This window comes from Camelus ferus, chromosome 7 (genome assembly GCF_009834535.1).
Source record: "Camelus ferus isolate YT-003-E chromosome 7, BCGSAC_Cfer_1.0, whole genome shotgun sequence".
NCBI classification, from domain to species: domain Eukaryota; kingdom Metazoa; phylum Chordata; class Mammalia; order Artiodactyla; family Camelidae; genus Camelus; species Camelus ferus.
In genome coordinates, this window is record NC_045702.1 from 17,950,292 (window position 1) to 18,094,470 (window position 144,179).

General features: G+C 41.9%; 3 protein-coding genes across 5 annotated transcripts in view; 2 read left to right on the forward strand and 1 right to left on the reverse strand.

Annotated features, from left to right (window-relative positions):
- Positions 1 to 11,094: 11,094 nt before the first annotated feature.
- On the reverse strand, positions 11,095 to 12,366 carry TAS2R38 (taste 2 receptor member 38). Its single transcript, XM_006185394.2, has one exon. The coding sequence runs from the start codon at positions 12,332 to 12,334 to the stop codon at positions 11,327 to 11,329; it is 1,008 nt and encodes a 335-aa protein (XP_006185456.1). The 5' UTR covers positions 12,335 to 12,366; the 3' UTR covers positions 11,095 to 11,326.
- A 7,779-nt stretch (positions 12,367 to 20,145) lies between these two features.
- MGAM (maltase-glucoamylase) lies at positions 20,146 to 96,707 on the forward strand. Of its 3 annotated transcripts, none has more exons than XM_032483515.1 (48): positions 20,146 to 20,344; positions 36,098 to 36,224; positions 37,886 to 38,028; positions 47,754 to 47,874; positions 48,107 to 48,216; positions 48,766 to 48,917; positions 49,555 to 49,726; positions 51,528 to 51,627; positions 52,628 to 52,740; positions 53,035 to 53,160; positions 54,105 to 54,236; positions 54,386 to 54,502; positions 55,188 to 55,301; positions 56,590 to 56,674; positions 56,790 to 56,907; positions 58,037 to 58,208; positions 59,492 to 59,608; positions 60,388 to 60,542; positions 61,782 to 61,866; positions 62,609 to 62,665; positions 63,196 to 63,320; positions 66,068 to 66,156; positions 66,824 to 66,873; positions 67,306 to 67,476; positions 70,431 to 70,583; positions 70,935 to 71,135; positions 72,175 to 72,329; positions 73,410 to 73,578; positions 73,842 to 73,938; positions 74,789 to 74,901; positions 75,831 to 75,956; positions 77,259 to 77,387; positions 77,646 to 77,756; positions 78,069 to 78,131; positions 82,238 to 82,372; positions 82,835 to 82,922; positions 83,756 to 83,894; positions 84,854 to 84,987; positions 85,104 to 85,138; positions 85,234 to 85,350; positions 86,470 to 86,618; positions 87,229 to 87,313; positions 88,243 to 88,299; positions 90,788 to 90,912; positions 92,018 to 92,106; positions 93,304 to 93,353; positions 93,925 to 94,095; positions 95,810 to 96,707. In XM_032483515.1, exons 1-48 carry the CDS (start codon positions 20,297 to 20,299, stop codon positions 95,891 to 95,893), a joined length of 5,574 nt encoding a protein of 1,857 aa, XP_032339406.1. In that variant the 5' UTR covers positions 20,146 to 20,296; the 3' UTR covers positions 95,894 to 96,707. The 3 variants fall into 3 exon arrangements, with proteins under 3 accessions (XP_032339406.1, XP_006185457.2, XP_032339407.1); XM_006185395.3 differs by lacking the exon at positions 20,146 to 20,344 and adding an exon at positions 25,458 to 25,577; XM_032483516.1 differs by lacking the exon at positions 20,146 to 20,344 and adding an exon at positions 25,521 to 25,577 and having other exon boundaries at positions 36,098 to 36,163.
- Positions 96,708 to 101,228: 4,521 nt separating this feature from the next.
- The window catches only part of LOC102514818 (probable maltase-glucoamylase 2), an 84,672-nt gene continuing 41,721 nt past the window's right edge, over positions 101,229 to 144,179 (forward strand). The window contains 25 exon segments of the mRNA XM_032483525.1: positions 101,229 to 101,322; positions 101,611 to 101,666; positions 101,908 to 102,021; positions 106,115 to 106,217; positions 110,158 to 110,237; positions 114,920 to 115,043; positions 115,161 to 115,270; positions 115,559 to 115,713; positions 116,557 to 116,728; positions 119,176 to 119,275; positions 120,041 to 120,153; positions 121,410 to 121,535; positions 123,544 to 123,675; positions 123,770 to 123,868; positions 126,082 to 126,195; positions 127,038 to 127,122; positions 129,251 to 129,368; positions 134,878 to 135,049; positions 135,580 to 135,696; positions 138,215 to 138,372; positions 138,495 to 138,579; positions 139,824 to 139,880; positions 140,316 to 140,440; positions 141,294 to 141,382; positions 142,191 to 142,240. Of these exon segments, the coding sequence (XP_032339416.1) occupies positions 101,622 to 101,666; positions 101,908 to 102,021; positions 106,115 to 106,217; positions 110,158 to 110,237; positions 114,920 to 115,043; positions 115,161 to 115,270; positions 115,559 to 115,713; positions 116,557 to 116,728; positions 119,176 to 119,275; positions 120,041 to 120,153; positions 121,410 to 121,535; positions 123,544 to 123,675; positions 123,770 to 123,868; positions 126,082 to 126,195; positions 127,038 to 127,122; positions 129,251 to 129,368; positions 134,878 to 135,049; positions 135,580 to 135,696; positions 138,215 to 138,372; positions 138,495 to 138,579; positions 139,824 to 139,880; positions 140,316 to 140,440; positions 141,294 to 141,382; positions 142,191 to 142,240 (2,643 nt within the window). The 5' untranslated portion in view covers positions 101,229 to 101,322; positions 101,611 to 101,621.

Here is a 144,179-nt window from a genome sequence, read left to right on the forward strand (position 1 = left end):
GGTAAGAAAATACTGCAGATTTAAGCCATCAAAGTTTTTAGCTTTGATAAAAAAATTAATCATTCTACAAATATAACTTACCAAAATTGACTCAAGAAATAGAAAACCGGAGGTATCCTTGCTAACAGATGGCCTTAAGATTTTGAAAAGTTGTAAAGCATAGGCTGCAAGAAAAAATTTTTTTTCTTAATGTAGCAATTTCTTCATTAAGATTAAATTTGAAATAACTTTTGAGGAATACTATTCCTTGGCTTTAGAAAACCTTTTGAATTGTCCAGATACACAATTTTAAAAGTAAGACCTGCATATTTTGTGGCAGTAGCTGGTGCAAATAGTGAATTAACTGCAATGGAGGTATATTAAGACACAAATTTCATCATTTTTGTTCGGTGATAGATACTGTGTGTAATTCTGCCAAAGTTAAATCTCAGAGACCTCCTTTTCAATGAAGAAATATATTTTTCCTCTATATGTTTTTATAGGATTGTGGCTTATAAACTAGTGGTTTACAAGCTCAAATACCTGTAAGTACTTGACAGTTAATATAATGAGTGAAGTTAACCAGATATAAGAAAAACACCTGCTAGAACTATATGGCACTTTATTTTTCCTGAACTGAACATGTAACACAAATGTATGATATTGGAGACAATATTTTAAATTCATTGAAAAAATACAAGTTAAAAATTAGAAATGTTTAATGTTACATGTCTTTGATTTGGAACTAAAAACTTAATACTTTTTCTTCTGTGGATTGCAATTTCAAGTTAATATTGTGCATTGAGATGTAAAGTGTAGAATTTATCCCTGAATTCTTTTAACGAGGAGCCATATTTAATTGCATTTTGCCTCATAATGGAAAATAGTTCTTTTGAAGTGTAGGTCTTTTAAATATGAATAGAATATCTGTCCAATAATTTTGAAATTGGAGAACATACGTTGGAAATTAATCTTTTATTTTATAACCTTAGAAATTTATTTCATGTCATCTGTTTCATTTATGAAAACTAAATTTGGCATAGAAAGTGAACGAGGTTATTTAGTGCTAAATACATATTCCAAAATCAGACTTTTTATAGGACACAGTGACTCTTAATTATACAGTTGTGTATCTCCATATGAAGGCCCCAGGGAAGGCATATTCAAAGTGCCTAGATGTCATGTACTGTCGAGTCTTCGATGCAGTCTTTTAAAACTATATCATATAGTATTTCAGGTGTACAAAAAAGAATAAAGAATAATATAATAAACACCCATCTCCTAATCCAAGAAATGAAACATTGCAGGATAACTGAAACTCCTTCGTACTGCTCACCAATCACACCCTCCTCTTCTACCAGCAGTAACCACTCTCCTGAACTTGTTACTTGTCATTCTTGCACATTTCTTTGTACTTTATCACACACTTATGTAACTCTACATAATAAGTGGTGAGGTCCTGTAAGTATTTAGGGCCTACATAAATGCTGTCATGCTGTATGAATTGTCCTAAAACCTGCTTTTATCACTCAGCACCATGTTTGGGAAGTCATCCATGTTCAGTTCCACGGCTGTGTAGCATACCACTGCATGAATATATCACAGTTTATTTACCCATTCGTCTATTAATAGACATTTTGGTTTCAAATTTAGTCAGTGTTGACACCATCAGGCATTGTGACCCCAGAACACATATGCATGACCACTGAACGCACTGTTCACTGACTGACTACACTATGAGTTTTCGCTCTGTAAGCTCGTATCCTAGAAACAAAGGGTAATGGGGAAAAACATCTGTACCCGAGTACCTGATATTCAAAGTCACTGCTCAGAGATCCAAATGGACAATAAAAGATACAAATTAATGAAGTAGAAAAACCCAGGTTTATTCCAAGCTAAACTCTGTGTATAAACAATTGCTCAAATCCATAGAGTGTTTAGATAAGCCTATAGGTACTCAGTAACTTCTCCTCCAGGGAGCCCAGCCAGTTATTTCAATAATCAGTCTGAAGCTGAAATGTTTGGGGCTGATACTGGAAGTCCTTAAATTTTATAGATGGGTGATTAGGCTTCTTGTGCTTCTTCTGGGACACGTGCATGTGCCTGCGTGCCTCCTGTTATGAAGGTTTCCATTGCCCTTCTGCCCAAACTGGAAGATGCCAGAGAACTCCAATTGTGCCTACACTTGGGAGGTGCCAGTCCAACAAGACAGTGAAGTAGGTAGACTATGTTATCCCTAGTTCTTTTCCAGTCTCCCCTACCCCTCCTTTTGGCATGGATACCCCTCAGATACCCACAGAAAGTTTGCTGAATGTTTAGAAGGAGAGATTATCTGGGATGAGAGAGATTTGGGTCGTTGTCCCCAAATAATTACACACAAGCTGTTTATATTTAGGGCCTTCTTTGTATAGAGAGCTTAGGGTTGACTTTAAAAGCATGATACCATCTCAGGCAGTATTTAAGTGAATACTACCAATAATAAATAAACTTTTATTTAAAGTTAATCATAAACAGGTTAAATTAAATATTCCTTGCAAACAAACTAGATCAAGTAGAATCAAATCTATTATGAAAGAGGCCCTAACAATAACCCACTCCTTGGATTTTCCTGTGATTATTCATCTTTTTTGGATTACTAAAGTTAATCCTTCTTTATTTGGATTTCCCATTGAGTCTGAGCTGTGCCATTCTGAGAATAATGCTTTTTTTTCTTCTCCTGGTCCACAACTAACTTGAAATGGTTGTATCTTCATTGTGTCTGCTTATGGACTTTCTGGTTCCATTTATGGGTTTTGTATTACTCATTGTATCATAGGTCTTTTGGTTCCAAGTGTAAGAACTTTAATTCAAACAAATTTAGGCAAAAGTGATATGTATTGGTTCATAACATATGATAAAGTATTGTTTAAAGAAACCAAAGCAGGGCAAGCATACAGCTGGACCCATGGAACATCAGGAACCAAATAAAACTAGGTCTTGCCTTGTCTCTGCTCATTTCTGCTTGTGCTATGAAATATGGCAGGAAGCATAGCCATGAAAAGCTGCTGTGTTTCATGTCTTAAATGATTTTGTTGGGGGGGGGGGCTCAAGTTAGAAAATCCCAAAGGTAGACATTGGTGGGTCTAGAAAAGACCTATCAAGTATGGTCAGGGGCAGGATCATAGTAACCATCCTGACTGGAGCATGAGGAGGAGCAGAGACCCCTAAGTAGTGGAGGTGGTTGTTTTCAGAAGAGAGAAGCTGCCTGGAAGATGCGTGTGTGCACACTCACACACACACACACACACACATTTGGCCTATTCCAACCATCCTCGTTACCTCTTGCCTGCTTGCTCCTGCCAGAACTTCATGGCCTCCAACCTTCCCAACACTTTCCCTCTACCTTTACAACCCAACTCAAAATCTACATTTTCCAGACTAGCTTTCTTTTGATGACCACAAATCTATTTCTAGTTGTTTCCTCTAATCTGAATTTTAGTTCTTTGTTTCCAAGACTCTGCCGGTGTTTTCCAACTAGAGGATGTGATATCAACCCAACTGCATTAAGTTCCAAACCACATTTACCATCTTTCACAAACTCAGTCCAACTTCCTTTCTCAACTTCTTTATTTTTGTTAGTCATTATGTCACATTACAACACACTCACACACTGAGAGCCTCCTTGATTCTTCCTTCTCTGTCAAACACCGTATAAAGACACGAGTTAATGATGATGGTTTTTTCCAAGAGGTCTGTCGTATCTGTTTCACCTTCTCCATTCCTATTACCCCCATCCTACTCTCAATCTTTCACTGCAGTTGGAGAGCAAGTGACTCAAAACCTTTGCCTCCTCCCCTTCAAATCAATATTATAAACCACTGTCAGACAAAACTTTATAAAACCACTGCTATGATCATGCCACTTCCCTATTTAAGGTTGTGTTATAACCATTAACATGAAAAAACCTCAGCTCTTGAGCTTGGCTCTACAGTCTGACCTTGACCTACCTGTACAGAACATACTACAGGGAAACACACTGAGAAATTTTTACGAAGAAAACTTTAAAGAGGCTCAGCTGAAAGCAAAGACATGTTTTGAACGGCACTTCAGTCCACCTCAGAGCATTCTCACGTGGACTGATTTGGTCTCAGACAGAAGGGTGATCCTGGCAGAGGGCCACCTATACAAAATTCAAGGAGTCTAAGAGACTGAATTACGTTAATGCAAAGGACTTAATCAGTGGAGGCATAGTCACAGATGGGCTCCTTGAAGAATTTAGTACTAATTGCTTTATTGAAACAAGGGTCAAGATGAGACTAGCAGTGTATGAGTTTGTGTTCAGGAGCATGGTCTAGCCTCAGTCTCAGATGATGGGTAAATTGCGAGAATAAATAATCTCTGATGTCACCAAAGGTCAAGAATTCAGTTATAAATCCAAGCTATGGTCTCATGAAGAATGGGATCGTTGCGAAAATTAAGAATTTAGCTGTAACTCGGTTAAAATTAGGCTTCCCCTCTAGGTAAAGGTTAAAGGTCATAGGCAGATTCCCTCCATGGAAATACGCAGGAGGAAAAATCAAAAGATATAAAGAAAATAATACTTTTTAAAAATGTTAAAAATAAGGAAAATAAGACTCCAGGGATCTCACACTAGCCTCCTGCCCCATTTGTGGTTGGACACCAACCGGTGTCACAAAGGCTTTTGGGGTATAACTTGTAAAATGTAGTGATGGAATGAGGGAGGTAGATGAAAGGGAGGCGGTTGCACCTCTTGGGGGCCTTGTAAACATATCCTGTGATTTTCTGGCAGGGTGAAAGCATGCGGAAGATGCCTGCGGGTTGCTTTCCCTAGGGGAAGTGCTTAGTGCTGGTCCAGAATCATAGGGGTGTGTGAGACTGCTTTTGGGAGAGGATTCCAACCCTCCACCTCTTTTCCTTCTGTTACATTCCCCTTAATCCTGTAAAATAAATTCTTGTTCTATTATCCTGCAGTATTTCTTAAACCACTATTTAACACACATCATTTTGCTTTATATTACATCTAATAATAAATGCATCTATCCTTGCAGTAGTTAAAAAGTTTCTTAAGGGCAGTATTCAGAGGACTCATATGAAGAAATAATGGCCTATAATTTCTCAAATGAAAAATGTCAACTTAGAGAACCAAGAAAATCAGCAAACTCCAGATAGGATAGATGCAAATAAACTCACAACTGGGTACATCAGGTTCAAATTTCTGAAAAGGAAATTAAACATCTTAAAAACAGCTATTGGAAACAAGCATATCACATGTCTGTTAATCCACTGGTCTGCGCCCTCAGTCATTCTCACAGTACCTGAATCAAGAAAAGTAAGCCACTGAAAGATCAAGTGGAACACAAGCATCAGAAGAGACCCTCAGGCAAATTATGGCTTTACTCTCACCAGCAACAGAGCAGTCTACCACATACGAAGTAAGAATATTGAAAAGCTTCTGCACAGCAAAGGAAACAAACAAAACGAAAAGGCACCCTACCAACTGGGAGAAAATATTTGCAAACTCTTTATCTGGTAAGGGGGCTACTATCCCAAATATGCAAGGAACTCATGCAACTAAATATCAAAAAACCAAACAATTGAATTAAAAAATGGGCAGAGAACTTGAATAGACAGTTTTCCAAAGAAGACACTCAGGTGGCCAACAAGTGCATGAGATGGTACTCAAAATTACTAAACATTAGGGAAATGCAAATCAAAACCACAATGAGATATTACCTGACACCTGTTAGAATGACTATCATCAAAATGACAAGAGATAAACACAAAGGAAGATAGGGAGAAAAAAATGCCTTTGCACACTGTTGGTGGGAACGCACATTGGGGAGCCACTATGGAAAACAGTATGGAGGTTCCTCAAAAAATTAAAAATAGAACTACCAGATGATCCAGCAATCCTACTTCTTGGTATATATTTTGAATAAAACTTAATCAGTATCTCAAGAAGTTACTCCTGTGTTCTCCTATGTTCATTGCAGCATTATTCACAATAGCCAACATGTGGAAACAACCTAAGTGTCCCTTGATAGATGAATGCATAAGGAAGATGTATGTAGGTGTATATATTAATTATATATATAATATACTATATAATAAATAGAATATTATTCAGCTATGAGAAAGAAGGAAATCATGCCATTTGCCATTTGCAACAACATAGATGAGTGTGGGGAACATAATGCTAAGTGAAATAAGCCAGACAGAGAAAAAACAAATACTTTATTGTCTCACTTACGTTTGAAATCTAAAATCATCAAACTCATAGAATGTAGAATGGTGGTTGCCAGGGGCTGGGGTATGAGAGAAATGGGGAGATGTTGGTCAAAGGGTACAGACTCTCAGTTATAAGATGAGTAAGTTCCTGGATCTGATGTACAGCATGGTGGCTGTAGTCAGCAATACTGTATTGTATAGTTAGAAGTTGTTAAGAGAGTAGAGATTTAGTGCTCTCACTGTAACTATAACAACAACAACAAAGTGGTAATTATGTGAGGTAAAGAATGTGTTAACTAACCTTATTGGGGTAAACATTTTGCAATATATATGTGTATCAAATCATCACATTGGACACCATAAACTTATACACATTCTATGTTCATTATATCTCAATAAAGCTGGGGGAAATGCAATATATTGAAATATGCGAGATATGGCAAAAATGTGTTTAGCAGGAAACTTAAAGCTTAAAGTTTTAAATGTTTATATTAGAACAGAGAAAAAAGTTAAAATTAGTGATCTAATTCTCTGCCTTAAGAAGCTAAATCAGGAAGAGAAATTAAACTTGAGAAAGTAGAAGGAAGGAAATAATAAATAATAAAAAAAGAAGTAGAAGAAAATAAAAGAAGTAGAGGAAATAAAATGAAACCAAATGCTGATTTCTTTATCAACAAATTGATAAATCTCTAGCTAGAATGATGATTTAAAAAGAGATAACAAAAGTTATCTAAACCGGGAATGAAAGAGGAAATAGCAAAGCAGATACTACAGACATTAAAATGACAATAAAGGGATATTATGATCAAATTTATGGCAATACTTTTACAAACTTAAATGAAATAGACAAATTCCTTTAAAAGCATGACTTATCAAAATAGACACAAAAGAAATAGACAATCTTAATAACACTATATCTATTAAATAAATTATAATTACAATGATTAAAAAACCCTTCTTGAATAGGAAACTTTAGGCACAGATGACTTCTATGATAAATGGTATTAAATATTTAGGGAAGGAGTCATACCAATTTTACAGAAAATACAGAGGAAACATTTCCCGATGTATGTTATGAGGCCAGAATAACCCTGATATAAAACTTAACAAAGATTAAAAAAAAAAAGAAAAATAGAAGTTAGTATTGCTCATGAACATAGATGCAAAGATTCTTAACAATACGTTATTCAAGTCAACTAGAGCAACGTACGAAATAATGCATTATGACTAAGTGGAACTTATTCTAGGAATTTAAGACTGATTTAACATTCAAAAATTATTCAGTATAAATCACTATGTTAGCAAAATAGAGAAGAGAAACCATACACTCATCTCAATAAGCACAGAAAAAGCTTTTAATAAAATTCTGCCTCCACTGATAAAAATTCTCAGCACAGGAGGAATAAAAATGGCCTTTCTTAATCTGGTAAAGGATGCTCCTTTAAGAGATCTACAACTAATATTGTACTCGGTGATGAAACGATGTTTTCCTTCTAAGATCAAGAATGAGGTAGGATGTTGACTCACTTTATTTCTAATCAAGATTATACTGAAGATCCCAGCCAGTGAAGTAAGTTAAATAAAATAAGTAAAGGGCATCAACATTGAGAAGGAAGATGTAAATTGTCTTTATTTGCTAATGATGTGATTGTTTAAGTATAAAATTTCAAAGAATCTGCAGCCAACTATTATAATTAATTTAGGAAAGTGATAAGATACATGGTGAATGTACAAAATGTTATAAACTAGCAGCAAATAATTGAACAATAAGATTTTAAATATTTTACGTACAGTAACATTCTAAAATATTAAATACTTAGGGATGATTTTATTAAAAGACATGCAAGACCTCTACACTAAAAATTATAAAATATTGCTGAAATTAAAGACAAATAAATGAAGAGATATATCACATTCATAGATTGTCAGGCTGAATATTTTTAGGGTATATAAGATACATGCATATGTATACTTTAAGAACAGATACACACATAAATGCCACAAATCAATAAACTTCTACAAAGAAATAATAAAAAGTCAATTCGATATTAAAAGGTGGCACACAAATAAAAAAGTTACTTTATAGTAGAAGATATACAGATGGCCATGAGGCACATGAGAGTATGTTTCATATCACAGTTGTCAGGAAAATGCAAATTAAAACCACAATGAGAAACTGATCACTGCTACTAGATTGGCCAAACAGACTGACAAATACCAAATGTTGGTGAAAATTGGCACAACTCTCCTACACTGTTGATGGGAGCATAAAATGTCTAGAGTCACTCCGAAAAACTCTGTAAGAGTTTCTTGTAAAGTTAAATGTACATCGACTTCATGCAACAAGAATTCTACTGTGTCAGTATGACACAGCAATTTTAGGTATTTGTCTAAAAGAAATGAAAGCTATGACCACAAAAAAATGGGTTCAAGAATGTTTATTCACAGTAGTTCCAAACTGTAAACAACACAAATATTCATCAAAAGTGGATAAACAAGTTAGGACTCACACACTATTAAGGATGAATCTCAAAAGCATTATGTTGAGTAAAAGTAGTAGAAACAAGAGTCCATACCATGTGATTCCATACAAAAGGAGGCAAACTCATCTATGGAAAGAAATAATCTAGAAATGAAATGAGTACAGTGGTTGCCCATGGTGGGTGGAGATTTACTGGAAGAGGAATACTGGAACCTTCTGTGCTGATGGACACATTATATATCATATTTGGGATGTTAGTTTTATATATGTGTGTGTGTGTGTGTGTGTGTGTGTGTGTGTGTGTGTGTGTGTGTGTGTGTATGTGTATATATAATATATATATCAAACCTTACCAAGTTATACATTTAACATCTGTGCATTTTGCTGTATGTAAATTTTGCCAAAAAGTGAAAAAAAAATTCTGGAAACAAATACTGAACTCTAGTTAATTTTGCTTTTTGTAGTGTTATATATAGGATAGCAATTCTCAAACCACTTTCTCTGTATTCTAGGCATAAGCAAATATATTAAGCATAAATGGAGCATGTTGCTCATGGTTAGAAAAGGGAGTTACAAATATATAAAAAGAGAAGACTAAAGTGAATCCTATATATTTGGATTGGAATTAAGGGGGCAGAGAGGCTAGAGAAATGGGGCAAAATGTAAAAACTGAGTAAATCTGGATAAAGGGTACTTGGAAATTCTTGCAACTTTTCTATAAATTTGAAATTATGTCAAAGAAAATGGTAAAAACACAGCTGTGGAGAGCAGTCAGATGTAATGGAGACCTATCTAGAGAGCGTTAATGCAAAAAGAAAAAGAAAAAGAAGAGATGTCCTTTACTGCTTTCTTTTATGGACCTATTTCTCCAAGTACTTTAGGGGAAGATGGAATGAAAAGGTCTGACAATACAGTTCAGTCACAGGGTCACATCATCCAACTCAAGGAAAAGGGCGTCTGGAACAGCGGTCCTCAGCATTGACTGCGCCCTGGAATACCCTGGGGAGCTTTAAAAAGTATTCTGCATGGGCTCTACCTGTAGAGATTCTATTTAACCAGCTTAGTATGTGGCCTGGGCACAGAGATTTTAAAAGCCCCTGGTGATTCTAATGTGCAGCCAAGAGTGGGGACCACTGCCTTTCTTTTCCTTTTTAAAAAACACCTTTATTGTGGTATGGTTCCTGTACAGTAAACTACACATATTTCAGAGGTACAATCTGATGAATTGTGATAGATGTGTACACCCATGAAACCACTACCACAATCAAGATACCTAACATTTCCATTGCTCCCCAAGAGGTGCCGTTTTTGAATTCCCAATTTATCCCTCCCCACCCCTTTTCCCACTGGTAATCATAAGTTTGCTCTCTATGTCTGTGAATCTGTTTTGTTTATAAGTTCATTTGTCATTTGTGTCCCCTCTTTTTTTTTTTTTTTTTTTTTAGATTCCACATATAAGCGATACCATCTGGCATTTTTCTTTCTCTTTCTGGCTTGCTTCACTTACAGTCACCATCTCCAGGGGACCATTGCCTTGGAGGGAAACCTAGGACACCTCTGGTGTCCACCAAGGAGGGTAAACCAGGTAAGTTGCAGATTTTGTAGCCTTTGTAGATGGCAAAAAGAGTAGTTTGGAAAAACTGAGAGGAGGAATTGGATTTATCGAGAACAGCTCCAAGGAGGAGGAGGCAGTGTTCTGGCAGCACCCACAGCTGGCAGGACCAGGGGCCGCTGCGGTGCTGGGATGCCTCTGAAGCGCAGTCAGATCTCTGCCTAGGACATCTTTTTCTGAGCCTTTTATGATCCGATTTGAGGAAAGCCTTCCCGGCCAGGTTCCTGCGCAGGCAGACAGAGAATGCTGGTCTCTACAAACATATCTTTTAGCGAAGCTATTTTGGCAGGTTCTCCAACTAGACTGACCAATGCCCAGTGCGAGGCAGAGTGCTGTGGTCAAGAGCGGACGCAGGAGAGCCAGAGGCACACGTCGGCTCTGGCATCCACGGCCCCCTGAGCAAAGGGCCGCCTCTCTTTTTCTCCCTCTGCAGAGCAAGTTGAAGGTACAAGTCCAAATCCATGTGTTTTCAGACAAAGTCCGCCATCCTCCAGTTCCTCTAGGAGTTTAATGTTGTACCCCTTGGGGCTGAAGCAATGACATCATCATTGTTCTTCCAAGTTTGTCTTTCGGATCTTATGTTTCCATGAGAACTGTGACGTTTGAGGAGGGTTATATAACTGCCATCATAGGGAATGTGTTCAAATATTATGCTGGCCCCTGTTGGAAGAAATAGCAGTCGTGCGAAGAGTCAACCGTGCTATTGTGGGATCTAGAGATTCTTTCATAGGAGGTGGTTTCTCAGGGTTTGGCTCACACCATCACTAATAAGCTATGGTGTACCAAGCTCCCACCCTGGGAGCTTCACCCCTCTACTTTGCTCATTTGTCAAGACGGACCTAGGCAGGATGCCTTGCTGCTTGCTGAGGCCCATACAGAACTTTAATTACCTTATTCTATGATGAGTGAGGCCACTGATGTAAAGTGGAGAGACTCTCAGTTTTACAGAAGAGATTGGAAGAGGTTTCTAAACCTTTATGAACAATCAGAGGCGTGTTCAAGAAGCCCCCGTGCCATATCCGCTCTCAGCACAGAGTCTGCATCCCGCGAGCGGCCCCGTGGCCTGCCCTGACCTTTCGGCTGCTCTGAGCCCACAGCGCAATGCTCTCCAGGGCTCTCCTCAGCTTGGCGTTGCTTGAGATCAGGATGACTGCATGTCCCGAGGGGCAGGCTGCCAGGATGCCTACGCAGACCATCACCCCGACCTTGCTGTGCCACAGCATCAGCAACGGCACGGAGAGGTGGGCGGCACAGAGTGACAGCAGGTACAGGCAGAGGAAGGAGATGAGAGATCGGAGAGCTTTGATATGGGCCTCCAGGCTGAGGTCCCGAGAGTCTTCGGTTTGTTCCCTCATCGTCCTCATGTGCCTTCCCAGGGAGACAATCAGCACCCCAGAAGAAACCAGAAAAATTAGGAAAGAAGGGATGGACCCCACACTGCAGAAGATGAAGGAATGGAAGAAACTAAGTTTTGCAATTTGCGGATCGAACTCTGTACTGTTATTTACGAAAGACATAACTGTGACTGAGAAGTGAGATCTCCTGAAAAAGTCCCCCAGACAGAGAGTGGCGCAGACGCAGGTGAAGGTAATGGCGCCCAGGAGCATCTGGGGCATCTTCCTGGGGACCCAGCTCGCCAAGCAGAGCGGGAAGGCGGGAGAGAAACGGGCGATCTTGGCGCAGTAGAGGAGGCTAAGGCAGGTGGTGAGCCAGAGGCCAGCCTGGTTCACGATCATCCAGAGCAGGATGATGGTTTGGTAGCTGACGCTCAGCGGGTCTTTCATCCGCTGGAAACAGGCCAGCTGAACGGCGTCCAGAAACAGCAGCCCATGCAGGAGCAGCCGGGTGAGGCTGAGGCTCAGAAGGATGAGATCACAGCTGCTCAGTGGCTGCCTCCTCACCACGTCCCAAAAATTCACCAAGAAGATGAAGGCATTGACCAGGATCCCTACTGCAAACTCCAGGACTGAAAGGAACAGAAAAGCATTCTTGACTTCGTAGGACACAGTCACGATGGAAGCCGGGGTCAACATGGTGTCTCTTCTTACTTGGCTGATTCAAGACTCACACGCCACGCAGCAGAGAAGGGTAAGGGTAAGTTCTGAGCCAAGGCCTCTCCTTCACGAGGCAGACAGCTCTTGCTCTGGATCTATCCCAAAGTGAGTGCATACAAAGTTCTGACAGCAAACTTAGAGGGATGTTGTTGCTTGAGAATATCTCTTAGATGCACACAAGGCTCATGGAAAGAGCAGAAGAATGATGGTTCTATCTCTTGGGTGATGCAGAAGCTTTTAATAAACCCATCTATTTCTGTCCCACAGCCTCCCCAGAGGGCCATGGCATGGCATCGGGGATGCAAACAAGACAGGGTCTCAATTTCCCAAGCCCAGTTTTGCATGCCCATCTGGACCTACACGGATGGAGGGGAGAGTAGCATTTGCTTATGGGTTTTAAGGAAACTGGCAGCAGGCAAAGTGTATCTTTGCAGTGAACTAAGGTTTGAAATGGTGCCTCTTTCCGTTTGCCTGCCTTCACTCACGCCTGAGGCAGGCCTCTTACCATAGACTATTTTTTTTTATATGGACAAGTGCATGCTTCCTCCGCTGGTACTGGCGTATGAGTGGTACAACTGCCATCAGCAAAGATTCCTTCCCACTGTCATTATCACGCTGGTATCATGCTTGGCAAGAGGAGTGTTAGCATGAGTAAGGCCAGCATCTTGCTATGGAGGGAGGGGAAGGGGGATATCTGGCCTGGGTGATTGCAGAAGCCTTTCAGCTGCTCTCTCTGCTTCCCACCTCCACTCCTGTACCCGACTTTGTACAATGCAACAACAGTGATCCTGTGAACATATAACTAAGATCATGGCATTGCTCTGTTCAGACCTTTCTGGGGCCTCCCACCTCCCTCACCATATCAGCTATGTTTTCACAGTGGCCCAGAGGTCCTGCATACATAGTCAGCGCCTCTGTCCTTTCTCAGGTATTTTCTGTGGTACTTACCTCCTCCCTCACTTCACTCCAATTGACCACATGGCCTCCTTCCTGCTCTGCAAACTCGCCAGGCCCCCTCCCACCTCAGGATCATTGTGCCGGCAGTCCCCACTGTCTGAACGCTTCCCCCACGTGCTCCAGGGTCTCACTTTCTTCTCAAAACTGCCCTTCTCAGCAGTCACCTTGTCAGAGAGACCATCCCTGACCATCCTCTGAATGGCATCCCTTGCCCACATCTTGTGTGCTCCCTCTCATACCTAACCTGTTGTACCCTCCTGCCCATATTCAATTATTTATTGCTTGTATCCACCCCCCACTAAAAATGTAAGCTTCATGAAGGCACATCCAGGTACTCAGTACATATTCTTGAATGAATTAACTTTTCACAAGTGGACCATTTAGTAGTTTGTAACATGCCCATGGATTATATATAGGGCTTTTTTTTTTTTTTTTTAACATTTTAGGATTCAATTCTAATGTTCTTGGCTCTAATTTCTGAAGCCTAGCTTCCTCCCCTGTGAAACGTTCCCAAATCTGGGGTGAGCTCCGGCTTTCCGGAGATGAGCATCTCTGATTCTCCTTGATCTCTCATGGAGTAAGGACTGATTTCACATCCACTTGTGCGAGCTCTGTGAAGACTCAGGCTAGTTCCTCAGTGGAGATGGGAGAACTGATCATTCAGAGACTGGGTGTTGTTTCAGAACATTCCCTCCGATCTGGTGCTTCTTTTTCACTCTTTCAAACACGTTAACTTTTCCAGGTCTTTTATTATTGCCCTCCATTCACTCACTCTATTTTTGGAATGAATGGAGATGAAAGGGAAGGAGACGGTGTACAGCTGGGCCGCTGCCTGTGGTGTGACGACATTTCCTCGAAGGGGTGGCGCTTGCCCACCTCTGTCCGTGTGCTTTTGCTCAGCCTCTGACTTCGCTGGCTTTTTCTCTAACTCTGTGGCCTCACTCTGTGGGTTCGTCACCAGTTGTGGGTTCTGGCCAGCAGAAGTCCCACCGAGATGGAATGAATTACTCAAGACTCTGGGGAAAAGTCAAGAGAGCGAGAGGGAGTCGGTAGCCAACTGCACGAGCCTCTCAAATCTCACATATTTGTTGAGTACAGTCGAAGCAGGAATTTAGGGAAGGACAGGGTGGGATCACAATGAGTACAAAGGCTTTGTTTATTGTTGGTGTTTGGCTCAAGGTCAGAAGACCCTATTTGGTGAATCATAATCGTGTTGAGCCTTTCAGCTTATCAGGGTGGAACGTATGAGAATCAGCTGCTTGACAAGATTTTCTTGGACTCAGGCGGCTGTGCCTGTCTTAGGTTGCCCCCTCAGGGGATCTCACCCATCATTGGCTAACCAGCCTTCTCACCTCTGAGTCTGCAGCTTTTTACCATTCCAGCCCAAGGCTCTTTTGGGGATAGAAGACTAATGGCAGGCACGCCCAGCATTTATAGCCGGGGGCCTGGGTCATTGCTAAAACCTCAAGGCAGTTACTAAGCACATCTTCTTTAAGGCGATAAGTGGCTGGGATCTGTTACAATTTGTTAACCCAATCATGGGGTCCCACATCACTCTGGGCCATCTGCGCCCTCTGTGTGTGCTCACAGGTCTGGGGGACACCCTAGAGGATGGGCTTTGTGGGGAGTCTGGGCTCTGGAACCAGGCTCTTTTGGGGTAAGGCTGGCTCTGTGGCTCCTATTGGTGTGACCTTAGCAAAGGGTTGAACCTTCTTTATCCATCTTATATGAAAGGGAGATGATCAAAGTAACACCTCCTTCACAGAACGGGAGGGTTACCGGAACTGACACATGTAGCATGATTGGAGTTGTGCTTCCAATCAATAAATGTCAGCTGGAGAACATACCATAAGATCCAGCAACACCTCTTCTGGGTGTATATCCAAAGCAAATGAAAAAAGATATCAAAGATCTATCCGTGCTCCCATGCTCATGGCAGCATTATCCACAGCAGCCAAGATACGGCAACAAACCACGTGTCCGTCAACGGATGAATGGATACAGTGGACTTCATTCAGCCATGAGAAAGGAGGAAATCCTGCCGTTTGTGACAACATGGATGGACCATGAGGCCATTATGCTAAGTGAAATAAGCCCGACAGAGACAGACAAATGCTGTGTGGTATCACTTATACTGTACGTGGTGTATGGGGGGGGAAAGTCAAACTCATAGAAATGGAGAGTAAAAAAGAGATAGCCAATGGTTGGGGTGGGGTGGGAGAAATGAGAGGAGGTTGGTACGAACTGAAAGCTCTAAGATGAATAGGGTCTGAGGATCTGATGTATAATACAGTGACTAGAGTTGGTAACACTACATTAGATAAATAAAATTCGCTTAGAGAGTAAAACTTAAAATGTTCTCACCAAATACACACACACACACACATATATATAAATATATGTATATATAAGAGAAATGAATGTGTTAAATAGATGAGAGGCATCCTTTTATAATGTATACATATATGAAATCATCAGAATGTACACTTTAAACATCTTATAGTTTTATTTATCAATTATATCTCAGGAAAGCTGGAAAAAGGGAGCTGTCCAGAGAGGCCTTCCTGGAGGTGGTGTTGAGGGTGAGACTTCAAGAATGAGTAAGAAGCGATGTACTGTACAACAGATGGAGTCATCTCAGGAAGTAATAGTCACCCTAAAATTTAAAGACAAAATGAGTAACCATCTAATCTAACAGAAGTTAGCAAATATCAGTGTGCATTAGATACATTTAGCTGCAACCCATCTTAAAAGTATGGGAACATGATTATCAGAAGACTTATATTTGGATAATCTGCAGTTTGTTTAAAATGATAAGCCTTGGTATAAGTAGTATTTTGGGATCATAATGTACAAAATGATTAGAGATATGAGACTGTATAATCATGATAGGTAAATGGGTACATAGATAAATAGATAGAAAACATGATGAAATATTTTCCTATACCTCAGTCCTCTCACTACCTCGTTAAGAAAATGCCATAAGGATCACATTAGTGACAAGACACTGATGTAAAAAGGTTACAAAATCCTCATAGGCAGAGATACAGAGGAGACATCTCAACCCCCTACAGAGGCTGACGAAGTGAACTGTCTTTACTGTCAGAAAACCATGATGCCCCCATACACAGACACACAGACACACACACGGACACACAAGCATACACACACGGACACAAAGACACACAAATTTGGGAGTCTTGGGAGAGAAGAGTTGGTTTTTGTTTGTTTTTTTTGCAGAGGATTCAGGAAGCCTAAGAGTTAGGAGGGAACGGCATGGCTATCCCCCCTCAGCCTCCGGAGGAGCGGGCGGTGCTGCACTGAGAACTGAAATCTGTAGGTTATGTTCGCACAGAGGGGCAGGTTCTGAAGGCAGGAGGCTGGCTGAAGGGCCTTGCGCCAGCTCGCAGGAGAAAACCATCACACCACTGAGAGGTTAGAGGGTCAGGACAGGGAGACTGGTACTGTTACCCCAAAAGATAAAAACCCTGATTCTTGTCATACCCGAAGGATAAGTTGACAGTGGGGAGATGGTGCACCGTGTAGCGAAATATTTTAAAAGATCTACTTTAAAAAAGGTAAAGTACACCCCCAAGAAGGGAAGGCGGGCTGATCTAAGTGAGGGAACGCGGCGGCTTTTAATCTCCCCTTCTCTTAGACCCTCGCTTAGAGGTGGTCTCCTGATTGATTGACGGCTCGTGTCCCTGGGGTGCTGAGTCATGTTCGGCCCCTTTGCGCATGTCATTACCCATGATGCACACAGAGAAACCCATGGGTGGCGGGCGGGGTGCTAAACCGCAATGGTAATTAGAATACAATGAACACTGGCCGTGTCTGCTTAAGTCCTTAATGCTACTGCGCAGTCGTAGGCTGTCGGGTTCTAACCGCTTCTCACTGGCGCTCATTTAGAGGAAGTAGAAGTCCCTTTATGCTGGAGGCGGGCACAACGCCATCTTCCAGACCATCCTTCTCCTGCACCTGTCTGCCCAGAGCCCCCACTTATCTGTCTGTCTGACAGTACCTCGGTCCCCTGGGAGTTAGGGGCTGAAGCAGATGCACTGTCCTGGGACACAGTGAGATGATCCTGGAGGTCAGTAGGGGTGCTGGGCTGGTTTGCGGGCTGCTCTTCCAGGCTGGAAAAGGAGGTGGGATGTGCCCTGTGGGTGGACATTGAAAGAAGCTGCAGTGACCTCAGGAAGAGGTGGCTGTCCTTTGAGATGAGGTTAGCATAGAATCAAGTACTACCAAAGAAAACCCTGAGTACCGCATCCCATGAAACTGCTTCATGAGCCAAGGTCACCGGCGTTGGGCTCAAGCAGACAGACAGGAGGTACATCCTCTGCCCTCACAGGCCGCGGCCACTGCCACCAGCACTAGCATCAAGGCCAGCAGAGAGGTGATTATAGATGGACAACCAGGCGATGTTTACTTACATCGACTCCTACCTCCCTGTCCCTTCCTGCCTGCGGTGGGAGAGGAAACCAAGTACTGACAACGGGCGGCACTGGCCGTTGGGTAAGAAAGCTCTGAAATTAAGATCATAAACAAGAGGGTGGCAGAAACTTTAATAACTTGATTCGGTTACAGAAAGCACTGAATTGGTTTAATTTTGAAACTGGTAAGGGGTCAAATTTGCTGTGGGTAGATTGGGTTCATGGTCAAGAAAGTATGTACTTTTTATTTTTTGAAACTGAAGTATAATCAGCTTATAATATTAGTTTCAAGTGTACAACATAATGATTTGATATTTTTATAGTTTATACTCTATATAAAATTATGAAACATTGGCTGTATTCCCTGTGCTGTACTTTACATCCTTGTATCTTATTTTATACCTAGTAGTTTGTAGCTCTTAATCCAATACCCCTATCTTGCCCCTCCCCCAGCCCCTTTCCCTTCTGGTAACCACTAGTTTGTTCTCTGTATCTGTGAGTCTGTTTCTGTTTTGTTATGTTCATTCATTTGTCTTATTTTTGAGATTCTACATATAAGTGAGAACATACAGTATTTGTCTTTCTCTGACTTATTTCACCAAGCATAATACCCTCCAGGTCCATCCATGTTGTTGTAAATGGAAAAATTTCACTTTATGGCTGAGTAGTATTTCATTACATATGTATGAATATATCTAAACATTTTTTTTGTCCATTCATATATTGATGGGCACTTAGGTTGCTTCCATATCTTGGCTACTGTGAGAAAGTGTGTATATTTTGGGGGGGAGGGTATAGCTCAGTGGCAGAGTACACGCCTAGCATGCACGAGGTCCTGGGTTCAATCCCCAAGACCTCTGTTTAAAAAAATAAACAAATAAATAAATCTAAAGTTACCTACCCCCCCTTAAGAAAAAAAAAGTATGTACATTTTTGAGAACAAAGTGAGCTTCCTGTTTGAACATCACTGAGCTGAGATTCCTCAGTCCCTGCCCTAGGTGCAACCTTCCCCTCCCTCACCTACCTAGAGAGGCAAAGCAGAAGGGTGCAGGTGGAGAGAGGGCAGGGAAGTCCCATGAGGCCTTGAGAAGGTAAGACAAGCCAGCCTGGCCTGGGAGAAATGGCAGTTTTTATGTGAAAGAGCATATTCCTTGGGGAAAGAGACAATTTAGAGGGGAAAACACAGTAACCGACTTGAGACAACAGAGTTACTTGAAAGGAACCCTTTAATGTCAATGGCACAGGCAGCTGACAGGAAACGGGCAACTGGGATGGTGTTGTTTGAAGTAAGCCCCTTGGTAAGGGAGAGCTCTCGAGATAGGACTTGGCCCCCAGGAAGGTGCTGGGGCAGGAAGGGGCCCTGCATTCTGGTGGGTGAGAGGCTGCGCTGTGGCAGGAGGTGAGGCTGGAGGGGCTGGGCTTCTGGCCAAGACAGTTGTTTCACCTCTGTGTGAATTATAGTACAAACTGATCTGCGATTGGCTTTTTCTCATCCTCCACCTGCCCCATTCTGACCTGGGGACTGGCTTCAGTTCTTATCCTGCGGGTAGGTAGATATAGAGGGCTGTGGAGAACAGGTCATTGGCTCTCAGGAAGCATGGAGCCTGAGGATGAGTCTTGTGTATCCAATCTCCTCAGATTATCCTAACCTGGAGGGTCCTGTAATTACTGCCATTTTCCCAAAAGTTCAAACCGGCTTGGGATGCTAGCATTATTCAACAGCTGCCACCAGGTGGCGGCAGATTACTGATCACTGTGAGGTTTGGACTCCCTGAACTGCCCACTGTGCAGGCTCACATCAGCCTTTTATTTAATCTTACAAAGATGTGGCCCTGTCTGCTACAGAATTGAAATTTTAGACTCCGATTATTACGTTATGGTAGAATGAATCTCCTTTAATCTGACAGTTGCCCTGTGAAGAGTGTAGTGATACTTCCATTTTACTGATGACAGTGTGGAGTTCCAGGAGGGTTAGTTAAATATCTCAGCTAAGGTAACGAAATTACCCAGGAGTTAGGATGCTGATGCTTTTAGATGGCATGTAGCCAAGAGCCCCAGTAATTCCCAAATCCAGCTCTGCCAATCACTCCTATTACATGGGAGGAACAGCAGGGAAATGGGGTGTAGGGTGTGTGTTACTTTATTAAGAGCTAGACCAGCATCTCAAGGCTCCCAAGGCAGGGCTCTGGGACAGGTTGGTTTGCAGCACGTGGTAGACCTCGGCAGAGTCCACACATCCAGCCTGCTGTTCTGTTCATGGTGGTTATTGCTAATAGCCTATCACTTCTCTCCTTTTTATTGCTGGTAGGACTCCTGTGTTATTGGGTATGCCAATATTAACTAAAAATAAACTGCATTTCCTATCTTTCTTTTAAATAAGAGTGGCTGGTGATACACAAGAAGACGACATTGGGTGGGATTTCTTAGAAAGCCCTGGCCGCCATTTCTTCCTTCTGTGCTTGAACTTGGGTGTTACTGTTGGAGCTCCAGCCACAAGGGAAAAGCCAGGAGCATCTCACAGTCCTCACCATGAAGGTTCTGAGTTCTTGAAATGACACCAGCAACTACTCTGCTCCAGGCTTCTCGTTATGTGAGAAAGGTAACCTCTTCCTGTCTTTAAGTCACGATGCTTGGGTGCTGTGACTGGAAGCTGAATGCAGTGACTGGTAACTTGCCTGCAGGAAGGGCCTGAATCTGTTTGCCCATCTGAGCACGTGCAGCTGGGAAGTGGAATGAGAGAAGGGCAGCCTGCTCTCTGTCTAGGTTTGATCGTCTCGAAGAGGCAGAAAACAGGAAGTGCAAGAGAGGAAACGGAAGGAAGAATGTCTCTGCTTCCTGCATGTAAAGTGTATTTTGTCCAATCAGAATTGTCAAAAGGAGGAGGGCAGAGAGGTGATGCAATAAGGAGATGAGGTCGAAGATGGTCTCACAGCTCTTATTTCTGCTTCTGTGTCTTTAAATTTTGCTCTTGCTGCTAGCTGATCCGGCTACCAGTTCTCTGTGTGCTCATTCAGAACCCAAGTTGCCTAGTGATCACACAGCCGGCTGTGGCCGGAGACGCCAGTTATTTAGGGATCTGCTGTCTTTGAGTGAGGTGCCCAATGCCCACCCAGTCAGCTTTGGTGCCGGCATGGGATAATCTTGTGATTCAGGACATACGCAGATCACTCTTCCTGGCAGGGACCTGCGGGGAGGGATTTCATTAGAAGGTGCTCTGGGCCTCTCTTAGCTTCATTTTGTCCGCTAATACAATCCATGGAAGAGGAGGTTGTAAGAGCTGATAGATCTGTAAGACATTGGATGATAACCAGTCCTGTTCTGTTTCTCCCTAATGTGAAAAAGAAAACATTGAGCCACGGTGACACTTGAGGGTTCACTGTCTAGTGGAGGGAGACAGGGGAGAGGGTGCGGACACGGTGATTCCCAGAGAGTGGAACAGGGTGGGGAGCGTGAGGGGGAGAGAGGCTGAGCTGAGAAGAGGGTGGCAGCGATGGGCAGAGCTGTGCCTGGCTGTGAGACACTGTCGGCACCCGGAGGACATTTCCTGTGGAATTCTCACGTTTTCCCCTGGAGTGGGGCCCTGGGGTGTGGACTTACCAGGGGCTCATCACAGAGGAAAATTTCTGTAAAATTTACTGTTTTATGTTTAAAAAAAAATCATGTCTGCTGTTACTTTATAGTGCCACTTTTTTTATAATTCAAAATATGCCTGTTCTCCAAGGATCTTTGACTAAAATCGAATTTTCAAAAAGATGTGTTATGTACCTCTCAGTATTTCACCACATTCCCCTGATTACATGTATCCTGATCTAAAAAGTATGATTCTGTGGGGAGGCCAAATAATTCAGAGACTTGGTGGGGACTTGGAGGTCCTACAATCCCAAGTGGGTGTAGAAACCAGCAAAATACTGAAGACAGAGGGTATCATGTTGCCTGTAGGTGGGACTGGAGTGGTTAGAGATTTTTGGTGAAGATATTTATCCTGGACAGAGAGAGACAATGAGAAGCTGTCATAGCAGGGCTGGCAGAGATTATGGAAACTCACAGAACCTGGCTGCAAGAGAGGATGATGATGGTGGTGGTGATGGTGATGGTAATGGAGGTGGTGATGGTGATGGTGGTGAAGGTGGTGGTGATGGTGGTGGTGATGGTGATGGTGGTGATGGTGGTGGTGCTGATGATGGTGGTGATGGTGGTGGTGGTGGTGATGGTGAAGGTGGTGGTGGTGGGTTAATAGTAGAAGTGGTGGTGGTAGTAATAGCAGAAGTATTCTGGTGAAGAAACAGGAGAATTACATGAAATTCTGTTGTGCATTTGTCTACATAGAAATAGGAAGCTAACTAGCCTCTTTACTTTTTCTTCTTTGGCTTTGAATAATCTCTTACTTCTGCTACTTTCTATGTGTCTATTCTGTTCTCTGGGGCAAACAGGTATTTTCAGTAAAACTTTAATTTCTCCTCTCAGTAATGTGACATGATTATACAGGCTTAGTGCCCAATGCAATACGATTCAGACTCTGTGTCTCAAATCCTAATTTCTGGGGGAGAGAATCCAGTTGGGCCAGGTTGGGTCAGCTGTCCAGTGCTGGTCCAGGCAGCTGTGACCACTGAGTTGGGGCTATGTCGGGCTCCCTTCCAGGAGTGGCAGGTGTTCCCTGGACATGGGGAAGGGGAGTCATGGAGGAAAGGATGGGAATTTCTAGGACAAGATTTGGATCTAAGGAGAAGTAGCCATCTGTGAAGGGAGGATGGTAGAATTCAATAACTGACAGGATCTGAGGTATCCCACTTCGGGGTATGTAGTGGAGAGCAAATTTGAATTTGTGAAGTGAATGAACAAATATTTAATCTGAGATTTCTGGATTTACTGACTTCAGACTCAGTGAACATTGGATTACTGGATTGAGACTAAATCAGCACATGTCCGCCTCTGCCACTCTTGGAGTGACCTTTAGCAAGTCATTTTTGTTAGTTTCTGTTTCCTCACTATACATGGGGATTAAAAATACCTGCCTTATCTCTTTGTTGTGATCAAGGAGATAATACAGATTAAAGTGCTCTGAGAACTGCAAGGCGTTATACAAATATCAAGTTTTATTATTACCACGTGAACACTAGGTGATGTGTTATTCCTAACAACCCTCTCCTTGGACTCACACCTGCGTCTGCATGTGTTCCCATCTGGGGAGGGGGGAGTGTGTGTGGTGAAAGGCAGGAAGGGATGAAAGGCTGCATAGAACTGCTGAATAATAGATGTTTCACAAGAGAAGGAAATGCTGTAAGTTCAGTCCAAGTGGCTTTTATTCTCACCTTCCTCTGAGTGTTCTGGGCAGAGAGAAACTACTCCTACTCGAAGCAGCTCCGCCCTTCCCAGACAGCCTCTGATGTGAAGAGCTTCTTTTTGGAACAAAAGAAGGCAAACTAGCTCGGTTGCAATAAAGACAAAGAGGTACAATATATACAATTTTGAAGGCTGTGGGGACTGTGAGAGGTGATTTATGACCAGGACGGGTGTAGATGTCATGTGTGTGTCAGGGAGGAGAGGACAGGGGGAGAGAGGAGAGAGGGAGGAAGAGAGAAGGTTAAAGTTAATGCAAAAGCGAGTGTGGACCTACTGCATTCAGAATCTTGACTGAGGCGAGAAGGAGATGTTGGCAGAGTTGAAGGCGCCCTGGGATGGGAGTCCAGGGTCTGGGCTCCAGTCATGGCTGTGACAGATGCATCCTGATCATAATCGCACCTGACACTTACTGAATATTTATTACATGACGCCAAGTCCTCGTGTTACAGGGCTGACTCTTTATAATTTGATTGCATGGGTACCATTTGGATCCTCATCTGAGTGAAGGGAACTGAAGCTTACTTGACTGTACTTCCCCAGCCGGTAAGCAGACCGGGGCTGCGGATTCAGATCAGCCCCACTTCAGATCTGGACCTTTGAGTCACTATACTCATGTGAACCTCACAGGACTCCCGGGTCCCAGCTCCCTTATCTGTAACATGAAGGGTGTATGTGGTCGTCTTAAAAGTGCCTTCTGGGTAATCCTGGCAGTCTGCAGGGGCGCTGATGCAGAGGGGACATTTGGGTGGCAGTTCCGCCCTTGCTGCTGGGTTGAGCCCTTGTGAATATCGATGAGGTCACGTGGGCAAAAGGCCTTGGTGCCCAGCAGGCCTCCGCACACGTCAGTCTTCCTTTCCCTCCTCTTGTGGCTCTAAATTCTTTGCCTTCGCGATGCCAAAGAAGCGTGGCAGACACGTGGTTCCCCGCGTCTGGCCTGCAGGTTTATCGCTCCCGACATTTCTGGTGGTCAATGAAAAGAGACAAGTAAGGACAGGGGAGTGAGCTTTTCAAAAAGACAAATTCATTCCATTTTAATGGTCTGTGTCCACAATGAAATAATGATAATAGATGATGACTTTTGTTCTGTTTTTCCAGGTGATAGTTTATAAATTTAAGTCCCTTGGCCTAAATTTATCCTGAATTTTCCTTGGTCCATCAAAGCAAATGACCAGGAATAACAGTAGTTGAGCAGAACGTTAAAAACTCTCTGTGGTAAAAAAAAAAAAAAAAAAAAGTGGTTTCTAAAAAATTTCCGTTATGTCACAGAGACTTTTGTAAATTTAAAATAAAAATAAATTACTAGAAAAATAGAATTTAAAACCATACGTAAAAACACCAGCTCCATTTTCAATCATTAGGGTCAACAGAAATAAATTACTCTGACCAGTGGCGATCGAAGCTTCTAAACACTTCTCTGGTATTTATTTCCTCAGGACAGGCAACAGTGGGTCCGTGGGTCCCCGGGTCCCCAGGATCACTTGGAGTGACACACAGGCGAGGACACTGCCCTACTTGGAGGGAGGGTCTGCCTTGCGATAGGGCAGGATTCTTAACCTGGGGTACGTGCGTGTAATTCAGAGAGCAGGTGCACTTGAAAAGGGAAAATATTTATTTTTTTCTTTGCTGAAACCTAAATGAAATGTAGCATGTCTTTTACATATAAAGTTAGACCACAAATCACAGTAGCGTTTGCAGTACCTGAGACTTTGTTTCCAAGAGAGGTCACGTTTACTTTGGTATCACATGCTGAAGATAATCTCAAAATACTGTTTACATTGTTTTGAAACTGCAGTAGCTTGTTAGACCTGCTGTTAGAGCTGTTAGTTAATATGTCATTAAAGAGGGGTTACGGCACTGCAATTAAAACCATTTCTGGTCATTCTAATTCGGTGGAATTGGTTTCTTTTGTATCCTTATATATTTTATCTCATGTGTTTAAAAGCGAAATTCTAAGACAGGCCCATAGGGGGCACCAGACTGCCAGAGGGTCTCTGTACTGCAAAAAAGCTGAAAGATGCCTCTTCGAGGGGCAAGAAAAGAAGAAAGCTATCTTGAAAACATTTTCAGAACTATTTCTATCAAACACAGATCCGCAGATGAGATTAGGGGACACTGGGAGAGAAGGGGCTCTTCTGGGGTACCGGGGCCGTTCATTTTTTGCTCTTCGTCGCCTGCGCTTTGAGTCAGCCCCTGTTCTTTCACCAGGCACCCCGAGCGTCCTCACTGCTGCGTGAGCTCTTGGTGTCCGAGGGGTCCGGGCGGTCGCTTCTTGCTCCGAGGTCTTAGGGATGTTCTCCTCTGAGGAAGCCTTTGATTACTAATTAACTAGCAAATCTGATCCTGAGAAAAACTGGGCGGTCATTTGCATTTGAAATCCATTAACATCCACACAGTAACTGGTTACCAGGGCCTTGGCTGCTTTCTGTGCACTGTGCTCTTCTGTTCTGACTGTCAGCTCACCCTTCGGAGAGGGAGCAGCGGGAGGTAATGAGGTATGTTTTTAAACTGGCTACAGAGTCTCGTGTGTGATCTCCTGCGGTCAAATGCCTCTATTAATTTGTTAAAAAAAGACAAAAATCGGCATCAACATCAAACCACTATCTTATACAAACACACACACTGAATACAAATCGACTCCATCCTGTGTGTTCCTCTGGCCCTGGGCTGGGTCTCCCAGCCCTATTGTAGCTAAACCTGTGTGTTTGTGTGTGTCTGTGTGAGGTATATTGAATGATTTAATGTTTGGGGTAAAGTAATTGGTAGTAATTATTTCTGATTTTCTAGATGAGGTGGGTAAGTGACGGGAAGGAGTTAGAATTTGGGAATTAGATGAGGGCATTTTGGGGACGTTCCTTCTAAAAGGATGTGGCGTGGTGATGGAGAAGTGGTGTTTAGAGAATCCATCCGAGCCTGGAAATTGAGAAATCTGTTACTACCCCTGTGAGTTTGGTGCATTTTGAATCAAATAAAGAATTATCATGGAGAAGAGTCTAAACGTGTGTTTGTGCGAGTGAGTGAAGTATTAGGGTGTGTACACGTCTTGGTGTGCAGTGGGGAATGGGAAGCTGTTGGATTGTGGCTGGTCCCAGAGATGGGCCAGCAATAACAAAGTAAGAAAGGTCAGGTCCTCATTGGTTGTTAAGAGTCTAGCTAGACGCACGTGGGCATTTCTTTTCTGCCGAGCCACTGAGGTGGGAAGGAAGAGTTACTGTGGGAGAAACAGGGGGAGACCAAGGTCAATCCCATGGGACTCACTAGAAAGGGCTACCCGCGGGTTCCCGATAGAGGGTCTGCATGGTGACTTTCATGCGCTGGAAGGACCTCCCAATCTCCAAGCTGCACGTTGCTCTGACTCATGGTGTGGAGCGGGGTGTGGGGTGTGGGGTGCGGTGGGCAGGAAAGAGGGAGAGGGAGGGGTCTTTGGTTTGCTGTGCTGGGTGGGGCCAGCTGACCTGGAGGGCCTTCTTTCCTGTACCCCCAACTTAAGACGGCTCTTCGGTGTCTCATCAGGCTTCCACAGGAGCCAATAATTTTTATATCGGGCATCCCTCACAAATGATTTCGGTGGGCTAATAAAGTTGCTTTACAAACTGCTGCATGTGCCTGGAACAATAAGGACTAGATGGACACAAGAGGAGAAATATTCCATTTAAACTTTTCCAAATCTGTGGAATGTGATGGAGAAGACAAGCCTTTGCACCCCCGGGTGCTGGGGTCATAGTAGATCATCGCCGTCTTCTACAGATGTTCCCTCTGTGGTTCAGGTGGGAACATGAGGCCCAGAGAGGTTAAGCAGTTTTCCCAAGATCACATAGCTGAGTAGGATCGAGCTGGCTTTTAGATCTTTGCACTTTGGATGTGACCAGACTTGGGGGAGGAAAGGCTGTTAGCTACTTTTTTCCCTTCCCATTCTCTGAATATCTAGGTGACAAGGTACCAAGCCAGTAAATTTTGCCCAGAAGTTTTGAGGAATGGCCATGACTTGCTGAGTCCTCCTTATAAGTTATTTTCAGTCTCTGTAAAACTAACCCTCTCTTTTCCACCAGAGCTCTTGCCTTGTGTTATCAAAAGATTTTTAAAAGAAAGGCTTAGATCGCCATATGCAAATCAGAAACTGGCTATAATTCAGAAAAAATGAAAGTTGACTATCTAGTTTTTCCAAATACATCTAGATAGCCATTTCAGTAATTTGGGCTCCACCTGTCTACTTTGCCTAATAATTATAACAGTGCCAGGAATATGAGCTTTGGCTATTATTTTGATAACCATTTTCATTCAAGAGGAAAAAGTTACTGTGGGAGTCTGCATGATGAATGTACAGAAATAATTTGCAGTTTTTCAGTGGGATTTTCCCTGCTCAGCCTAATTGTAATCGCCAACCCCCACCCTCACGATCCTCATCTTCCCTCCTGCCCAAACCTTATTTTTCTCCACAGCACTTATCAAAGTCTATCTTACTGTATGTACATTTATTTCTCTTTTTCTTCTACCCACAGGAATGTAAGTCCCATGAGGGCAAGAATTTTTACCTTTTTATTTGTTGTTGCATAACCAGCTCCTAGAGGAGTGCCTGGTACATTGTAGGAGTTTAATCAATAATTGATGAGTGAGTAATAAACCGCAGTCAGCTCTCCTGATCCTCCGAAGACAGAGGAGTGATAAGCGTGCAAAATAAGGTGCAATGCCAGCTCCTTCTCTTGGCTGTCACAGGGAAGTTAGAACCGTCCTGTGGGCTGTAAACTTAAAGTGAACTGACTACTATAGAAGCTTACAAAACTGCTTTAAAATCCCCCAGGTGCTGTGGAGACTGAAATGTTGCAGGGTTGTTAGGTTTTCTTTCCATAAGCCTCCTAACCCCCTGGTTGTCTTCTACAGGCATCTCCCATATGTCCTGTCTGCTGTTAATTTAGAAACCTTTATCATCATGAGTGTATACATTTTCCGCATTTGCATCACATGTGGAAATTGGCTTTGGATTCAGACTGCCTGGTCCTGGGGTCTGGCCTTTATTCCCTAGATGCCAATAATACGTGCCCATTGGTGACAACCAAAAAGGCCTCCAGACATTTCCAAATGTCCCCTGAAGAGCAAAATAACTCCCTCCTGTCTCACCACTGAGAACCAGTGCCTTGGGTAGATTCCCCAAAATGCTCGTGGCCTTTCCAACACTATCTGACAAGAGAGACTGTGGCAGAGCAGAAGTTGCAGTGAGAAGGTGACAAAAGTCTTTCTCAATTGTAGTTAAAGTATTTTACTTGCAAATTTCACAAAACCCCATAAAGGCACTGTTGGGTACTCCCCAGGACCTGGGAGAGGCCTGTAAAAGTGAAGGGTTAGCAAGCCTCTGGGGGAAAAAAAGTGTCAACACAATGACAATGGTATGACATTTGTAGCTAGTGCCATAGTCCAGGGTGGTTCTTGCCTTGAAAGAGACAGTTTTTCATGCAAATTCATTATTTGGCCTCTCTGAGGCTCAGTTAGGCTCTGAGGCTCATTTGTATAAAGGTCCCAGCTTATGGGGTGGCTGTGAGGATGAAATGAAATAAGGCATGTGAGTGCTTCACCCAGTGCCACGCACGTCCTAAGTACTTGGCAATGACCCAGATGCTGTTTGATAAAAGCACAGCCTCACAGAAGGCCTGAGTGGAGTACACCGTGGGCATTGTGGCTTAGAATGCAGTGGTTCAAAGTTCTGGCTGTGGGGTCCACAGGGCAGGTGTTCAAATTGTAGCCCGTCTCCTTATCAGCTTTGTGACATCAGGTAGGTTATCTGACCTTGCTGAATCTTAACTTCTTCAAAAGTGCAGATGGAAGTGGCAACTCGCTTCGGGTTCTGAGAATCGCAGGCAACAGATTACGTAAACCTCTTGGCACGTTACTCAGTTATTACCAGTATTATGAAAATCGCACAGTTTATGTTTCTCATATGAAACAAAATATCCGAAGATTGATGACAGGTTGCCAAGTAAATTTTTTTAAACTTTTTTTTTCTTTTAAAAGCAGTTAAAGCTATTGAAATTACTTCCTTATTCTGTTTGCCTTTTGCCATTTTCTGAATCTTGATTTTTTTCTAAATTGCATTTCTAATTGAAATGGTAGGTTTCACCATTGAGATCTATAATTTGGGAAGTAAGTTCAATCAGATGTTGCTGATGAGAGGTTGTTTTTCTTTCCCCTTAAGGTTTAAGGAAATGTTTCTCTTCTATAGCTAGAAAATAGTTATTATTGTTCCATAGAGCAGGTAACCATGTTTGAATATATGATGCAAATGGATTTTTAATGAGACAGATTTTTTTAAAATGCATATGATATTCCTTCAAAAGTCTTATTTACATGCATATTAATTACCTATTGCTGCATAACAAATTACCCCTAAATTTAACAGCTTGAAACAGTAAATATTCATTATCTCACAGTTTTTTATGGGTTAGGAAAACTTAACTAGGTGGTTCTGGTTCAACGTGTCTCATGAGGTTGCAGCCAAGAGGTTGCCTGGGGCTGCCATCATGTGAAGGCTTGCCTGGGGCTGGAGGATCTGCTTCTGAGATGCCTGACCTACATGGCTGCTGGCAGAAGTTCCTTGCTGGCTGTTGGATCTTTCTGTGGGCTGGCTTGAGTGTCATTATGACATGGCAGCTGGTTTCTGCAGGAAGTGATCCAAGAGAAAGAGGAAGGAAGAAACTGTAATACCTTTTATATCCTAGTCTTGCAAGTTACACACCATCCTCTTTGCCATATTCTGTTTGCTGGAAGTGAGTCCCCAAGTCTAGCCCACTCTTAGGAGGTGAAGGATGGAGGGCTTGGTTTCATCTCTTGGAGGGAAGACTATCGAAGAGTTGGTGGAACTTTGAAAAAAAAAAAAAAACCCACCATATCACGATTTTGAATAATACTGAATTTAATTTTCACATTTTACTCAGTCCTTTGTGGGTATCTGCACCCCTCGCAGTCTGTTCCATGTCACGCTACAGTGAAAAACCTGTATCTGTACATACGTTGCTTCCCACATGTGCAGATGTATCGATGGGCTAAGTTTCTATAAATGGACTTTCAGTTGATGGGTGTTAATAACTTTAACAGCTTTTGCCAAATCTTCATGGAGCATATGGTGTTTACAGTTTGACTAGCAAGTTGCGGGTGACTTTTTCTTTGCGGCATCCAACAAAATATGTTTACAAACATTTGGAAAATTTTCAAATATTAGTATTAAAGAGCAAGCTCCTGCTTCACAACTATGAGCAGCCTCCAAAGAGGAGTCACGGTCACTTCCATAGGCATTCTGATAACCCTCTCCTTGCTGGTGAACATGAGATCGCTCTTTGCCCCACTAGTTAATTTAATTATATCAGGCTTGGAAGCTTGTTCATCTTTATGACATTTTACTTGCAAGAGTAGTATTATGGAATATCTTATAAAAGCCTTTGGGAATGTGAGGTATTGGGGACAGGACAGGTAAGAAAGATTAGAGTTGAGTATTTAAGAAAAACCAAGGCAACCCTTGTAGAGAAAGGTACAGCCATATTTCCTTTAGCGTGGGAAGAGGGCATTCTGATGACAAGCAGCAGTTTCTCTTCAGTGTCTGAAAAGCCATTCCTCTTGTCATTTCATCCTTGGGCAAAGGACTGAGGAAGGCTCCTGCCCAGGGAGAATGTGCAGGTTGCCTGAGGACATCTTGATTGGATGCAGAGTGAGGTGTCAAGAAAATATCAAACAATTAAGTTGAGCTGAGTATTTAAGTGTATCAAACTGGGGCCCGAGGGAAGAGAAGAGGGGGTGTGCCTTTTGAGTAAAGACAGTGTGATTCACCAGCGGGCCTGGGAGAGGCGCCACAGGCCCGCCGGGGAACACATTGGACCTTGGAAGGGCAAGATTGCTCCTTCCGCTTCCTCCGAGCTTGCTGCACCTGGGAATCAGCTAACACGTGAGTCACCTGACACACGGGGCCGAAAGCACTTAGCAGGTAGGAGTTGGTGTCAGAACCAGTTCATGAGGACAGCAGCCGAGAGTGTGCGTCTTCCATGTGGCAAAGCACCCGGTGGGGTGCGGCGCGCGCTTGCCGAGAGGGAACGTGCTGTTGCTCAGGACCAACTATTTTCTCTATGGTGGATAATAATACAGGGATATGCGGTGCTTTATTATTCAAAGTGTTTTTATGTGTTTCTCACAATAAGGAGATGAGGGGAGACAATAATAACGATAGGTATTATCAGTTCCATTTTTACGAATAAGAGACCCGAGACGCCAGAGTGTTTCGTATGCTCTTTTGGCGACCATAGCAGGCAGTGGCAGGGCTGAGAATCGAACTCAGATCTTCTCTTGCTGTGTCTACCATGCTCTGATCTGAGAGAGAACTTGGGGACGTGGTGGAGAAGGAAAATGCCAATGACGTGTTTAGCACAGGGATCTTTTGCGGGAGAGAGGAGTAAAGAAGCAATTTGGGTGAGTCGCAGAAAAATTCAGCCTGGGGGGATGGGGGTGTGTGGTGGAGCTGGGGACAGCTGTGCCCAGAAGCACCACCAGGCCCTGAGCTAGGAGGAGGAGGAGGGTGCAGAGGGCAGGAGAGGGATGTGGACCTGTGTTCAGCTGTGGTTGGACTTACCAAGTGGATGTGGAGTGCTGTTCTCCAGAAAGTACGTTTAGTATATGTTCTATTTATAAAGAGGTGGTTTTCAGCTATTTCTTTCTATGTTGCAGCTCACATGAAGGCTGTTACTCACTCATATGAGCAATAGTTGCAGCAGTCATGTGGAGAGGATGATGGCTGTATATTCTAAAAATCCTCCCTGGAGATAGCGAGGTACCACTACTTCATACTTCAAAGATGATTGATTTAAAGAAATCTTGGATCCTTTTGTAAAATAAATACCCTCTAACTTATTTTTTAAGTCTACATTTTCTTGTTTCTCTTTCATTTGGACCCCTGTGGTTAGTGATGAGGTTCCCGGGATGAAGGCACACTGTTTCCCATTCCATCCTCCTCTTAACTTTTGGGGAAGAGAGATGAGGACCCCACAGCGTATGTGTGGCACAGAGGATCTTGAGCTGGTGTTTCCACTCAGCCTTGCTCCCAAATTGGCAAATACTCATTCAGAGCACCTACCAGGTGGCAGTTCTAATAAACCGGTGTTCTTCCCAACACTGTTCACATCAGGCACACGAAGAAAATGAAGGTGGCGTCACTTGGCTAATTGAAAGGGATCTGGATTTCCAGAGGAGGCAGCTCCCAGCAGAAGAATGGCCCTGGACTCTCTGCCCTGGCCCCACCCAGGTGCCCGGAGAGCGAAGGGAATCGGTATCTCAGGCTCACAGGCCGAGAGGGATAACTCAGGGAGGGGTAAGACACTCTTACTCCCTGCCCTCCAGGAGCCTAAGAGTTAGTAGGGAAGACAGATTCTCCTTAGAGTTACAAATGTAGAGACAAAATAGGGTTTTCAGGAGCAAGAGATGGAGGAGGGTTATGAATTTTCCATCCTGGAGGAGATGCTATTTGACCCGAATGAACACAATTCTGATAAATAGAGGAGGCTGGGGTTGGGGAAGGTATGGGCCAAGAAGCTGAATTTCAGCTCCAGCATTTCTCTGTGACTACTGGCCAGCCTTACACCTTTCTGACCTCTGTTTTCTCACTTACAAAGGAGAAATGAGTGACATCTGCCTTTCAGAGTTAGAAAGATGACTAATCAAGTCTCGAAAATACACGGCATGTAGAAGACCGAAAATTTAGCTGTAATGGTTATTAAGAGTCACATTGGAGATGACACCATTTAGTCTCGTAAACAATGGAACCGTTTTAAACCTGTGAGGCCTCCAACCTGGGGGCCTCATTCCCGTAGATCATTCTGCTCCTTTCTCTCTCGTTTCTCTCCTTCCTTTAATTTACACTTTTCATTATGTCTGATTCTAGTTACTGCTACTGTCCTGGGGACTTAAGGAGATACCGGAAGCTAGTTAGATCAATGAAACTCACTGTAGGTATCATTCTAACCCCACCACCCAACTCGACGATGGATTTGCTTACTTCTTTGTTGTAAGATTTTTTATAGCTCAGTGAGAAGTTTTTCCCTGCCTCCGGTTTATGTATTGATTATGACTTGCTGTAGGTTTCACTCCCCATTGAGTGTACGTTTCTGTGTTAAAAGTATGGCTCCACATGGCTTCTCATGCTTTTGGAGAAGTGCTGTATTCGTGTCCACATTCTTGCACAAAATGTGAAAGTCAGAGTGTGCCCTTACCTAAGAGGCAGTGAGGTCATGAGCAGGATCTCTGATTGTCCCAATGACTTGTCCTGGGCTTTGGGTGAATGTTATTTAAGCAAACAGCAAACTCCGTCCTTTCATCTGTGTGATGGCAAAATTAGCCTGGCCGTCCTTAGGGCTCAGCATTGTTGAGACGATGGAATGCAGTCAGCGGAGGAGGCATGAAATGTCAAGCTTTCCCTTTCAGAGACAGTCAGTGTTATCCTGAAAAGTGCTGCTGGAGTTTGGCACAAGTGGCCAGTGGATGTGTTTTAGTTAATGTCTGAGAGAGAATGTAGAATGTCAGTTTGCATTCTAAAGTCGACAGTGCTGGGGTCAGAGGAAGGAGGTGCTAGACGCAGTAGTATCCGCGGCGGCCAGAGGAGGGACGTGAAGTGAGTGATGGGGGCTTGTTTACTCACTAGCAGTGGAGGGTAGTGCCACAGCTCCGCCCGGGATCGAACTGATCTGAACAAAGGACAAAGTCCTAAGGCGGAAGCGCTGAGGAAGACTTCTAGAAAGGACTGCATGTGAGGCATAATCCTCATTTGAATCTATGCATGGAGGTTAACTAAGTGTCAGGAAAAAAACCTTAAATGTGGTCCGTGCCTTCCTGGTCAGAGACTAAGGGAGCCTAGACAGAGGTCCAGGTGACACTGACAGTCGGAGTGGTCCCTGCTTTAATAGCTGTCAGTTCTTCCTCTCTTCGGTCCTGCTCCTGTGTAGATTGTAATACCCTTAGGTACATGGGATTTTATTCCTTCATTCGAACACATGGTATGTTGCTATGCCCCTTATTTAGACAAATGATACCGATCTTCATCCCCTCTGAGCAGCTGGGTTGCTCTTTGGGATCTCTGGGTTTCCCTGTAACTTTTCATATTATGGAAAGATGGAATAAATGAGGGTGACTTGGCCTGACTTTCTTACTAGTGAGAAGATACTTCAGAGCCTAAGTTATGGTGGACCTTTGAATATAAAAGATACAGTTTTAAGGTTTTGAACTCTATGAATTTTCACTAAAGAGCCAAATTTTGACTTCATAGACTTTAAATGGAGCTTCCCAACCAGACGAGCTTCGTGTGTTTGATCGCAGCGTCGTAGACTTGAAGAACACACGGGACTCCTAGTGCGGTGCGGAGGGACTGCCGCTTGTTTGTCAGGGAGCCAACTTGTGAACCTCTAATACGTAGGTTCACTGTTTCTGAAACATGATTGCATATCAGAACCATCTGTGGAGCTTTTAAAAAAAAAAATCAGGTATCCAGGCCTTAACCCCCAAGATTCTGATTCAGTAGGTTTGGGGCAGAGGCAGGTGTGGAGTGTCTGATTTAAACTTCTTGAAAATTTTCTAATCCCTAGCTAGGATTCATAACAAGCCTAAAAGAACTAGATGTGTAATTTCTGTATTTTTTTGAAATTGAAAATCCTCAAGGACCCCTTGGGGACTCCAAAGGCAGCCCTGGTCAAGATGATCAATAAAGTTCCCTCAGTTCTAGAATTCTAGGCTTAATGTCACGAATTCTATCCAGACTCTGCTTTCTAAATACTATTTCCGCTGAAAAGAACCAGAACTCCATAGAGATGTTTGATTCAAGACTAGGCGCAGATTTACAAAAAGACCCTAGGTTATCATGTTAAACCAGAAAGCAGGGAAACGACCAAAGTCTACCAAGAAAGCAACTTGAAGAAACTCTCACTGGGGGAAGATGGGACGATATGAATATTACGAATACAAATAACAATATCAGTAGATTAACACAGACAAAACGTATTTAAATTTGTGAGTTCATAAAGATCCTGGACCAGAAAAATCTCACTCATCCCTCTTGGAGGACGCTAGGGGAGCACCTCCTTATTTTGAAAACCAGTAAATAAAAAGTCAAACATTTTTCCTACCTTTCCTATACAAACTATTCCTTTATGAAGCAAATAATAGATGAAGGGAAGTTTCTTTCTATAGGAATATTTCATTTAATATGTAAACAAAGAGTGATAGAACTACAGTGTCACTACGTAACAACTCCTAATGAAATAATGGATCTAAGAAATGCTCACCCATGGCTGTGAACATTAAAACAAAAAAAGGAGGAGCTGGTAGATTTTATGTCTCTCCTGCTAGAAGACGCTGGACCATCTATGCACCCTTCTTGCTAAAAAACCCAAACCTGTATTTGTCAGGACTCTGGATCTAATAATTTACAGCAAATACAAGGATGAAGAAACATACTAGCATTCATAGAGATGCAGTCCAACAAAATCCAGATTGTGAGGGAATCTTCAGAACAAGCCCTCTTGGTTAAAAAAGACTTAATAGACACAAACCAATTAGTAATATGTAAATCTTACTTGTAACCTTATGAGAGTAGAACAAACAAACTATAAAATACTTATCAGACAATGAGGGAAATTTCAACATTGACAAGATATTTGATGATTAAAGAATTATTTAAAAATACTTTTGAGTGTGATAATAACATTTTTCTTGACTTTTGTGAAATTTTTGATAAAAAAAATGCTTAACCATTTTCAGATGAAAAGATCAAATCTGAGAATTGCTTTGGAATAATCCAAGGTTAGGGAGAGAAGTGACTAAGAACAGATCAAATGAGATTGGCCATATGTCGATAATTTTTTAATGTAGTTGATGGGTACATGGACATTTGTTTTGTTATTCATTCTACTTCTGTATACATTTGAGTATTTCTGTTAAATAGTTCTGCTAATTATATGGTAAATAAAACTCAAATCTAAAATTGTTTTCCCTTTTTTTGTAGATGGCAAGAAAGAAGTTGAAACGTTTCACTACTTTGGAGCTTATGCTCAGCACCCTTCTGCTTGTGGTATTTCTCATCACTATTCCTCTGTTTGTGCTTTCAGCCAGAGATTCTTTGAAATCAGAAGGTAACAAGGAGCTCGGGTGCTCCCCTTCTGTATGTTGCTCTTATCAGAGTAAAAACCTCATAAATGGCAGGGAAGTGATGCTTTCATGTTCACTGGTGGGTGTGTGTGTGTGTGTGTGTAGGGGGGATGTTGTATGTGTGTTGGGGTGCACTTACCTAACACTGTGACAGCACAGTAAATACTCATTGTAGGCCTGAGTCTGACACTTTCGTTTCCCAACTAGCACAGTGCACAATTCCACAATAGGCACTTGAAATATATCTGTTGAATTTCATTGAGTAATTATAATTTTTTAACAATGATAATTAACAATACCCTTATAGGAAACATAGTAAAGTATTTTAGGACAAAGTTTGGTTCTTTAAAAAAAAAAAACAGCTACCTGAGTTTTTTTCTTTTAATTAGAAGTTTATTGAATGGTTTTATTCTAAAGAGGGGCTGGATTGTGCTGTGTTATCCACGACTTCTTACCTGGGTCTCATCTCAGAGCACCTTCCTAAGTGCAGCAGGAAATGAGGGGCCGTTTGTCGCCAGAGGAAAACCTTTGCCCCTCCCACCTCATTCACAGCCACGCCATTTCTACTTTCATGGGAAGGTAGATTAAATAATCTCAAAGGCTGTTCAACTCTTAAAATTTTATGATCCTGAAGATGGAACTAAAACCCTTATTCAGAAACTGGCACAAATACGGAGTTCTTTTAATTTCCCAGTTTTGAATTGGAAACCCTAGTGAAAAGAAAACTAACTAAAAGCTCCCTTGTTCTGTCTTAATATTGCTATTGGCTGGTTGTAGTGTATCTTAAAGAAATCTCACTTCCTTATTTTAGAATGCAATCAACGTGCCTTATTTATTTTACTGATTTTTAAATCTGAATCAAGACCCTGGCAAATATTGTAGCTGCAAGTCTCTAGATTGGTGGTGTCCCTTTACATTTTTGTCATAGGAGACTTTACCTTTACATAGGAATGCCACCAGTCAGAAGTGTTCCCTGTCAAGGGATGGCCTGTTGACTGAGCAAGCTGAATTGAGGTTACTCTGATTAGGGTGGTAACATTCACAACAACAACATAGAATGTACAGGTTCTCATCCTATTTGCAAATATATTGGAAATAAAGGACCAGAGTGTACAGACTTCTCTGTAAAGGGCCAGATACTTAATACTTTAGATTTTATGGGCCACACATTCTCTGTCCTAACCACTTAATTCTGCCTATGATGGACAAAAGCAGCTATAGACAATTACATAAAACAACAACAACAAAAACTGGATGTGGCTGTGTGCCAGAAATATTTTCTTTACAAGTCAGGCTGTGACCTAATTTGGCCCTCAGGCAGTACTTTGCCGACCCCTGGACTTGAACAGGTAGATTGGTTCCCACCTTGGTGAGTTTCCAGTGCGCTTCTTGTAGGTACTGTTTCACAGGTGGGCCTTGGTGGTCGAAGGAGACGATGCAGGTGTACATAGAGGTGAACACAGTCATCAGGAACAAAATGAGGCTTTACAAGGTGAATGTGTACATTTCATGGTCATAGAGTGAAGCCCAGTCAGTCATGGAATCAATGTACTTGGAGGTGTTGCAAACTATGGGGATATCAGATGCCTGTGATGGTAAATCTGTCTGATGGTCATTTTGTGTTTGCTTTTGGGATAATCCGCAGATCCTGGGACTGCAGTTACTCCAGATCCTGGGACAACAGTTACCCCAGATTCGGGGATGAGTTCCACCCCTGAGTCTGCTGAGTGCCCAGTGGTAAACGAATTGGAACGGATAAACTGCATCCCCGACCAGTCCCCAACAAAGGTTTGAGTTATGGACCTTGTTTTCATTTAAGAGTTAATGCTGTTGGATAGGGTTTTAGTTTTTTTTTCTTCTTTTCCTATTTGTAGCCCCCAGAGAGTTCTCTGTTGTTTGCATTGCAATTAGGAAAAGTAATCCTGTATTCATGCTATATGACAGTGCAGCTTTGAGAGAGGAAAAGCTGGGAAATTCTGTTGAATTTTGAACAGATACAGCAAATAAAAGTACGGGCTGCCAGCTAAATTTGAATTTCAGAGAAAGAATGTATGTCCCCATGTAAGGGACATACTTACACTAAAAATGTATTTGTCTTTTATCTACTTGGTTACTAGTTCTGTCTGACTCTTACTGACTCTGTTTCTTTCTCTCTCTCTCTCTCTCTGTCTCTCTTTCTCCTTTCACAACTCCAAAAGGTTATCTAGGATCTATGATAAAAGGTCATTCATATTCATAAAACAGTATTTAAAATAAGGACAAAGTTTGAAGAGCCAAGTTTTGAAGGAAGAGGTAATAAATACCAGATTAAAGATAGCACACTCATCAGAGTTTACTTCAGGACAGAGCTTCCTGATCATCAGCTGAAGTCCAACTGAATGTTATGATTATAAAGTGCATTGCACGCACCGTGTCAGTCACATTTTATGTTGAGAATGAATAAAAACCAAATGTAGCTCTCCGAGTGAAGTCCACTGACGTGCAGTGGCAGATCTGAATCGGACACAGAAAAGGTGCCTGCTGTGTGTGCCTCTTGGTCGTGTGGCTGTCTCACGTGTGTCACTGCAGCCATCCTGCTGATAGTGGGCTGGGATGATCCGTGACGTTCTTTTTTATTTAATTTATTTTTTGTTGAAGTATAGTCAGTTACAAGGTATCAGTTTCTACTGTACAGCATAATGTCTCAGCCATGCATATATAGACATATATTCATTTTCATATTCTTTTTCATTAAAGGTTACCACAAGATATTGAATATAGTTCCCTATGCTAGAAAGAGGAAATTTGCTTTTTCATCTGTGATGTTCTTGAGAGCTACTATTTTGGTTTCTCTAAAGGTCCTAATACCAAAAGACATTTTTTCTCTTCTTTTTTTTTTTCTTTCATATTTTTGGAGGCTAGAAGCCCAAAATCAAGGGGTTGGCAGGGTTGTTTCCTGGGAGGCTCTGAGGAAGAACCTGTTCCATGCCTGTCTCCCGGCTTACGGTGATGGCCAGATCTTGGCATTCCTTGCCTTGTATCTGCATCGCTCCATTCTCTGCTTCCAACTTCACATGGCATCCTCCCCGTATGTATGTGTCTGCATGTGTGTGTGTGTGTGTGTGTGTGTGTGTGTGTGTGTGTCTGAGTGTCTGTGTGTTTGTGTGTGTCTGTGACCAAATTTCCCATTTTTATAAGGACTCGGATCATATTGGATTAAGGGCCCACCCAACTCAGTATGATCTTACCTTAGCTAATCACATCTGCAACCATCCTATTTCCAAATAAGACCATGTTCTGAGGTCCTGAGAATTAGGACTGCAACGTACCTTTTCTGGGGACACAATTCAGCCCATACGTGGGCAGAGTCACAGAATGGGAACTATGGAAAGTGGAAATTGTTACAACTTGAGCCTCCGGTACTGATGAAAATGGCACGGATGCTGAGTTTGAGAGAACTAAGACAGCAAAGGAACAACAGATGATTGAGCAACCGTCGTGATGGCCTGGGGCTGTAGGGAAGCTGGAAGTTAAGGCAGAAAAAAGAACCAGAGCCAGGTAAGTAGTGAGGAGTAGAAGAAATGCCTGGGAGCTGCAGTTAGGAGCAGGGTGATAGGACAAAACTAGTTAGGAAGGCCAGAGGCTCTGTTGAAGGCAAGAGAGAGCATCAGTAAAGTAAAGAAGTAGGGATCAGGAAGTCCCCAGGACGGGACAGAGCAGTGCCCTGCACAGAAGGGCAGAAGCCTGGACAGCAAGCCTGCTGACGTAGGAAGGAGTCCCAGGTAGACCGATTCGGCCCCCTCCATCTGGCATCTTGCCCTGACCGAAACGAACATAGGTTTCTCTTGGAGTGATGAAGAGACATGTCTGCTTGCAGTAGGAAGAGATGGGTCTGAACAGAAAAGGTAGATTCCAATTTTGGAAGACCTTGGGTTTCAGTTGGGGAGATTGGCTTTTTATGTGACACACAGCAGTGACAAGCAACCACTTAGGGCTGAATGAGATCATGTCTCTAAGGAGAGAGAGAATAAAAGACTTAGAAAGCAAGGAAAAAGAAGATAGAAGAGAGAAAGAAAAAAGAGGCACTTCAGTATGGGGCCAAATGTCACAACGTTCGGTATTTTAGATGATAGGTTCAATGCAGAGGGGACAAGCTAAGGAAATGAATACCTGGGCATCAAATAGGAAGTCATAAATTATAAAAGAAATACCACGTGGATCACATAGTAGAAGAGATTATTGTCAAGGAGAAGGTGACAGTGTGGAATTAATGACAAGTAGGATTTTGACAGAGTTGGGAGGATTGACAAGTGATTTCAAGATACAGAGATTAATGCAAACGAAGAGAAAAAAGAGGAAATTGCGGGCACATACACGGCATATTGAATGGTCCCCTATGGCCAAAATACAGGATGGGTGCTGGAGAGAATACACTGTTGAAGATTGTAAGGCAGACTGGAGCTTGATGACAGAGGACCATTAGTGAGCTGTTTGTCATGGGAATGGGGACTTGTGGTCTAGATGTGTTGTACCTAAGCAAGACGATGGACACACTACATCTGCAGAAGGTTGAGTCACCACTTACTTGTCCCTGTCATTCTGTGCTAGGGAACCCGCTGCTCAGAATGCTACCTGGAAGACTGATGTATCCTCTGTCTGTTCACTGTCCTACAACACCCCCCTTGTGACTGGCTCTGTGAGCTTCAGGAGTCATTACTACCTCAGTAAAGTTTCTCCGGTGTTTTATTATAAGAAGACCCTTTAATAAATGCTGTGGTATCAAGACTGTAGTTCAGTAAACAACCTTTGCCTTTTTCTACATGTTATAACCCAACTTAATTGATCTGTGACCTTGGCAGCTCCTCACTGGCCTGCTTTTCTTTAGCTCTGCCAGGGAGAAATACTCTGGGAGTACTTTCAATGGTCTGTGTTTTCATAGACGCTATAGCTTGGTATTTTGTTGTGTGTTTTAAGTATCCTGGGGGCTATATGCTGATCCAAACTGTTGTTGAGAGCCTGAATCTGCAGATAATTGTCCAAGGGAAGCCTATGGCCATGTGGGGGAGGGGAGTGGGAAGAAGTTGTGAACTTGGCACCAGGTGAGGCAGAATGTTCTGCTGTCGAGGCTGCTGCTGCATCACTTTATCATTCCTCTCTCCTTCTCTCCTCCAGGGTTACTTACAAGGAACTAACAGTATACATCTCCCTTCAGATAATTCTTTGTTGTGAATCCCAGCGTTTCTTAACCCAGTCACGGGAGGGAATCCTGTGTCCAGAACAGGATAAAGTACTCTGTCAGCCCACCCTGAGTGCTCTTAGGAGGCTTTTTTTTGGGAGAGAATGAGCTCCAGGAATCCTTTTCATGGGTCTCAGAGAAAAAGACAGCTCAGTTATCTGAACCCCTAGTGCCGGTCCTTAGTTCTGGGCTTACCGCTGGTGGCAGGGCGTCTTCCCTCGGACGTGCACAGTCACATCCCTGAGCTCATCACCCTCTCACCCATCCTGCTTCCCCATCTCTACTACAGATTTCTGTTAGCAGTTCTATTATACGTCTAGTCTCTGAGGCAGAAGCAGCAGAACTTTCACTTGGGTCTTCCTTTCAGTCCTTTTGGCTATGTATTTTAAAGCGTTTTCTTTAACAACATTTTCTGGAAAAAGCACTTCATTTCCGTTCTCACTGCCATCGCACTAACCCATCATTACTTCATGCTTGGGTTACTCGTAGCCTGCTAGTACCTTCTGAATTCCGTTCTCGCCGCCTATTCCATTACACGTGTGACTGAAGCTGCTCTCTTGAATGTCCTACTTTCATTATATTTCTACCTAACTTGGGTGTCTGCAGCATCTAGTACTGTGTATTGAGTGATGTTCAAACACTTCCATCATCTAAGACCCTATTTAACCTTCTTTGTGCCTCTAGAGCTACAGTTAGACCATCAGCCCCTGCAGATTGTAGAAACAGCTTCCTGCGCTTAACCTATTCGTTCTGAAAGAGCTTATCACTTCCCACGTCCTTGATGAAACTTTTACCCATAGTTCCAGAATCCAGAGCTGGAAGATGCCATTGATGGCAGGGGGCAGAAATATTTAGTGTAAATTCCAGATATCCAGCTCAGGAAAGAGATGGTAGATAGTCATTTAAACTATTTGATTTTCAGGATTAGAATGTACTGCATAAAATGGGAGGGCAGGTTTACATGCTTAAAATAAATCTGCATGCCCTAAGGAATGATTTAAGCTGAGAACAGTTTACAATTATGTGTTTCCTATTAATAATAATAATACCAATGGTAATCTTTATGATGGTATTTGAGAAGTTACCTTATTTCTTATTCAGAAACTTTGTCATTTTTGATAATAAGCACAATTGGTACTTACCTATTTATTATTTATTTATTGGCTGATGACATCTTTTTTCCAAATTCCATTTTCACACCAGTGTGTTTAATGGATCGAGTTGTATGATGTATCAGCAAGTGTATTGCGTTTTGTCAAGGTCGTTACAAGTCTCCATCCTCAAAGTTACTCTGTGTTCACACAGCATTAGTTAAGAGCCCTTTTATTGTCCTGGGAAGAGCGGCGAGCTGAGAAGTCCTGAATACAGACTTAAGTTTGTGTTTTATGCCTTGAATTGGTAGTGTAGCCATTGGGCAGCCGCATCTTAGGGGAGCCAGGGTATTAGCGTCTAGTCCTGGCTTTGTTTCTGAAAAACTCTGTGACTTGATCACTAAGTCACGTTTTCTTGCAGACTGTCAAATCCTTATCAGTGAAATAGGACAGTGTGCTCATAGAAATTTATTCATTAACAAATAACTACTGAACAAGTGCCAAGAACTCTGCTAAACTCTGTGGTTAACAAGGTTTGAAGGTGGTGGCCTTTCTTTCTTTCTTTCTTTTTTTTTTTTAATAGTTATCTTTTTCTTTCTTTTTTTTTTTTTTTTTCTGGGAGGGAGGTAATTAAGTTTATGTTTATTTTTAGGAGAGGTCCTGGGGATTGACCCAGGTCCTTGTGCATGTTAAGCCCGCACTCTACCACTGAGCTATACTCTCCCCCAAGATAAGTAGCCTTTTGACACAACGTTGTAAACTGACTATACTTCAATTAAAAAAATTTTTTTTTAATAATAGCCTCTGAGGTCCTGGCAGATGTTCTCTGAATATTCACTGTAGCATAATTTTGAGGACTAGGAAATCTGGATCCTAAGAACTGCAGAGATGGTATTTTCCTTTGAAAGTCTTTGCTATCAGGCTTCCCTTCGGGATGGAAGAAAGTGGCCAAGTTAAGTTTCCAAGCCTGATTCAAAGGGCGTGTATTATACAATAGTCCATAATTTCATTCATTCACTCACTTGTTCAAATTTGCTGAACATAAAAATAGCTAAGTAGTGTTTTAATGAGGAGAAGGTGATTTGGAAGTTTTTTTTTTTTAAATCATCAGGTGTTTTTCAACTTCTAAAATTGTGGCCACTATTTGAAAAAGGGCTGCCTTTTCTCATTCCACTTACTGCCCTTGTATCAACACTTTCTGATTCTATGTTTTTGTTCAGAGCATCAAGTTCTCCTGGCATTTTAGAAAATGACACCTTTATCTGTAACAACAGGGGGCAGAAGAGATATAGAAATGGATAGTGAAAAAATGTATTTATATTTGGATTCAGGATCTAGTTCATTTGAATGAGTGCATGCAATACTTTTAGGCTTCCCTGCAGGTCAGTGATAGAGCTGTCCTGAGAAGAGTCGGGCAGCTGTGAACCCAGCTGCTTCACCTGCTCCACACTCCCTCCAGTTGGACTAAAACACCAGCCTGATTAAAGAGCTCAAGTCCTTTGCTTTCTTAGAGCATAGACCCCCCCCCCCCAATTTATTCACTCTTACACAATGAATTCCCCAAACTTAGTGGCTTAAAACAACCATCATTTTGTAATATCTCCTGATTTTATGGGTCAGAGATGTGGGCAGGGTTCAGCTGGGTGGTTCTTCTGTTCCACGTGGTGTTGACTAGGATGACTTGGTGGTATAGAGTTGGTGGCTGACCCGGTCTGGAGGGTCTGAGATGGCTTCACTCACAGGCCTGGCACCTTGGTGAAGAAGGCTACAGGCTGACCTCACCAGTGCCCCCTCCCTTTCCATGTGGTCTCAGAGTCCCTCTCGGTGGTCTCTTTGGCAGGGCAGTTGGACTTCTTCCACAGTAGCTCAGGGCTGCAAGAGACAGAGATGAAGCTGTCAGTCCTCTAAAGACAAGGCCGCGAACCTATGTGGCATCACTTCGTTGCACTCTGTTGCTCAGATCAGTCAGATGCCAGCCCAGATTCAACGGCAAGAGTGACAGACCACACCTCCTGAGGGAGGATGTGTCAGAGAACTTGCAGCCCTTTGAAGCAGCCACTTAGAAATGCTGATTTTGCTCAGAGTGGGTGTTAGTAAACAAAAACTGGAGAGCCACTGGACAGTACAGAACGGAACAAGATGCAGGCGCACAGGGTTAGAGGAGCCAGCACCGGGGATAGGATGGTTGGCAGGGCTGAATGAACAAGGCCCAGTGCAGACCTGCTCCCTCCAGGGGCAGGAGATGGCTAATGCTGCCTGGCTCAGGCTGGCTCTCAGGGCACCCGGGGCCCTTCCTTTTCCCTGTTCACCTTTGCCCTTACAACTTTGCCTTCCATCTTTTATAGATGCTGCAGTTGCTGAGGTCCTGATATATATTTTTTAATCTTAGATCTGCTGCTTCCTAATGACACAATAATGCACACATTCCGAGGCATGTGTAACCTTAGCAGAAAATTATTTTCAGCTCACTTTGGTTTGTACATGTTTCTTGTTTGTGTTATTCTGGATTCTAATTCTTACTTATTATTGTACTTGTTGCAAGTATCTTCCTCTGTTATGAGGCTTCACCTATTTTACACTGTCTTGGTGAACAGAAGCTGTATATTTCAGTGAAATCAAGCTTTTTCCCCCTTATATTACATTTCTGTATTTCTACATTACACCATATCTCAAAAACTTTCTATATTACACTTCTATTTTACATCATATCTCAAAAACAATTCCAGGGAGATTAAGGTTTAAATGTTAAAAAAAGGAAAAAATTACAACTTTAAGAAGAAAATAAAAGATCTAATATAATAATAATTAACTTATTTGGTCTAAATTTATTTCTATACATTTTCTTGGATTTCTACTTCTATGTCTCCTTAATAAGGGATATTTACTTAAAGTGTATTTGTCAGATGTTACTATAGCTACATTGGCCTTGGGTTAACATTCTTCTCACATACCTGTTTTCCCTACTTTTAGTGATTTTGTGAGCTTAAATTTTGGGTATGCCGCCTAGAAGCAGCTTCAGCTCAGTTTATTTCTGTAATTGCAATCTGATTATTCTTGAGTCTTTTAAATTAAGTGTTTGAGCCATATGATAATTAACATGAAAAAATTTTTTCTAAGGTCTCATTTTGTGTTTTCCATGTGTTCTGTTTTTTATGTACTGCTCCACCACCCCCTCCCATATACATGTTTTCTTTCCTTATTTCTTGCATTGGTATTTTTTCCCCTCAATACTGTATTGGAAATTATACACTCTATATTATATTTGTCATTTCTTCATAAATTGTAATTTTCACGCCCAACTTATGGGGCATTTCGTGTGTAGGATCTGATTCTTTTTGTGTGCCTTCGATCCTATTCATGTCATTTTTCATCATTTCTCTCTACAACTCTTCTCTGGGGTCTCACATACTCTTTACTCTCTTGTCTTTATGCCCCGTGTTCTGCTCCCCCTCCCCGCCTTATAACTGCTGAGCTCCACTGCAGAGCCTGGGGTTTCCAAGTGGCCAAAAGACTCTTCCCTCTTCCTGTTGCTGTGGCCACTCTTTGATCTTTGCCCTTTCCAGTTCAATGAAGAAGTTATTAAGCTCTGCAGAGCATACAAAAACCATGCTGTTTAACACTCTTCACCACTTTTCTCTTTTCCTGTTATACTGAAGTTTCATCTGAGTGAGTTTTGAAAGGAAAAAACAAAAACTGCTGATGGAGTTGAGTTCACAGTGAAGCTTGATTCCATAGCGATATAAACCAGATGGGCACCATATTTCCATCCTTAATATTGGTTATTAGCATAAAAATTAGCATTTGATTAAATCTTATTGTTTCCTATATCTAAGCAATTTTTTTTGTCTTGTGTTTGCAAAGCATTGCCTTGTCTTCCTGAAAATCTGCTCAGCAGATACTCAACCCAGACTATAAATGGAAAGCAAGTGAACTAAGTTTTGGTCTTTGTCTTTTCAATAACTAACAAAGTGACCTTTGGCAGATCACTTCACCCCTGTAAACCCTTACCTCTGTGGCCCGAGCTTCTTCATTTGTAAAATAATGTAGCAGGAAGTGTTAGTTATCTAGCTGTGTAACAAATTATCCCAAAACTTAATGACTTAATACAACCAACATTATTTTCTCACGGTCTCTACAGTCAGAAATCTGGCCTTGCTGGATTCGGGTGCTCTTGGCTTACAGTCTTTCGGAAGGCTGCAATCAAGGTGTCTGCTGGGATTGTGGGATCATCCTTAGCAAGTTCATTTATTGTAATTATTAGCAGAATTCAGCTGCTCAAGGATTATCAGACTGAGGGCCTCAGATCCTTGCTGGCTATTGGCCAGAGACCAGCCTCACTTCCTCACCATGTGGATCATTCTGCAATCCAATATCTCACTTCTCCCAGAGCGAGGGCTCCAACAAAGCACGTGAAAGAGGGCAAGCAAGACAGGAGACGCTCTCTCTGTGATCTAATCTTGGGAGCCACAACCCATTAATTTTGCTCTCGTGTTCTATTAGTTACACTCAGGAGTGGTTTCTTTGTACTTATTTTGTATATAACCTGATTGCTTCTCCCAAATTAGTTGCTTTGAGAAAGAGATTGTGTTCATTTTAGTCTCCACTTGACTCAGTCATTAATTGTAGTATAAGGCAGGTACCTTTCTCAAGTAAGAATTAGAATCTATTTGTGTTTCAAGAAACTATTACTTTCTGCCTTGGGAGGAGTTGAGAAAATATATATATATACATATATATATATAAAATATATGAATTACAAGCACACATAGGGAATATACATGTTTAAAAGTCAAAACAGAGTTTGTTTGATTTCAAAGCTTACAAAAAAGTTGATTGCAAAGTCTTTTTTTTTTTTAAGCCAAAACCAATATTAATGAAGCTCTGTTTGTACTTTTGGGTTACTGGTGATATTACTATATTGTATCTTAGAATATCTAAATAAATTATCAGTTTTATTGTGACAACAGGTATAGAATACATTGGGGTCCCTATATTGTTATGTGATAAGGGTAACAAGGAAGGACTTAGGCCAGAAAAATTAGTTTTGAGTGCAAGCTCTGCATTGACTGGGGTTCAGCACAATTTCTCTAAATCTCAGTTCCCTTATTTGTAAAATGAGGTTAATGATACCGCAAGCTCAAATTGTATTTTTCAATGATAGTATTTGACAGATAAAAGGAGTTACTCTGACTAATCTCTGATTTTAGGCCACATGTGACCAGCGTGGCTGCTGCTGGAAACCTCAGGGAACCATAAGTGTGCCCTGGTGCTACTACTCTCAGAGTCACGGCTATCGAGTGGAGGGCGACCTTGTGAAGACAAGTGCAGGTGAGCAGACGTGGCCCTGAGGGAGGAGGTTGGCTCTGTAGACTGCAGACGAGAGCTGGAGCAGCAGGCAGGACATTGCTCCTCAGCAAGTTCTCGAATCTACTTTGGCATCAAGGAGAAAAATCACTCTCTTCTTGGGACCAGCCCCTTGGACATAAAGCTTAATTTTATGTGGCTATTGTTTGCAAACTTACACAGCCAATTATGAAAACCCTTTGCCTCTGCAAACTAGGATTCACAGCCCAGTTGGACAGGTTGCCTTCTCCGTCTCTGTTTGGGAGTGATGTCAGCAACGTGCTTCTCACAGCGGAATACCAGACGTCTAACCGCTTCCACTTTAAGGTTGTAGTTGGTTTATTTTTTAAAGTCTTTTTTGGGAGGTTCCTGTTCCCTACCTGATGACTGCAGTTCCTGGAGAGTAGAAGAATTTGCTAACGGAGGTGTTTTTCTCTCCTGCCACTGTTCTTACTTACCACCCGAATGTTGAAGGCATCTATAGCCTTCTTTCAGTGTGATCACTCCTTAAATATACATTATAGAGTCCTCTGGTGAGCTGTGGCTTTCATTTATTTTTCCTTGGTACTGTGTGAAATGCAGTAGGGAGGGGGAAAAAAAAGAATTATCACAGCTTTGAAAATTCTAGAGATAATCCACCTCTGCAGACTTCCAGTGTATATTTCTACCCAAAGATTAACTTACACCCAAGTGGGAAACGTCTGCATGTGGTGACATCAGGTGTACATCTACCTCAGACATAATGTCATCTGGTGCCCAAGTTGCGGGACCATGAGCACAGATGTTGGGAAGCACTGGTGTTGGTAGGGATGTTCCTATTTTAGAAAAAATAGAGAAGTTTTCATTTTCACTTTCTCTCCTAATCTCTCTGGACAGTTAACTGACCAAAACAAGGACCGATACGAAGTGCCCCATGAACATGTGCAGCCCTTCCAAGGAAGTGCTGCTTCTCCCTTGACCTATGACGTGGAGGTCTCCAAGCAGCCATTTAGCATCAAAGTGCTCAGAAGGAGCAACAGTCGGGTCCTGTACGTTTTGAAAACGTGCCTGGGGATCAGAGCATGAAGGCGATGGGAGAGGGAGGTCTGCAAGCCTGAAGAAGGGGTCATTTCAAAAATATTCGTGAAGATTATGTGCCCACTGTTGGGGACAAGAAAATCCACCTCCAGATACATCCTCTTTTTTTGCTGTCCTTCCTTCTTTCTTCTTTCCTCCTCACCTCCTCCTCCTCCTCCTTCTCTGCCTCCTCCTTCCTCTTTTTCATTACTAAGCACTTTTTATAGGCCAGGCCCTGGGCTGTGTCCTTTTTCTCTTTCTTCCTTCTGTTTGATCATTTTCCCTCCTTATTTTCCCTTTCTTTCCTCCACCCATCTAACACGTATCCACCAGAAATTATGGAACATCTACGATAAAGTAAGAATGGTATCCTGGTCATGTGATGTAGTATCAAGGGTGCAAAGCTAGGAAATGTGCCAAATGGTATCTGCCCTCAAGAAGTCCTGATGTCTTGATGTCCATGGAAGAATGTCATAGGAGGGCAAATGGCGCCAATTAAACAGAGGGTACTGAGTCACTGAGATATAAGAAATACTCCTAAGCAGTAGTAGTCGTAGTTCCTCTCCCCTGCACTTGCCCACCTGTTCCTGTGTTTCCACCCGTGTCTAGGTTTGACTCAAGCATCGGGCCCCTCCTGTTTGCGGATCAGTTCCTGCAGCTGTCCACCCGACTGCCCAGTGCTAACGTGTACGGCCTGGGAGAGCACGTGCACCAGCAGTACCGCCATGATATGAACTGGAGGACCTGGCCCATATTTGCCAGGGACACAGCCCCCACTGGGGTAAGCTTTCAGGAAGGCCCCTCCCCGCTGGCTGTCAGAGCCTCATTCTTGAAGGTCACTCCTAGCAGGACAGTATATCGAGGAAGAGTAGGACGCTAGGGTGAGGCTGTCTGGGTCTGAATTCAGGCGCTGCTACTCACCAGCCATGTGGTTCCGGGCAGGTTACCTCTCTGTGTCTTTAGTTCCTCGTCTGTAAAATGGGGGAATATCCTTACCTCATAGGGTTGTGATGGCAGTGACATGAGCTGATACACAGTAGAGTCTCTCGAAGAGTGTCTGCCACATAGAAAGTGCTCAATAAATGCCAACTACTTTTCATGATTTTTTTTTCTTTTGAGTAACTAACAAGTTGTGGAGAAAACATTGCTAATATTGACTGCACAATAGTTGATTATGATCTCTGTGTTTTAGGTTGACCTTTATAAATCACCAATTTACCAGGTTTGTCAGCAAAACAGGAGAACATGTCAACTAAAATTCTGATTTAATCATTCTTTGTGTGAAGAACGTTAGGGGCAGTGAAAGAATAGAAGGGATAGTGCTCTGTTATTGTTGTTATTGTTTTATTTTATTTTACTTTTTCTTTTTGTTTTTTGTTTTGATTTGTTAAAACTGTTAAAACTGCTAAAACCCAAAGCAGAGGTATTTTCAAGACTCAGCAATACTACATGCGAGTCTCATTCGGCAACTTTCCTGATAAGCAGAACTAGTGACCAGATGAAAGGAGATTATAGGAATAATTTATCAAGTGAGTTTTTAATATACGTTATTTCTATTTACCAAAAGAACTCTGAAAAAAGAAGTCTAATACATGCCATTTAATACTGAGGAAACTGAGGTTTAGGAAAGCCAAATAAATAGTCCAATGTAAAAATAAAATAAGTTTGTAAGGAACAGAAACAGGATCTAATCCCTGGCTCACACTCCTTCTTAGATACCATATGCTGGTTCAGAAAAACAGGAAAGGAGTGGAGTGAGAGCAGCTCACATGGAATAGCTGGTGATGACTGTGTAATGAGGAGCCATAGATCCTCACGCCCAGAGTGGGCGGCATGGGCACCGCTGTGTGAGAACTGTGGGCTCTCAGCATCCTTTTCTAACTACTAAACTAGAATCCACATCTCTATGAGGTTCCTATGTAATTTGTATATGCACCAAATTTTGAGAAATGCTGTCCCTGAGCAGTGGTTCTCAAACATGACTACACGTCGGAATCACCTGGGGAAATTTAACAAACTGTCAGTGCCCACTTCTCTCCCCAGGGATTGTGTTTTAATCGGGGTGGGATGCAGCACAGGTTGAGAACTACTGTTCTGAAGTCCAGAAGACCAGCTGAAGTTCTAATACATGCTGCTGTAAAGACTAGATGACCAGGTATCTCAAGTGCAGCGCCATCGAGGTGCAAATTAGGAAGGTGCCTCATTTATACTAAGGTTTGGTGGAGCTTTGCAGATGGTTAGGTCAGGCTTCTTTGAGACAAGTTCAAGACAAGCCTCTGAGAGAAGAGCTTTTTTGGACTACAGTTTCAAACCTCCTGTTCACCCGCGTCCTAACATATCCCAAGCTCTCACATTTCTGTTAGACCCATGATCATATCTGGCTCATTCTGTCAGAAAATACTAATTCATTTGATTAACATCAATGAAATATAGCCCTTATGTTAACAGTTTGTGTCTTCTTTGACCATGAGTTCCTTGTCAATTACTCACATGATTAACACCGATTTCCTAAGCTATTTCTGGCCATGTGGGGTTTGGACTATTAGATTGTAGATTTTTGGTTCTTAATTGTCTTTCTGCAGGATGGAACTAACTTGTATGGTGCACAGACATTCTTCCTGTGCCTTGAAGATGCTAGTGGATTGTCCTTTGGAGTGTTTCTGATGAACAGCAATGCCATGGGTAAAAAACTAAAGGAATATTCATGAAAAATGTGTACGAGAACAATTTTCAGTCCCTTTCTTACAGCGTAATGATAAAAGGAACAGAGCCCTTTAGGAATGAACCATAGCTTAGGGCCTTGTATGTTCTCTGTTGCTTGGGTTACATTCCTGCAGTAATGATGGGATGTTGGGTGGGCACAGCGTGTTCTGTAGTAGTGAATGTCACCAAAGAAAAATTTTTCTCTACCCTCTTAGGTTTGGTATTTGGGAGCCTGTGAACAAAAGGCAGATTAGCAAGAGAAAAGACGGAGTTTATTTACATGTGCAACAGGCACACACACAGGAGTGCTCAGTGAAGAGTAACTCAAAGGGTGGTTAGAATTTGGGGCTTATTTTGCATCCTAATGGGGAGGCAGAGAAAGGCACTTAGGATGAAACAAATGACTTCTTAGAAGAGGTGGGAGGAATAAGGGCATTTCATGAGAAAACAGATGACTTTTTGGAAAGATCCGTGAGCCCTTAGGAGGATAATTGGGAGACCAGATATTCTTGTGACTGTGTCTGGTTGGGCGTGGTGTCAATTTATTGTCTCCAAGAAGATTAGTTTTGCTTCAGGGGTGGGAGTTTATGGCAGTTGAGTTCTGATGGGAGACTCTGCTTTTAGGCTCATAAGGGATTTCAGATTTCAAATGTCTTCAGCTTACAATAATTTTTATGCCATGATGGCTTATTCTGGACCCTTTCATGAAACTGATTGCTTTTTCACGAAATCCTGACACAGCAGTTAAGACACTCCAGTCACAAGTTACTGAAATTTGTCAGAGAACAAATGCTTGACTCTCTTGTGCTGGGAGGGTGGACTTTGGCCATCAGAGTCTGTCCCTTGGTATACAAAATCTGAGGCATTAGAATCATTTCATTAAAGTTCAGATGATTGGGGGTCCTCCGGTCTAAAACTTGGTCATTATTACTCTAGAATAAATTCTAATGTTTATTTTCTTCATTTTTAATCTTTCAAGAGGTCGCCCTCCAGCCTACCCCAGCTCTCACTTACCGTACCATTGGGGGCATTCTCGACTTCTATGTGTTCTTGGGAAGCACTCCAGAGCAAGTTGTCCAGGAGTACCTAGAGGTAAACTTACAGTATCAAGGAAGCCCTAAACAGCACAAAGAAAAGTAAATTTAACATACAAGTGTGACTCGTAAAAATATGCTATTCTAAGCAGCTGTTATAAGCGTGCTATTAACAAATTGACCCTACCCTCAATGATTCACAGAAAGATGCTAAGAAAAGAGACTAGCATTCTATTGTTAATGAAATAGTGTGGGAAAGTGGGATATGCTTTGTGCCCCTAAACTAAAGCTTAGAAAAAGCTTTATTTTTAATAGATCACTTGCTAACTTTCACTCTGCGTAATTCTTTCAGCTCATTGGACGGCCAGCCCTCCCCTCATACTGGGCACTTGGGTTTCATCTCAGTCGTTATGATTATGGGACCCTAGATAACATGAAAGAAGTCGTGAACAGAAACCGTGCAGCGCAGCTCCCTTACGTAAGTAAGGCTTCAAAAAATCCTCCAAAAAAATAAAAGAATTTCTTGGTTTTACTGAGAATACTGCCTATTCCCAGTATAAGCAGCTGTGCTTAAGCAGGCAATAAGAGCGACTACTCACACTGTCTCATCTTGAGTTTTTAAAAATATATATCAAAATACTTGTATATATTCAGAATGCTAGACTTTTTTGTTGGGCCAACCATTCCTTCAAGAAACTGGTCCTTTTTAGTCGGAAACTGTACTCAGAGACCACAGTTATGGGGTTCCGAGGCAATCTGGTTTTGTCTCTATTTTTCTTATTACATGTTTTATTAGTAAAAATTTCTTATGCTTACTGTGTTGATTATATTTTATATAATGCATTTTTATTTGAGTTCTCAAAACATTTCTTTCCCTAGTTTAGGTGAACAAAAGGATACAGTACAAACATGTAATAAAATATTTTTGTATTTTAAGTGGCTAAATTTAAAAGTGTCTATTATACAATGGGCAGTGAGGTTTTACAAGAGCTGCAGACAGAAAAGCCCAATGGTGTCTGGAATAGTCCTTTCTCTCCCCTACCCCGTGCCCTTGCAGGCAGACACTTAGGTCCTAGAGCAAGAGTCAGTTTGATTTTGGACTCCCTTATTTTCATACAAGTAAAATTAGGAAAGAATAAATGCCAAAGAAGGCGTGAAGGAGAAAAGCAGCAAAACAAAATGTGGGGAAGTAAACTGAGGGAGAAGACGTGGAGAGAATCCTTTCTCCCCTTTGCCTTGTGGATGGGGTAGGATTTGGGTCATGGATATGTTTTGATGACCTTAGCGATTTTTCCTAATTGCTGTGGTTTGTTTGGTAGATTGGATTGTAATGCCGGAAGGCCAGGCAGCAAGGTAGGGTGATGCGGTCCATCTGGTTCCAGGGGTGGGGTCATAACCTGTAGACGCTGTGTGTTCTTCCAGGATGTTCAGCATGCTGATATTGACTACATGGATGCGAGGAAGGACTTCACTTATGACCCAGTAAATTTTAAGGGCTTCCCTGAGTTTGCGAAGGAGTTACACAGTAATGGACAGAAACTGGTCATCATTGTGGTATGTGCCACCCCTCTTCCCCCCAGATCAGGTACTTGTTCTTCCTTGTCATTACACCCGCCTCCCTCCCTCATCCCTTAATTCCTAATCTCCTTCCAGTGCCTCTTGCTGAAAGCTAGGTCCTTCACTGTATTTTTTCCCCTTCTTAGGATCCAGCCATCTCCAACAACTCTTCCCTAAGCAGTCCCTATGGCCCATATGACAGGGGTTCCGATGTGAAGATCTGGGTGAATGCATCAGATGGAGTCACTCCACTCATTGGGGAGGTAACTCCATGGGGAAGCTGGGGGCTGGTGGATGGGCTGTGGCAGTGTGTGTGTGTGTGTGTGTGTGTGTGTGTGTGTGTGTAATTACATTTTCAGGTGCCTTATATGTGCTGGGTATCAGCTTGCCCTTGTTCTTTCACCCCCAGATGCCTACCAGCCATCCTAGCCTTTACTTTGCCTTCACAGCAGAGGGTCTTTAAACAATAGCCTGCATGCCGACCGCCCACCTCCTCTCCCCCCCATTCGCTCTCCCACGGCCTGCAGTCTCCGTCTTCCCCCATCACTCCACGATGCTGCTCTGACACCCGGCACCAGTTACCTCCTAACTGGCAAGTCCAGTGGGACGGTTTCTTTCCTCTTCTTACTCAGTTTCTCCGCAGTATTTGACAAGTCTGACTACTTCTTTCTCAAACTTATTTCTCTCTGTTTTCCATGGAGATGTTACCTGCTGGTTCACTGCTAATACCTCTGCTGACCTGAGTGCGCAGTGTCCTCAAGTGACCGTTTGACTCCTCCTGACGTTCGTTCTGAGTGTTTGCACCACTTCACGTTCCTAAGCAAAGAGGATCTGCGCCTGGGCACCGCTGCTGCCGTGGTCGTGTTGGGAATTTCTTCGCAAAGTGCTCTGTTTCTCTCAGTATTTATTTAACTTCCTCCGATTGATGGTTTTCCTTTCCTCCTGCAGGTCTGGCCTGGAAAAACTGTGTTTCCTGATTTCACTAATCCCCAGTGTACTGCTTGGTGGACAAATGAATTTGAGCTTTTCCACAATCAAGTGGAGTTTAATGGAATCTGGATTGTGAGTTCTTAACATTCCGATTACTGGGTGACTGGGTAGATCTCTATCATTGAGTCATGGAGCATGTGGGGGAAGGGGGGTTGAGGAAAGCAAATACAGCAATAATTCTAAGTATTCCCTCTCTTACTATTCAAATAATCCTACCAAAACATGTAGCTTAGAATTAAAATCAGATTGTATCTGCAGATCTCGATACTAACTACCATTATGTAAAATAAACAACAAGTTTATACTGTATAGCACAGGGAACTATATTCAATATCTTATAGTAACCTATAATGAAAAAGAATATGAAAACAAATATATGTATGTATGTGTATGACTGAAACATTATGCTGTAAACCAGAAAGGGATGCAACATTGTAAACTGACTATACTTCAATTAAACACACACACACACACACACACACACACGCCAGTTGTTAGAAGTGGAAGTGAACTTGTAAATCTGGTTTTTTCCTGAGTCTAGCTCTCCTTTTACAAATGAATGAGCTGAAGTGAAAATAGATCATGTACTCCTTATGTTGTCACAAAGTACATGAATTGTTCAGTTGCCAGTTCAGAGCTCTTCCACCTGCACGTGTTGGACAAACTGATCAGAGCCCAAGTACTCAGGTGCATGACAGAGTTGTGGCCACAGTGAGGACAAATGTCTCACATGGTGTCAAATGAAAACAAACGCAAAGCATCAGGTGTTCAGCACAATTTAGGGAGCTCTAGGGTTGAACTTCTTTTCTATTTATAGAAGGAAGGTAGAACATTCAAACAGTATGAAGAGCTAAAAAGATGAGGAGCCCTGAAATGATATCAGCCAGACATCTGCCGTCAGCGTTTTGGTTTGCATCTTCCCAGAGCCCTTGCAGGCCCGTTGGGGCACGCTTGCCCTCACCCTCTCTGCGTATGCTTGCGCACGTGTGTGCATTTGCGCGTGGGTGCACTCATAGCTATGTTTGGATATTTAGAGAATGTATAAGTTGATATATAGGGGATCATATAAATTGGAAATTTTTCTCACCTGATGTCTTTGGAAATTTTTCATTTTCAATAATGATAGACATATATCATTTTGAAGGGATTTTAAGACCCTTCTCCAAAAAACCTTCGATGGGTAGATAAGACAGGGCAGGAACACCTGTTTCTCACCATTACATAAGAACCTCCTGAAAAAAAGAAATACCTGTAGTTATTTTTCTGAGTCCTCAAAAAAAAAAAAAAAAAAAGACACCATCAGTACAACATACGAAGACACGTTACTTTTCCTTAATAGTTTCTGCCCTTCGTCTTGCAGGATATGAATGAAGTTGCCAACTTCGTTGATGGTTCGGTTTCAGGATGCTCCACAAGCAATCTAAATTATCCCCCTTTCACTCCCAGTAAGTGCTGGTGGCTAATCTGATTGAAATGGGAATGCATAGCTGGTATTTTGAACTCCTAAGGATGGATATGAACATCCTAGGCTCTCGTTGACTGATCCCTCCTTTGTCCCAGGAGTCCTGGATGGGTACCTGTTCCGCAAGAGCCTCTGCATGGATGCAGTGCAGCACTGGGGCAAGCATTACGATGTCCACAGTCTGTATGGCTACTCCATGGCCATTGCCACCGCAGAGTAAGGCCATTGTTGCTACAGACCTAATACGTGATCAGACTGTTAGTCTTGCTAGATGCCAGATGCCAATGTATTATTTTTAAGAACTTGGCAAGATAAGTATGGTTGTTATTACGGAGTGAAGGAAGAAAATCCTGGGCACATAGGGAAGAAAGGCTCCAATCAATACTTGTGGAATGTATATAATGAAAGAATGAATGAATAAATGAAAGAATGGAAGGTTAGAAGAAAAAAAGAGAAGTAACTTGACCAAGGTCAAACAGCTAATAAATTGTAAAAGCAAAGTTTGGACTCATTTCTGCATGAGTCCGAGGCCCGTGTATTTTCTTCCGCCATATTGTGTAGACCAGAGTATGGAGGGTTGAGTAACTTGTAGACCTCATGTGCTTTGGGGTTTTAGGTACTGGCTCAATACCCTTCTCCTGTGCTGTGTCTACCTTTATGTGAATGAAAATTCTATAGCGAGGAAAAAGTATTGAGAATTTACTCTACTTGCTGCAACTGTGGCAGCAAGAAGCCAGACCAAAACCACACTCGATCATTAGCAAAGTCATGGGTGTAATTTTAGCCTTCTTGAAAGTTGTTGAAAAAAATCATAGAACAAAAGTTTTTAGGTCTATATATAGACATAATTTAAAAAAAAAGATGATTATATTTACTTTAAAATATGCACATACATATATAATTTTAAAATGTCTTTTCTTATTACAATATATGACCAGTGTTTCTACTTTAAAACAATACAAGTTCCAAAAGGCTGTTCACAAATTCATTTTTGTGAAACCACATGATGTGTAAGACTAATGTATATACATCTATGTAAAGCTAAATTTCACCTTCATTCCGTAAAGATTGTATACTTCTAGTTGCTAGCTTCAAGACTGCTTTTGAAACTTTTGGAAATCATAGAGTTAATGATGTACATAAAATGACTAAAGCAAAACAAGGCAAAACAAAATATAAACACACTCAGTAGTGCAGTCTGCCCCCAATAGCAGCTGAAAGGGAGAACACTAGAAGAGAAAAGCGGGGTGTTAACTTTTGAGCTCCTCAACGTTGTCACTGCATCCCCTGGGCTGAGACACGCTAAGGTTGCACATTGACTCCCTAAGTCTCCTTCCTTTTCTAGAGCTGTCAAGACTGTGTTCCCTAACAAGAGAAGCTTCATTTTAACCCGTTCTACCTTTGCGGGGTCTGGCAAGTTTGCAGCCCACTGGTTAGGAGACAACGCGGCCACCTGGAGCGACCTCCAGTGGTCCATCCCTGCCATGCTCGAGTTCAACCTTTTTGGTATCCCAATGGTGAGTCCACATCCTGAGCTCTCTTATGAACCTCAGTCCCCAGAAAGCCTCATTCTAGAAAGTTTCCAAACGATGAGGCTCCCCTCTCCAGCCCTCCATGGCCCAGGGATTTAGCGTCTAGAGATAATGTGCTTCGTACACATCAGTCCAGCCCTGATACCTCGACGGTCTTTCCTGTACCACCTCATGAGGATAGAAAGTACAACCTTGAAGTGGTATCGCTGGAATATTTCCTGCTCAAATATAACATGCAGACAGAAAAAGTGCACGTATCCTCGAGTATACAGTTGATGAATACTGAGCACATCTGTGTATCCAGAACCCAGATGAGGAAACATAATATTGCCAGCACCATAGGGATGGCTTTGGCATCTTCTAGTTCAGTTCAGTGTATCTATTTATTGAGCTCCTACTGTGTGCAGGCTGTTGAGTTAGGTATGCATGGTGAGGGTGGAGAGAATCATAAATATAGTAACAGAAACACCTCCTCCCCCCCCTCAAAGTTTCTGTATGTACATAATTATGGCAAGCTAGGATAAAAGTGCCAGCAGGAACATAGAAAGTAAATGTTTAAAGAGGTCCTGAGTGAGGGACTCAGCAACTCTGACAAGCTTACGGGGAGCAAAGGGAGTCACAGACAGAGAAGAGTAACTTCATGGAAAAGATGGCACTTAGTTTAACCTTGAAAGTGGGTGTATTTTGTCAGACTGATGGGGGGAGGTCACTTTACGATTGAGAAATAAACCTGAGCAAGACCAGCAAGGGAGAAAATTCAGTGTGTCTGTAAGGATCAGCATGTAGGATTGGAATGAGAAATGATGCTGGGAAGGTGGGTTGGAGCCAGGTTTTGAGGCACTGATAAGGAGGAGCAGCAGAAGACCCTGATTTTTGAGAGATGAATGACCCAGCCAGATTTAGGCTTTGGAAAATTAATTCTGCTAGTGCTGTGATCAAAATGATAATAGCAGCAGTATTTCTAGTTACTATCATCAAACAGCTATTGTATGTCAAGTGTCTTACTTACATTATCTCATTTCCTAAAACCCCAGGTAGCTAATTAGTGCCCACTTTAACAAAATGAGGAAACTGAGGCACAGAAAGGCATCTACTCGAAGTCACCTGGAAGTAGAGTGGACACAGAGTACAGATCGATTTGATCATGCATGTTAGCCTTCTCAGGAAGAGCTTAGTGGAGTTCAGTTGGCAGGTCTCTGGTAGAAAGCAAAGCGGGGCGTGGCGGGGTGATGGAATGAGGCACACACGCAGTCTGCGTGTCCTTCCAGGTGGGTTCTGACATATGTGGCTTTACACTGGATGCTCCTGAAGAGCTCTGCAGGAGGTGGATGCAGCTGGGAGCATTTTATCCATTTTCCAGGAATCACAATTGCCAAGGCTACAAGGTGAGTCTCCAGGAGATATGATCAAGATAAATTTGGTAAACAATGGGAATGGATTGATCTGCATCCTCGCCGAGAAATCTGTTGAGCCAGCTTCCTACCCGATGCTTCACTTGGGCTCACTGGCATCACTGATTGTAATTAACTGGGTCCTGTGATGTCCCATGAAATGTGCACCTCTTGGGGAGGAATGGACATGTTAGCTATCTTGATTGTGGTGGTGGTTTCATTGGTATATACATCTATCAAAATTCATCAAATTGTACGTCTGATATACGTGTAGTTTACTGTACAGGGATTACACCACAATAAAGGTACTAGAAAAGATTTAGAATAATTTAAAAAGAAAAGAAAAGAAAAAAAAGAAAATGCCCTGATGCTGCAGCCTCTGCTATTCCTGCGGCAGTCAAGGACGCGGCGAGTCTGTGAAGGGTGTTTGTTTGTTTGTTCATTTGTTTGTTTTATCAAATCTCCATACACTTTACCTACATTGCTCATTTTGTGATAAGAATCGAATGAGGAAATACTTTAAAATTATTTAAATGGTGGTCTCTCGAGAGAGAAACCCTAGAGGAAATGAAAGAGGATGAGTCTCGAGGGGAAGAATGGCCACTTGCTTGGCGAAATATCTGCCTTGCCCACCTGTGCTGCGCAGAGGCAGAGTTTGCAACCCGGGGCCCAGGTCTTATGGGAAGGAGCCTGGCTGTGGTGAAGGAGATCTGAATTCCCCAGATGCTTCTGCTGTTACCAGATCACAATTACAACCGCTTGTCTCCTCCCAGGCCCAGGACCCTGCCTCCTTTGGAGCTGATTCTCTGCTGCTGAATTCCTCCAGGCACTACCTTACTGTCCGCTACACCCTGCTGCCCCACCTCTACACCCTCTTCTACCAGGCCCACAGCCGGGGGGACACGGTGGCCAGGCCCCTTCTGCACGAGTAAGTTCACCTAACCCAAAGGAGTTTTGTTAATGCAACTGGGTGACGTTGACTGTATCATCAAACAGAAGAGTGAAAATTAAAACAATTCAAACTGTTACTCAGATACATTTTTTTGAATTTGAATACCCAGTTGCTAACTTGTAAGGCTGTTGCTGCCTAGTACTGTTTCGGGTGTATTTAAGTGTTACAGCCTGTTCCCTTTTGGGGGAGAGAACTAGACTAGGTCATGGGATCTGGGGTCTTTTCTTTGTTCCACCACCAACTAACTCTGTACCTTACACAGATCATTCAAACTCTTTCATCCTCAGTTTCTTTGGTCTTAATTTAAAGAATCTGATAACTTGAACCTGATGGTCTTTTCCGTGATGCACTATATTCAGGCTCTGGGAATGAGCCTGCCATGTACATGCTGATAAGAATATCATAGAGCACTTCCAGAATTCAGAATTTTTGTTGTCAGCCAACGAGCATCTCTAATTTGACTCTAAGAAAGAGCACTTAGGAGGCTTCCTGTGTCATTTCATTTCCTTAGGTGTCTGGCATTTCAGGCCCTCAGGCATGATATTATTCTAACATATAAAATAATATGTATTCTAATTATTATTATTACTATTTTGGGTAAGTTTTTTCTATCACCTGGAATTCCATATTAAAAAGGTAGATATGCTAAAAGAGAAAAGAGTAAACTTTTAAATTGTCTGCTGTTTTTTTTTGTTTGTTTGTTTCTCTTGTGATCGGATCCAGTTCCTTCCTGACAGTCTGCTGAAGTTTTAAAACGTATCACTGGGGAGGGTATAGCTCAGTGGTAGAGCCAATGCTTAGCATGCATGAGGTCCTGGGTTCAATCCCCAATACCTCCTCTAAACATAAATAAATAAACCCATTTACCTCCCTCTCCCCAAAAAAACTAAAAAAAATTTTTTTAATTTAAAATGTATTATTTATTCTGCTTATTTTTTAAAGGGGGATGTGGCAATTGGAATTATAGTCTAGAACCTGCCTAGCATAGACGCTGAAATAGGGACTTCTGTCCCAGTTGGGGGAAGACTAGGAGGGCACATGGGCTGGGGAGAGTGGATCTGCCTGCAGGAGTAGGGAGGTGGGGGGTGAAGAGGTATCACAGAATAACTGAAGGGGGGTCTCCAAGCAGGGAGCTTGCATGTTTTGGACAGGCTGGTGGGAGGGCTGCCAGGAAGCAGTGGTCCAAGTGGCAGCGAACATCTCTCTGGTCTCTAGGTTCTATGCGGACAGCAACACGTGGGATGTGCACCAGCAGTTTCTCTGGGGGCCCAGCCTGCTCATCACTCCAGTTCTCAATGAGGCGAGTGTCCCATGGAGACACACTGGTGGTCTTGGCTTTTGTCCCTGCTACCCTCCCATTTCTCTCCTTTATATTCCAAACCCATTTCCCACATCTGTGGCTGGGTCAGCCTAGAAGAGATTGTGCTGGGGTTTTGGGAGGTTGGGTGACTGATGTGACACATTTTTTTTTCTCGAGAGTCTTTTTTTCTTGACCAAGTTTCCAGTCAGTGTAGAAGCATCTGTGGGTGACTCCGGGTTTAAGGATGCTCCTATGTGTCATCAGATTCTCATAGCAGATCATTACTTACTCCGTGATGCGGAGGCAGGCAGAGCAGTCACCCGGCACTCACCCTGAGCTCAGGCTGATCAGGCTGTGGTTACTGCCTCTGCCGTTTCATCCCAGTGCGATCTGGGGCAAGTCATTGTGCCGGTTCCTCAGCTGTAAGCTGAGGTAATAAGAATATGTATCGCTGGGGACCGTTGGGAAGATTAAACGAGGTAAACAATATAAAGCTGGAACTCTAACCACATCATGTATTTCATCATCTTTATTATTATTCCTAATATGGTTCCATCTGGGATCTTTCTTTGAGTTGCCAAATTATTGCCTCTGTTGGAAGAAAATTATCATTTGATAACAGAGAAAAGAGAGACCATTTGTGCACTTTCAGTATGTGGTTAAGAAGTTCCCTAGGAAGTGCTAGGAAATCTATTTTCCCCCTTCAGAGGCTGGATCATGAAGAGCAATGTTTTCATTTCAGGGAGCAGAGAAAGTGACAGCGTATGTGCCTGACGCCGTCTGGTATGACTACGAGACTGTAAGTAGCTTTGACTTTTCTTAAACTCCCGCAGCTGCATAGACAAGACACCTCCCTGTAGAGAGAAACATCTCTCCGTGCACCGAGGAGTGTTTCTGTAATGTCGTAGCAGAGTCTTTAAAACGAGCTTAAGTCACTTGACACGAGTCATGATGAAATCTGAAAAAAGATACTTTCATATATTTTATTCATTAATAAGACAAAGACTGAAGTAGAGTGTCTCTTGGGCAAATATTGGGACTGATGGACAGTTTGAGCTTGGACATGAGTCAAATGACGTGTTTAGAACTATCCATTCATATAATGTATGTCAACTAGCCTCAGCATGATGTCACTGCCCCCCCCCAAACTCCCAACTGATCATAAAACTTATTATTCTTAAATTCCTTTCCTTCCCTTGTTTGATTGCCTGACTAGACAGGCATTCAGCCAGGGGGGGAAAAGGAGAGCTGCAGTTGGCTCAGCAGGTGGGTAGGAGGTGGAGGTGCTGTGGTGTCATGCCAGCATGTTTGATTTGTCTGCTGCATCAGGGGGCCCGCGTGAGATGGAGGAAGCAGAGAGTGGAGATGGAACTTCCTGGAGACAAAATCGGGCTTCACCTTCGAGGTGGCTATATCTTCCCCACACAACAGCCGGCCACAACCACGGAGGCCAGGTACAGCATGGCTGGGAGTTTCCTTTACGGAGGAAGCTGACACACCTGCTCGTTTCTGCTCCCATCTGTTGCCCTTGTAGGAGCTGCTGAAGCATTACATGGAATGTGGGGAGGAAGGGTACCGGGGTGTGTGTGTGGCCATTGAACTCTCTCTCCTGGATTTCCCTAGGCCTCTTGTGGGGAAGCCATGATTTGGAGCTCCATCCAAATGGATTCTGAAAGACCTTAATCCTTGTCCTTCCTTAAACCCCTTGACTTTCTCCTCAAAACATACTGAGTGCCAGGGTGGTGAACTTTCCTGGTTTTCCCAGGACCACTTCACTTTTAGCTCTGAAAGGCTCATGTCTTGGGAAACCTCGATTCCAGGCAAATGGGGTCTGTTGCTCACCCCGCCTGCCTTGATCAGACCATCGTTCCACCACGCTGCACTCTTGACTCTTCGTTCCCATTTCTGGGGAGTGCGGTCCACTGCCCACTCCCCCGTAACCTCCATTTCCCCTTCCTTTCTTCCCACTAAGCCCTTTTTTTCTTGTGATGCAGAATGGGACTCAAAAATGCCCTCTTATGCACTTCAAATCTCCTTCATGTCACTGACCTCTCCTTTAAGATTTTATGATTCTCATAGGCTCCGTCTGCACTGAAGAGGCACCCATTCCTATCTGTCTCTAAACGTCTTTGCTTATTTGCTTTTAATAGACAGGGAGCTTTGAGGAGGTTAGAAATCTGTCTTTTCTTTTTGAACCCCCCTTACTACCTTAATTTTTCGAATCTAGACTTTTATGATACTGATGGAAAATGCTTATACAGCCAACACCAGCTGGTTTCTTTTTCTCCCACTGTTCAGCTTCATGCTGTTCTGCATATGGGTACGAGAATTAGCTTTCCAAAATGAAGATCTCAACCCGCTGCTTGCCAGGTTAAAGTCCAAACTCTGTCATTAGTTCAAGGCCAATCACAGTCTGGTTTCAAGTTAACACCCTGTCTCCAGACACACCTTAATACACACCTATAGACCAGTGATGCCAAAAATCGTGTTCTTCTCCGAGCATTGTCGTCTATCTCACTGCAGCTGGGCTTCAGCGCTTGTCCCCCTTTACCGCATTCTTTGCCTGACACAGTCTTCTTGAGCTTCCAGGTTAAACTCAGATTTCATCCACCAGATGAAATCTTCCCCAACGATTCCAGCAGAGGGAGTGCTGCTACGTCCAACTTTCTGCTCATTTTTTTTATCCTTTTTTTGCTATTCAGCTGATTTTTTTCTTTCCTCCTTAATATTGTTAAGTATTTCAATCAGAGTTATTTTATACTTTGTATCTGAAAGTTCCGTGATCTAAAATCCTCAGAAGGATCTAAATCTGTTGTCAGTTGTCTTTGCCAACTGTCTTTCATGTTGGCTTGATACCTTGTGTGTTTAGTCATTCCTTTTTTTCTTTTTCAAATGTGATCTTGAGGATCCCAGGATGGCCCTCGTTGCTTGCAAAGAGGCTTAGCCTTCTCTTTGGCTGCAAGCCAGGAATGCTGTCAACTTGGGGGTCACATTAGCACCCTTCAATGATCATGTGTTTAATTTATCTGGGCCCAAGGAGTGTTTTAGTGGGTGAGTCGTTCAACGTATGTAGTGTCCTCCAACATAGCTAGGCCTCCACGCTGCAGGATGTTTTACTGTGGACTCCTAAAAGTATTTCAATTTTGTGCCACTCTTTACTCTTTCCGTTTTGACTATTTGGTGAATGTGTTCAATCTTTCTTATAATATTTAAGGTCATCAGTGGAGTTGCAGTGTACTTGTTTTTGTATCTCTTAGACCTCCTAGCGATGAGAGCTACTCGGTACATGCCTGTTAAATGAAAGCAGGTGATTTTGTTGATAAGGGAACCTGGCTTGCATAGGGCAGGGTGGAAGGCTGACCTGTGACAGAATCCTATGGGGTGGACACAACAGGACGAGGAGGTTATGTCGAGGAGTGGTGAAATCAGGAGAGATGCCACATGAAGTCCCTCTTCCTTTCTCCCTCTTTCTCTACATCCATCTATTTCAGCATCTTTTGAGTAGTGTTTGTATTTCATAGTCTATAAAGCAGATAATTAGAATGTTAAATTTTTCTTTTGAAATTAACTAATAATAAATAGTCAAAGTCAGAAAATTGCCATTATATATCTCTATATCCTACAGTGTACATTATATATGTATATATGGAAATATATGTGTGTATGTATATATGTGTATACATGTGTGTCTATATATATATATATATATATATATATATATATATATATATAAAATGCGATAGACTGAATTGTATCTTATTGCTTTCTCAACCTGGTTCTTAGGCAGGGAAAAGAATATATCCCTCCCACTGTAGTTAATGCTTCTCCTGCACGTATCATCTCTAAATGATTAGACTGAGCCAGTTACAATCCAGGGTTTCTTCTTCTAATAGCCTGTATTCAAAATAGTAGTTGCATCAGCAGCTTTGATTGTAGCAATTGCAACGATTCTGGTGCTTAAATTCTTGCCTCCTACATAGATGTTTATGGCTGACGTTTGGTTACTTCTGTCTCCTGTGACATTACTAATTCTAGAAAATGATGCCCATGTTGATTTTGCCTTTGTGCCCAAAGAAAGCGGAGCCATCTGCTGCTGGTAACCTTTCCCATGTGAAATCTGGTAGAATCTTTCACAGCTCATTTAGCAAAATTCTTTTGAGTCCCAAGTCTTCGCCTCTTACATAAATCTTATTTCCCACAGTCGAAGGAACCCTCTTGGTCTTATCATTGCCCTAGATGAGAACAAAGAAGCAAAAGGCGAACTTTTCTGGGATGATGGGGAAACGAAAGGTGAGCACTGTTATGACAATGTCGCTGTTTCCCAAACCTGCATCTTTGGTTACTCCTGCTGGTCATGCAGCTGTGCGGGAAGTCTCACCAGGCACTGGAGCATTAATCACTCGAGAGAAGAACTTTGGTCTTGGTTGTGCTGTTCAAGAGTAGTGGTAGATGGACCACAGACAGAAGGAAAACACAACTCTACCTCTTAGAATTCTCCCACTGGCCAGCTCTATGTGTAGGCTCTCATTTGATTGTCAACGGGCACCTGTAAGAGATGTTTTCAAGATTGTTTCTGCCATTCAATGCACATGCCTCCCCTCCAAATACTTAAGAACAAAATGAATGATATGTAAAACATACCCATGCCAGTGGGGTGGTGAGAATCCGCTTTTCAAGTAGGCCTGTATCTAGCCATGCTTCTTAACACATTTTTTTTTTTTCTGTCTCCAATATACTAACAACTCTTGTGGCTCAAGCTTAGGAAACAGATTCACTTGGGGACTATGCCTTGGAAGCCCTTGGAAGGGAACTTTTCAAGGTTAAGGTCAGAAGGAAAAGGGAAAACAGTGGCTTGGCCTTGTCATTGTCAACATGTAGTTTCAAGCAGCACCAGTAGGAAAGCCGTCCTTCTGGAGTGGGTAGGCTGGAGTCTGACCTGTTTGTCTCTCGCTTTCAGATACTGTGGCCAATAAAGCTTATCTCTTATGTGAGTTTTCCGTCACCCAAGTGAGTAGTATATTTTTATGCATCTTAAGTGTGGGCTTTTGTATGACCATCAGTTCTTTGTGTTTGTGTCTGTGTGTAATTATATTTGTAGCTTCATTTATGACAACAGGCTGACACATTTCAGTTTATGACTTTAATGCCCAATAATTGAATCATCCATGTTGGTAAAAAGTGGCAATGATATGGATAAATCAAAGCAGTCTGTCTTTTTAAATGAAGTTTTAAAAAATGTTCTCTGTGTGTGTGTGTTTCTGTCTCTCTTCTTCCCCACCCCTCAGGGGAAAAATAAGTTTGTACTTCTTGAGCACACGTTAGCAGAGACAGCCAAGAGGCATTCAGAGCAGTTTTGGGTATCTGGTCTCTGATGGGATGTTTGCGTGACCTGAGAATCTGTGTATTCTACACCGACCTTTGTGCTTCGTTGTTTTGCAGAACCGCTTGGATGTGAAAATTCTGCAGTCAACCTACACAGACCCCAATAATTTAGTATTTAAAGAGATTAAAATCCTTGGGACCCAGGAACCTACCAACATTACAGTGAAACACAATGGTGTCCACCCAAGTCATGTTTCTCCTAATGTCACTTATGATTCTGACCTACAGGTAAAACTCCATTTTGGAAATAGTTTATCAAGAATTTTTTACAGCTTAAGGTGGTCCTTCTTGCCAAGGTTGCATGGGTTTCTGAAGGACCAGAGTACACTCTGAAGACTGGAGTGGGGAAATCGGAGGGTTAGGGCAGAAAAAAAATGAGGAGTGGGTCAGAGCTAGAAAGAATAAGTGAGCTGCTGAGAGACCGGGATGAAGTAAAATGGACTTTTTATCTTTATTCCCTTATCTGCTCCTCAGTCTGCTGTCCCCTCTGACCAGGACAGAAGAGGAGTGAAGTCAGAATTAGAGGAAAACTGGGTCTGAGAGCTGCTGACTGATGCTAGAAGGGTTGAGGTGGGAGGTGGGATTCCTATTAGTTAGAATTTTGAGATGCACTTTTTTTTAAACTGTATTGAGCTATACAGATTCTCACTCCAACACATACATTTTTAGGAAGTATTTTAAGTCAAAGAACTTGGTAAACTTAGCTAATGGCTACTTACTTGGTTCAATGATAATGATAAAATGATTTTTCATCACTTTGAATGAAACTTGATGTTCCTGATCAGTTGTAATCAGTTCCTCTGAAATTTCAGCGTCAGGCAGAATCCTTTCTCCAAACACTCCTTATTACACAGACGTTGAATGATCTGAGTTTGGAAGCTGCTGGGTTAGCATGGTTGGTGAGGGACCTTCCATATTTGGAGAAAATAAGTAAATTTAGTCTTCTACTATAGTGATAAATCGGTGGCATTTGACATTTTGTCCTGACAACATACACTGAGGATGCATACATTACAAAGTGAGAAATAAAGTATTATATAGCTGGTTATGTGCACAGCAAAGTGCAAGCTAGGATGCATATAAAAAATAAACTAACTAAATGTTTGATAAGTAAATTAATTAATATACAATCAAAGGAACTCCTTTATTGTTTGAATTTAGGTGATGGGAAAACACAGTTTATACACATGAAACTATTTGGGAGGGGATAGGCAACCCAGCCTTACAAATAGAAAATGTTAACTCATATTCTGTCCAGTTTAATGTTGACAAGCTTAATGGAGTAATTGAGTGAAGCCTTGGGAGACGTCAGGGCATTGTACCTTGAAAGATGGTGCATCTGGTAGAGATTTGTTCAGTTGCAAGTGACAGGAAACTCAGCAGAATGGTGGTTTCAACAAATTGTGGTTTTTTTTTTCTTTATGCAATAGGAGGTTAGGAAGTGGTCAGTTGCTGGCGTTGCTTCAGTGACTCAAGATCATCAGGGCTGAAGTCTTTTCTTCTCTTGTGATTACAAGTGGTGGCTTAATCCTCATCGCTATGGCTTTGTTAGAAAAAGAGTAAAAATAAAAAAAGAAGAAACTGGAAGAAAAAGGGGAAGGGAGGGGCAGACCCTTAAATCAAGAAAGAAACACTTGGTATGACTGAGACATTGTGCTGTGCACCAGAAATTGGCAAAACATTGTAAACTGACTATACTTCAATTAAAAAAAAAAAAAAAGAACGAAACACGAAACACTTGGCTGGCAACTCCCAGCAGACTTACTTACCTATTAATGGCCACAGCTATGTTACATGGGTTAAAAATAGTTCTTAATTGGGAACTTAAGTGTTTTAAACTGAAATAGTGAGTAAGAAGGGAATTTTATATGGGCAGGCAGCTAGCAGTCTAGTCCAAAAACGGGCACCATTTTCCTAGAAAGGGTATTTTCTAGAGAAAGCACTCAAGGTTGAGGTGTCAGAATAAGTCAGTCTCAATTCTGAGAACAGCCTTGTCAGTCTGTATTGTGTAACTAGAACAGGGAGGATCCACTTTTGGAAGGAGACTAGTTTGGACAGATTAACTGTGGTCAGATTTTGGAGGGTTTTAGGTACCAGAATAAGAAGGATCTGATCTAATTCTCAAAGGGTCTCATACTGATCCTTGAATCAACATATGCCATTGTAAGAATATTGTTCTGAGGTGGGGTTTGTAGTCCAGAGAAGTATAATATGACGTAGACTGGGGAGATACTGGAAGAAGGGTGAGCATCCTTAGAATGAGATTTTATAACTCTAGACAAATGAGAACTTTCTCTATAGAAATTAATAATTAAAGAAGAGATGAACACAGAAAAATATGAAATATTTGTTGGGTTTAAAATTTATTTTTATTTTTATTTATTTTTATTGAAGTACAGTCAGTTTACAATGTGTCGATTTCTGGGGTACACCACATTGCTTCAGTCATACATGAATACATATATATATTCATTTTCATATTCTGAAATATTTGAATTAGTGAATGGGACTCAAGAAAGTTTCAAGTTTTGAGACTTTGGGTTTAAAGAAATGAAGAGGCTGGGACATTAGAAATGGAAGGAAATGGAATGAACTTGCCAGCTGACCAGTTTTGCAGTTGATGAAACTGAAACCCAAGGAATTGAAGTAATTTGTCTGAGTTTCCACAGTGGAATGGCAGTGAGAACCCTGGCCCCATGATTCTCATTTCTGTGTTCTTGCCCCGAGTCCAGACAGTGAGGGAACACTGGTTTCGGGAATGGGGGGCAAGAAGACGATCTCGGTTTGGGATGAGACCATGTGCTTGTGTGTGCTGTGCTGTATGGGGAGTGCAGAGGTGAGCCACCCTGACAAAATAAGGAGGAGGAAGTGAAGTTAGGGGAGAAAAGAAAGAAAAAGAAAAGCTAGGGAAGGAAAAGAAATCACCTTCTGTGATTACTGAAGGTTTTACTTGACTTGATTCTTTTCAAAATGTTATGTACAAGGTAGAATGATGACAGTTGCCCTGTGGTCACTGGTTGGATTCTGCCCCCTTCTCTCTTCATGTGAACTCCAGTGCTGTGTGACTCGGATTGTTGAGTGTCTGGTCTGATTTCTATTTTCTTTCTTAAATGAAGTTTCAGATCTTGCAAGGCCTTTGTTCCAAGGATAAATTTCCTTGATAAGCTGCCTCATTCTTCCAGGTGGCCCTCATCACAGGAATTGACCTTGTCCTGGGAGAAGCATACACGGTGGAGTGGGATGTGAAGATAAGGGATGCAGAAAAAATAGACTGTTACCCTGATGAGAATGGTGCTTCTGCGGAAAACTGTGCTGCCCGCGGCTGTGTCTGGGAGGTAACCATGCTGACGGTGTTAATGTACAGTAAAACCCTCTACACTTAATCTACAATTTCCCGAGCATAGCATCAGTACCTGTATCACTGCTTAAAATCCACAGAAAGAAAGGACTTCCAAAGCAGCCTGAGTTTTTATCTGGATGTGAAGAATAGGTAGGGACAGGAGTGGGATTTTGTTTTAAACAAGTATTTTGCATGGGGACCAGAAATTTAAACTAATGTCACTGCCAAAGACTGTGTAAGAAAGTGAGTGATTTTATCTTCATCTCCCTGCAAAGTGCCTTTCCTAGCCCCTTTGTATTTGATAATCCTAGGACCCATGCTGAGCTGGATTTGTTTTACTTTTCAGGAATCCAGTTCTCCTGGAGTCCCTTTCTGCTATTTCATCAATGATCTGTACTCTGTTGGTGATATTCAGTATGACTCCCATGGGGCCACAGCTGTCATCTCCTTGAAGTCTTCCCCTTATGCCTACACATTGCCCTCGACACCTGTGAGCTCCCTCCGTCTGGATGTGACCTACCATAAGGATAACATGCTGCAGTTTAAGGTACGTGTTTACAGTATGTATACTAAGTACTGACTCAGCTCTTCTCAGTTCCGTTACTTTTTGCTAGTCAGGGTTACAGAACCCAGAGTTAAGTATGCTCTTCTGGGTGAACCATGCTGCAGTACACTAGGTCATTATCCTCAGAGTAATCGGAAACCACTGATGGGACAGTGAGAGCCGTTCTGAATCACCTAATGCGTTTGAAATAAATGAACTTGCCCAAGTTTCCAGCTTTAACTCTTTCCTCCTCACCTCCTGATTATACAGTAGCTCTCTCCAGAATATTGGCCTCTTTTAGTTCTCTATGCCTTTGCATTTATATCTCTGCCAGAAATGACTTGGTTTTCTCTCTGTGCTTGTTTAATGGCTTCAAAGCTTCAAGACTCATCCTTTTCCCCCATGAAAGCATCTCAGTCTTCCAGAAACATTGTTAGGCACTTCCTTCCCTGTATCTCACAACCCTTCTCTGTAGCCCTGCACTAGTACAATTCACCCAGTGTTGTGGGCACCTCTCTTCACCTCCATTAATTTGTGACTTTCTTAAAGGCAATGCTGTGTCTCAGTTTAGTAATCCTAGTGTCTAGTACAGTATGAGACAAGAAGATAGTAGGCACTCAGTGAATCAATTCAGACCCCGTTTTTAGCATGAACGTCTATGATTATTTTAATCAAATAGAGTTCATGATTTTGGGGGGCATTGTTTTTCAACTCAGAAAAGTTTTCAGGTATTCACATACACTCATCCACCTACATACAAAGTAATAAAGAATATAGTCATAAACTTCTGGTCTGATTTTCCAAGGTAGAAATAATATCGATGGAATGTGTTACTATAATAGAGGCTTATAAATGAGAGATGACAGACTTAGATCAAAATGATAAATTTGATGTTAATCTTTGATTTGTTACTTAAATTCCCAGGATCGTGAGCTTAAAGAAGACAAAGAAATACAGCATTCAGACCCTTTTGTCAAAGAGTCTAAGGGTATAGGTTTCAAGAGTACTCAACTTGCCTGAAATCTGTTTCCTCTGGCCCTAGATTTATGATCCCGACAACAACCGGTATGAAGTCCCAATCCCTCTCAACATCCCCGAGGTTCCATCCAGCACCCCTGAGAGTCGACTCTATGAGGTCCTCATTAAGAAGAACCCATTTGGGATTGAAGTTCGTCGGAAGAGTACGGGCACTGTAATGTAAATGGCTCCTGGTCTGCTTTGGAATTGATGATTACCTGTATGTTCGTTGCCAGGTCTATTGTCCTTGGAGGCAGTCCTGCTCAAAGCAACACACTGTCCCCTTCGGGTTTCACGAATAAGTTATTTCCTTCAGATCTGTTTTCAGGAGAAACCTTTAGTGCCCTGGGAGTAATTACTGAAGCAGCTGCAGGTACCTAGGGATTCATTCAACAAATGTTTACAGGATGCCTTCTCTATATCAGTTGGTTATAGAAGATAAGATCTCTCTTCATGATAAAAAATAATAAGTAAATAACAAAAATAATTTAAGTGAAAATATGAGGTGGTTTAGATAGTGCCAACCGCCACGTAGGAAAACGAACAAGGAAATTGAGAATCAAGGGGAATCTGTGGTCAGAGCAAGTCTCTCCAAGGAGGTGACATTTGAATTAGGAGCATGAGCCACTCATGTGGAGATCTGGGGGAAGAGGAAGAACACTTTGGACAGATTGAGTAGTCTGGGCACAGGCCAGGCAACAGGCACAAGCTTGCCATACTAAGGAGAAGAAAGTCCTGTGTGGTTGGAGCAGTGTCACAAGTAAGGCTGTGAGTGGTGGGAGGTGAGGCTGGGGTTTAGGTGGCTTCAGATCAGGAATGGCCTTGAAGATCTCATCAAATGTTTTGATGAGGAATCACTGAAGAATTGTTAACAAGGGTGTGGCATTTTGTGAGATGCTTCAAAAATATATCACTCTGGATGGTTTGTGGAAAATGGACCACAGTGGGGACAAGAGTGGAAACTAGGGCTGCTGTGAGGTGGTGGGGACCGAGATGGTGACAGTGACTGGGTCTGGCAACTGGAGGGACACCTGAAAGGAGGCAGTGATAGAGGAAAACAGAAGAGGGAAGCTGGCTCCTGGGCTTTTAGCCAGGACGTCGATGATTATTTAGTTTGTATAGACTTGATATTTTGTTTGGGAGGTTCTCAGGGTTCTGGGTCAGGAAAGAAAGCAAGAGTTCAATCTTCCTGAGAAATCAGCTGTTTGAAGCCAGGAGAACAGCCCATTTCTTCTGCAAACTCGCCCTTTTGTGTTGCAGCTGGGACTCTCAGCTCCTTGGCTTCACGTTCAACGACATGTTCATCCGCATCTCCACGCGCCTCCCCTCCCAGTACCTCTATGGCTTTGGGGAAACCGAGCACACGGCCTTTCGAAGAGACTTGAACTGGAACACGTGGGGCATGTTTTCCAGAGACCAGCCCCCAGGGGTAAGGGCAGAGCCTTTGGGAACGTGTGCCTGTGTCTCTGTCGGCCCACACTGTGGACACTACATGTGTCATCCTTCCAGACTCAACTTGGATGGTCACATTCTGCTTTTAGACAAATGGGCCAATTCTCAGGCTTCTTTGTTTTTCGTGTGTTTAATTTATTTCATGGAGAAGTCTAGACATACCATTTCAATCAATTTTTGTTGAGTTTCTTTCTCAGCCACAGTATCTTTAAACCTCTCCTCTCCCTGTGACTCTCCCAGTACAAGAAGAATTCCTACGGTGTCCACCCCTACTACATGGCACTGGAGGAGGACGGCAGTGCCCACGGAGTGCTCCTGCTAAACAGCAATGCCATGGGTGAGATGATGGCAGCCTAGCCCCTTATTTTGGTGAATCAGTCATTCTGGAGGAACTTTAGAATGTGTTTGACCAAGTTGCCCCCAAAGACAAAATTATTATCTTGTGGACAGTGTTTTGTTTTGCTTTTTTCCCTTTGTTTTGTTTAGTCTTTCTATTTATTTCAGTCCAGTAACATGTAGTAGCAAGGATTAACTCAACTTCTATTTGGCAAAAACCATGTAGAAGGGATAACAAAACCAAGTATCCAGAGGTCAGCCAGTAGGAGCCATTCATATGACTTGAATTAGTGATGAAGCCATGAATCAGAGCACTCACTCTGAGGGTACGAGGGTGTGAAGAAAATTGGTACAGTGTATTGGAAAGGAGGTGGAAAATCAGGAGGTGGAGTTAAAAAGCATGCATGTAAAAACTGGTGAAATCTGAATAAGGCCTACACCTGAGTCAATAGTATTAAATCAGTGTCAGTTTCCTGGTTTTGACGACATACAATGTAAGATATTATCACTAGGGGAAGCTGGGTGAAGTGTGCAAGACAACTCTCAGGACTATATTTGCAACTTCTTGTAAGTCTTAAACTATTCTAAAATAAAATTGCTATTAATTTGAAAGAGCAGAATGGCAAAACATATAATAGGATAATAAGCACACCAAAGGGAAAAAAAATCCAGGCATGGGACCCTGCAGACTTTCACTCACCTTTTAAAATTCTGTGTAGCTATGGTACAAAACACCTTCCCTCAATACTCTACAGTAAGGAGGCAAAGGAAGAGGGAGAATGTGTGAATTTCAGGGGGTAATTTCTCACTTGGAGGTTTCCAGATTGACTGGCATTTTCCTCCATTTCCAGATGTGACATTCCAGCCCTTGCCTGCTTTGACGTACCGTACCACAGGAGGAGTTCTGGACTTCTATGTGGTGTTGGGGCCAACTCCAGAGCTTGTCACCCAGCAGTACACTGAGGTAGGAGAGAATTTAATTGGTTAGTAAGTATTTATACAGCACTTTCTGTAGTTCTTAGATGATAACTAGAATTGTTGGTCTTTCTGGAAGACGAGTAGGTTATAGAATAAGGAACAATAAATACATCCCAGTAACCATTTAATTTGTAGCCTGTCAAAACATTGCAGAGTAGAAGTAGCCATGGTGCCACTGGTGATAGTTGACGGTGGCGATGGTAGTAATGGTAGTGGTGGTGATGGTGGTAGTGATGATGATGGTGATGGTGGTGGTGGTGATGGTGGTGGTGATGATTGTGGTGGTGGTGGTGATGGTGGTGGTGGTAGTGATGATGATGGTGATGGTGGTGGTGGTAGTGATGATGATGGTGATGGTGGTGGTGGTAATTGTGGTCCTAGTGGTCATGACAGTTGTTTTGTCAGCAGCAACAAACACTGATATAAAACTTAGTATGTGTCACTGATCTATTACTTCCTGCATGTCAGAGTACTTTATACACTCATTCAGTCTTCACAAAAACACTGAAATGAATACATTATTATTTTCAATTTACAAGTGAAGAGCAGATGTACAAGAGGTTATTTCACTTTTGCCTAGAGTCACATAGTCAGCAGAGATTGGAGCCTATATGGTAGCCCGTGTTTTGCGTCTGGATTCTGTGTTCTTAACCAGTAAGCTGGACTACCACTAGGAATCAGAGTGAAAAATCAGATTGAAAAATCAGATTTTTAAAAACTCCCAGGGAAAACGATTAAGCCTAGCAGGAAGCTTTATCCAAGTTATCCCCGTGGCTCTGCATCCTCTTAGTTTCTGTCTGGATTTGAATTTGGTGATTATCTAAGTGGGGACACTGGAAATACAGTCTTATCACTTCGTGTACGACTTCAATCCAGATTCTCCTTTTTAAGAATTAAATTCTGTTTATTTTCTAGTTGATTGGTCGGCCAGTGATGGTTCCTTACTGGTCCTTGGGGTTTCAGCTGTGTCGCTATGGATACCAGAACGACTCTGAGATTGCCAGCTTGTATGATGACATGGTGGCTGCCCAGATCCCCTATGTACGTTGTCAGTCTTGGGGGTACTTGGCCCCAGAGCCAAACCTTGTTGTCTCTATATCTGGATTAGTTTGCCTGATTTTTATCGGGTTTTATAAAATTACGAAGTACTTTCTCATGCAATAGCACACTCAGCCTCACTCCTACACAGTAATACAAGGTGGGGTGAGGAGGTCATTGTGCCTAACTTGAAGAGTCACAGTGATTTGCCAAAGGAGGTGGAGGAGGACATGGGGCCAGCTCCAAGGCTCTTTCTGCAAGATCATACTTCCGTTTCTTTCACATGACTTCACAACATTTAGTCGAAAACATCTTTGGTACCATAAGAATAAAAGGTTACCCAAACAGTAGTTTTGCATAATTAAAAGAATTTGACCCCAATTCAGGCAGACCAGAGTGTGTATAGATATAAACTCAGTTCCAGCGCTTTGCCAGTGCTGCAGCCCAGTGTTCCCACAGCTTTGAGCTAATTCCTGGCTGAATGCAGGAACCAGGGACTGGTTTCCAGAGGAAATACATATGGAAACGAACTCTGCCTTCACTTGAAGACAAGGGGGGTCTACTAATCAAAGCATGGGGCCCACAAACCACTTACATATTTAATTTTATTCTACTTATTTTTCCTTTGTTTACAATTGTTCCTATTACTGGAAAGTGTAGTGTGCAATATTTTATTCTTAATAAGAAAGCTATGGGGAGGGTGCAGCTCAGTGGTAGAGTACGTGTTTAGCATGAGCCAGGTCCTGGGTTCAGTCCCAGTACCTCCATTAATAAATAAATAAGCAAGCCTAATCATCTCCCCTCCCCCCTAAAAATTTAAAGAAAAAATAAGAAAGCTGTGTCTGATAACCCCCAGGATTGGTGATTGCAAAGCACTATAGATATTTTTGTTTGTTTTGTTTTTAGCAGATTTACTGTCCATGTTGTATTTGTACCAGTTAGTTTCCATTATGCTATTTTCTCTGAACAAGAACCACTGATACCAGGGGCACCCGCTTCGGGGAGGTAACCACAGTCACTCCATATACTGGCCCTTTACAAAGCACTTTCTCATCTGCTGTTTTCGTTTATCTCCACAGCCCTGCTAACTAGGCATCATCATCCTGTTTTTTGCTAGTATAGTTTTTTCCCTGTTCTATGACTGAAAATGAGAAATTAGGCGAATTTTTCAGAACCTATTACCTAACAAACAAGAGAGGTGGCACTTGAAAGAATCACAAAGACACCTGAAATTCACCATTCGTCAGTGGTGCGTTGTCCCATCTGGAACCTGGACTTTTGCAAGTGTCCTTTGTCCTCCTCCAGGATGTGCAGTACGCCGACATCGACTACATGGAGCGGCAGCTGGACTTCACCCTCGGCCCCGAATTTGCTGGGCTCCCAGCTCTGATTACACGCATCCAGGCTGACGGGATGCGGGTCATCCTCATCCTGGTCAGTCCCTACGGGAGCGGGTGCAGTCTGTTGGGAAGAGAGAGTGGGCTTTGGTGGAGAAAGCTTTATGCTGTGTTTCCTTCCCTGCTCTGAGTGGAGAAATTGAAGTTCAATAAGGAAAGTGCATCTCCCCAGATTCACAGAAGCCCTACAGCTCAGGTGGAAGCCGATGCCTTCCCTTCTGAGGAATTCTCCTTTCTCCTGTCCTTGTCATTCTCTGGCCTTGGTTTTCTCTCCTGACCTGTGCTTGAACTTCAGGACCCAGCCATCTCTGGCAACGAGACAAAGCCCTATCCTGCCTTCACGCGGGGTGTGGAGGAAGATGTCTTCATCAAAGACCCAAGCGATGGAAGCATTGTCTGGGGAAAGGTACGCTCTGAGCGTGACCCCCTAATCCCCAGCCCGGGGGTGGTAACTGTCGGTGTGTTTCTACGTGTTTTTTTGCCTTTTCCATTTGGACTCCGAGGTCAGAAGTTCTCATTTTCTCAATCAGTATTTGTCAACACTGTTAAGGAGTTTTTAAAGAATGTGTGTTGCCTTGTGGGATCCACTTTTCTCTATGCTGATCCTACAAGAAAATCAAAGTATTACTACCTCTGGGACATGGTTTATAGCTTCTTAGAAAATGCTATATAAGAGAAATTATCTAGTGCATTGCTTTGAACATTTTTCTCTTCACAGGTCTGGCCTGATTTTCCTAATGTTGTTGTAAACTCGTCTCTAGACTGGGACACTCAGCTGGAGGTAAAGGGCCCTTTGTGGATGTTGGGGGAAGTCAGGGCTGCCGAAGGTGCAACCATACTTAGGATGCTGGACATCTCTGTCTCATGGGCATGGGCGAGGAGGGGGAATTCACTTAGGGAACATGTCCTGTGTGTCCGTCTGTGTGCCAGTCACTTTACATGTAATATTTTACTCCAGTCGGGAGGTAGGCATTTATTATCCTTTGCATAACTAAGACCCAGAGGGCTGAAATTACTTATGTGACAGAGTGGTGATTGCAAATCCAGGGCTGTCAGATTCCACACATCCATGAAATTTCCACTGGATGGTACCTCTGAGAAACACTGTCTTTTAACTGAATTAGTATATTTACTGTTTTTATTGTTGGTTTTGCAGTTGTTGTCTTGAGTATTCCTTTTACACAGTCTCCCACCCGTGTCTGTAGTGGTTGGGTCATTTTCTCTGTACATCTCTTTTTCATGAACAGGCTCCTCCATCTTCACTCTTTTAAATTGCTGCCATCCTTCTTGGGTTTCTCAACTTTGCTCGTATCTCCCAATTTCCAGCCATATTTAAACCTTGCTCTCTGCTGGGGACAGATTCTTATTTGTAATAGATCTCAGATAAGACTCCAAGGGAGAGGACCTAGCTTCCTGTTGTCTCTGTTGCTCCTCACCGAAGATCCCTTGAAGTTTGGTGGTCTAGGCAGCCCACATGGACACAGGAATCTGCAAAAGAAGTTCAGGGCCATGGCTCCTTGAGTTTTATTTACTTATTTTCATATTTTCCCCAAGCGTAACTTGGGGAAATAATAATTGACAAGTAAAATTGTGTATCTTTAAAGTATACAATGTGATAATTTGATATACATATATATCATGAAATAATGACCAGAATCAGGTTAATTAATGCGTCCATAGGCTCAAGTAGTTACCATTTGTGTATATATATGGTAAGAATGCTTATAATCTATTGTCTTAGCAGTAAACCTTTAAGTACACATATAGTATTATTAACTATAGTCACCATGCTGTACATTAGATCCCAGAAACTTGTTCATCTTACAAACGAAGGCTTGCAACCTTTGACCAGCACCTCCCCATTTCCCCCATCCTGTGGTAACCACCCTTCTACTGTCTGTTTCTATGAGTTCAACTATTTTTTGTTTGTTTGTATAGATTCCATGCATGAGTGAGATTATATAGTATTTTTCTTTCTCTGGCTTATTTCACTTAGGTTTATCCATGTTGTTGCAAATGGCAGAATTTCCTTAATTCTCATGGCTGATTAATATTCTATTGTATGTATACACACCACATGTTCTTTATTCATTCATCTGTGGACAGACGCTTAGGTTGTTTCCACGTTTTGGCTATTGTGAGTAAGGCTGCAATGAACATGGGTGTGCAGATATCTCTTCAGGGTATTAATTTTGTTTCCTTCAGGATATATATCCAGAAGTGGGACTTCTGGATCATATGGTAGTTCTATTTTTAGTTTTTGAGGAAACTCCATACTGTTTTCCATAATGGCTTTACCAATTTGCATTCCCACCAACAGTGTGCAAGGGTTTCCTTTTCTCCATGTCCTTACCAACACCTGTTGTCTCTTGTCTTTTTCATAAAAGCTATCCTAACAAGTGTGAGATGACATCTCGCTGTGGTTTTGACTTGCCTTTCCCTGATGACTAGCGGCGCTGAATACCTTTTCATGAACCTGTTGGCCATTTGTGTGTCTTCTTTGGTAATATGTCTATTCAGGACCTTTTCCATTTTTAAAACCCTTCGTTGCTCTGCTGTTGAGTTGTGTAAGTTTCTTAATTTATTTTGGATATTAACTCCCATCAGGTATTTGATTTGCAAATATTTTCTCCCATTTCACAGGTTGCCTTTGCATTTTGTTGATGTGTTTCTTTTACTGCGGAGAAGCCCTTCAGTTTGATGTGGTCCCAGTTGTGTGTTTTTGCTTTCGTTGCTTGTGCTTCTGGTAGCAAATTCAAAAGACTCGTCACCAAGACCGATGTCAAGGAGCTTTTTTCCTGTGTTTTCTTCTAGGAGTTTTATGGTTTCAGGTCTTACATTTAAGCCTTTAATTCATTTCGAGTTATTTTTGTGAGCATTGTAAGATAGGAGTCCAGTTTCATTCTTCTGCATGGGGATATCCAGGTTTTCTAACACGGCTTACAGAAGACTGTCCTTTCTCTTCTTGTGTTTTTGGCACCCTTCTCAAAGATTAATTGACTGTATACGTGTAGGCTTATTTCTGGGCTTTCTGTTCTGTCTGCGTGTCTGTTTTTATGCCAGAACCATGACTTTTAAATCATTATGCTGGGGAAGGACCACTTCAGCAATCAAGAGGTTGGCTCCTACTGTATGAGCCCCACAGTACATCAGCCACTAGAGGCAATACTGCCACCTTGAGGGCATCTGGATTCTGTGGGGCAGTTTTAATCATCACAAGGAGCACTGCGTGACATCTAGTGGGCAGTGACCAGGGATGCACGTCGTTCTGATTGCAGGGAATTTTCCACCAAGCATTCTCCTGCCCCAAATGCCCGTTGTGCCTCTGATGAGAAATAGGAGGTTCTCTAGGGGGTTGCAGTGTCTATTAGGTAGCACATAAGACATTCTCAGTAGAGAGGATAATTATAACTAGTTATGTTTATAAGGCTCAGTTAATGAGGTTGGTGGGCATGAGGCTACTGATGCCCAGGCCTGGGTGAGGGGAGTGTAACACCAACCAACCAGCCAACCAGCCAAGAACAGGAAGCCTGTGAAAAGCAGATTTCTGGATCTGAAGCTCAGAGGTTTAATGCATTAGGTCTGGGGTGGAGTCTAGGAATTGCATTTTGGTAACACACGATGGATTGTGACAAGTAATCCTGGGGCCAGACATGTAGGTGGGCACGTCACGAGTTGAGGACCAGGGAAAGTGAGGGCAGAAGCAGTAAGACAAGAATAGAATACGGACAGGAGCGAGGCAGAGCCAGAACCTTGGAGGACAGCGGAACACTTTTTATTTCATGGATGCGAGTCAGAGCACCTCGTAGTGAGGTTAATAAACCAACGTTTATCAAGTTTCCCACTTGGATCTCCTTTGGGATTCAGTTATTACTCCGACGTGGTTGTGTTGACCCTGGTTATTCTAGTCCTCCATTTCCCTCCTCTGCACCATGTTTCTGACCTTGCCTGAGCCGGAGCTCTCTGTTTCTGGTGAAAGGTTCTATTTTGCTGGTTCCATGTTTCTACCTACATTTTCCAACAAAAAGGCATCCTTGGCATGCCCCCCGTTCCCGAGATGCTCAGTGATGTGGTTTACTACCCTCTAAATTCTCTGTGAGCTGGATCCCTGTGCACTGATCCATTTCTGTTTTTGCTTTGTGTCCCTTTTGGCTTTTTATCTAGACATACGGGTTTCCACTTACCTCTTATGTATTGTGTCTGGAACTGGGGATTCCCTCGACCAAGCCCTCTTTCTGTTGTTCCTTCCTCGCACCCTTGTCACTGGCATTATTTAGCCTTTTAACTCTTAAAATGCGCTGATGGACATAGAGGAACCTGTTTACTGAGACGTACAAAGGACCGTAAAGTCCCATAACAGGCGACATAGGCTGTGTAGAAATTGACGACTATGTGCTGTTGCTGAGTGACAGTGAATTCACAATTATGCTCTGCGCATTTATCTTAGGTTCTAAGCTAAGCCCTGTGGGGGAATACAAAGTCCTTTCCAACCTGTTGACATCGCATCTGATGCCTGCCCCTCTCAGGCTGCAGTCTCCCTGGCTTGTGCTTTGTCTCTGAGGAGTGCTTAGAAATTGCCGGGCAGAGGTTGAGGAGTGGTGGGTATCTAACAGGTGAAAAAGTGGATTCAGTGTGTTGATGGCTACCATTCACGTTGCTACAAAAAGGAAAACAGTCCATGGACGTTTTCCAAGTGACAATTTGTGCTCATTTCTTTTCTTTACCCTCATTGTATTTTGCATAAGTCAAGAACATTACTTACACTCCATTTGGATTGACTATCGCCACGTAGTACAAGGCTTCGCATGAGATTAAGCTTTCAGGAGATGCCTCTTTTCTGCCTAACATATTTGTTTGGGACAAATAAATAATATTTAATTTTTCCAGCTATACCGAGCTTATGTGGCCTTCCCGGACTTTCTCCGTAATTCAACTATCACGTGGTGGAAGAGGGAGTTGAGAGAACTCTACACCAATCCACGGAATCCAGAGACGAGCTTGAAGTTTGATGGCATGTGGATTGTAAGTGTGTGTGTTGGTGTCGGTGTACACGTGGATGGGTGTGCTTCTGTCCTGGGGTGTCTATGCTTATGTATCAGTGACCTTTAATCAGAAGGGATTAGAATCATCCAGGAAGGACTTTGGACGTGTCAGACTGCATTTCCTCCAATCAGGAGTGGAACAGTCAGACCCTCCCCAGACCTTGTACCTTGTCTCAAGTTCTTACTGTAAAATTCCAAGGTGATTTCCAGAAAGTCTTTGGAACTGAGCCTGCCTCACACCCTGAGTGAGAATTTTTTCAAATCCTCTAGCCAGTCATTCAGAAGGGCTTAATTGATCTTTTCAGTCAGTTCTCAGCTGGACTTGATGAATCTCCCTGGGCTGGTGTCTGTGGGATTACTGGATGGTGACCAATTTATCTATGAGTTGATGGGACAGTAATAATTTTACACAGTAAGAACTATCTGTGTCTGACATTTCTAGGACATGAATGAGCCGGCCAGCTTTGTGAATGGGGCGGTTCCCCCAGGCTGCAAGAACGCCACTCTGAACCACCCGCCCTACATGCCGCGTAAGGACCCTGGGCCTCCTCCGCTGGCAGCGCCTGTGGCTACAAGGCGTGGGCCCCGCCGGAGCCCAGCAGCCAGGGGGTTTGTCCTGATGCTCAGGGACATCCTTACTGATGCTCTGGTTTTTTGTGGGGGACAGAGACAAACACCATTCAAGAACTTTCCCCAATTGGGTATATACAAGTTTTCGGCCCCTTTGGGTGAATTTCTTGAATTCTTTTCAGAAAACACTTAACATTGGTGATGTCTCCAAAGGATTCTGCAGCTAAGTTTTTAAGTTCTTCAGGCTCATGTTAATTCCTCCCCAGAAATTTGCTGTGCCACCGAGTGGGTGGAAAGTAACGGCCTCCCCTGGTCATGGAGTCAGTGGACTTTGGTGCTATGCTTGTGTTCACATCTTGGCTCCAGAAATTATCGTCTCTGAGTTGTGTGACCTTCAGCAGATAATTGGTGTTTCCAACTTGGTTTTTTTTTTTAACTGTAAAAGGAGAATAATGATATCACTTTCACAGAATGAGGATAAGCATTACATAGAATAATGTACATGTTAAAAGCCTAGGTTGGAGCCTGTCACGTGGTAAGTGTTTGGCAACTGTGAGTTCTTCCTCCTGCTTTCTCCTGGGTACCCTCTGGGGCACTTGATGTTGAAAAGACCTGCGGGTGCCTTGGGAGCTCAGAGACGAGCCTATTTCCATGCCCCGGGGAAGGAGAGGTCAACTTGACCTCATGCAGGGGTCAAGTCACCCTTAAGATCCAGAGTCTAATCTTTTGAAGAGAGATCAGAGATACACAGGGTGGGAAGGGAGCTCCCACATCACTAGGTTTTTTTCTTCAGATTTGGAGTCCAGGGACAAGGGCCTGAGCAGCAAGACCCTGTGCATGGAGAGCCAGCAGATCCTGCCTGACGGCTCCCCGGTGCGGCACTACGACGTGCACAGCCTGTACGGCTGGGCGCAGACCAGACCCACGTACGAGTGAGTCGTCACCTCCCTTCTGTCCCTGACAACCTCCAGGGACAGCCAGTGGCTGATGAAGCTACCCTGCTCGGCCTTTCATCCCCTCTTCCAAGGGCTCAGATTTTAATTATAACTTTAAAGCAATTCTTATTTATTAAACACTCATGAGCGCGGAGCCAGACCCTGTGATCATAGCTAGGAGGACAGCTGTAAGTAAAGCACGGTCCTGCCCGTGAGAGACTAAGGATCCTAGTGGAGGGTAGACTCACTGGAGGCTCGGACAGTCATCACACAGGGCACACGATGCTGTGATAGCTTTACTTACGATAAGGAAACACAGAGGACTAGGATAGCTCTTTCCCGTATTTCAAAAGTGACTCATCTCTACTGGGGTTTTTTTTTTTTCTGGTCATTCTTGTTGAATAGCCAGCTGGTATTCTACTGAATTTGCACTGTCCCATTTTTTGTGCTCAGTCAATGATTAACAAGAATTATCCTAAAGAAAGCCTCGTAAAGGAATTTACTTTCTCCTTTCCCAAATATGTAAAACTAAATGTTGAGTAAATAAATAGCAGGATTTAGTGATTACTTTTCTTTTTAGTAGAAGTGCTGGGGATAGAACCCAGGACCTCATGCACACTAAGCATGCGCTCTACCAGAGCTATTACCCACTCCCTCTTTTCTTAATGGAAGTTATTACTTATCATTTTAGGTGACGCAGTGAGGTTTTTACATTGTGAAGTTTTTCTTTGATGAAACATTGTAAGACACTGTGTAAAGACACAACTTTTGGTATCATCTCCATCATCTGGAGTCAGTCAGTGGGGACCTCATTACAGCTCAGAGTCCCATGTTCCCTTCTTGACACAGGAAATGTGTTGTCACCTGGCTAGGCTCAGGGGCTCTGGGAGGAGAAACTCTATGGCCTTTCCTCTCCTGATCTGCCCTCCATCACCTCTTTGTTCCCTCCCAACCAGAGCTGTGCAGGAGGTGACGGGAGAGCGAGGCATTGTCGTCACTCGCTCCACTTTCCCCTCTTCTGGCCGCTGGGGAGGACACTGGCTGGGAGACAACACGGCCGCGTGGGACCAGCTGAGGAAATCTATCATTGGTGTGTGGGCTGCTGGCGGGGGAAGGAGTGGGATCCTCGATAAAGGATTCTCCCAGGAGGGAAGGGGAGGCAGGTCACGAGTGCCTTGGCTGACACAGCTGTGGTTCTCCTTGCAGGCATGATGGAGTTCAGCCTCTTTGGCATACCCTATGTGAGTGCCCTTTTGATCACCCCTGATCACCAAGCAGACGATGGCATCTTTCAGAAATCATCAACAGGCCCGTTGCGTTCTGTCTTTTGTTTCAGACAGGAGCAGATATTTGCGGGTTCTTTCAAGATGCCGAATATGAAATGTGTGCTCGCTGGATGCAGCTGGGGGCCTTCTACCCCTATTCGAGGAACCATAACACCATTGGGACCAGGGTAGGGCATTGAGCTCAGAGCTCAAAAGTTTTGTGTCACCAGGAAAATTCTGAATGACAAGTAACGTAGTCTGTATTCCCCAAGGACACCTTCAAAACCATTAAACCCTCATGTTTCTCCTTTTTAACTTGCTATACTTGTATATTGCAAAATGACTACCACGGTGGGGTCAGTTAACACCTCCATCACCTCACATCATTACCATTCCTTTTTCTGTGGTGAGAACATTTAATATCTACACCCTTAGCAACTTTCAAGTTTATAAACTACAGACACCATGCTATATATTAGATCACCAGAACATATTTAATTTATAACAAGAAGTTTTTACTCTTTGACAACATCTGCTCACGTCCCTCACCTCCCAGCCTCTGATAACCAACATTTTATTCTCTGTTCCTGTCAGTTAAATTTTTTTAGATTCCACATGTAAGTGATATCACACAGTAACTGTCTTTCTCTGTCTGACGTGCTTCATTTAGCATATTGCCATCAAAATCATCCCTGTTGTTGCCGATGGCAGGATTCCCTTCTTTCTCATGGCTGAATAGTATTCCTTATTTTTTTTTTTTGAATATGACACCAAAAGCACAAACAACAAAAGCAAAATTAAATAAGTGGGACTATATCACACTAAAAATGAAAAGACAGCCTGCAAAATGGGAGAAAATATTTATAAACCATATACTGATTAAGAGTTAATATCCAAAGGAATATAAGGCATTCATACAACTCAATAGCACAAAAACAAACAATCTGATTTAAACATGGGCAGAGAAACTGATAGACATTTTTCCAAAGAAGATATACAAATAGCCAACAGGTACATGAAAAAATCCTCACGTTTCCCACGCCCAGTGTTCTTTAGATTATTCTTTTGGTTTGGGCATTGTACCAGATATATCCCCCCCTCCCCAGAATGTCTTATGGGGAATTTTTTCACCTGTTCTGGGGAAGTTTCTGTGGCTCCTTTCGGTCTACTAGAAATATTTTCTGAATCTCATCTGTGGTCATCGTTGGTTTGGCTATGTGTGATCTTCATTTGGAGTGAATGTGACCTCCTCCCAAGTCCCCTGGACCCCCTAAGGTGAGCCCTGAACGCTCTTATTTTCTCCTTAGAGGCAAGACCCTGTGTCCTGGAATGCTACCTTTGTGACTCTGTCCAGAAGCGTCCTGCGGACCAGATACACCCTGTTGCCTTATCTCTACACCCTGATGCACGTGGCCCACGTGGAGGGCAGCACCGTCGTGCGGCCTCTTCTCCATGAGTGAGTGTCTAGCTGGGATCCCAGTGACTGAGGGGTAATTCCATTCTGTGTGGGGGAAGTTGAAGAAAGTAATTCTTCCAAATTAGGTTAAAGGCATGCTTGCCTTTGCCGAAAGCTCTGTAGGTATGGACTGTACGTTATGATTCCTTTTAGCATGCTGGCAGTCACACTTTAGCTCTTTGACAAAAGGCTACTGATTTTTTTTAAATTTCAGAATGATATACAATACAGCCCAGAATAAGTTCTTTCTAGTTTGGGCATGTAAAGACCTACCTATCTTCTGTAATAGCTCAGGTCAAAAAAGAAGGCATTCCAGGGGGATATCTGAGGCACGAAGGCCACTCTTGCATTAAAATGTGCTGTGGTTAAGAAACACGGAGCTGCTGATAGATGAGAGTATGTCTGAATCCCACCGTTCCGTGGGTTTGAAGAGCATGATGTGTAGAAAGTGAGTGTGGATCTGGTTCAGGTAGACCTAGGGAGAGAGTAAAGGGTGGCACAGCGTGCAGCTGAACCTCCAACTTGGGTCTGAGCTTGAGCAGTTTCTTCTAGGTCTTGACCTGGGGTCCTGTTGGGGTCCCCACTGTGGTACCTTGCTTTGCCTCTCCAGGTTTGTGGCAGACCGGGTGACCTGGGATGTAGACGGTCAGTTCCTGCTGGGCCCAGCCTTCCTGGTCAGCCCTGTCCTGCAGCCTGTGAGTATGGCGGCCTCTGATGACTAGAGGGTCCCAGCTGTGAGGCGGGTGAATAGTCAAGGAGAAGAGGCCTGGTCTGAGGGGTCCTGAGATGTGATTTCTTATCCTGCCTCTGTCTCTTGCTCTCCCTCTGAGCTGACGGCCGTCACTTAGGTAGTCTGGGCCTCAACTCTCTCATCTTGATAATCAGCATAACAGATTCTGATTCATTGGATAATCAAGAAGGAAAAAAATCCTATGATATATTTGCAGATACAATCATTTCTTCACTCCCTGAAATAGGCGTATGAATGAGTCGGGTGAGGGCAGTACTATAAGGAAAGCCTTTCAATCCTCTATTACCATTAAAACAAAACTTTGCAGAAGGATTGTCTGTAGCAATGTGTCTAATCTGGTTGCTGCTGACAAGCCCTTCCCTTCTGTAAGAGGTCCTCAGGCAGCCATTTCTTCACTTCCTTTCCCATGATTAGGAGTCTGATTAAAATATCAGGTGATTGGGTCCACCCCAAGTTATTGCACTAATCGTGATTTCTCAGGTATTGGCTCCATAAACCTACAAAATGGTTTTCTGCCCCAGGTGCAACCTCAGTTTGTCTTTTTAGAGAGGGAATGGGGTAAGTCTACAAACAAATGGTGATTTTTCCTCCCCCAGAGTCCCAGATTCCAAAGGGTTTTACAGAAGCCACAATTTTTGGCTAGGCAGATCTTCCCAGTTGGAGAAGAGGGCAGGGAGGGAAGCCTTCCCCAACACTGCTGATGGGGTGAGGGCTGGTAGTGGGGAGAAGCGGAGAGAGAGAGAGAGAGGGGAAGGGAGGCAGGCAGTGGGTCCAAAGCCATCACTATTGTTTTGATCTCTTTACTGTGCAAATTGGTTACTGGGCCCAGATTGCCTCGCCTACTCGCCTGCCTTGTTTTCTGTTGGCTTTTAGGGTGCCGCAGACGTCACTGCATACTTCCCCAGAGCCCGCTGGTATGATTACTACACGGTGAGTTTTCCTGATTGTTTATGTACAACCTGGGGAAATGGTAGCACGCACAGACTTTAGAATCTGACAAACCTCAGGTCCAGTTCTGGCCCTGTAACCCTCGCCCTGTGATCTTGGACGGGTCACTTCTAACCTTGGAGCCTCTGTGTTTTCACCTCCGAGTGTGGGAAGCCCACCTTCCTCACAGAAGTGTTGTGAAATGCATCGAAGCGGCTCCTGCAGTGCCTGGCTTTTCCTGGATCTTCTTTGTGTGTTCGTTTTTAACCCTTCCTTGTACCACCACTCTTCACGGTGGCGTAAATGTCAGACACTGGAACACACTTGAAATTATGCTGGAAATGATGGTTTTTGTTTATATCCCCCTTGTTAGGCTGGAAGTTCCTAAATATTAGGGGCCTTTTGCTCTGTTTTTTTTTTTTTTTTATTAAATATGTTCTTTTATAGCATAGATATTCAAAGAAGAGTTGGTCAATGTAATTTCCTAAGGTAAGCAGGCCCCAGGCTGGGTGGAAAACGCACACCCAGGTGTAAGGCCCCGCCCTCGTGAGCCGGGGCAAGGCGAGTGCTCCGAGGAATACGAAGGGACCGCATCCTCTCTGTCATAGCACTTTGTCCCCGGCTGGTCCCAGCCCCCGAGACTCAGTTGGGAAAACAGGCTCTTTCACAGAAGCGTCACGGCAGTGTTCTGTTGCAGGGTCCAGACAAGTCAGAGTTTGATTCTTGAGGAAGAAGCAAGGGTAGTGTTTCCTCTCCCTGTAACCAGGCTCTTCTGCTTTTCCTGAGGAGAGCGAAGCGGAGAACTGGAAATAGAGCAAAAAGATAACAGTGCTTCTTGGTCGTAATCAGTGACTGTGCAGCTGATGAAAACTCCCTTGGACAGTCACGTTAGGTTGTCTTTCTTTTTTTTCCCCTTTGTTTTGGAAAGGAAGTAATTAGGGTTTATTTATTTACTTACTTGTTTGTAGTGGAGGTGCTGGGGATCAAACCCCGGACCTCGTGCTTGCTGTGTATGCTGAGCATACTCTCCATAGGTTGTCTTTTCCTATTTCAATCGTTCTGCTTTTACGTTTTATCTCATGATCATGTCTTTGTGGATATCTTAATAGGAATTTGTTAGCTAGCTCAGTCAGAAACTATTTAAAGGAAAGTTAATCAGCTTGTGACTCATGAGGGGCTGGAAATGAACTCATGAGAAGGTATCATATCATGTTTAGCCATAATGAATAGGAGAATGAAAAAAAAACATTGAGAGAAGTAAAGAATTTGGTAGGAAGGCAACTTTAATGGTTTTATGTGTGTCAGGTTTCACTTGTATGTAGGACAATCAGTGGAGGAAAAGTCCAGGATTCATAAGGTGTTGGAGTGAAATGTCATTAGAGAGCATATAATTCAGCTTCCTCATGACATCGGTAAGAAAAAGGTCCAGAGACATAGGGCTGGAATTTTTAGTAAGTCCTCTAAACTTTGTAGTCCTGAGTTAGGACCATGAAGCAGAGTTCCCCCCGGGGAATGTGGTGTCAGTCACCATCAGTGAAGGGTCAGTCCCTTCTACCACCTACCCCTAGTTTTGTACAAGTTGAGTCTGTATGAAATGAAAATCAAGGAACAAAAGTGAAGAAACGTTATGGTAGCTTTGCTCCTTACCTTTAAAGGAGCAATTCTCAAATTGGGGGGATTTGCCTACCAGCGGACGTCTGGCAATGTCTAGAGACATGTCTGGTTGGCACAGTGCACAGTGTGGTGGGAGGTAGGGGAGATGCTGCTGGCATCTAGTGGATAGACACTGGTCAACAGCCAAAAGGCACAGGGCAGTCCCTACAACAAAGAGTTCTCCAGCCTGAAATGTCCCTAGTGCTGAAGTCAGAAAGCCTTCTCCAGGTTGAGAACCTATGGAAGGGCAGTTTCTTAGGAATTGAGGTTTGAGCTGGGGGTGAGAGACACTTTTCCCGTCACACGTGAGGTGGGATAAAGATGTGAAACATAAAGGAAGGCAGAGTGAGTTAAAGAGAAGGACTTGTGAAGTAAATCAGTTCACTTTAATGATTTCAGTCAAGTCTGAGTCCAAGGTGTTAATGAAGTTAGGGTGGGGAGTGGGGCAGTGGAGGGAGATGGAGGCTGAGCAGAGGCAAAGCCAAAGAGAAGGTCTGGAAGTGCCTTTGTGGGGAGTGAATCAGGAGCCAACAAGAAAGAAAAAAGGATCGCTCAACCTCCTTGAGTGGTGCTTCTTGATGCAGAAACAGGATGTGGAGTGAGGGTAGGGGGAGAGGCAGCTAGGATCCCATGTGGTATGTATGGTAGAGGCCCCAGAAGACAAGGGGTCCTGACATGATGTCATGGCAGCAACACAAGATGCCACACAGCGTGGAGAAGTGTGGTAACAGGGTCCTGAACAGGCAGCAGGCTCAGAGGGTGGACAAGATGTCTCATCGATGTGTTGTTCGGGGAGATGTGTTCTCTCCATCATCTCTTACCTTCTTCTGACCCGCAGGGTGTGGACATTAAAGCCCGGGGAGAGTGGAAGTCCTTGCCAGCCCCTCTCGACCACATTAATCTTCATGTCCGTGGGGGCTACATCCTGCCCTGGCAAGAGCCTGCGCAGAACACCCACTTAAGGTGAATGATGGGGTCAGATTTCTCCTTACATGCCAGTTAGCTCAGATCCTGGTGAAGCCCACTGGTTTGCAAGCTACATCCCAAAGATCTTCTGCTAAACATATTTATTTGTCTGCTTGTTTGTGTTTTAGCCTTTTTCAGAGTCTATGCTCTTGAAACAGTTATTAATGACTATTTTAGATCGAAGTGGGGGAGGTGACAGGTCTGATGAGTGACATTTGAGATGAAGGTGAAACAGGAGCAACCATGATTCGTGCTGGTTTTAGAAGACTATCTGGATCCTAATCCACTCTTTGCTTAAAAAAAAAAAAAAGCAAAACTTTTGCTGGAAAACTGTGTAAGCCATACTGCAACTGATGCCTGAGGCAGAGGTTCCTTATGTATAAGATTTAAAACTTCTAGACCTAAGTCTTTATAATAAATAATGACAGGTGACATCAGGTGAATGTTTGCTCTGTGCCTAGAACTGTGCTAATATGGAGAGATCTATTTGCAGATTATCTAATTTTTCTTAACAAAAGAAAAAAAATCACTATGGTGTAAGTACTGTTATCATCCCCACTTTGCAGATGAGCAAAGAGGGGCTTCAGGAGGCTAAGTGATTAACTCAGAGTCACATAGTAAGTAGGTGAGCAGGGACTAAAATCCATGCCTGTCTGATGTCAAACTCAAATTCTTGGAGTCCTACTCATGTGATCACAAAAAGTCAGCTGGAAAGTGAAGAACCCAGGATGTATGCAAACAAAACTCTCTAGACCTGTTTAAGAATTTGCTGATGAAAGATTGAAACACCCAGATTTTCCTGACAGTGGGGAAAGGAAGGAGGCCAGTGAGCTTGCGTGTGGTTTTTTGTAGAGCCCGTGGGGCTCCTGTAGGCTTGTAGAGCCTTAAAGGAAAAGTCCCCTTGAGTGATTGACTCATTCATTCCTGATATGAAGTCACGTAGCTCTCAAGACAGAAGGAGAACTGAATCACAAGTTTCTTGAATCCTAGTACCCAGGCTTTAATTTATACCAGGAAACACTTCCTTTCGTTTGTATGAAAACCCTTGGTTTGTGACTGTGGCTTTGTCTTTAGCTAATGCCCCTCTCCTCCCTCACTGCAGCCGTCAGAAGTTCCTAGGCTTCAAGGTCGCCCTGGATGATCAGGGTACGGCCGAAGGTTGTCTATTCTGGGATGACGGACAAAGCATCGGTGAGTAAGGGCTGCCTCGGATTCCTTCGTGTCAATACCCCTGGCTAGGTTCCTGGATATCTTCTAGGGCTGCTATTTCCTTTTCTGTGTTAAGACAATTTTATATTTTTTAATATAGCCATTTATTACTTTAAAATGTATAATACATATTATACAGGATCCTTATGCCTCACGTATATGAAGCTGAACTCTGAGTCTCTCACCCTTATCCAGCTGTCCTAATCCAAAGGTTCTTTGTGATCAACTGAGCTGTAAGAGGGGCAGTGCCTGCTCAGCTGTGCTATTTACTTGGGGGAATGTACCATCAGGAGTTAACAGGAATTAGTAAACTCCCAGGAGGATGTCTCAAGTACCGTTAGTCATTTCTAGACCAGTGATGTCCAGTAGAACTTTCTGCAGTGATGGAAATGTTCTCCATCCGTGTTGTCCCATCTGGTAGCAGTTAGGCCTCGGTGGCTATTGAGCACTTGAAATGTGACCAGTGCATGTGAGAAACTGGATTTTAAAGTTGATTTAATTTGTAATTTAAATTTAAATAGTTCCATTTGGCTCGTGGCTACCGTCTTGGACAGCACAGCTCTAGAGGACAGCCCTCTGGTTCAGTGGTAGCAACTTAGAAAGAGGCAGGCACACGGGGAAGAGTGAGAAAGCCACACAGGTTGGGCGCAGGGGGACGGCGCCGGTAACAGGGCCCTGCTGCTCCACCTTTACTGGGTGTGCTGAGCTTCCGATTCTCCCTGGGCCTGTGGCACAAATTAAGGCGAAGGAACAAAGAAGTTCCTTCCTGGGAGACTGCATTTAAAAAATTTCCTAATACCTCTCAAGATAAGCTGGCCAAGACACCCATCTTGCTGTTCATGATGTGGGCGTACGTGCATGTGTGTGCGTCTATGTGTGGCTCTAGCAGAAGGAATCTGGACATTCTGAGACGTTGGGGGCAGGAGACTGTGAGAAGGAGGAGTGGATTAAGAGCAGTGTCAGAAAACTGCATCATAGGAGGTGACGCTGTTCTTCAGAGGCATCTGTATACGCCCATTTCAAACATTTGTATAAACTGACTCCTCTCACAATGTGGAACTCTGTGAAGCAGAGAAATAAAGTAACAAACAAAAATCATCCCTACTTCCTCAGCCAAGGAAGCAATGAGAACTCTAGAGCATAGCTCCGTATCATGCTTGCTTTGTTGTCTGTTTGCAGATACCTATGAAAAAGGACACTATTACCTGGCCAACTTTTCTGTCAGCCAGGTGAGTATATGACTGATACTGTGAAGGGAGAATGGAGTTCTGGCTTCGTAGGATGCTGGAAGCCATAGGGCGTAAATTACCTGCTAGAATTCCTTCACTGTTCATCTTGCTGATTTGCATCCTTCCCCTCCTCTAGACTTCTGATAGAGATATAATGTGCTCCCAGGAAGCTTTCTGTGATTAAATTCATTTGTATTTCATCAGTAACTTATTCCAGTTCACCAAAGCACACATGGACAGACTATTTCTATGTTATCCAGCCCTCATTCTTAAGATGCCTTGGAACGGTCTGCACATTTTGTGACTTCTCCTCATGTAGAATATAAGGTTCCTGAGAGCTGAAGTTCTTTGCCTCCTTAGAGTCAGAGTGATTCTGGAGACCCTGTTGCTGCTTAAACAATGCACAGTTGGATGGTAGTCGGCAATGGGGGAGAGAATGCTGAAATCATGGTCTCACTATCCAAGGACACAAGGTGGTGACTCTAAAGCCATCTTACTTCATGATCTAGATTTGTGCCTAAAATCACACAATTGTTTCCCCCTGGTGGTTTCTTTTATCTCCAACTGACAGAATACGATGCAGAGCCATGTAATTTTCAACAAATACATCAGCGATACAAACCCTTTGAAACTGGGCTACATTGAAATCTGGGGAGTGGGCAGCGATTCCATTTCCAGTGTCAGCATTTCTGTGAGCGGCGTGGTTGTGACCCCCAGCTTCACCTATGACTCTACAACACAGGTTTGTGATCGGTGAAAAGTCCAAATGGCGTTTTCCAGCCCTGAGACCCTGGTGCCGTCCCTGCCTGCTTTCCTTCCAAGTGACACGCTCTCCTGCAAGCCCTTCTGGAGCCCCTGTGGGTTCAGTGTGTCAGGGTGGACAGCAGGGAGGTGAAGGGAGGCTTTCTGATGGGCCATTGTTTGGAATGAATGGTCTGGATCCTTGTCGTGAATGTCTTCTTGTCTGCAAACCTGTGTACCACTTTGCCTTTACCTCTGCCTCAGAGATCTTCTTCCCAAACAGCATGAACTGCCCTCTTTCATCAGCTAAAAGACACCATCAGTGAAAAGTTGCTCCATTATTTCATAAGCCACAGAGAAAGAAAAAAAAAAAAGGATTACAAATTATGATGCAGTGCTTTTCTGTCCCTTAAAACGTCTATCTAAAAAATATAGAAAGTTTTACAAAATTTCTTTAAACAGACTTTTATCATTTAAATTTGTTAGTGATACTGCAGAGGAAAATATTGGGGGAGATCCATGGACGTTGATAAATCCACATCAAAGTAAATTAGAAGAGGTAAACTCTGAATGTGAAAAAATGTTAGAAATACCTTGACCAATTTGTATCATGAATTTTTCTCTTATTATTCAAATTTCTATGGAAGTACTTTAAATTGTTTTTTTAATTTTATTATTATAAATTAAAAGAAAATCTATATGGTATGAACTGGTTAAGGTATTTCCTCTGTACCCTCAGAGGCATTGCTGATACATCATTTCATAAAAATTCTTTCACTTCTGTCTATGGGATTTTCTCCAAAGCCACTAATACGCTTTATACAAGTTTCCATTGGAGCATTTTCTTGATTTTACTATCAACCAGGATTTATACTCCTTTCTGAAATAATTCTCAAGTGGTTGCAGTCCATCCATTCATAACACCAGTAACAGCAGTGGAGTTCACACAGGCACAAACATTGTCAGGAGTGCTGCTCGGTCCACAGTCGTTCCAGGGCTGTTGACTGCAAGACACAGTCTGATTAGATGAATGTTAAATGTGCAAAAGATCTGCACCTTGGGACTGATGCTTCCAACACCTGCCCTCATGGTAAGTGGGCCTTTCCTCGTATGCTTACCTCTTCCTTTTTCCTGAACTATTTTTCTTTCAGAATCCTTCCTGATCACAAGGCCTGAAACAAAAGTTTTCCTTCAGCTTCGTAGTTTTCATTTTCTCATGTTTGCGGTTTTCTTGTCAACCAACTTCCCCAGCTCTCCAAAGAGCTCATAAAGGCTCCGCCCAATTTTGTTGCAGATACCCGAGCCAACTAGTGCACGTGGTGAAACTTTATGGGAGAAAGACCTGAGCTGTCAGACTCTCACTATGCAATCATCAAGGCACTACGAGGGGGATAGGAGAAGCAGGAAATAAGGGGAGGGGTGGAAATGAGGACATTTTCTCCAATTTGTCTGTGCCGTCGATTCTCTGCAGTCGTTGCCTGTTTCGTTATTTAGGGTCCTGTCGTCTTTTCCCTATCTCTGAATGCTTTTTGTACTCTAAGGGGTTGAGAAACTCCCTTCTCACCTGAAAAATCTGAGGGTACTCTGGAAGCTAGGTAATGACTTGCGAAAGTGTCCAAGAGTGTTATGTGGACCATTGGGTTGTATCTGATTTGTTTGAGTGCAGGAAACTTCAATCACCAGATGCCCGATACTTTTTCTTTGGTTCCCAACAGGTGTTAAACATTGATGTGACCAGCAGAAACATCAGCCTGCATAATTTCACCTCCTTGACATGGAGAAGCACTCTGAGTTCCTAGAGCAGGACCCTAACCATGAATAGCTTTGAAACTACTCGTACTTCATGCTCATAAAATTATTATGTGTTGCTAATTAGTTTATACCCAGTATGGGTGAAGTGTTTTGTTAATTTTGTTTTATGCTCTGCCTGTGTTTTAGCCCTGTGGTGTAGGCAGTAGGGAGGTGTGGACGACTGTGGGTTACCATAATGTCTCTATGTGACTGGCATGGTTTGGATGGCTCTTAGTACAACATGGACTGAAGATGAACCAGGTCTGTGATGAAGTATGTGTGCGTGTGTATGTGTGTAATTAGGGAATGGCCCCACAAGCTGAAGCTTGCCAGGACAGTTCAGGTCCTAGAGCCAACTAACACCTCAAGAAAGCATCCAGGAAGAACATCTGGTCCCTGTGGTTATGGGGAGACGGAATAATATGCTGAAAGCATGATATAAGGGGAAGGAAAGGCAAATTCAGGGAAGGTAAGCAGGAAAGATGATGGGGATGAAGGTGATGATGACAAGTAAGAAGATAACATAAAAATATTAGGACTAGTCGCCTCATGGGAAGGAGAAGGGAAGAGCCAACCAATCTGAAAGCAAGAGGAGGGGTTGGAGGAACTCCTTAGCTTGTGGGAATAGGGCTGGGGATGAGATTGAAGAGGGCAAAGCTGAAGGAAGGAGTTTGAATGTAAACAATAACTTATTTTTGCCAGGGATGTGCTTTGAAATGTGTAAATCTTATTTCTGTATTCTGCCTAATGTATAGAACCACAGTTCACACGATGCATGCAATTTATATGCCAAACAAAAATAAACCAAGCAGATTAACAAGGTGTTGAATTTTGTGGTAATTTGACCATGGGTAATCTCATTTCAGCATTAAGATTTCTTATTCGGCAAACTCTTGTGAACTGGTCTTGTTCTCTTTGGCATCAGAGTTCCTGCAGGCTAATCCAGCAATGGAATAATCAGATTTATGGTTACCCACCCTTTTCCTTATGCCTCTGCCATGGATTTGTGTTAAGATTTAGGTTCATGGGAGAGTGTCCTTGAACTGTTGTTGTTTTAATCATATAAGTTATTATATTTGGTAAGATATCAACTCTGGCAAAAGTAGAATTTGCAACACTATTGGTTAAAACACTAGATGGTTAAAAATTGGGATAAGGGCATCGTATACTCATATTCAACAGGGATAATTACTTTTAGTATTACTTGAAAATGAGTATATGAGAGATGAATGTGTTTACTTCCCTCTTTTTCTTTCTTTTCCTTTTTTTAAATTGAAGTGTAATTGATTTACCATATTGTGTTAGTTCATGTATACAGCAAAGTGATTCAGTTTTTTTCAGATTATTTCCTATTATAGGCTATTATAAGATACTGAATATTTTCCCTGTGTTATGCAGTAATGTGTGTCTATTAGCCCCATATGCCTAATTTATCCCCTGGCACCCCCTTTTTTTTGACACTAGGAAGCCAGATTCTACTTGTGTACTCATATGTCAGCGCCTCCGTAAGGCTACCGGAAAATAGTATTGTTACATTGGCTTAGTGTTCTAATTATCAAAACAAGAGGCTTTTGGATGAGGGCTTGAGCTAACTAGGCAATGAGTGAAATATGGGGGAAAAAAAATCACAGGAATCCCTTGATCAAAAAGATGGCAAACTTGTCAGCTACCCTTTCATTAACCCAGGCAGGCTACCAGAGGAAAGAATTATTTACTTGTTATTTGAGAAATACTTTCTGTTATCATCAAGGACATGTTGGTGGCCATTGGCTCTGGCTGCTACAGAATGTAGAGTGCTCAAGGAGAAGGTTTCTGATGCGGGAAGCCTGACTGCCAGGTCTCCGAGTGAGGCGTAGGAAGGGTTTACAACATCTGCAGCGGCAAGGGCCCCGTTGCAGTCTAGTGGTACCTACGGAGCCCCTTATAAGAATGATGTTCTTAAATGCATACAATAATGCATACTGTTTTAAAGGAATCCTATTATATTAAAATACACTTATGCAAGTATTTTTAAAATTTAATATAGTAATACTTGAGGGTTTTTTTTTTAAATTATCACAGTAAATAACAAGATCTAGTGCATAGAACTAATAATGTCCTAACTTCAATGTGATGAGCAGCAGAAACAACATTTTGTGATATCTACTACAGTTCCTTAATGTAACGTGAAAATATCTGTGATTCTGTTTTTGGAAAACTCACATGCGCCGCTAAACTTACTCTGTTCTGGGGACCCTGGTTCACGAACCCCTAGGTTAATCCATGTCAGCTTCCCAGACTTCAGTTTAGCGACTCAGACCCTACGTAGCTGAAACAGTTACAGGGGTTCCCAAGCCTCGGTCTGTCACCTTCACTGGAATTCATTCATCCTTTTGGCCCTTAAGCAGGCAGTTCTGTATGGATATGAAGACGTCAAATGTAGAACTAGAAAGATTCTGAGCAGCTCTGGGAAACAGGTCAGTGGAGGAGGTTGGTCTGTGGCCCCCTTGGTTTCTCTCTCTGGAGCAGAGCTGTCTGTTTTTAAGTATAAGGTTGATCTGGCCTCGCTCCATCACAGGTGTCAGGTCTGCTGGTTGAGGCATTTTATGCTGCTTTCCTTTGAGTGAGAAAAAATCAGAAGCGATCTGTAGGGTCAGGAGACTTGGTTAAGTCACTTTATCTCTTCTGGGATCATGTTCCTTATCGGCAAAATGTTAGTATCAGACTAAAGCTGTGATTTCCAGACTTTGGAACATGAAGAGCCCTGGGTTCTTCGTTGCCCATAAAGAGTGTGGAGGAGGCAGCTTGTAAGGATTCTGAGCTCCCCACCCTGTCTTCAGTCATTCACTTATGTATGTACTGGAATTCTAGTTGAACAAAGAATTTTAAATATATATATATATATGTTCATATATATATTATATACACTATATACACTTAAAATTGCTTATTCAGGTGGAACATATACATGTATACATCCTCATGTACATCACATATATCCTGTATATGTAAAAAGTTTGAAAATCAATGCACCAGATCAGTAGTCCTCACTTGTTTGGGTCCCAGCACCTCTTTATACTCTTAAAAATTGTTGAGGATCCCAAGAGCTTTCGTTCATGAAATTACAGTTATTAATACTTATCATATTATAAGTTAAAGTAACTGTATCTTCCAAAACAGAAACATTTAATCAGAAGAGTTGCATTATTTTCTGTTTTTATGGATCTCTTTAAAATCTGGCTTAATAGGAAAAAAAAAAAAAAAGGAATTCTCACATCTGCTTCTGCATTCAGTCATTTGTGCTATCACATTATGTAGACTCTGGAAAACTCCACAGTGTGCTTATGAGAGAGCAAGAAAGGCAAATAGCGTCTCAGTATTTTTATGAAATAGTTTTACCTTACTAACTTCCTAAAAAGTCACAAGGACAGCTCCCCTCCCCAGAGGTTGATCCCCAGCCCACACTTTGAGGACCACTACACATGGAACCTTATCCATCTTTGGTTACCCTGGAGCAGCTCCCAAAACAAGGACCTGCTCTTATCACTGCCAGCCAGCTCTGCGGGGAACGCTTGGGGTCTTTTTGATGTATTCTCTCTTCTCCAGATCACATAATTTTATTTTATCTTTTCATAGGTAGGCCAAAATAAAAAAATAACAATCCCAGACATTTTCACATAAAGGAGAAGAAATTCATTCCTTTTCTTATTAAAAGCATCCTTGTTATAACACTCATTATCATAGGTGCCTACAAAGACAAGGTTGTGTTGGTTGCGTTGGGCAGATACGGGCTGGGGGACACCAACATCCCCTCTTAGTCACTGCAGCAACGGCACTGAGTTGTGCATCTGGCCTTGGAGGATGGTGCTCTGAAAGTTAAGGGTCATACATTTTGTTGGTTTCTGACTTGATGATTCCAACCAGCTGCTTGCTTTGATCACTCTTACGAGTTCTGTCAATAGCTAAGTTCGCCGTGCCTTTTTACTAATCAACAACAGGAAGCTAAGGGCTCACATGCTTGTCTCATCCCTGGGATCATGACTGAGGACTGTCATGTGCCTGGTATCACAAGTGGGCACGGGATGTGGGGCGTTAATCGTAAAGTATCACACGAAGAGTAGAAGGATCTTGTGTAAGCATAGATCTCCTTTCTTGAGCTTTTGCCAAGATGCTGTCCCAGTCTGAAATGAGATCAGGCAAATTTTTCCCTGTAACAAAGGCTCTCTTGTACCAGAGCAAAAGATAAGGTGTGTTTGTCATTCCAGGAGTTTACAGAGGCAGAAACCAAGCCTCTGTGTGTATGTTTGTGTACTTGCCATGCACTGAGCATTTGAAGCAAACATGTACTCCTATGGGAACTATTCTACTTAGACGTCATCAAAAGATGTCACACCTTCATACACTGCTACACACAGAAGATGCAATATCCTGTATGCACCTGTATGCACCATATACCCTCACATGTTGCTGGTGGGAAGGTAAAGTGTTGCCATTACTTTGGAAAACAATTCTGCAGTTCTTCAAAAAGTTACCATAGGACCCAGAAATTCCGCTCCTAAGTATGTCCCCAAGAGGATTGAAAACATATGTCCACACAGAAACTTGTACATGTGTGTTCATAGCAGCATTGCTCATAATAGCCAAAAAGTAGAAACAACCCAAATGTACATCAACTGAGGAGTGGATAAACAGAACGTATCAGTACAGTGGATCTCACCCAGCCATAAAAAGGGATAAAGTGCTGATCCCTGATCCCTGCAACAACAGGAGTACACTTTGAACATTACGCTAAGTGAAAGAAGCCACACAAATGGCCGCTCACTGTGTGATCCGTTTGTATAAATTACTCAGAACAGGGAAGTCCATAAGCACAGAAGGTAGCTCGCTGGTGCAGGGTCGTGGGGTGGGGGGTGACCACTGATGAGCATGTGGCTTCTCGTGGGGGTGATGCGGATGTTCTGGAATTAGTGGTGATGACCGCACAGCTTTGTGAATGTACTGAAAACCACTGAACTGTACACTTTGAAAGGATGAATGTCATGGTATGCAAATTATATTTTAATTTTAAAAAAGCACTTTAGCTAGCTTAAGAAGAAAAGAAAATTTAAGATTAGTGACTCATTGATGCTCCAGAAGGGCTACAGCATCAGGTCTGTAAGCTACGTGGCCAGGGGCAAGAGCATGATTACCCGGCGGGTACCCTGTTGCCACTTCCCTTAGCACACGTCTGGCAGCATGCACCCCAATACTGAACATAGGCTGCTCCTAGGTCCCCTGTTCCGGCTGCCTCTGAAATAATCTCTCCGCCATCCTGGATTCCACGTGGCACTTTCCCCTTCTCTCCACTTTCTTCTGGATCACAGGTGGATCTCATTGACACCCAGGCTCCTTGCCTCCACCTTGGCTGAAAGGGAGACAGAATTTCTAGCCTCTTCCTTGGGGAAGCAGAATTCTCAAGGTGGGAAGTTCTTTAAGTATTAGATGAGTTTTTTAAAGGTGCTTAGCAGTCAGAGGGTGTGACAATTATCCAATAGAGATGTCTTCCCTCTTTAAGATAATATAATTTCCATATTAGTGGTGTTTCTCTTATTTAGAATAATTGGTGGGGAGGCTTATGTGAATTAGTGAAAAGCTGAGTTATACCAAGAGAATTTGGGGAAGTAAAAATGGAGAAACGAACGACGTGATGGACTGAGTGTTATTCATTCTTTCACTTACTTATTCAACAAAGAGCTGTATATTTTAGGATCCCCGTGGATGTTGGGCAGAGTGCGAAGCGCAGGAGATGCAGCAGTGGAGGAGGTGGGTAAGGCCCCTGAGCTCTTCAGGTTACATGGACAGACAGGCAAGGGTAATGGAGTGTGACCAGCAAAGTAATCGGATATGAACAGGAACACAGAGAAGGCACAAGTATTGGGAAAAAGCCCCACCTTCCCCGTATAGTAACAAACGGAGCTTTCCCCATGTCGCAAGGAAAATAAGGGCTCTTTAATGGTCTTTTGGGAAATGCCCTCCTCTCCTCCAATTGCCATCAACTTTACAGGGCAATAAATCGATCCAGGCAGAAGCTGGCTACGTCGGCCCCGTCACCTTTGCTCAGAGCTCCTCAAGAACCACTGAAGGACAGACACTGCAAATAAAAAGATACGGCTATGAGGTGAGTATGTTTCCCCAGGCACCTTCTCCACTTAGTGACCTGGACAACCTGTACTTTTTTCTCTGAACCTGATTTTCCTTCCCTTTCCACAGTGAGGAGTGGGGATGAAATAGTGCACGGAGGCACAGGCTGACTGGAGAGGAGAGATGTGAGTGTGTGTGTGTAGGGGAGATGGAAAGGGAATTGTGTGAGATGTTCCTCTTACTGAGAGAAACAAAGGAAAGGATAAACAGATGGAATCTCTCTGGTAGCTAGCTGAAGGTGAGATGGATTAGGAGAAAGGTGGACATGTCTGGGCAGAGAGGGAGATTGTTATCCATAAAATCATTAAGGTTTTTGAATAATAAATAGGATTTCAATTATTCTAAAGTTCTGTTTGATACAGAAAAGTGGCTTTGATCAGGGAGGGTTTCTAAGCAGGGGAGAATTTCTGCCTTCAGGAATCCCCACTCCTACCCTCTGCCTGGACGGCCATAGTTCCAATGGCAGGAAGGTGCCTGGGGTGTCCCCAGAGGTCCTGAACCTCCTGAGCTCCAGGTGCTGAACCTGCTTCCCCAAGAGGATTAAGGAGCTATGGAAGAGGTGCTTACCTTTGGTTTGTAGAGGCTGGAAAGAAAAAGTCTCCCCAGGGAGAGAAACAATGACTAATTGATGGGCAGTGTGATTGCTTTGGTAGTGAATTACAGGCTGAATGTGTGAGACACTAATCGGGTACTATGAGCCCGTGGGGTGGATCCCTCAGATTTCTTTCCCTGCCTCCGCCTTTGGAGATTTAAGCTTTCAATCTTTAAGCTCTTCAGTCTAGGAGATATTGTAGAGAGAGTGAGAGAAACTCAAATACTCATTTAAGAACCAGGGCCTCTCAGTTCTTGCCTCAGTTCCATGACTAGCCACAGTTAAAAAAACTTCCTTAACATTTATCTATAAAATGGCAATTATGATGCCCGCCCTGATCAGTCTTGATATAGGGATTTTATGGAAACATCACAATATGATATGTGTCTTATGGGGATTAGAGTAAACCTTTGAATAATTTAGGCCAGTGGAGAGACACCTGAGAGATTTAGGCAACTAGGAAAGAACAGTTAATCAGCTTCAATCCCAAACCCATATCCTGAATGCTGTGTTAGCAGACTGGCTTGTAGATCTTTGCTCCTCACCCTGATTTCACAGTTAAGGTGCTTCTTTTCTTGGCTTATTAAACATTAACTAAAGGCAGCCTCAATTGAAAAGTGAAACTATACGCATAAGAAAGTTCTGGTAGAAATGGTCATGGCATTGGGCTGGGGTTGGGAAGAGCAGGGGTGTAGGGAAATGGAAACTTAAAAGAGAGGCAAAGTGAGAAAGAGAGAGAGAGAGGGGATTCTGTATAGCTGGAGCATGGCAGAGAGAAGAGGTTGGGCAGCTGGGCATGGGAGGTGCCATGAAGACCTTTGATTACAAAGCTAAAGAGTTCATATTTTATCTAGAGAACCACTGAATACTTGCATATAAGAGAACAAAACCATCTTGCTGGTGCTATAGAAAGATCAGTCCAGCTGCAGGGTGTTCAGTGGATTTCAGAAGCATTGAGTGGAAGCAGGGAGCCAAATGGGGATGCTGTGGTCACAGTTCAGGCCGGAAGTGATGGAGAGTAAGGAACACATTTGAAAGCTACTGGTAAAGTAGTCTGAAACTGAACTTGTAGCTGGCTGTGAGAACGAACAGAAAAAGAGGAGTCCAAAAAGACACTCAGGTTTTTGTAGAAACTGTGATTCTGTTCCTCAAGGTATTCGTTATGTAAGAAGGAACCAGTTTGACAGAATTGGTAGAAGTTGGGCCTGGGGTATGGGGAGAGATGATTTCATGCTTAAATCTCATGTTGAATTTGGTTAACTGTGGGAAATCCAAGTGGGACTTCTAGTAAGCAGCTGAATCCAAACCTCTGAGAAAGGAATGCAGGTTGGATTGCCCTCAGATACTATATGAAGGTGGAGATGGCCGAAGGAGAGTGAGGAGTGGACCTATGGTGAAATACAGGGGAAATCAACAGTTAATGAAAAAGGAGACTGCAAAGAGGACCGAAGAGAAACCAGAAAAGTCGATGGAAAATTAAGATTAAATGAAAATTAAGATTGAATATCAGATGATCCAAAGGTGGAGAATTTTAAAAGAGGAGGGAGTGGTTGATAGTGCTAGGTGATTAATAAGACGGTGCTCACGGTGCTCAGCGCTAAACCACCAGCAACCTTGGCAGGAGCAGTTTCAGTGGAATACAGGAAATAGAAGCCATGCCAGTAAGATGGGAGGGAGGTAATGCAGATGGTGTGAAGTTATCTTTTTGGGAAGTTACCAAGAGAAGAAAAAGGAAGTGTGGTCTAGAGAAGAACACAGAGTCACTGACAGAGTTTAGGGTGACTTGGGATATGTTATGATGAGAAGGAGCGCATTCAGAGGGAGAGGTTGCTCAGGCAAGAGAGAAGGGTCATCGGTGGAGTAAGATATTTGAAATAATTCAAAGGCTGTGAGATCTAGAGAATAGATATGAGGACTATACTTAAAGAGGATGGAAAACTTCCATTGAGAAGAGAGGGGGAAAGATTAGAAGCTACCTAGATATGGATAATTTTTATAGAAAAGCTTGAGTTGAGAAATAGGGATATAAAATAGTTTCCCAAAAATAGTCATTTTGTCTGTGATGCTGGAGATAATACCGGGTGAGAGTAAAAGTGTAGGTGACAGAGCTTGGGGCTTGTAAAGAAGGATCAGCGTTTGAAATTTCTGCTGTGAAAAATGAGAGGACCTGGCAAGACTGTCAGCTTGCAGGCCCAGGATATTTGGGAGATGGTGAACCCAGTGTCATTTACATTGGGCTGAATGCACATACCCAGAAAGCAGGCATTTGGATGGATGGTTCATTACTGTAAGCAGATAAGGGAGCAAGGAAAATGAAAGCCATAATAGATATTGAGATTTAGGTCAGTTAGGGCTGAAAGCCAGGAGGGGATAAGAGATTAAAAGGAAATTAAAGAGAACAGAAGCTTTAATGGGATCAAAGAATAAGGAAGCAATGCAATGAGAAGATAAAAAGACACGAGCTTCTGACCAATACACAGGAAGCAGAGGTTAAGAGTTCCAAAGTGGAGCAACTCTGGAGGATGACAAGATTCCAGGGTATAGCCAATGAGGGGGTGGTGGGACTGGAGTGGTGATGAGAGTCACTGAAGTGCAGGGCTGTCGTGGAATTGTGGGGCATACACATAGCTCTAGATTTACTATCGTTAGAGCAGAAGAATGAGAATACGTCCAGAATCTGACCTCATTTTGTAGATGAAGACACACACATCCAAAGAGTTAAAGTACCCATCATTGGTATGGAAACTGGGACAAGAATTAAAGTTCTTTGATCTCCAGTTCAGTTCACACCCTCCAGAATACCAAATATTGTACACCTTGGGTCCATGCTTGGTCTTTAGAGCTACTGTGAGCCAGCAGATTTCTATGGATCTGTGTGCTGTGAACATATGTGCAAACATTATGTCGGAGATGAGGATTAGGTTCATTTTCTTACCAGATTCTTAAAAGGATTAGTGACCTCTAAAGAGCTGAACACCTCAGCATTACGGCGTGGGAACTGGAATAAAAAGTCTTAGATTCAGGTTTTGCTACTTTTCCCCTCCCTGAGTGGACCTTCCTCTCTACTGCCCAGGGAGGGTGTGAAGATCCAAGGAGTGTCTAGAAGGACTTTGGGAGCCATCTCAAGTCCTCATCTCTCTTTTTCCTGGGCTCTGTTCCATTCCTCCTCCTCTCCGTCCAATTCTTTATGTCTGATGTATTTTTTTCCCTTAGATAATATTCAATCCCTCTGCAGACAAAAAAAAAAAAAAAAAAAAAAAAAAAGCAGGAGTCCTAGAAGTGTTGGAGGCATGGACTAGAGTTAACGGGAGACACTTGGACGAATGGAAACAAACATCCTCCGGATTACACAAAGAGGAATGTGGATAATCAAGTCATCTTGCAAAGGAGTTCACGTTCTAATCATGATGCCTGTCTATTCTTTTAGATGGATGGGGTTTTGTAGTTTACTTTAATCCTGTTCTTTGTGTCCATCTAGATGGCGAGGAAGCTTAGTGTGTTGGAAGTCCTTCTGATCATCTTCATCCTAATTGTAGTGGCCGTGGATGTCCTGTTGCTGCTTCTCGTGGTGAATCCTTCAGGTAAGGGAGATGCTTGTGGCTGCTGGTTTGGAAGGATGAGTAACAGAAATCCCTTCTGGATGCTAAAAAGATCATTTTATTTTTTCATTCTTCAGTGTGCCACCACAATGCATTATTCAGAATCTACCTCCATGGTAAATTTAAAAAAATCTCCAAATGATAAGTGTTCTTTTTCTGCAACTAATCCTTGAATGCTAGCGATATTCAAGGTCTCCCAAGTCTAATTTGATGCAATTTTAGCAAGATGCAAAATTAGGCTCATCAGAAGCCTGTCCTTCAACCCAGGGTCATAAAATAATCTTCAAGAAGAGAAAAAGAGTTGAGGTTAACTGTCCAGTCCCATTACATGACAGAAAAGGAAACCAGGTTTTAGGGAAGTTTAGGGCTGCTTAACTTGGACCATGTATGTCGATTACAATTAGCCTCCAGCCTACATTCTGATTAAATAGCTAGGATTTCTTCATAGATGCCTTTGAAATTGCTCTCTCACAGAAACATCATAGAATGCCTTCTCCTTCATGCACACATTATACTCTAAATAATAAAATACCGTGTGCAATACAAAAACCTATTCTTAAAATGAATTTGAGGAGTATTCAGCTTGATAAAGCTGACTTTGTAAGTGTGGATTTAGCATGCAGTGAAAAGAAACTGCTGGTAGCAGACCCCTCGTCAATCTCTTTCCACCGTTCTTCATGGTAAACATCAAAGCACTTTCTAGGAACAGTTACGACTTTGTAAGGTGATTTAAAAACCATTGGCATAAGTGATTTTTAGCCTTTCACTGTTTTTTCCCTATAAAATATGTGTGTGTGTGCGTGTGTGTGTGTGTGCGTGTTGTAGTGGGGAACGAGTCTCATGAGATTATTATCCTGGTGTATATAAATAGTTTCTTTTATTTAAAAGTAGATGAAACTAGATCTTTACACCTGTATTCATCCTAAACCATACCCTAATTCATGCAGAGAGGCTCCACTTTTAAATGTCTTGCATACTGGACTTGCCTCGAGATGTTTTTTGAGGATATGTTTCCATGAGTTGAAAAGGAATTTTTTTAATTTAACTGTTTATTGTGATGGGACACTTAACATTAGATCTCCCGTCTTAATAGATTTTCAAGTGTACAATATAGTATTGTCATCTGTAGGCATAATGCTGTATGTCACGTCTATAGAATTTATCAGAATTATGTAACTGAAATTTTGTAAGTTATTAACAATACCCCATTTCCTCCTTCCCCCAACCCCTGGCAGCCATCATTCTATTCTTTCTTTCTGTGAGTTTGACTGTTTTAGATATCTCATGTAAGTGGAATCATGCAATATTTTTCCTTCTGTGACTGGCTTGTTTCACTTAGTATTATGTCCTCAAGGTTTATCCATGTTGTTATAAATGACCAGATTTCTTTCCTTTTTAAGGCTGAATAATATTCCATCATATGTATATATCACATTTTCTTTATCCATCCATCCTTCAGCAGACACTCTTTTTTCACATCTTGGCTACTGTGAATAGCACTACAATGAACATGGGAATGCTAGTATCTCTTTGGGATCTTAATTTCAATTCTTTTGGATAAATAACTAGAAGGGGGAATTACTGGATCATGTAAGTTCTATTTTTAATTTTTTGGAGAACCTCCATCCTGTTTTCCATAGTGGCTGGACCAATTTGCCATTTCTCCACATCCTCACCAGCACTTGTTATCTTTTTATTTTCTTTATAATAGCCATCGTAACAGATGTGAGGTGATATCTCATTGTGGTTTTGATTTGAATTTCCCTGGTGATGAGTGACATTGAACATCTCTCTATGTAATTATTGGCCATTTGTATTTCTTCTTTGGAAAAAATGTCTGATCAAGTCTTTAGTCCAATCAGGTTATTTGTGGGTTTTATTTGTTTTGTTTTTGCTATTGAATTGTAGGAATTCCTTACATATATTTTAGAAATTAGCACCTTTTCAGATATGTGGTTTGCGAATATGTTTTCCTATTCCTTAAGTTGCCCTCTGATTCTGTTGACTGTTTCCTTTGATGTGCAGAAGCTTTTTAGTCTGATGTGGTCTCACTTGTCTACTTTTGCTTTTGTTGCGTGTGCTTTTGGTGTCATATCCATAAAATCATCACCAAGGCCAAGCTCATGAAGCATTTCCCCTGTGCGTTTTCCTCTAGGAGTTTTGCAGTTTTAGGAGTCTCTTATGTTTAGTCTTTAATCCAATTTTAAAACACATTTTTATTTAAATATATGTATATAACAAGTGTAGAGCTATAAAGCTAATAGAGATGTTTTAAGTCTTGTTTGAGTAGAAACAAAGGTATAGAAGGGCACCAATTATGCTCACAGCAACTGTTGCCTTAAGCTTCAGATAGGATTCTGGGTTTTAGGTGGCTTGTGGAGCCCACTGAATCAGATGCTACTTCTGATGCTGTTGTGTTGGGGAGAGGGGTCACAAACGTGATAAAGTCTAAAGCAAAAATAGCCAATGTTGAGTGAAGGTCTTTATCTCAGATGAAGACAGTAGTTTCTTCCCAGTTTACATCACAGATGGTTGAAAGTGAGTGGAGAAAAAAAGCAAAAAACAAACAAACAAAATATATGTGGGACAGCTGGATATCCACATGTGAAAGACATCATATATGAAAATGAACTCAAAATAGATCAAAGGTCAAGATGTAAGAGCCAAAACTATAAAACTCTAAGAAAAAAGTAGGTATAAATATTTGTGGCTTTAGATTAGGTCTTCAAAATCAAATTGGACTTCAAAATTAAAAAAAAAATTGTGCTTCAAAGGACACTATCATGGAAATGAAAAGACAACCCACAGAATGGGAGAACATATTTGTAAATGACATGTCTGATAATGGTCTACCATCCAAAATACATAAAGAAATCTTACAATTCAAAATTAGAAGAAAAATAATCAACTTTCTAAAATGAGCAAAGGATTTAACAGGCATTTATTCATGGAGCGTCTACAAATGGCCAGTAAGTCATGAAAAAATAGTCAACACCATCAGTTATTTGGGAAATTCAAGTCAAAATGAAATACCCTTCATGCCCACTAAGATGTCTATATTGAAAAAAAAGAGACAGATCATAACAAATGTTGAGGATGTGAAGGAATTGGAACCATCATACATTGCTGGTTGGAATGTAAAGTACTGCAGCCGCTTGGGAAAAGAACTTGACATTTCCTCAAAAAGTTAAAGTTAACCATATTACTTAGCAATTCCACTTCTAGGCATAGTCAAGAGAATTTAAAACATACATTCACATAAAAACTTGTATGTGAATGTTCATAGCAGAATTTTGTATAATAGTCAATAAGTTAAAATAACCCAAATGTACACTAACTGATGAATAGATTTTGATAAGTATTGTATTCATATAATGGAATATGATTCAGCCATGAAAAGGAATAAAATATTGTTAAACACAGCAGCGTGGATGAACCTTGAAAATGTTATCTCCAGTGAAAGAAGCCATATGTGGAAGGCCACATATTTTATGATTTGTTTACACGAAATGTTCAGAATAGGCAAATCCTGTAGAGACAGAAAGCAGATGGATATTTACCAGGGACTGGGGAAGGGAGGATGGGAAGTGAGCACTAATGAGTGATTTCTTTTTGGGGTGATGAGAATGTGCTGGAATTAGATAGCAGTGATTGGTTGCACAACTTTGTAAAATACTAAAAGCCATTGAATTGTACGCTTTAAAAGAGTGAATTTTATAGAATGTGAATTATAGCTCAAAAAACCCAACTAAACAAAAAGGAAACGTGTTTAACACTGGGAGAAGTGGTAAACATTCCATGCAGATGTAGATACGCTGCTAGTGGTCAGGGACTGGAGAACTGGCTGAACGTCTGTAACTGCGTCTTTCCCAGAACTGATGACACTACAGATTTTCAACTTTGCCCTTTAATTTCTATGCAGATACTTCATTTATTCCGGAGTGCCCAGAAATCCCCGAATCAGAAAGGATAGACTGTGCTCCTGGCCAGGAGGTGACAGAGGTCAGAGAAAAAGGGCTCCCTGCTGTTGGCCTGCTGGGTTTTATTGAAAAGAGATGAGTATGTGAAGTGGGAAGAGGGTGGTGATGGAGTGGATGATGGGCCTCCGATTTGTTTGGAATTATTTCTTCTTTGCCTGATTGCAATAAACAGCAACACTAAAGAAGTTAGGGAAGCAGAGTAGGGTAAAATGTCTTAAGTCCGGAGTGGAGGGAGAGTTCCCAGTATTGTGAAATGTGTCACGAGTGTGATCTCAAGGACAGCCGTGGAAAGGCTACGTATCTGAGGCCTATGGATGCACGTATGGATGCATGTGGACCTGAGAACAGAGGCCCACAAGCCCATATGGATGGCTGGCTGAGTCACCGGTAGAACTCAAGTGACTTGGTAGACAAGAGCCTTCTGAAATCATGTTATTGACAAGAGATCTCATGAACATGTGATAAAAAACATAGATTTTTCTACCTGAGTAGTTTCCACAAGGATATCACCTGTTTGAACCCTGCTTAGTTGTGACTTAATGACCTTATCATAAAGGTGTGTATATTTAGATTTTCTTTATTTACCCCATAGTCTATATTCTATATCTCATAATATCCTATTGAGATATTAATTAGAACTGCTTTAAATTTTAGGTTAAATTTAGGTAATATTGACATAATAATTTTGCATCTCCCATTTTAAAAGCAGAAAGTTTCTCCATTTCAACTCTATATATGCGTTTCTCTTAATACAGATTTTATTACATATGCATTATAAAATTTTTTCCCTAGATATTTCGTATACATTGTTTCTGTTGTAAATACAATTCATTGTATTTTCTAACTGGTTCTTCTTTTATTACAATGCTTCTTTTGTTACTAATGAATATATTCATGTTATATTATATTTATATATTTATATGATAGTATGCTATATCATAGTACATTATGCTAATTATATAATTGGTCAACTTAAATTTCCTGTTGTTTCTAAAATGGTTTTTTTTCGTGCCTCTCTTTATTGCTATTAAGTATACAGTTTTATCCTAAGCAAATGATGATATATAAGAATGAAATTCCAGTTCATTGGATATGCACATGTTTATCTTGGGTGATATCGCAAAATAGCTTTTCAAAGTATTGGTACCAATTTGCATTTATACTTTAGCATTATATGAGTTCATTTGCTCTACATCTAACCTACTCTTGGTGTTTTTTCCTTTTTAAATATAACCATTCTGTGGTTTTAATTTGTGCACTCCTCATGACTAATAAAGTTAAACACTTTTTCATATGCTGATTGGCTAGATGGATAATCATATTTGTGAACTGTCTTTTCAATTTCTTTTTTGGCCAGTTTTTTATAGTGAGCTATTCGTATTGTTCTTGTTTTATAATATTTGTCCTGGATGCATCTCTTTTGTACATATATCAATTTTAAAAGTCTCTTTACGCCATGGTTTGACTTTTAACTCTCTTAATGGTAACTTTTGAGGAAAAAGAGTTTTTAATTTTTAACCCACTTTATCAATTTTATGTAGCTGGTGCATTTTTAATTCTATTTAAAAATTCTTGCCTACTCCACAGTTAGACAAATATATTCCTATATTTCTTCTCTAAAAGCATTGTTGTTTTATCTTCCAAACTTAGATCTTTAATCAATCTAGAATTGACTTTTGTGGATGGTATCAGGTAGGAGTCCAGAACACTTCTGTCCTTGAATTTCTAATAGACCCATCACCACTTACTGAAATTACCATCTTTGCCCCTCTGCATTGTAGTGACATCTTTACTATAAATCATGTGTCTTTATATGTGTTCTATATCTGTTTCTAGAATCTCTGTTTTGTTCCATTGTTAGTTTGTTCTTTTGCCAATACCACGCTGCCTTCATTACTATAGCTCTGTTGTAAGTCTTAATATGTAGTTGTGTAAGTCCTCCAAATTATTCTTCACTTTTCTTCAGGATTTCTTAGTCTATCTTTGACCTTTCAAATTTCTGAATAAATTATAAAATCAGCCTGTCAGTTTCCTCACAAAATGTACCAGAAATTTGATTCCAATCATATAAAATTCAAAGATTAATTTTGGGAGAATTTCTATCTTTATAAGAGTGAATTTTTTAATCCATCAACATGATATATCCCTCCATTTATTAAGATTTTTATTTTTGAAAATTTCAGTGTAGAGGACTTGAAAATTATTTCCAAATATTTTCTATTTGTTGTTTGATTTCATTTAAATATTATTTTCAAATTTTAATTTTCCATTTAGCTCTTGTTGGCATATAGATTTAAAATTGATGTTTTTGAATACTTACTGATCTTACAACAGAAATCATATTAAGCTTACTTATTAATGCTTCAAATTTGTTCAGAGACTCTTGGACTTTCTCTGTACAATAATGTTACCTGCAAATAATGACCACTGAAATTTTTCTGTAATTTCCATTTAATTTTTTCCTTGTCTCATTACACTAAGGATATTTTTTCTTTCTGATTTTTCAATGTAGTTTGAGATACTTTATCTAAAAAGCAATATGCAACTATAGTAGGTTTTAGAGAATAGAACATTCTGGAGACTGATGTTAACTAAACATAAGAAATAACTTTGCAACAAAGTATTAATTATAAAAGAGGAATTTGAGTTGATTTGATTTTGGAAGATGTTGGGTACATGTCATCTACAGAATCAAAGCACCTATCAGAGACTACTGAAAAAGTCCTTGCATCCAGTGGAAGTTAGATTAGATAACTTCCAAGTCAATTTTCAATTCTCAAATTCTATTAATCAATGATTTCTGAGTGGAAAATGACAAAAAACCTATATGGAAGGCAAACGGAGAATACTCTTTAGAAAAGTTTGGTGTTCAGGAAAGAATAGAGCTAGAGACTTGTTATGAGTTGGCTGCTATAATCCAGGCATGTGTTTATGAGGGTCTGTGTTGTTGTGGTGGCCATGGAAACAGAGAGGAAGGAGATACACATCTCTTGGTGTCTGGGGTATAGGTAGTGGCTTAAAGCCGAGATAGGAATGTTAAGGCAGACTGCATGCGGAAGTGTTGTGTTTACCTGGCTTTACTGGATTTCTTGTCTTCCTTATTTTTATAGCGGTCGATAGACTTTGGAACAATTTATGGCAGTGCAACTGACCTTTTGACCTTTACAGATCTCAATTTCAGAGGTAGCAGAGGTTCTTACTAAATGTCTGCCTGAGACTTTGGAAAATCTGCTACCCAGAAGTTATCCAGAATTCCCAAACTCTTTCTCCACTCATCCCCTCCAACCTTTTGTGTTATTTAAGAGGATGAGGCAGGAATATCAGTTATATATATGGAGACTTAGTACATTTAAGAAGATTGTATGGTTATAATGCGATTGCTTTGTTTATAATAGGTGTGAAGCATTGATTTGTTATATTCGTATTGTGGTTTTTCAGAGTAATGACATTAGATGTTAGCATCTAGAATACTTGTCAGTAAACTTTTTCCAAATAAGTAGAGTTGTGACATGTTCTTTTGACTTTTTAATCACAAAATCTATACTGGATATATTCCTTTAATATGAAAAATTCAGGCATTATAGTTATCTACAGAATAAAATAGCAAAGTCTTTATTCATAAAGCTTTCTCTCTACCTCCAAATCCTCTACCCAGAATCAGGTGAATAACTTGGTATGTATCCTTCTCTTGATCGTTCTATACTTTTGCATTATGTTTATATATATTTATGTATTTTGTACATATATTTATATATTTTGGGCTTGTTTTAGCACAAATTTGATTATACTATATATATAATTTTGTAACTTGGTTTTTAAATTTAAGGCATTATTATATTTTAAAAATATTTTGCTTGAGATGATCATATGACTTTTTTGAACTACATTAAAAGAGTTCTTAATTTTGAACCACTGTAACATTTGCTTGATAATCCTTACTTGGCTATTATGCATTAATTCTTTTAATATACTAGTGAGTTCAAGTTGCTAACATTTTGTTAAAATTTTACACATCTATGTTTTTTAAGTGAAATTGGCTTATATATTTTTATTTGATTGTTTACGTGGACTTTCCTTGTCTAGTTTGTTGCCAGAATTATTCTAGCTTAATAAAAGGAACCAGGAAACTTTCTATCTTTTTCTACTTGTTCTGAAAATATATATGTTATATGAGAATATTCTATTCCCCAAATCATCTGGGCAAAGTATCATTTTTTTTTTTTTCAGGGAAAGGTCTTTGACTACTTTTTATAATTTTCATGGTTAATGGTCATTTTAGGTTTTCTGTCTCTTCTTATCTAATTTTGATCACCTAATATCGTACTATTTGAAGATTCACATTACAGTTTCACATTCACTGGCAAATATTTGGATAAATAGTTTTCTCATAATTCTTATTTCTGTTAAAAAATCTTAGGAATCTGTTGTCATTCTCCATTTTTGTTTCTAGTCTTGTTTTTAAGGGCTGTAAGTTTGCTGAAGGCAAGAACTGTGTCTTATTTATCTGTATTATTAGTTCCTTGTTTGGTGGGTAATAAATGATATTGGATGGCTGGATAAGATGTATGAATAAAAGAAGAATGAATAAATAAGTGTAATTATGACCTGTCGTAAATTCTTCTTGGAATAAAATTGGTTATAAATAAATAGATAAACGTTCCTTCCTCCATTTCATGTACTGGTAATTCTGGGCCATTGTTACAGGATGTCTGCAGATGGCAATATAAGTGCTGCTGGAAGCCGGTGCCAGACACTGCTGTCCCCAGGTGCTTCTTCCCCAGGAACTGGGGCTATGAACTCAGCAGTTGGGTTAAAAATACCAGCCCAGGTGAGCACTGCCCTAATGTTGCCCCAGGGAATAACTTTTTATGGCTCAGATAAGATAACTGCAAATTAAGGGCTAAAAGCTTCCCTGTCTCTCTCTTTCTCCTGCCCTGACCCCTAGTGCTAACTGCCCAGTTGAGTAGGTTGCCGTCCCCATCTCTGTTTGGATATGATGTAATCAACACCCTCTTCACGGCTGAATATCAGACATCCAATCGTTTTCATTTTAAGGTGAGTTTGGTAGTCACCATCAAAGACATCTCTGAAGAAAGCAGGGCCTCTACTCTGGGTTCCACATAGAGCTGTGGAGGCAGGAGGTGTCTGTTGCTCTCTGCACGAACATCCCAATGGGATGGGCAGACATTTTTATTTGATGGGGGCCATGTGATGGGGTGATTTCTTTTTCAAATCAGGAAACACAGGGTCAAGAATTAGAAGCTATTCTTATTGGACGTTATTTGAGAGTGAAAATCTTTTGTAAAAGCCTTATCAGGAAGTGTCCCTTCTGGTTTCCGACAGATCACTGATTTCAATAACGTACGCTATGAAGTCCCCCATGAAAACGTTCAGCAGTTTGATGGGACTGCTAATACCTCCAACCTGAACTACCGCATGGAAGTCATTAATAAGCCCTTCAGCATCAAAATAATGAGGACGAGCAACAAAAGAGTCTTGTGAGCTTTTCAACACTCTTTGTATATCTTTGAATATACTCCCCAGTGTCACTCATTCTGACTTAACTGCGTGCGAGCGGGCAGAGATAATGTTGGGAAAATGTTTGAAGCTCAAAAACTGTCAATGCTTTTACTGTAAATTATTAGCACCGTGACCCTGTCACGACTGCAGAGCAATGAATACTAATGCGTAGTGTGCTCATTTGCTAAGTTATACACATACGCTTGTGATTCACGTATATTATGAAATAGATAATTTTATTATTTTGGATTACCATTTACACTGGAACTCAACTTCACTGTTTATCATTCCAAATTATTACTTCCCGAGAAACTTACCTAACAACAGCTTGAACTTAAATCGTAAATTGTACTGGAAAAACTAGAAGAATTGTCAGTGAAATCTGTATTCACATCCTGCCATGTGTGCATCACCAGTCAACTGTGTGACACTAGGCAAATGACCTCGCCTCATTAGTCGCGGTTTCCTTGTACATAGAAAGGGAATCAAGGTACCCACTGTTGCTATGTGTGCTGAGATAATATTTATAAGCATCTAGAGCCGTGCCTGGCAGGAAGTGGATGTACAGCAGGTGGAAGGTTGAATTTACTCCCCTCCCCCAATTATCCCACTTGAGTTGCTAGTCTCACATCTTCAGTGCTATGCTCCTCTTGAATCAAAGAATCAGAGACACACTAGAAGGACCTCCAAAGGACACATAAAAGTGGATGACACCACCTGCAATCACTGTTCTTGAAGTGCACAGGGAAAGGAGGAGACGGCTGGCTGGCAGAGCGCGCTGTTGGGTGACTCTCGCTCTTACTCCGTGGCCCCGATTCCAGGTTGGACACGGGCATCGGGCCCCTCCAGTTCGCCCAGCAGTACCTGCAGCTGTCTTTCCGACTGCCCAGCGCCAACGTGTATGGGTTGGGAGAGCACGTGCACCAGGAGTACCGCCGCAGCGTGGCCTGGAAGACCTGGCCCATCTTCACCCGCGATGCCACCCCCACCGAGGTGAGGCCCCCTTCCTCCTGCTTGTTGCTCACAGTAATGAATGCCTTCTCTCCTTTCCAGAAAGTAACCTACAGAGTAATCTTATCAAGTAAAGTAACCGACAGAGTTACATCTGTATCTTATTTTGCCCAATTTAGATTTGTATGTGTTGGAGAATATTTGTTCTTAAGGTTTATAAACTCACAATCAGTGGTATATCAATTTGTACAAGCATCTCACTTTTAAAGGAACATATAATTTAATGACTATTATAGTCTGATATATATTAAAAAATCCTTCTGTGAAATACCTGTCTGTCTTTAATAACTGAGTGGTGTCTAGGGGTAAGTGTCAGCAGGGACCAGTCTGAGGAGAACTTTATAGACTAAAAAAATGCCTGTTTTGGCAGCTTTAACATTGTTCTAGACTCCTGCTGGTCACAGTGGGTTCCAGAGACAGCAGCGTTGGCATCATCTGCGAGGTTGTCAGAAATGCAAGACCTTAGGCCGTAGCCCAGACCCACTGAATCAGAATCTGCATTTTAACAAGACCCACAAGTGCATCACATACATAGTAAAGTGTGAGAAGAGCTGGTTTAGAGCAGTGTCTCCTGACTTATCTGTAGTAAAGGAATCCTCCTTCCCTCCCTCCGTCTCTCCTTTCCTTTCTTTCTTCCTTCTGCTCTCCCTCCCTCCCTTTCCCCACCTCTCTCTCTCTCTCTCTCTCTCTCTCATAATCCAGCATGGGCAGTACTTTTATAAAAATACAATTCAAATATATTACTGGGAAAATGAAATAAAAATACCCAAAGACATAAAATACAAGCCTCAATTTTGAATTGAACAAATAGAAAATTACTCTTTTAAGTTGCTATAAAAGAGTTTCTAAACTCTTTCTCTTGATGTCTGTACCCACCTTGTTGCCGCCTCACAGCAAAGGGTTGGGGGAGGTAGCTGCCCGTGGATGGCATGTTGAGTAGCATTGCTTTGCAGAGCATGTCTTGAAGCCTCCATTGTGCAGATGATTCTCGGATCTGGGCAAGAGCTGCAGTTGATGTATGTTGCGAAGGAGGGATGCGACTGAAGTTTTGCAGTTCATATTCCACAGGAGATGGACAAATCAGGTAGCACATTAACTGGCCCGCCTACCAAGTCTGATGCAGCGGAGGAAGCACACTTACCGAACTCAACAAAGAAAAAGCAATGGCCAGCATGTTCACTAAGATGCTTGGTCAAGGACAGAGACGAACATGGAGTGCTAAGCCTCCTACTAGTGGGTTTCTCCAGACAAAATCCTTGACTTACAGAGTCACTGATTAGGTTATAAGTCTTTTTCTTTTCTTTTTTTCTTTTCTTCCTTCCTTCTTTCCTTCCTTCCCTTTCTCTCTCCTTCCCTTTCTTTTTCTTTTTTTTTCTTTTCTTTCCCCACCCCTCCACTTCTCCTTTCTTTATATTATTTTTTAAATTACAGTCTGTTATCTATCTGAGTGTTGATGCTAGGAGTCTTTCTGGCTGTAATTTTAAAGCCAGCCTAATTTTGCAGAGGTTGCTGGCCTTCTATATTTCACACGTCATGCTGATCTCTATACCAGCCCTAAACCAGGGGCTAAATTTGCAGCATCACACAGGGAGCTTTCGTATATTATAATCTCAATATCTTCTATTCTTACAGCACTTACATTTATACACATTAACTCTTTTTATATCAGTGCTCCTCACAGCCCCATGACAGAGTCAATATCCTTTTTTAAATTTTAAACTTTTTTACTACCTACATATTATATCTTAATTATAGAAAATTAGAAAATATAGCTAGGCATAGAGAAGAAATTCAAAATTGCTCAAATTATATCTTCTGCTAACATTTTGTTACATGTCATTGCAAACATTTTCCAATTAAAAAAAAAAGCTCGATGGAGATATAATTTATACACCATAACATTCACCTGCATAATTTAATGGTTTTTAGCACATTGACTGAGTTGTGCAACCTACATCATAATCCAGTTTCAGAACATTTTCATCAGCCCAGTAGGACCCCTGATACCCTTTCAGACTAAATCCCATCCCCACCCCAGTGCCTACTCTAGCCCCAGACGATCACTAATATATTTTCTGTCTTTATAGATTTGACTCTTTTTTGACATTTAACATAAATGGAATCATGTAATATATGTTTTTTGATGTATATTTCTTTCACTTAGCGTAACATTTATGAGGTTCGTACATGTCAAAGCAGGTGTCAGTATTTCATTTCTTCTTATTGCTAAGAGTGTCCCATTGTGTGGATATGCCACATTTATCCATTGCCAGTTGATGTTACTGTTTCAAAACCTTTTTGGCACGATGCTAAACTACATCAAGTGCTAACAGAGTCCATGTTGTGCGTAGCCTTTGATTTTATTTTAAGGATAATGAAAACTATTTTCAACATATACTACTATTATTTCTTTTCATTTTTGTTTTCAGGGCATGATTAATCTGTATGGAGCTCATACCTTCTTCTTGTGCCTTGAAGACACCAGCGGCTCCTCTTTCGGGGTTTTTCTGATGAACAGTAATGCCATGGGTAGGAAGCATCTTTTGATCTTGGCAGGAGTATGTCTTGGGGTACAACTTTTATAGAAATGACCTTCTCGATGAGATCAGTGTTTAGCAGAAGGTATATCGGACCTACAGTGCTTCTATAGAAACTGGAAACCCGAAGTAGGTTAACCTGTTTACAAAACCAGTTCATGCTGAAATCTGTTTCCATTGAAAACCACTTCAGGGTTCTCACTGGATGCAAGGTTTCCCATGCTGTTTTGTATGTAATAGGCCCCATTGATAGACACGTCCCAAAGATACCTATAGGTTTCAACATGTAAACCATGTGTCTGTCTGAAGGCAACAAGGCTGTGTTTTGTAGGCTGTTTCTCATGGCTCACCCCTTCCCCACTCTAGAATCTTCCTCCTCCATCTTCTAGACTAATGCTGCTTTAGTAAGAGTTTATTTTCATTTTTTAATTGTAGTTAAACTCATCTAATAAGGTCTTTAAACTTTTCCTTTCAGTTAAATCACTCATAGATCCCAGACATTTGTATTTTTATATAGCCAGATTAAAATAGAAATGTCCTTTTTTTCTCTTAAAAAAAAAAAATCAGTTCTTCATGAGTGTTTTACCCATTTGATGTTTTGATAAACTTCAGCAACCATCTGAGAAAAGGAACATATGTGATTTTTCATCTCTTTCAATGAGACTGAGCCTGTTTTGGGTAGCTCAGGTATTCATGTTCCAGAGAGGAGTCTATTTCCAAGCAGGCATTCTAACAGCTCTTAGCTTAACCCTTTCAGAGGTCACCCTTCAGCCGGCTCCTGCGATCACTTACCGCACCATTGGGGGCATTCTTGACTTCTACGTGTTCCTGGGAAATACTCCAGAACAAGTGGTTCAGGAATACCTGGAGGTATGGGCTTTGCATTTAGATAATCAATACACTCATTATAAATTAACAAGAGAAAATTAAATTGTGTACGTAGACTCTGGACTCCAAATGCTGGGATTGAGTCTTTCATGCACTGTGTGCTTATTCTGATGTGCATTGGTTGAGTGCCTTCCACGTGCTGAAGGGGCACTGTGCAAGGCTTGAGAAATGCAAAAATAAGTTAGATGCCATCCTGTTTTCAAGGAACTCATAGTTCATTTATGTGTGAACAATCATTCTAAAGATCTAAGGCCAAAACTCAGCAAAGTTTATTCATTCAATTCAACAACAACAACAAAAAATTAGTGAAAAGGAACTATGTAAAAGGAACTGTGCTAACTGTTTTTGATTCAAACTGTAGGACAGGAAGGGACTTTGACAGCATTTAGCCTAAACTTCCCACTTTACAGATAAAAAAATTTAGGTGCAGAAAAATGAAGCGATTTGCTCAAGATGATACACAAGGCATATGGAATAGGATTTCGGCTGCAAGTGAATTTATTGTCACATAGGAGAAATATGACAAAACCTGAAATAATTGTAATAAGAAACACCTTATATTAATACCACTAATGAGATGCAAATGCATTATGTATGGCTTCAGAGGCATGAGAGAAAGCACCGGGTTGAGGGAGTTCTCATAGGGGAGGACCAAACAGCAGCTCTTAGGGAACGTGTAAGACGGGGTTCTGTCTGGGCTCTTCTCAGGATGTTGGCTTGAGCAATTTGTAGACTTGGATTTTAAGCATAGTCTAGTACTTTTTCACCGTCTCACTCTTGATCCCATCAGCCCTTAGTCTTTTTGCTTAGCACATAGCACTGTCTGAAATTATACTAGACATTTATGTGAGAGCAGGAACCATGTTTGATTTATGCTATTAGATCCCAAATGCCTGCATCAGCCCTTACCACACTGTAAACATGTACCGAATATTTATTGCATGAGTGAATGTTACTTCTTTCCCCCCAAGCTGATACTGTTATTCAAGCACTTTCTGCAAATCTTGTCATTTTCTGATGTTGCAGTGGTTGGGAATGTATTTAGGTAGTTAGTAATGAAAGATGTGAGTTATAGAATTCTGCAAATTACCCTAGGAGATGATCCTTGGCTCTGACATTTTTAGATCAGGAGACTTTATAGAAAATGAAATAGAAACAATGTTTTCTGTGTCAGACATGGTGCTACAAACACTGCTTATTCTAAATGTGTACACATTTCTTTATTTATCTTTTCAAAGCTTGTTGGACGACCATTCTTGCCTCCCTACTGGAGTCTTGGGTTCCAGCTTAGTCGCAGGAATTATGGTGGCATCGACGGATTGAAAAAAGTTGTAGACCGAAATCGTGCAGCTGAGATTCCATATGTAAGTTGGAATTTCTCTTTTCATGTATAAGGCATCATTTCTTATCTTTTATTTTTTTGCATCTAACTCAATTTATTAGGAAAAATACAGATTGTTGAACGGTGGATAGATAGACAGACAGACACACCTACCATCAGAAATCTGCGTGCTAAATGACCTCTTTCATCCTGGAAATGTTTATGGGCATATGGATATCGTTTTGAGTTTTAGCTCTACCCTTCCTGGCTCTGTGCAACGTTGGACTAGTTAATTAACATCTCTGAGTCTTAGTTTCCTCCTTTATAAATGAAAACATAAGACTTACTTTGGTGGGCTAGTAGTGAAGAGTGCCTTATACTGTGCATGAAAAGCAGGTAGCGCATAGGATGAACTCCATCAAAGTTATCTGTTAATTTGTAAGAGGAAGCAACACGCAACACCTGGGATGATATGGTTACAAAGAGCTGCTGAATCTAACAGTGACTTGACATTAAGTGACTTTCTCATAGGGACCTTGTACTCCTTCCAGATCTAGCCGACTCTCATTTTGAAAGCTCTATGATTGCAAAGGATTTATGATGCTCAGTGCCCACTAATAAACTGATAATTATTGTGTGTAACATTTGATCAGTTTCTTCAGGAGATTCATAATCTGGCTGATGAAGTTGTCACAACAACTTACTTGGGGCTAGATCTTTGGAACTGTGCTGCATGTGCACATTTGGTTGGCATCTGAATGAAGATTGTATGGGTGGAAATGACTTTGCCTTGATCTCAGGGCTTTTCAGAATAGCAGTGAGGGCAGGCAGGGAGATGAAATGTTCCTGCAAGAAAATGTACTCACTGTGTTGTCTTGGTGTGAAGGAGAATTTGATCCTGTATTTTATTTTACTTCACCCATATCTGCTATCTGTAAATGCGCACTTCCAAGAAAGATTAGACGAAATTTGTCACATCTTTATTATTTTACAAAGCCCTTTCACATTCGTGGGTGAGCCCCATTTATTGGTATTTTGTTAAGTGAGGAAATGGAGATGCTGCATGGTTAAGAATTTTTCTAAGGTCACTACAGTAGCTAAATTGCAGGACCAGGATTCAAAAGCAGTTCTTTTTAACTATATGTGGTACAGATTTCAGTCTGTCCCCATGCTTCTGACAGGAAGGGTTTTCAAAGGTGTTAAATGAGCTTTTCTTCCATGGGTCCGCAATTTCCCACCATGTGGCTGTGGAGGACACCTGGGCCTAAATGACTACCCAGTATTCGAACAGACGATGCTGCCTTGGTAACAGATCGCAAGCCACATGACTACGTGAGGAACACGTACTTAGAAGACCTTCATATGTCTTTGGAGTATGTGGTAGATTGGAAAAAAACGGTGTCTGGAATCCAAGAGCCTATCACCAAAGTCCCAGTGCCCCCACTCACCCATGCATGTGACCTTGGGAAATGTCACTTAAGCCCTTCACATTTCAATCTTCTCATTAAGAATACACCTGCTCCTCACCCATTGGTATGTGAATAGAAAAAATAATGTATACATGAGAGTTTGGTCAATTAAAACTCTATGCCTTTGTTATTTATCTTTGTTAATTATAGTGGTTTTATAGCGGCAAGGAGACCATTTTCTCCTTTTACAATATATTCTAGCTTGATGTTTAGGCTCCGAGTTAGTCCCTGGTTATCACATTACTAATATACTCATTCAAACAAACATTTAAAGAACACTGGTTTTATGTCACGTCTCTGAGCTCTCAAGTTACAAGGATGAACGAGACACAGCCCCTACCTCAGGTTCCTCCCAACACCTACGACATGCACCTCTCAGGATGAAAACGTAAACCTGCAACCCAAGAATGCCAACATCTCTCCAAAGGGATTTATTTCCTCCTAGATGGTAGCCAAGTCCTGGAAGTCTCAGGCTTATTAAGAAATATAGCTTCAGTTTTAATGATCAAGAACCAGAGCTATGATACTTTCTATCAGCATGGTGATATTTCTTGGTTCTAACTGGCCAGCACTGTCTTTCAGGATGTCCAGTACTCTGACATAGACTACATGGATGGAAAGAAGGACTTCACCATTGATAAGGTGGCGTACCCTGGTCTCTCAGATTTTGCCGAAGAGTTACATAAATATGGACTGAAATATGTAATTATTATGGTAGGTTCAAACACTTATTCTGTTGCCTACTTTTTCCTTTCAAAGTAGGAAAAAAAGTTACAAAACAATATTTATTATTATATTCTTTTATTAGAATCCTGGCATCTTAAATAACTCTGACTACCAGCCTTATATGAAGGGAAGAGAAAAGAAAGTGTGGATCTTAGGGAACAAAGGCGCTGTTGTTGGGCAGGTAATTTCTCAAGAAAATTCGGGTAAACTACAATCATTTTGAGAAGTTTGCATTTTTGGTATGAAGATGGGTAGAAGACAAGTATTATTACTGTTTTCATGACTTTAGAAATTTCTGTTGTTATTTTTAAACCAGTAAATGTAATAGCAGAATGAGTACAATTCTGAAGGATTTATTTTTAATTAAAATATATTTGATATATAACATTGTGTAAATTTACAGTGTATAACATATTGATTTGATACATTTATGTGTTGCAATATCATTGTAGTGATAGCATCTCTATCACATTGCATATTATCACTTCTTTTTTTCTGGTGGGAATAATTAAGATCTAGTCTCTAAAAAGCTAGCCGCTGAATCTCTAATACTATAGATAATTGAGAAGAAATATATTATTAGAAGAAAATTCGTTTATTCATAAACGAATCTCAATTTTATCTTTTTTCCAAGACAATAAATTCAGCTATGATGATGTAGTAGGATGCTCACAGGCTCAGGTGAAACCTAGCTCAATTAATATATTTTTAATTCACATCAGTCTTTTGGATAGAGCCTCACCTTTATTCCAAGGTAGCAGTTTCAATTGGAGTAGGCTGCTGGGGACGTATTTTCAGGGCAGCCGAGCTTTTGAAAGTAATTTAAATGACTTAAGCAACGTTCTGTTTCAATTATGTGTGGACTCAGTCCTAGATGACTGGATTATGTGAGATTTGCTAGAACCGGTACTTAATCTGAAAGTTCCTGTGACTTGATTTCTTATTGCGCCTGGGCCGTTTCCTTTGCTAAACTGTCTCTTCGGGGTTATCAAAGCCTCCTTACCTAACCGCTCACTTAATTCCTACCATTGACTTTGTTTACAACACTTGATTTCATTTACTCTCTTTTTCATTGATTCTAACTTTTCATGAAGCAATAGAGAAGTTTCTTTCCTTCTCCAAACCAATTCTTTGCTTTTACTGTTTTGAAGTGAATCCTGTTTGAATTGAATTTCTAAAATATCAGATAGACTGATACTCATGGGTAAGTATAAAATCAGAGGACATGGTCACAGAAACATTATTTTGGTTATCCAAAAAGTAGATTATCCAGCCCTGTGAGACCTTTCAGTAGTACGCATCTTTGAGTGGTCTATAATTAGGAATTTGCATACAATTATAAGAGTTTAGTTAGATAGTTACCTCCACCCACCAGTAAATGACACAAATCATTTGCTCTAAGATGTTGGCGGAGGCAGTAGTAGTGAAGGTGGCTGGGGTTCATTATAAAGACCTTTGGTTAAAATGAAGCTTGCTGGCCTTGCTGTAGGTAGAATGTTTCTTCAGGTGACTTCTTGGCCACACTGCCTGTTCCCTGAGGGCCAACATTACCTCTCATGATTATTTGGTACCCCATCACCTTAAACAAAGGACTAGGCATTCAATCCACTTAAAGGGGGCATTTCAAGCTCTCATCTTGAGTTTTAAGAAGTCTCTGCATTTTATATATAAATATACATGTGTATATAATTATACACATTATGTTGAGTGTAAAGTCGTCCCTAAATGACAACCTATAAGCTTGTTGGGAAAATGAACAAGAAATTAAGCACAAAAGCTTGTATCTCATCAATTCAGAATTTTCAGTAATTTGACTATGGCTGTATCTTTGTACTATTTGCGAAAAATGTTAAAAGCTACTCTTTGATAGGAATAGATTGGAAGAGGACATAGGGCAAGAAATATTGGACCTGAGTAAGAACCACAAAATTCTTTTAATCATTTAAAAACAATTGTTTATATGCCAAAAATCAGTGTATTGTTTATAAACATCATTGTTCAAAGTGGGTTTGGGATGACCTTTAATGAACAATACGTTAAACGAATTCAATCATTCTCTTCTAAAGTATTATCTAGTTAGATTTCCAGTATTTTAAATGATTCTTCTCCCAACTGGCTTGACATAATGAAATTTTATGTGTTTTTAAATAGGTCAAAGACATTTGATGGCTTCTTACCTATTTAATCAGTTGTTTTTCCTTTTCTTTTTTCTTCCTTTGGTCCCTTGCATCCATTTTACTGTTTAGTTTTTGGAGGAGAGTCACAGTCACAGGTTTTGATTCTAAGATGATAAGACGCAGGGGGCTTCTAGTAGAAGACGTAGTAGTCAGCAATAAATCCAGAAGTGAACCATCAAACAGACTAATTGTCACAGCCTTCTTCTTTGCTCTCTAGGGTTATCCTGGATGGACAGTCTTTCCTGATTTTAGTAACCCAGATTGTACTGAGTGGTGGGGAGAGCAGCTCAGTGAATTTCATAAAACTCTGGAGTTTGATGGCGTGTGGATTGTAAGTTGTTTTTCCAGGATCAAACTTCTCTTGGAAACGCATATTCCAAGTTGTGAGATAAACTGAACAGTTTTCTTTCTTGACATAGTGGTATTTAAAATCCTTTTACTTAATGCTGAGTTTATATGCAGTAAATTGGACCTCTCAAAACCTTGGATTTTAATTCTGGATCTGCTACTGATCAGTTATATCCTTTTGATAAAATCCTTTGCTTTCTCATGGGTTTAGCTTTTTCCTCCATTTATTGCATTTTAACTTAAAAACACTGTCTTATTAGGTGCTATCATTGCTCTTGTCACACTGATTCATGTAAAATTTAATCATTAGAGAATAATTTAATGAACCCCTTTTACTTTTTAGATGGGGATAGCTGGTGGGGGTATTTCTTGGAAATTTAAAAAATTAACTCTTTTTCAGCAGGATTAGGCATCACTTATTTTTAATCCATTTTAAAGAAATAGATATGATATTAATTATATATCTTCTTCTTGCCCTACACTGAGTGGAATAAAAGACAGGAGAAATTATAAAGCACAAATATTACCCTATCTTATGTTCTTTAAAATAATATTAAAATAATAACATCAACAATAAAACCTCATGTTTATATGGCAAGAATCAGCCTTTGGAATGACATTTCTGAGTTAACTGTTTGAAATCAACGTATAAAAGGTAAAATGTGCCTGATATCATTTAGAATTAGAAGACACCTAGATATAATCTAACGCAAAAGATGAAGCAGAAGTCAAGAAAATTCGGGGCTTCTAGTCCAGTAAACGTTACTCAGTAGCTGACTATGTATCAGTAACATTTTGCATTTTGTGTATGTTGTGTCTTTGTAGGACATGGATGAAGTATCGAGCTTTGTCCAAAGTTCTGATCACGAGTGTGAAAAGAACAACTTAAACTTTCCTCCTTTCACTCCTCGTAAGTTTTCACCTGTTTCCTAATGATGTAGGCATGAGACATGTTTAAAAGAACCTCACAGTACTCAGTATAGCCAAGAGCAATTCTGCTTCCCATTCAGGGGGCTCCCCCCGACCCCCACCAACACCCTGACCACCGTGACCACTCCCCTGCTGGAGACCTTACTGTGTTGTTTGGTCTCTGATTGACTTTTTGCTGCCCTAATCCAAGGGCAAGCATCCGGTGGGAGCCGTACCTCCCCTGGCTGTAGAGTGTTACATTCTTCCATCTTGTTCAGTGGTTCAATTTTAAATTTTATAATCAGAGAATATCAGCATATGTTAAGGTACAGACTGCCTTCCATTAAAGCGTATTTTTAAAGTCCCATTTTTAATCAAAGTCAACTTTCCAGTCCCTGATTTTGAAAGAATGTGGGGGGTGGGGGAGGGGTGGGGGAGGGGGGGAGAGGGAGAGATAATTGGAAGCTGGAAACAAATGAACCCCAACACCTCAGTGGATAAACACAATAAAAGTTTATGTTTTGCTTACATCATACGCTAATGTGTAAAGTGTAGCTCTCATCCAAGCAGTGATTCAGGGATCTAGTTACTTCCATAACCTGTTCTCCCATCCCGGAGTCCTTTGTTTCCAGTTTCCTGGGTGAAGGAGAGGGGTAGAGGGAGCCTTATGGACATGCCTGGAAGCGGGGTGTACTTAATTTCCTCACGCTCCGTTGGCTAGAATCCAATCACATAGTCTCAGCTTATTTTCAAGCAAAAGTGTGAACTAGAAGCTTGTACTCCCAGGGAGAGAACACAGGTGTGGTGAGCATCTGACCAGCCTCTGCCAGTTTACTGCTTTGTCCACTTCACGTGAACCCGTGGATCAAGGTTTAGCTATTTCTTTAGTCCCTTTTGGTCACTGCAGGAGTGGAGACCTTTTTTAGGAGGAGTCTTGATTTCAAATCATTTAACTTTTTGCAGATTCTACTATTTGCTTCTCTGGCTTATTCTTTATTCTTTGCTCAGCCTATGTTCCCCCCATTTTTTTTCTCTGTGGATCAGCTTATTGTCTTTCCCCTTTAATCTCTTAATCTTCTTCTTAGCCAAAACTGAGGCTTTTTTTCCCTGCAGAAAACTGCAGTCCCATCACCTTCTGCCTGCTTCTGTCAAGCACCCCATCCCCTACCTGCCAGCACTTTGTCTACCTACGTATGACCAGCCGCTTTGCCTCGTAGCTGGTCTGCGTCTCCCACTTTGAGGACTGGACAGTATACATTAGTATGGCAAAGATTTAGATGAATCAACTATGACCCTGGGAAAATTTTAGTGTCTTTTCTTATAATTGAAGTAGTTGTGAATCTCATTCCACAGTCTGAACTGTGCCAGAGACAGTGTTTTCTTTACGCAGTGTAATTCAACTTAATTTCTGACTCCAAACCCTGATTCTGTCGGGCTGATGGGAAGAAACTCCACCTCAGTGTTTCTTGGTTTCACGGCTTTCTCTCATTATGCCCCATACTGAGGTCCTATGTACAGGCGAGGCTTTGTGAAGGAGGGCAGGTCTGGCCCCCAGTCATTTATTGGTCTTCACGAAAGGGGAAAAAGCAATTGCAGGTCACAAGGCAGAAAATGTTGGGCATTTTAGGCACAAGAAAGAGAAAGTACAGTTATAATAGTAATTTCTAGAGGCAGGATCTGAATTTTTACTCATGAAGCCACTCAAATGTCTTATCTCCTTTTTTCTTTTAAAAAGTCTAACTGGGGTTCGTTCGAATGCCTATGAGAGTGAAAGTTCCTTTCTCTGCTCTCATGTCTGTTCTCAATTCTTCTTGACTAAATAGATGTAGGTAAATGTGGGTGTTTTGCTTATAGCTCATCTCAGGTCAGCTTTTGCTCTGAACAGGTTGCTCACCGTTCCACTAGCCTCCACTCAGCAGCACTCTTTGTGGGCTCATGGAAATGCAAATTAATTTTAATGATCTCTCTCAGCATAGGCTCCAAGTAGGAGGTAGCATTTAAAATCTGGAAAGGATTGTGCCAGGTGGGGATGGCTGGGGAAGCAGTAACCAGGAAGCAAAGGCTTGGATAGTTACCTTGTTACATTTGGGTGATGGGGACGAGCCTGACTGCCGGGTATTTCCCTGCAGGAGTCCTGGACCGCTTGCTTTTTGCAAGAACTCTCTGCATGGACACAGAGTTTCACTGGGGCCTCCACTACGATGTGCACAGCCTGTATGGCTACTCCATGGCCAGAGGCACAGACTCGTAAGCACTTGGTTTTCCCTCTAATTCCAGATTTGGGGAGGTGGGATGTGAAAGGTTTCTCTTGTCTTCTGTGAATGTATTTTTCAAATATTTGTTGTGGTTATGGAATATGGGAACTTAGATCTTACAGGCTACTTAGAGGTTTTCTGTTTTCTTTTCTTTTTAACTGGAGGTACTGGGGATTGAACCCAGGACTTTGTACATGCTAAGCACGCACGCTACCACTGAGCTACACCCCCGCCCTCCCAGAGGTTTTCTCATATACCCCCTTGATTTCTGGGCAGAATTATTTTTAATTGGCTTGTGACTAAGGGACTTCATTATTTCAAAGATAGTAGTAGACACTAACATGCAAGGGATTTAGAGTCCCCCAGATTGAATTAGTCTGTGCTTGGGTCCTATGACTGACTGCCAGAGTCGCCACACTAGGGTTGCCTGATTTAGCCAATAAAAATACAGGATGCCCAGTTAGATTTGCACTGGGCGTATATATACGAAAATTATTTATTGTTTATGTGAAATTCAGGTTTCCCTGACTGTCCTGTATTTATCTGGCACTGCTACACCACACCTCCTGGCTTCCTTCCCCTGGCCCCTACACTGCCTACTCCAGTCTCCCCTCAATTCTCCCCTCCGCCCCAAGACACAACGCCCGCCAGCAGCAGCAGCAGCAGCAGCGCCACTCATTATGAATGTCTAACAAAGAGACAGTCTTTTTCATCCCTTGCCACATGGATGTTTTTGCTGATGACTTTGCACATTGAGGAATCGTTCCCCACAAACTCCCTCTGCCAAGTTCCTTCCTTGGAAAGTGGTAAAGTACAATCATTATACCTAATGGAGCAAGAAATTCAGGGCTAAGCTTAAGGAGATCCTAATATTAGATTGGCAAAACAGCCAAGGAAACTAAAGTATTCAAAGCATTGCTGGGGGACGTCCAGTGGCTTATGAAAGAGTGTCTTAGTCTTCTTCCGTTTCTTTCCTTTTGCTCTGGTGTTTCTAGAACTCCACGGTGGGGAGTGGAGCAGGCCGACTTTGATGTGCTTCTGGGATGGTTCTCAGCCCTTTTCTTACTCGACTGCCCTGCAGTCCACAGCATCACTGGCCGCTCCTTTGAAACTGCGCTCCTTTGGTTCTCGAGACACCATCTATTCTGTCACTCCTGCTCTCTTCCCAGCTGCCCTTTCTCAGCCTCCAGGTTTGGATCTTTTTCATTTACTCTGTCACTATTGATAAATCTTAGGGATCAATTCTCAGGCTTCTCCTGGTTCTTACTATAATTTATTCTGATGATTTCTGAATCTATAGTTCTAGCTTAGATCTCTCCCTGATTTTCAGACCCAGATACCCAAAACTACCTCTGACCTTGAATTGACTGTCTTATAGTACTTCCAATACCATTCACCTTACTCTCTTACCTGTTTCTGTCCAGCCTCCACACTCTGGCTACTCATCTTTGAAACTGTTAAATTCCCCATCGATGGTAGCAATACCATCTCCATCACCCAGATTTCCAAGTGAGAAACTTGTTACCATCCTTGAGTTCTTTCTTTCTCTCACACCCTCACATGCAATCAGTCTTGGATCCTTTTGATTCTAAAACATTTCTATAACCATCTCCCTTTTTTCCCCACTGAGTCTTCTTAATTAAGGTCATCATCATCGCTCATAGAAAGCATCACACCACTCCCATGACTACTCTCCTATCCCTGACTTCAGCTTTATCTCTCACTAATCTGTCTTCTATTCTTGCTACTCAAAGTGTGGTCCAAGGACCAGCACCATTAATGCATCGCCTGGAAACATATTAGAAATGCAGCATCTTGAGCCTCACCCTACACTTTGGAAATCAGAATCTGCTTTCAACAGGATCCTCAGGTGTATTGAATGTATGTTAAAGTGTAAAAACCACTGCTCTGTGCTTCAGTCAAAGTGAGCTTTCTGAATCACAGGTCTGCTCATTTCAGTCCCCAGCGTAAAATTACTCATGGCTTGGTATTTTCAATGCCTACAATAAAATCCACTCACCTTAGCAAAACCTGATTGGTACTTTGTAACCTAACCCTTTCTTCAACTCTTTCTCTCCTCTTTGCCACTCCTCCTATCTTATGCTCTGGGAGCCTATGACTGCTTATTTCCCCCAAATCACACGCTGTTGATCCTTCCATCTCTTTGCACGTGCTGTTCTCCCTGCATGGGATGGCCTTCCTTGCCCTGTCCGTTGTGCAAACCTACACTTATCTTTAAAACCTCACCTTGGGTGTTATTTCTAGAAACCTTGCTGACAATCCTAGGGAAACATTCTTTCCTCTCTTTCTGCTACTTTTGTTAATATTGCAATATGCTTAATATGCAAAACGCTTATAATTTTTAGCTATTCTTTTCTTTTCTTGCTGGCCTGTAAAGTTCTTGAGGGCAAAGTCCCCTGTATCCTTAGCCTGAGGAGTAGAGCGTGAACTAAAGCCACGGCTGCTGAATGAACACCTGGCCTGAGAAAGTGAAGAAGGGCAGGACGGGCCCCCAGGGACCTCATTCTAGAGGCGGAGATTGTGCACATTTTGTTTTCTAGCACCATTTTGCCCTGATGACTTTGTAGTAATGCTGGATTACCCAGGGCAGAGAGAATCCTTGTCTAGTAAATGCAAAAGTTTTTATTTCAAAGAAAGAAAAGTTTCAAGAAGGACACACATTTCTGATTGCTATCTTGTCTTTTCTGGCTTGTTTCTCTTCCTCTACCTTTCCTGGGACAGAAGCTAGATGAGTAAGACCCAATTTCTTCATCTTTGAAGTGAGAGACCTGGTTTAATGTTTTCTGCAATCCCTTCCTATTCTGATCTACTTGGACTGTTAGATGCATCTGTCTAAGAGCAGAAGGTGGGAGGGAGGGTAGGTAAAGAGTTGGTGTGACACAGGAAGAATTAGGAAGGACACGAGGAGGGAAAGAGAGTTTACATTGCTTTATTGCTAATATCTCCATGTGGCAAAGTGCTATAACATTGTGACGGGGTTGATTAATACATTCTAAGAGCTGTGGTTAATAGTTAAAAGGCAACTATGACTGAGAAAGTAGTAGGTGCCCCTCCAGCTTCCCTGGGTCAGGCAAAATGGCCTAAATTCCCAGAGAACAGTGGAAATAAGTATAACTTGGCCTTTGGGCATGAGGCAGAGTTGGCTAAAAACAAATCACTCTTCTTTATCCACTCATCCTTTGAACGACATTTAAGCTGTTTCCACGCCTTGGCTATTATAAATAGTGCTGCTAAGAACATTGGGGAGCACGTGTCTTGGATAAACTGATAAAGAAGATGTGATATATACATACAATGGAATATTACTCAGCCATAAAAAGAATGAAATAATGCCATTTGCAGCAACATGGATGGACCTAGAGGTTATCATATTAGGTGAAGTAAGTCAGACAGAAAAAGACAAATGTCATATGATATCACTTATATGTGGAATCTAAAAAAATGATACAAATTTTATTTACAAACCAAAAATAGATTCTCAGACATAGAAGACAAACTATGGTTACCAAAGTGGGAAGGGATAAATTAGGAGTTTGGGATTAACAGATTCACCCTACTGTATGTAAAATGGATAACCAACAAGGACCTACTATATAGCACAGGGAACTATATTCAATTTCTGTTATTAACATATAATGGAAAAGAATTTTTTAAAAAAGTATGTATATGAATAACTAAATCACTTTGCTGTACACCTGAAACTAATATTGTGAATCAACTACACTTCAGTAAAGAATAAAATTTAAAAAGTAAGTCTTTCACTCAGTGGGATCTGGGCATCAGGGAGAACTGAAGTCTTAGATCTGATGAATATTTGGCTCCATCTGAACTGGAAGTGTAGTTTGGGGGAAGCGGTTCCTGATCTACCCAAAGAATGAAATTCACCTCCCCCTAGGCTGAAAGCAGAAAATCAGATCCTTTCAGAGATTGGGACCTAACCATAAATAGACCAGACTTGAGGGGTGGGAAAGAGAAATTTAAGGATCTCTGAGTAAGATTTTACCTTTGAGCTGGAAAACAAAAGACTTACCTCGTCTATGTCAGCATAGTGGCCTGCTTCTAAATAAACTGTAACATCAAATAACCTCGTCCCTGGTTCAGTTTCACATTATAAGCTGCATGTGTTTCTTTCATGATTGATGATTGTGGAGGGCAATAAACCCTGTAGCCAGCCGCCATAAAGACAAAGTATCTGCCAGTCTCTATCAAAGGAGAAATGAGGGTAAGCGTTGAAGGGTGAGTCCTCTTCTCCAACCTACCCCCATTTTGGGGGGGTCATTAAAGCATCGGCATGGAGCACTTTGCTTTCAGAAACCAGTCTTCTAATTCAGAATTTTCTCCTTTTTTGTTGGTTATAAGTCATTTCTGCATTTTTAGACTCTCCATAACATCCTTAGGACTTTGAAGTGGAGAAGCCTTGGGAGCTGTGATGATGTCTGTGAGGAATTACCTGGGGCCTGGTGATGCACTTTTCCCAGGCCCTGTACTGGAAGGAAAGACAGAAGAGCTTGCTCGCAAAGAGCTAGCAGCAGTGGCGGCTCAGAGGGCACCATCCTGTAGTTGTATGACTGTTCACTTTTGGAATCCAAAGGAAGGTGTGAACTGTTTAGTGTGAAAGGACAAGGGAGGAAGAGGCATTTTAGTAAAGTACCTAGGTAAACGGGTGTGCAGAATAAATGCCAGGAAAATAGCCTACATCTATCTTATCCCACCAGTCCCCCCATCCTAAAGCAATTACCTTTCCAAATGATATGTTTTTAATTCCTTTGTTTTCCTTTATATATAATTGTACTTGGTATGCCATGTATTATATGTAATACAGTTAAACTAGTATTTTATATTTCGGTTGTTTTTAACTTTACAAAGAGTATCATATGTCATCTTTTGAGATTTACTCATTCTAACTAATATTATTTTGCATAGATTACAATTTTCTAACACTGGGAATTGCTAATAATGAGTTCTGAAGTTTCAGAGGAATCTGGGTACCTGAAGCCCAGCTGGTGTACAGACTCTCTTTTTAGACCAATGGCAAGTACAGGGTTCCAACCTGAGCTGGTGTTGTGCTGATGGGATTGTCAATGGGCAGCAAGCCAAGGAACCAAGGGACACGGGAAAAACTTTGTGTAGAGGGAGAAGATGGGGCCAAGAACCCAAAGCCTGGTTCCAGTGCATTGTCGACCCAAAAGGCAGAGCACAACCAGATCCAACGAGATAGAGAGAACTTAATCAAGAGAACAGGAGCCTAGAGAAACTCCTCGGTGGACTGGACTGTGGAGATCTGTACTGTCATGTTGTGAGATCTGAAACTATCCAAAAGTGAGAAAGAAGCTCTTAAAAACACTGAACTGTTTTGCTGATTCATGGTATTTTGATGTTTTTTCTGAGTTTGATTGGAAAGCCCATTACTGCCCTTGGTACAGGTGAGTCCTCAACACGCACAGCTCACTTCACACTTAGTCGGCGGTTTTCCCTTTCAGGGCCATGGAGAAAATCTTCCCCAGTAAAAGAAGCTTCATCTTATCCCGTTCTACTTTCGCTGGATCTGGCAAATTTGCTGGTCATTGGTTGGGGGACAATGCGGCCACGTGGAATGATCTCCGATGGTCCATCCCTGGTATCCTTGAGTTCAGCCTCTTCGGCATTCCCATGGTGAGTTTCACTCCCAACCAAGGAGCTTCCATCCTTCATCCTTTGACATTGTTTTCATTACCAGTCTTTGAGGGTGTCTGAAAGCTAGTATATCTCACTGTCATATGTATAGGAAAAACCAATTTTTATGTGTCATATGAGTTGCCTTCTGAAGATAGGATGGCAACACTTTAACTTTAGGTTGCCATCCATGGCATCTCTGAAGCTGGGAAGCAGACACCATGTATTAGTATCACAGAAAAATTCCACCAGTAGAGCATCAATAAATAGCAAAGTATATAGAAAGTGGGAACTGAACATTGAGGAAGAGCCCTTGAAAGAACAGTCAGCCATCCTCTTGTCAGTAAGTCCATGATGCATGCTCGCTTTTTTCTCTCACGGGGCTGAAGGCTTGCCCCGAAAGCCTGGGTCTTCTTAAACATGGCAGGATGGGAATAAGAGATCCTCTTTTTCTTTATCCTATGGGTATACAGTCAATACTTTCTCCTCGCTCGCTGACCACGGTGCTTGTACGTGTGCTCATTCTCCAGGTAGGTGCCAACATCTGCGGTTATACAGAAAATGTCACGGAGGAACTCTGCAGAAGGTGGATGCAGCTTGGAGCATTTTACCCACTATCAAGAAATCACAATGGGCCTGGGTTCAGGGTAAGTTCCCCAAGAGAAGTGATGGAAAGTTCTTGGATTGTATGATCTACTTGTACTCAAAGAGGGATTGAAGAAAATCCTACACGGTGGCCCTAAGAGCAGGAGCAGGATAGATAAATCTTGGGCGATAGGCTTAAAATGCAGAGCATCGGGATGAGGGTGCGTTGGGAGCGGTACGTATATAACTGAATGGTTTTATTGTTGGAAACTCACTAAGGTTGTTAAAGTGTCTGTGGTGCTGCTGTCACTTCTGTTCCCACCTTTTATAAGATGAGACAATTGGAATCCACTGGTATTTTACTTCAGTTATTACAAGGGAACTATTCCTAGATATGGGACAGCACAGACGAAGGATTTAGGAAGGGGCACCTGAACGTTTTTTTTCACCTGTTACAATGTTCTATCTTTCTATGAACGGTTTGGGAGACCATCCCCACTGCTTTTCATGACTCATATCCTTTTCTATATATAAAGTCGTATTTCCAGTTGGGAAGTATATAGCAGTAGGTTCGAAGTCCCTCTTAAGGAGATGTTTTTGGTGATGGCAGGAGTAAGTAAGATGGGACACCCTTTTCTTTTAATGATGTCATTTGCAATTGAAATGTTTCATATTAGGCAGTTTAGCTCCTAATAGGCTCCTTAGAGTAACTTACTGATGATCATTTAAGCTCAAGTTCTTGACATTCTCCGATGACATGTCTCTAACCTGGGAAAGATTCACGGCCCAATCTTCAGAGTGTTTTATCCCGGGCTTTCCTAGCCACTGGTGATCTTGACAGAGATGAACTGTTTCTGAACTTCTAAGAAAGTGGCTGGGAGCAGGTAGGACAGGCTCACTTCCTGAGGAGATGGCCTGTGAGGACGTTATGGATAACGGCATGCAGATCACCTAGGCTGCTGGGTTACAGAGCCTGTTTTCCTTCCCTCTCGATTCGTGTGGTCCAGTAGGATGGTAATAAGAGCCACACATGTAAGTTTAAATGTAAATGTAAAAAATGAAAAGAAAAAGGAGTGATTATTCTTAGTATGTTTTATGTGACTCCATACATCCGTAACATCGTCGTTTCAACTGGCGTTTAACACGAAATATTAATGAGCTAGTTTTCTTTTCTTTTCTTTCTACTAAGTCTTCAAAATTTGATGTGCCTTTTACAGTGACAGTACATGTTGATTTGGATGCTAAATTTTCAGCAGTTGGGAGTTAAGTGTAGTTTTCCCAAAACAATAAAGTACTGTTTAATGAAAAAATATTTTACGTTAATACAATTTGTAGGGTTATATTTCAATTAGCAAAAAATAAAATTAAAAGTTTAGTTGCTCAGTCTTCTTAACCACATCTCAAGTGTTTAATAGCCGCCTGGACCATGTGGTCACCATAGTGGACGGTGTAGCTCTGACTTTCCGACTTGGAGACCAGAGTGATGGAGGCTGTGGAGTGTTACCCTCTTTGGTATTTGGCCTTGGGGTTTTCATGAACCCCACAGTGGGGGCAGAGAGTGGTCTCATGGAGTAGTTCTATGGGGGGGGGGGGATGGGCATCTTAGAGAACCAAAAAAAAAAAATTTAGACAATTGTCTCTAAAATTCATTTCCACTAATACAGTACAGGATGACAGGTCTAAATATGGTGTGTGTAACTTTCACATCTTTCAAATTACAATGAAAATGAACAAAATGACTGCCTGTCATTAATGGAACATTTCTGTTTCTGGGTCCTAAGAAAATCAAATTTCCCATCTAAAGGGTTCTTTCTTTACTCTTGGATAAAATGTGCTAAAAACTGTCTTCATGATTTTCTTTCTTTCTTTCTTTCTTTCTTTCTTTCTTTCTTTCTTTCTTTCTTTCTTTCTTTTCTTTTCTTTTTTTTTCTTTTTTTTTTTTTTACACTTTGTTATCTTGGAGAACAAATAAGAGTCCACTGTCTTTGGAATAGAGAAAATAAAACAGATTTTGATGAGGAAAACATTACAGAAAACTAGACATCAATTTTAAAATGGCAGATTTCTAAAAGTGCATGGAAAGGGAAAGATGGATTACAGATCACGGTGGTAGGCAATGTGACTCCAGGCGACAGGTTTCAAATTCTTTTCTCAGTAGTAGTACAACTTAGTTGCTATTATTTGCCAAGTGAAGTATTATGAGAAACCTCAATATATAACATAAATTGGAGCAGCTCTGGAGGGAGCAGGGCCACGCTGGCCCCCTAATCTCCATGGCAACTTCTGGGGGCTTCTTTATCACCCCGAGGCTGCCGTAGATTGGTATCGGAAGACACATGTCAAATTTAAACTCTGCCACTTGCTTGCAGTTTTACATTGGGAAACTCATTTAATCGTTAAATGTTGTTTTTCATCTATAAAATGAAGGAGCAGGAGCAAGCTCCCTGCAGTTCTGGAAATGCTTTGACATCTTCTGAGTTAAAAAAAACATGACTACTTTCATCTGCGAAAGCTTCTTATCATAAGGGAACTTTAAACAGGGGATGGAAATATTTAGTAATTGCTTACATGTGCTTCCAGGACCAGGATCCTGCTGCCTTTAGTGAAAGCAACTCGACGCTGCTGGATTCCTCCAGGCACTACCTGGGCATCCGCTACACCCTGCTGCCCTACCTCTACACCCTCTTCTACCGAGCTCACACCCAGGGGGAGACGGTGGCAAGGCCCCTCGTCCACGAGTAAGCTTCACATCATAATTTCACTTACCCTGTTAGTAGCAACAAGGGTAGTTAGGACCCTGGTGCCGTATGCCGTGCTGCTGTCCCGTACTGGAGCCTCCACCTGCCTCTCTGTTTTCCAGGTTCTACCAGGACCCAGCCACGTGGGAGGTGCACGAGCAGTTTCTGTGGGGGCCTGGACTCCTCATCACGCCTGTGTTATACGAAGTGTGTTTATAATCTAAACAACGGGGCGGGCGATCACACTTGTTCCCTTGGCTCTATGGCTGAATGAGCAGGATCCTGAGCACCTATGGCAGCATTTAAATTTACATATAAATTGAAATGATAGATTATGAAAGTTTGGAAATGAAAAAAAATAGTAATTTTTTTTCCTTTTTTATTATTCTTATTTTTTATTGAAATGTAGTCGATTTACAATATTAATTTTAGGTGTACAGCAAAGCGATTCAGTTTACATATACATTTATACCTATTACATATATTTCAGTTTCTTTTTCATTATGGCTCATTGCAAGAAATTGAATATAGCTCCCTGTGCTGTACAGTAGGTCCTTGCTGTTTATCCACCTCACATACAGTAATGTGTATCCATCAATCCCAAACTCCCAGTCTATCCCTCCCCCGCCTCTTTCCACCCTGGTAACCACAGTTTGTTTTCTACATCCGTGAGTCTGAAAAATAGTAATTCTTGATCCCACTGTTTACCAAGCAAAGCAATCTCCATTTTGCAAAATTACCTTAAAGCTTGTTTCCTTAAATGTGGGGCCATGGTACTGACAGGGGCTTTAAATGTGGTGAGTTTGGGCTGGCCACCTGCCTGTGTTTCCCTTTGACCAGGGGGGACGTGCTCATAAGGTTGGGCTGGGAAAAGAGGAGAGGCGGGGAGAGAGTCCTGGAGGGAGAGAGGCGTGCTGGGCAAGGGGAGGCTGTTACCCCGCAGTGCACGTAGGAAGGACTGCAGTCCCCTCCCTAAGTGTGATTTGGGGCAGGGGTGAGTGAGGAAGTGAAGGGGAGGTCGGAATTATACTGATCAGTATACAAACATGAGACATGGCCCCTGACTCACATCCAAGGCCCTTGGAGCTGACATTTTAGGCGCAGCCTCTCATGAGAGGTCCTGCTAACTAGCAAGTGGTCCTCCTGGAAGGCTCTCCCAGGGGCCTAGCTGCTTTAGTCTCCCCAGCATCAGATTACACAAGTAACTCAGGGGATGAACTTTCTCTGCTTCTCTCAGGAGCCTCAAAGCAAAGATAACTTAATTTCTCGGAACGGCTCTGCTTTGGGCCAACTGCCCACTCTTTCTGAGTATCTGCACTTTTACTCCTAGAATGGGATGATCCCAGCCATCTCTCAGGGTTGTTCAGATGAGCATTTGCCACCACGTGTGGAGGTGGTGTGTAAACTGTAGAGGGGTGTGCCCGGGTTGCTCATTACTGTTGTTTCCCTAGGGTCCGGGGCCCGTGAAAGCGTACATACCAGACGCCACCTGGTACGACTATGAGACAGTAAGTGAGACAGCCCTGCTTGGCTCAGAGACCCGCCTCTAGCAGAGGGAATGCTAAGGCTGCAGTCTTGGGAGCTCGGGGCAGGATGAGGGTCCAAGGTTTGACATTACGTTGCTTGTGGGCACTTTCCTGTGAAGATGGTCTTTCCAGATGTACAATGAAATAATCTGAATAACGGGTGGGTTTGTGGCAGTTTTCATTATATGAACCTGGCTATTTGCCTTATGCTCTGATAACCTTGGGAATTAAAGCCCAGTTGTGGAATCACAGCGTGGAGTAATCTGAAGACATAGAGTGGGCTGGAGTCTTGGGCAAGTCACTTCACTTTGGGCGTCTCTGTTTTTCTCTTCTTTAAAATGTCGCAGCTGAACCAGATCATGTTCAAGGTATGGTCCAAACAGCGTATTGTCTGATCTTTTTGCCTTTCTTGGTTAGAGAGAAGCCATCCAGTGGAGGAAACAATTTGTGGAGATGCTACTGCCGGATGATAGGATAGGACTTCACCTGCGAGGGGGCTACATCTTTCCCACCCAGCAGCCAAACACAACCACAGAGGTCAGGTAAGCTCCTCACTCTTCCAAGCTGTGACTGCTTAAGGGCTCCAGGGGGCAGGGTGTTACGGGAGAGACAAACAGGGACTAAAAGTGGATAAACCAAGGGAAAACATCTCCAGTCAGTAATCTTCCTCACCTCCTTTCAGAGTCAGCCCACGATTGGCATCTTAGTCTTCATTAGTGTAAATGTAGCCTTGCTTCCTCTATATTCCATTGTCTTTCACCTTTCAACTGGATCAGATTCTAAGAGTAGTCAAAATAATCATGCATGAGGACTTCCCTATGGTCAGAAATTGTCCTCAAGTAGATTCCCTTAGGCATGAGAGAATGCACATTATATAGGAGATGAGAGTTACCCGGTGGAAGTCAACATAGGTTCAAAGTCAAGAGCCAGAAAGTTTGGGTTCAAGCCTCAGCTGGACACATACCAGATGTGTTGCCATGGGCAACTTACTGCTGTGTTTCTGCTCATCATTTGTAAACTGGAGATGGTGGTAGTTCGAGGTCAACTTCTTAGAGTAACGATAAGGGTCAAATGAGATAATAGAAGTGATTTAATGTATATAAGACACTTAGAAGAGTGCTGGCCACGTGGTAGGCACAGTAAGTGCTGATTGTTAGTATTAACACAGACCCAGTTTTCAGCAGGAACTGCCTCCTTCTACCATTTTCTTACACTCATTCACTGCTAACCTCTGCTGTCTACCCACGCCCTACTTCCGCGTTTTCATGCAGGGTCAGTATCCACTCAGTATCTGGGATTGACTCAGGTTGTCTGTCTCTGGGGCATGAAGGAGGCTGGTTCAACATCATTCTATCTCTTCTTCATTCTCTGAAACTGAGAATTGCTTTTTTACAGTCGGAAGAATTCCCTGGGACTCATTATTGCCTTGGACTATAAAAGAGAAGCCAAGGGAGAGTTGTACTGGGATGACGGTGTATCTAAAGGTAGACGTCCTTCGGGTGCCATCACTATGGTTCTTCATGAAAATTAGTCTCTGCAGGCTGCCCAGTATGGTACTAACCCTCTTATCACTGATGCTTATTTCTGTAGCTTAGCATCAATTTATTCTTAAAGTTTGGTTAGCCAAGCACATGCATTAAAACAGATTTCAAATGAGCAACTCGTATGGTATTAATCTACCAAAGCAAAAGACATTATTGGATTTAGTTTCCTTATTCTTTTCTCTGGGGGTCACTATTAATACCAAATAATAGTACATTTTGTTAGTAGATTTGGAAGATACTGCCTTGGTTGCTATTGAGTGGTAAGTGTCTAATTAGTGGAGGGAGTTTTTCCACTATAAGATTTCCATGTAAGTACCCCCCATAAGCTTACGGTCTCACTATGTAAGAATCCTGCCCTGCATAGACTTAGCACTTATTAATATCCATTGACTATTATTACACTGTATGCAGGGCAGATAAAGATGAATAGGACAATGACATTGCCCCAGAGGGAGTCCTGGTCCAGCAAGACAGCTACAGTGTGCATGTGGATAACCACAAATGCAAGTCAAAATGCTTTAAATGCCAACAATATGGTACCCCAAAGTGCCATGGAGTTCAGAGGAGGGAGCAGTTACTGTGGGTTGAAGTGGCCCCGGAAATCTCTGAGGAAGTTTGCAGAAACAGGTGGGACTTGGGTGAGCGGAACTAAATGGCAAAGGCGTTCGTTCCTAGTGAAGAGAAGAGCAAGTCTGCACGGCTGCTCGCTTCCTGTAGTAACGAGCCCTCCTCCATCTTTCTCTTTTAGACGCTGTAACTAAAAAGAATTATACTCTGTATGATTTTTCTGTCACCTCTGTAAGTACTGTTTTTGAGGTACTCACCATGCATGTTCTTTTCTGTGGCAGCTTTTTGAGTTTTTGGTTTGCTGTATGTGCTTGGTCATGTGGACTAGGGACAGTGCCTCACTTGCTGTGGTCCCAGAAAGGATTAACATTAAAATGAAAGTTTTTAATCTGTGGCAGACACATAAGCCTATAGAAAATTGCTATGAGTTCAGTGAAGAACTTATTTTTTTCCGAAACAAAAAATCATTGAGTTTTATGTGATGAGTCTTGGCTTCCAAGATGAGTCCTTACTTGAGGGGGCGCAGGTGGGTGGGGGATGTGCGTGGGGGGTGGTGAGGTGTTCAGTGCCTTTTTGAGGTTCTTCCATAACAGCCTTCCTTTCCAGCCTCTAAAACTTGGCTGTGGGAACAGGTATTCAGTGGTGGTTTTGAGAGGTTGGGAGGTGCAGAACATCACTTTGCCCATCTTAGAAGTCTGACTGTGCACGGGCAGAACTGTCTTTGGTGGGGATCTCTCTCCCCCACTTCTCCTTTCTTTTAAATTCATATTGCTTTTTAAATTACAGTTTTCATTTTGACATAATTACAGAGCCCCATGCAGTTGTAAGAAATAATACAGAGTGTCCTCTTGTACTCTTTACCCAGCTTCATGTATAGGAACATCTTTAAAACGATAGTACAGTTTTACAAGAACATTGACGCCGGTATTATCAAGATACAGAACATTTCCATTGTAACCAGGATCCTTCCTATTGTCACACTTACGTGTCTCCCCACCCTGACCTCTTCCTTAGCTCCCAGAAACCACTCATGTGTTCTCCATTTCTGTAATTTTGTCCTTTCAAGAAGGTTATGTAAATGTAATCACACAACATGCAACCTTGGGGACTGACTTTTTTTCGCATAGCGTAATTCCCTCAAAACTCATCCAGGTTGTTGCATATCAAAAGTCTTTTCCTTTTTATTTCTGAGGAGCATTCCAAAATACAGATGGCCACCTTTTGTTTAACCATTCTCTGAATAAGGGTACCTGGGCTATTTCCAGCCATGGGCTATTACAGATAAAGCTGCTATGAACATTCATGGACAGGTTTTTGTGTGAACACAGGTTTTCAGCTGTCTGGGATAAATGCCCAAGAGTGCAGCTGCTGGGTATTATGTAAGTGCGTGTTTAGTTTTATAAGAAACGGCCAAACTCTTTTTCAGAATGGCTGAACCATTCTACATTCCCAGCAACAATGCGTGAGTCACCCAGTTTCTCTGCATCATAACCAGCATCTGATGTTAATTTTTTTTTTAATTTTAGCCATTCTGATGAAAGTGAAGCAATATCTCATTGTGCGACATTTAATTTGTATTTCTCTGATGTTTAATGATGTTGGCCATCTTCTCATGTGCCTTTTTATTTGCCGTCTCTATTCTCTTAGGTAAAAGGTCTATCCAGTTCTTTACCCCACTTTCTAATTGGATTGTTTGGCTTATTTTTTTCTTCAGTTTTGAGAATTCTCTCTATGTTAGAAAATACTCTCTTCTTGGATATATGGTTTGCAAATTTTTTTTTTTCAGTCTGTAGACTTCTCTTTTCATCCCCTTCACACTGTCTTCCACAGGGCAAAAGTTTTCATTTTGATGGGTCTAATTTATCATTTTATCCCATTTATGGACCATGGTTTTTGGTGTCTGGTATAAGAACTCATTCTACCTTTGATCTTCAATATATTCTCTTATTTTTTCTTAAAAGTTTTACAGTCTTATCTTTTACTTTTAAGTTTACTATCTATTTTGAGTTAATTTTTATATAAGATGTGAGGTAGGGATGAATTTCATGTTTTGCCAACAGATGGCCAATGGCTCCAGCACCATCTGTTGAAAAGGCCATCCTTTCTCCATTGTACTGCTTTTGCAAAAAATCAGCTGGGCATATGTCTGTGGGATGTCTGATCTTTTTAA

Excerpts from the sequence above, each read along its gene's own strand:
- TAS2R38 (XM_006185394.2), bottom strand. The coding sequence starts at position 12,334 with ATGTTGACCCCGGCTTCCATCGTGACTGTGTCCTACGAAGTCAAGAAT.
- MGAM (XM_032483515.1), top strand. The coding sequence starts at position 20,297 with ATGACACCAGCAACTACTCTGCTCCAGGCTTCTCGTTATGTGAGAAAG. Across the intron at positions 20,345-36,097 it reads CTTCTCGTTATGTGAGAAAG|ATGGCAAGAAAGAAGTTGAA; the intron begins GTAACCTCTTCC and ends CTTTTTTTGTAG. Across the intron at positions 72,330-73,409 it reads AAGAGTACGGGCACTGTAAT|CTGGGACTCTCAGCTCCTTG; the intron begins GTAAATGGCTCC and ends TTTGTGTTGCAG.